The 139,196-nt window shown below is 32.9% G+C and overlaps 20 protein-coding genes and 2 pseudogenes across 29 annotated transcripts in view; 13 read left to right on the top strand and 9 right to left on the bottom strand.

Annotated features, from left to right (window-relative positions):
* The first annotated feature begins 1,717 nt into the window (after positions 1-1,717).
* Positions 1,718-12,658, top strand: LOC110412555 (Regulator of chromosome condensation (RCC1) family with FYVE zinc finger domain-containing protein). 2 transcript variants are annotated; one of them, XM_021423114.1, is made up of 10 exons: positions 1,718-2,131; positions 2,294-2,349; positions 3,648-3,734; positions 5,107-5,196; positions 6,139-6,219; positions 6,343-6,537; positions 6,621-8,750; positions 9,704-9,850; positions 11,221-11,606; positions 12,176-12,658. In XM_021423114.1, the coding sequence occupies exons 2-10, from the start codon at positions 2,299-2,301 to the stop codon at positions 12,306-12,308; spliced, it is 3,300 nt and encodes a 1,099-aa protein (XP_021278789.1). In that variant the 5' UTR covers positions 1,718-2,131; positions 2,294-2,298; the 3' UTR covers positions 12,309-12,658. The 2 variants fall into 2 exon arrangements, with proteins under 2 accessions (XP_021278789.1, XP_021278788.1); XM_021423113.1 differs by having other exon boundaries at positions 1,718-2,349.
* A 767-nt stretch (positions 12,659-13,425) lies between these two features.
* EMB2739 (embryo defective 2739) lies at positions 13,426-16,850 on the top strand. 2 transcript variants are annotated; one of them, XM_021423116.1, is made up of 2 exons: positions 13,426-15,627; positions 16,496-16,850. In XM_021423116.1, the coding sequence occupies exon 1, from the start codon at positions 13,743-13,745 to the stop codon at positions 15,123-15,125; it is 1,383 nt and encodes a 460-aa protein (XP_021278791.1). In that variant the 5' UTR covers positions 13,426-13,742; the 3' UTR covers positions 15,126-15,627; positions 16,496-16,850. The 2 variants fall into 2 exon arrangements, with proteins under 2 accessions (XP_021278791.1, XP_021278792.1); XM_021423117.1 differs by having other exon boundaries at positions 13,426-15,606.
* On the top strand, positions 15,270-18,181 carry LOC110412348 (wall-associated receptor kinase-like 2; annotated as a pseudogene).
* Positions 18,182-19,330: 1,149 nt separating this feature from the next.
* LOC110412556 (wall-associated receptor kinase-like 2) lies at positions 19,331-22,321 on the bottom strand. The gene is made up of 2 exons (XM_021423115.1): positions 21,398-22,321; positions 19,331-20,571 (listed from the first exon to the last, which is right to left on the bottom strand). Exons 1-2 carry the CDS (start codon positions 22,239-22,241, stop codon positions 19,406-19,408), a joined length of 2,010 nt encoding a protein of 669 aa, XP_021278790.1. The 5' UTR covers positions 22,242-22,321; the 3' UTR covers positions 19,331-19,405.
* Positions 22,322-23,687: 1,366 nt separating this feature from the next.
* Positions 23,688-26,663, top strand: LOC110412516 (Tetratricopeptide repeat (TPR)-like superfamily protein). The gene has a single exon (XM_021423059.1). It carries the CDS (start codon positions 23,840-23,842, stop codon positions 25,952-25,954), a length of 2,115 nt encoding a protein of 704 aa, XP_021278734.1. The 5' UTR covers positions 23,688-23,839; the 3' UTR covers positions 25,955-26,663.
* Positions 26,664-35,503: 8,840 nt separating this feature from the next.
* Positions 35,504-36,916, top strand: LOC110412352 (C2H2-type zinc finger family protein). Its single transcript, XM_021422880.1, has one exon. The coding sequence runs from the start codon at positions 35,504-35,506 to the stop codon at positions 36,914-36,916; it is 1,413 nt and encodes a 470-aa protein (XP_021278555.1).
* A 6,556-nt stretch (positions 36,917-43,472) lies between these two features.
* Positions 43,473-49,388, bottom strand: LOC110412144 (Tryptophan/tyrosine permease). Of its 3 annotated transcripts, none has more exons than XM_089782891.1 (14): positions 49,006-49,388; positions 48,865-48,904; positions 48,667-48,782; positions 48,449-48,561; positions 47,657-47,706; positions 47,067-47,156; positions 46,870-46,926; positions 46,227-46,296; positions 45,594-45,695; positions 45,473-45,525; positions 45,001-45,148; positions 44,825-44,909; positions 44,112-44,240; positions 43,473-43,884 (listed from the first exon to the last, which is right to left on the bottom strand). In XM_089782891.1, exons 1-14 carry the CDS (start codon positions 49,262-49,264, stop codon positions 43,703-43,705), a joined length of 1,494 nt encoding a protein of 497 aa, XP_089639017.1. In that variant the 5' UTR covers positions 49,265-49,388; the 3' UTR covers positions 43,473-43,702. The 3 variants fall into 3 exon arrangements, with proteins under 3 accessions (XP_089639017.1, XP_021278288.1, XP_021278289.1); XM_021422613.2 differs by having other exon boundaries at positions 48,449-48,523; positions 48,667-48,759; positions 48,864-48,904; positions 49,006-49,387; XM_021422614.2 differs by having other exon boundaries at positions 43,742-43,919; positions 48,449-48,523; positions 48,667-48,759; positions 48,864-48,904; positions 49,006-49,387.
* Positions 49,389-51,143: 1,755 nt separating this feature from the next.
* Positions 51,144-55,359, top strand: CDPMEK (4-(cytidine 5'-phospho)-2-C-methyl-D-erithritol kinase). 2 transcript variants are annotated; one of them, XM_021422335.1, is made up of 12 exons: positions 51,144-51,502; positions 51,606-51,701; positions 51,804-51,872; positions 51,986-52,090; positions 52,184-52,240; positions 52,376-52,576; positions 53,301-53,393; positions 53,483-53,582; positions 53,908-54,007; positions 54,452-54,537; positions 54,859-54,979; positions 55,057-55,359. In XM_021422335.1, exons 1-11 carry the CDS (start codon positions 51,362-51,364, stop codon positions 54,954-54,956), a joined length of 1,146 nt encoding a protein of 381 aa, XP_021278010.1. In that variant the 5' UTR covers positions 51,144-51,361; the 3' UTR covers positions 54,957-54,979; positions 55,057-55,359. The 2 variants fall into 2 exon arrangements, with proteins under 2 accessions (XP_021278010.1, XP_021278008.1); XM_021422333.1 differs by having other exon boundaries at positions 54,859-55,359.
* LOC110411958 (Ubiquitin-associated/translation elongation factor EF1B protein) lies at positions 54,856-60,199 on the bottom strand. The gene is made up of 2 exons (XM_021422332.2): positions 59,996-60,199; positions 54,856-57,727 (listed from the first exon to the last, which is right to left on the bottom strand). The coding sequence occupies exon 2, from the start codon at positions 57,705-57,707 to the stop codon at positions 55,740-55,742; it is 1,968 nt and encodes a 655-aa protein (XP_021278007.1). The 5' UTR covers positions 57,708-57,727; positions 59,996-60,199; the 3' UTR covers positions 54,856-55,739.
* Positions 60,200-63,559: 3,360 nt separating this feature from the next.
* LOC110412861 (uncharacterized) lies at positions 63,560-66,468 on the top strand. 2 transcript variants are annotated; one of them, XM_021423505.2, is made up of 7 exons: positions 63,560-63,738; positions 63,866-63,938; positions 64,170-64,263; positions 64,344-64,460; positions 64,545-64,602; positions 64,899-65,390; positions 66,041-66,468. In XM_021423505.2, exons 1-6 carry the CDS (start codon positions 63,706-63,708, stop codon positions 65,361-65,363), a joined length of 840 nt encoding a protein of 279 aa, XP_021279180.1. In that variant the 5' UTR covers positions 63,560-63,705; the 3' UTR covers positions 65,364-65,390; positions 66,041-66,468. The 2 variants fall into 2 exon arrangements, with proteins under 2 accessions (XP_021279180.1, XP_021279181.1); XM_021423506.2 differs by having other exon boundaries at positions 64,899-65,385.
* A 63-nt stretch (positions 66,469-66,531) lies between these two features.
* On the bottom strand, positions 66,532-68,444 carry LOC110412862 (cysteine proteinase inhibitor-like). The gene is made up of 3 exons (XM_021423507.2): positions 68,032-68,444; positions 67,713-67,920; positions 66,532-66,705 (listed from the first exon to the last, which is right to left on the bottom strand). Exons 1-2 carry the CDS (start codon positions 68,131-68,133, stop codon positions 67,714-67,716), a joined length of 309 nt encoding a protein of 102 aa, XP_021279182.1. The 5' UTR covers positions 68,134-68,444; the 3' UTR covers positions 66,532-66,705; position 67,713.
* Positions 68,445-74,621: 6,177 nt separating this feature from the next.
* DGS1 (dgd1 suppressor 1) lies at positions 74,622-81,595 on the top strand. 3 transcript variants are annotated; one of them, XR_002444908.2, is made up of 14 exons: positions 74,622-75,068; positions 75,169-75,283; positions 76,052-76,255; positions 76,438-76,575; positions 76,719-76,880; positions 77,002-77,196; positions 77,326-77,426; positions 78,395-78,484; positions 79,188-79,260; positions 79,337-79,365; positions 79,464-79,587; positions 79,890-80,000; positions 80,290-81,169; positions 81,261-81,308. XR_002444908.2 is itself a non-coding variant. In XM_021423502.2 (14 exons), the coding sequence occupies exons 1-14, from the start codon at positions 74,839-74,841 to the stop codon at positions 81,379-81,381; spliced, it is 1,794 nt and encodes a 597-aa protein (XP_021279177.1). In that variant the 5' UTR covers positions 74,626-74,838; the 3' UTR covers positions 81,382-81,595. The 3 variants fall into 3 exon arrangements, 2 of the variants coding, with proteins under 2 accessions (XP_021279178.1, XP_021279177.1); XM_021423502.2 differs by having other exon boundaries at positions 74,626-75,068; positions 81,069-81,169; positions 81,261-81,595; XM_021423503.2 differs by lacking the exon at positions 80,290-81,169 and having other exon boundaries at positions 74,623-75,068; positions 81,261-81,595.
* Positions 81,596-81,742: 147 nt separating this feature from the next.
* Positions 81,743-86,968, top strand: CPNIFS (chloroplastic NIFS-like cysteine desulfurase). Its single transcript, XM_021423504.2, has 10 exons — positions 81,743-82,362; positions 82,447-82,580; positions 83,373-83,532; positions 83,633-83,819; positions 84,822-84,967; positions 85,041-85,113; positions 85,245-85,308; positions 85,619-85,718; positions 86,113-86,271; positions 86,598-86,968. Exons 1-10 carry the CDS (start codon positions 82,165-82,167, stop codon positions 86,766-86,768), a joined length of 1,392 nt encoding a protein of 463 aa, XP_021279179.1. The 5' UTR covers positions 81,743-82,164; the 3' UTR covers positions 86,769-86,968.
* Positions 86,969-87,537: 569 nt separating this feature from the next.
* On the bottom strand, positions 87,538-88,314 carry LOC110412856 (Copper transport protein family). Of its 2 annotated transcripts, XM_021423497.2 has the most exons (3): positions 88,163-88,314; positions 87,940-88,018; positions 87,538-87,839 (listed from the first exon to the last, which is right to left on the bottom strand). In XM_021423497.2, exons 1-3 carry the CDS (start codon positions 88,166-88,168, stop codon positions 87,697-87,699), a joined length of 228 nt encoding a protein of 75 aa, XP_021279172.1. In that variant the 5' UTR covers positions 88,169-88,314; the 3' UTR covers positions 87,538-87,696. The 2 variants fall into 2 exon arrangements, with proteins under 2 accessions (XP_021279172.1, XP_021279173.1); XM_021423498.1 differs by lacking the exon at positions 88,163-88,314 and having other exon boundaries at positions 87,940-88,024.
* An 11,874-nt stretch (positions 88,315-100,188) lies between these two features.
* LOC110412130 (feruloyl CoA ortho-hydroxylase F6H1-3-like) lies at positions 100,189-102,461 on the top strand. Its single transcript, XM_021422596.2, has 3 exons — positions 100,189-100,340; positions 100,553-101,325; positions 101,795-102,461. Exons 2-3 carry the CDS (start codon positions 100,829-100,831, stop codon positions 102,366-102,368), a joined length of 1,071 nt encoding a protein of 356 aa, XP_021278271.1. The 5' UTR covers positions 100,189-100,340; positions 100,553-100,828; the 3' UTR covers positions 102,369-102,461.
* A 717-nt stretch (positions 102,462-103,178) lies between these two features.
* Positions 103,179-109,691, bottom strand: LOC110412826 (transferases/nucleotidyltransferase). Its single transcript, XM_021423457.2, has 13 exons — positions 109,375-109,691; positions 109,161-109,256; positions 108,945-109,022; positions 106,160-106,240; positions 105,866-106,085; positions 105,680-105,738; positions 105,106-105,155; positions 104,913-105,000; positions 104,566-104,826; positions 104,369-104,461; positions 104,113-104,217; positions 103,813-103,929; positions 103,179-103,699 (listed from the first exon to the last, which is right to left on the bottom strand). Exons 1-13 carry the CDS (start codon positions 109,438-109,440, stop codon positions 103,628-103,630), a joined length of 1,386 nt encoding a protein of 461 aa, XP_021279132.1. The 5' UTR covers positions 109,441-109,691; the 3' UTR covers positions 103,179-103,627.
* Positions 109,692-110,610: 919 nt separating this feature from the next.
* On the bottom strand, positions 110,611-112,470 carry LOC110412344 (Galactose oxidase/kelch repeat superfamily protein). Its single transcript, XM_021422873.2, has one exon. It carries the CDS (start codon positions 112,132-112,134, stop codon positions 110,896-110,898), a length of 1,239 nt encoding a protein of 412 aa, XP_021278548.1. The 5' UTR covers positions 112,135-112,470; the 3' UTR covers positions 110,611-110,895.
* A 6,741-nt stretch (positions 112,471-119,211) lies between these two features.
* CYCB1;4 (Cyclin B1;4) lies at positions 119,212-122,263 on the top strand. The gene is made up of 8 exons (XM_021423428.2): positions 119,212-119,471; positions 120,257-120,354; positions 120,456-120,698; positions 120,794-120,919; positions 121,006-121,254; positions 121,341-121,502; positions 121,593-121,774; positions 121,871-122,263. The coding sequence occupies exons 1-8, from the start codon at positions 119,432-119,434 to the stop codon at positions 122,019-122,021; spliced, it is 1,251 nt and encodes a 416-aa protein (XP_021279103.1). The 5' UTR covers positions 119,212-119,431; the 3' UTR covers positions 122,022-122,263.
* An 89-nt stretch (positions 122,264-122,352) lies between these two features.
* Positions 122,353-124,289, bottom strand: LOC110412804 (molybdopterin biosynthesis MoaE family protein). Its single transcript, XM_021423429.2, has 2 exons — positions 124,162-124,289; positions 122,353-123,168 (listed from the first exon to the last, which is right to left on the bottom strand). The coding sequence occupies exon 2, from the start codon at positions 123,121-123,123 to the stop codon at positions 122,551-122,553; it is 573 nt and encodes a 190-aa protein (XP_021279104.1). The 5' UTR covers positions 123,124-123,168; positions 124,162-124,289; the 3' UTR covers positions 122,353-122,550.
* A 4,456-nt stretch (positions 124,290-128,745) lies between these two features.
* LOC110412966 (epoxide hydrolase 1-like) lies at positions 128,746-131,018 on the top strand. Its single transcript, XM_021423638.2, has 3 exons — positions 128,746-129,267; positions 130,000-130,241; positions 130,332-131,018. The coding sequence occupies exons 1-3, from the start codon at positions 128,797-128,799 to the stop codon at positions 130,579-130,581; spliced, it is 963 nt and encodes a 320-aa protein (XP_021279313.1). The 5' UTR covers positions 128,746-128,796; the 3' UTR covers positions 130,582-131,018.
* Positions 130,715-135,140, bottom strand: LOC110412328 (cytochrome P450 CYP94D108 pseudogene; annotated as a pseudogene).
* A 3,530-nt stretch (positions 135,141-138,670) lies between these two features.
* LOC110412421 (uncharacterized) overlaps positions 138,671-139,196 on the top strand; it is a 3,509-nt gene continuing 2,983 nt past the window's right edge. Inside the window, exon 1 of the mRNA XM_021422952.2 lies at positions 138,671-139,185. The gene's annotated coding sequence lies outside the window, so the exon portion shown is untranslated. The remainder of the gene's footprint in view (positions 139,186-139,196) is intronic.

The raw sequence follows: 139,196 nt of genomic DNA on the forward strand, positions 1-139,196 counted from the left end.
AGTATTTATTTATAAATAACAAGGGCAATTATATATAAAGTCTAAATATTTTTAGAGGCTAAAGTTAATTGTTTATAAATAGAGGAATATTATTATAATGAAAGAAATATATATATATATAAGAGACAATTAATGCTTTGATTATATATAATTGAAATTTTGTGGTATTAAATCAATGTATTATTCAATACTTCATTCAATTCAATTAGGATTTTTATTTACAAATTTGATAAATTTTATTACTATTTAAATTATAAAATATTTTTAATGAAATTTATTAGATACAATTAGAATTCTTATATATTTAAAATTAAATAAATTTTTTAATATTAATAGTAAAAGTATTTCAAATGACAATTTAATTTTATAATGACTAAACATGACCATTTTCCTCAATTTTCTAAATGTAAAGTTAATTATCTAGAAATAAAAGACAATTAATGTCTCCATTATCATAAAAATTTTTTGTAATATTAATCTATAAACCATTAAATGTTTTTAGAAGTAATAAACATTTTTTAATGAAATTAAAATTCTTATTTTCAAATTTGATAATCTTATTCATATATATTTTAATAAAAATTATTTGATACAATTAAAACTCTTATATATTTACAAAGTAGATAAATTTTATTAATATTAAGAATAAAACATATTTAAAATAAAAATTTAAAATATAATATTTTTGTCAACGAAAAAGATTTATATATCATATAAGAGTCTATGTAATCTAACATAAAAATATAAAAATTTAATTAAATATAATAAAAAAATAAAAATTTATTTAATTTTTTAAATATTAAGACTTTTATTATTAATAAAAGCTTAAATATATAATTTTTTTACACTTAAAAAAATAAATATATTTTCTTTTCTACTTCTACCAGTCAATACTATGTTTAAAATGAAAGAAAAAGTGCCAAAATAAAAGCACGTTGACTTGACGACACGTGACGGTCTTTTTTTTTTTTTTTTGTTTCTGAAAGGAGACATTGGGTGACTTTGAATTTAAATTAATTAAAAAGTGCAAATTTTTGTGCAAAATAATGTGAGAATTTTAATTATATTACTAATAATTGAAAACTAGTACTGCTATAAAAGAGAAAGGAAAAGGAAATACAAAAAAAATTATTTACTAATTTGGTAATAATTAAATAAAATTTAAAATTAATTAAATCTCCTAACTAATTTAAATCATAATTTTGTGATTGAAAAATGTTTTGGATAAAAAAAAGAGAAAATAAATAATTAACAAAGATACATTTGCCTTTTCATTTAAGATTAATTAGTAATTAATACTATTACCTTTTCCGTAAATGAATGTATTTTTTACCAAATTTAAAAGACTAAAATAATATATTTTTTAAAAAGATAAATATGTTTTCAATCAAATTTCGTAGAGCTTTTGATTTTTCATTTGTTTTTCTTTTTTTTTTATTGACTATTGAGAAAAGCAAAGACCGCAACGGAAAAACTAAACTCGGCCGAGTCAAAGCAATTCAGTCAAGATTTGACTAGGATTTTACCATTTACAGTTTCAGTAACATCATTTCCCTGGCTTTTCTTTTCTTTCTTTTACAACTTTCTCAGCCACCAAACGGAAAAACCCAAAAATTACTGCAAAGCAAAAAAAAGAAGATGGGTGTTTAGCATTATCCCCTCTGTTTTTTTTTCTTTATTCCCTCTTTTCCCTTTTTCTTTTTTTTTCCTCTCTGATTTATTAATTCCCTCCCTTCTCTGTCTCTGTCTCTTCTCTCTCTCTCTCTCTCTCTCTCTCTGCTGTAACTCCTAATCAGATCATAATATTAGCAATTTCCCAACTCTTTCCCATTTTTTTCCTTCACTTTCCTCGCAGATTTTCTCTCTTCCAAATACCTCTCTCCCTTCAATTCCCACCTCATTCTCAAATTGATTCTTTCTTCTCAACTTTTTGCTACTTTCACTAGGTAAAAGCTTTATTTTCTCCATATTTTCTTTAGATTAAGATTATTGAAATTTCCAAAGAGGTGTAAAAAGTGAAGTGAAATTGGGAACTAGTAAACTTTTCGTGATGGTAGAATCCGAATTTTTCGGATATTGGGTGGAATTTGAGACGTTGAAGTTAGGGTTTAGTTCTGGTGAGAAGGAAAAGGTAAAGAGTTATTTGGATGGAAGGGTTTGGTTTTGAAAATGGATGACTTTATGTTAAACATTTCTTAAGTTTTTTTTTTTTTTGGATCCCTTTAATTGTTGGGGATTTAGGGGGTCCTTTTTTTGGTTTAGTAAAGTGTAGTTTCGGTTATGTCAAGAACAGATAGGATGGCTTCCGATCTTAGCAGAACTGGCCCTGTCGAAAGAGACATCGAGCAGGTGATTTTGTTGGGTGATTTTGTTTGTATTTTAATCAGTGAATTTGATTTCTTTCTTTGTTGGATTGAATTTTTTGAGTTTTTTTTTTCTGATTATTGTTATAAGTTGCTGATTTGATGCTTTTTATTTGAGTATAGTTTTTCAGAGTAATTGAGCATTTTAATGATCGTTGAGGGATGTGTATGAGTAAATTAAGCGTAGTTGTTGGAGCAAGTAGGAACAGATAGTGGCATTCTAGTTGTAGCTTGAGTAGGGTGAAGCCCTGTTAGCAACATCTTGATCCCCTTATTTTAATTGTAATTTGCTCTTGTAAAGCTTTTATTAGTATTGGACTCTTGAAGTGTGAGTAAAGAGGTGAACCAGCTAATCTTAGTGTTGCATTGAGTGAATGATCTTAGAATTTGCTATACGAAGTCACCAAGTAGCTAAAAGCACTCTTGTGACAAATGAATGGAAATACCAAGTACCATATGCTAGGAGAGGTGATTGTAGGCATTTTGTCGTGCTATCACTTTACCTGCTGCACCCAAATCTAGACCCGCCAATTCGATTGTGATACTTCTTCCTGGCTGATTACTGTTATCTGTTTCACTGTTCATAAATGATGAAGCTAGGTGTAATAAATACATTGAGCAGCCCCTATGCTTACCTTTTAAATACTTAACCCATATGTATGGCATATATTGTTACATACAGTTGCATTTAAGATATGCTAACAACTCATGACATGGCCTGGTTTTAAACAGGCCTCAATGCTAAGTAATAGATATCTTACCATAGAAAAATAAATGGGTACTGTCATATTTTGTCTGGCACATCTATATCTCCAGACCTTGCCTGATGAGAATCCTTCATTCATCTCTGGATCCTTGGAATGTAAGTTGGAGGTAATCTTTATACGCATGTATGTCTAGTTCAATGTAAGTTGGAAAATAGATTGCTTAGATGCTGAGTGTTAGTGTGGGTGGTGCTTCGGTCAAGTTGGGAGGTAATCTGAATTTGGCCTTGGTCAAATGGGATTGCCCCTGCTCTTGCTGGAATCTTGTCTGTGGTTCTATTTTATGCTTTGTTATTACAGCCTTTTCCTTTTATGAAATCTCTAAAAGTCTTTTTATCAGTCTTTATGTTCTTCTATTATAATAAGTTTTTTTCTGAATAATTTGATTGTGCAGTGAGTATTTTTCCTCTAGTTTATCATTCTGCTACATATAAAGTGATCTTGGAGCTATAATTATGTTTCCCACCTGCAAATGTGCTAAATATGCCTAAGTTAGGTTATTGGATGCTCTTTACAACAGGCCATTACTGCTCTGAAGAAAGGGGCATACTTGCTGAAGTATGGAAGAAGAGGGAAGCCAAAATTTTGTCCCTTCCGCCTTTCAAATGTAAGTGTGCCCCATTTTCCAGTCACTTGCTTGAAGCGTTTAACATGTTTTTTTTAAAGTTTGTATCTGTTCTAGAGCATAATTTTCTTTGTTATCAATCAGCCTTTATTGAAGATGTGAGTAATGTTTTGTACATGATTTTCAAGTGAAGTATAAGCATGAGTGAAGTGGTTTTTAGCCATTGTAGGTAATGAAATATGGAATGACTAGTATTACATAGAGGAAATTCAAGTTTAAAGCTACTGATAATAAGACTATTCATGGTGCAAATTTACAAAGTCCGAACTAATTATATTTGAATAGAAGTGAGCTTAATTCTGCATGGTAACCCTTTAATTTGTCTATAACTATTTGGTGCTATTCCTTTGTCTTTGGCACTCTTGCTCAAATACCTGTACTTTTTTTTTTGCTCAAATACCTGTATTAGATAGAGGGAAATCAGGTTCAAAACTGCTGCGAGGCAGACTATTCTTATTTCTAACTGCCAACTTGGGAAATACAAACTATAAATACTTGAATAGGAATTAATTCTGCATGATAATGCATTACATTTGTTTGTAACTATGTTCTGCTATTCCTATACCTTGATTACTCTTACTTTGGTGAGACCACAGTCCACTTGCCATCACTACAGATCATTTTTACTTGTTCTTGACCTGTTACGTAAAGTAGTGGTTCCTTCCTCCATTGAACATTGGAAAGCCCTTTCGTGTAAGATAATAAAAGAAAGTTGAAACTAGAGATGCAATCACTTCCCTGTATATGTACGCATATGATATTACATATCTTGTCAAAAGAATAAGCACCGTTTGGTTAAAATATTGGTCTACAAATGCCGGAAATTGTCTATTTTGGATTGCAAATGCTTGAGAAGCATGCATTTTTTAAGTTCAAAATTCATATGCTGGAATAATTTTCAAAGAGAAAATTGTAACATGGAGAAAGTGAAATTCTAGTGCTCTATTTCCACCCTTTGATATTTATTCTGAATGAACTAAATGGAGCTTTGAAATAAATCACGTCTAAACTGCTGGGTAATTAAGTATTTTCCATTTGAACAATGTTATTTGTAATGATTAATTATGCTTATGTTTACTTGCTTTCCTCATATTTACATTTTGAGCAATTTGACAAGGAGAAGAACATAATCAATAGATAGAGAGAGCAAAATTCAATTTGCTCTACACCATACTGAAGAATAAAAAAATGAAATTGATTTAACATGTAAGCTGAGTGATTAAAAAGAGTACTTACGGGTGTAAAATAAGTAGAAAAACTTATATTTTGGTTCAGTTTATCCTTCTGCTGCTGATTATTGAATTATTTTTTCCCACTACAAGTCCTAAATGGTTGATTGTTATTCTGCTTTCAGGATGAGTCTGTTTTAATATGGTTCTCAGGGAAAGAGGAGAAACATCTTAAACTAAGTCACGTGTCTAGAATCATATCTGGGCAGCGCACTGTAAGTGGTTTTCTTTAGAGATGGCATATTTTCTGTGCCTACTTTGCCATGATTTGACAATACTTGGAGAGTTGCTTACATGCCCGTAACATGTGATGGAAACACAAAAGAAATGTCTGTTTTGTCTGATATTTTTAATCATTTCCTTATTTCTTCTTTGGCACTACTACATGTAGAAAGTTAATTTTAGTGTTCAATATTTTATGCATCGACAGTTGTTTCCCTGAAGAAACTTGAACCACAATTGTGTAAACTTTATCCAAGCTGACGTGGAATTGACTACAATTGCATATTTTCATGAAATTCACAATCTTCTATGCTGAGGTAAAGTTAAGCAATAGAGTGGCTGAAGTGGGATCCTGGGAGGCAACCATTAGTGTACTTAAGTCAGGTGGCCTTTTTACAGGCTCACCTCAAACATACATGTGTTTACTGAGGAGGTGTTTCTCACTGTACACAAGATTAATCCTTGTTCACCAATTTTGGGTGATGTTACAATTTAGTTGATCAATATAATTTTGTTTTTACTTCAATTTTTTGCTAGCTCATTTCATTACAACTGCACATGGATCACTATAACAGCATTACAATGATGCTTAACTTAAAACTATGATGTGGATGTGCATGTTCTTTGTTCCTTTTCTTCCAATTTTCTGCTTGAGCATTGCAACTCCCATTGATTGTATTGATTCTGCACATGGATCAGCATTAGCAGAATCAGGACAATTCCTAATTTGAAATTGTGGTGCTTTAGTGGGTCATGTGTTTTTATAGATCTTTTCTCTGTGTACTTTTGTCACTGTAGTAGCTTCCGTTTTTTCTTTTGCGGTAGTCTAGTCTCTTACCATTCATGTCTTGCCTTGGTTATGCTGTGATGACTACATTAAAATTTTTTTACTTTTCTGCTAGTACTGATTAAAAATGGCCTATATTTTCTTCCAGCCTATTTTTCAAAGGTATCCTCGGCCTGAGAAAGAGTATCAGTCATTTTCACTTATATATAATGACAGATCACTGGATTTGGTAAGAATATGCCTCTTTGAAACCATGACTTCTTGTTATGAGATTATTGATGTATACCTCCTCTCCTGTGGCATATACAAACAGCTAAATGTTTTTTATTTTCTTAATAAAATTATTTACTAGATCTGCAAGGATAAAGATGAAGCCGAAGTCTGGTTTAGTGGTTTAAAAGCATTAATCTCTCGTAGCCACCAAAGAAAGTGGAGAACAGAATCGAGAAGTGATGGCATTCCTTCTGAAGCAAACAGTCCGAGAACATACACACGAAGAAGTTCACCTTTGAATTCTCCATTTGGTAGTAATGATAGCTTGCAGAAGGTGTGGTTTCTATATTATCTACAGCTCTGCCTTCTAACACTACAACATTGTGAATTTAAGATGCTTTTTCTATTTAAATTCAGGATGGTGATCACCTTCGCCTTCATAGTCCGTATGAAAGTCCTCCAAAGAATGGTCTTGATAAGGCATTTTCAGATGTAATATTATATGCTGTTCCTCCCAAGGGTTTCTTTCCTCCAGATTCTGCTAGTGGTTCAGTTCATTCTTTGTCTTCAGGAGGATCAGATAGTGTACATGGTCACACGAAGACAATGGCAATGGATGCTTTTAGGGTTAGTCTTTCAAGTGCGGTTAGTTCATCAAGCCAAGGGTCTGGTCATGATGATGGTGATGCCTTGGGCGATGTTTTCATTTGGGGTGAAGGCACTGGTGATGGTGTTTTGGGTAGTGGACTTCATAAAGTTGGCAGTTGTGGTAACAAAATGGATTCTTTACTGCCTAAAGCTTTAGAATCTGCAGTTGTACTTGATGTACAGGATATTGCCTGTGGTGGTCGACATGCTGCCTTGGTAACCAAGCAGGGGGAGGTTTTCTCCTGGGGAGAGGAATCTGGAGGCCGGCTTGGCCATGGTGTAGACTCTGACGTTTTGCATCCAAAGCTTATTGATGCCCTTAGTAATACTAACATTGAACGTGTAGCATGTGGTGAGTACCATACTTGTGCCGTCACACTTTCTGGTGATTTGTACACATGGGGTGATGGCACTTATAATTTTGGTCTTCTTGGTCATGGAAATGAGGTGAGTCATTGGGTACCAAAACGAGTGAATGGGCCCTTGGAGGGGATACATGTCTCATCAATCTCTTGTGGCCCCTGGCATACAGCTGTCGTAACTTCTGCAGGTCAATTATTTACCTTTGGAGATGGTACGTTTGGTGTTTTGGGTCATGGAGATCGGAATAGCGTCTCAATACCCAGGGAAGTGGAATCCCTAAAGGGGCTCCGCACTGTGCGAGCAGCTTGTGGAGTGTGGCACACTGCTGCAGTTGTGGAAGTCATGGTTGGAAATTCAAGTTCTAGCAACTGTTCCTCAGGGAAGCTATTTACGTGGGGAGATGGGGATAAAGGTCGACTTGGCCATGGGGATAAGGAAGCAAAACTTGTTCCTACTTGCGTTGCTGCTCTTGTGGAACCAAACTTTTGTCAAGTTGCCTGTGGACACAGTCTGACAGTTGCCCTTACAACGTCAGGGAATGTCTACACTATGGGAAGTCCTGTTTATGGCCAGCTGGGAAATCCACAAGCTGATGGAAAGGTTCCTATCCGTGTTGAAGGAAAGCTTTCCAAGAGTTTTGTTGAGGAGATTTCTTGTGGTGCTTATCATGTTGCAGTTTTGACTTCCAAAACTGAAGTTTATACTTGGGGGAAGGGTGCAAACGGTAGATTGGGTCATGGGGATTCTGATGACAGAAACTCCCCAACTTTGGTAGAAGCTCTGAAAGACAAGCAAGTCAAGAGTATTGCCTGTGGCACTAACTTCACTGCAGCAATCTGTCTCCATAAATGGGTTTCGGGTGTTGATCAGTCCATGTGTTCTGGTTGTCGCCTCCCATTTAATTTCAAAAGAAAACGTCACAATTGTTATAACTGTGGACTGGTCTTTTGTCATGCATGCAGCAGTAAGAAGTGTCTTAAGGCTTCCATGGCTCCAAATCCCAACAAACCTTATCGTGTCTGTGACAATTGTTTTAATAAACTGAGGAAAGCCATTGAAACTGACGCATCATCTCAATCTTCTGTGAGTAGAAGAGGAAGCATAAATCACGGGACTGGTGAATTTGTTGATAAAGATGATAAGTTGGATTCCAGATCTCGTGTACAACTTGCTAGATTTTCATCAATGGAATCTTTGAAGCAAGGGGAAAGCCGATCAAAGAGAAACAAGAAACTAGAATTTAATAGTAGTCGTGTCTCACCGGTTCCGAATGGAGGCTCCCAATGGGGAGCACTTAATATTTCTAAATCTTTTAATCCGGTATTTGGATCATCAAAGAAATTTTTTTCAGCTTCTGTTCCTGGATCAAGAATCGTTTCTCGTGCAACATCACCAATATCAAGACGGCCTAGCCCTCCTCGTTCAACAACACCAACCCCAACTCTTGGAGGCCTCACCTCCCCTAAAATAGTTGTCGACGATGCTAAGAGGACCAATGATAGCCTTAGTCAAGAGGTTGTTAGATTAAGAGCACAGGTATTTTGTCTTTTCCACTTCTCAATATTCTTGTGGAGATTTATTCATTAATTTTTGTAGCTAAGGTACCCTTTGATTGTTGTTCTTGCACCTCGCATTTTCCTATTTAATTTTGCTTCCTAAGAATTGCTAAAATGCAAAAGAAAAAGTTAAAAAGAAAAATCATCATTGATTAGAAATGATCAAATGATTAAAATGTGGCTGCAATTCTAATATAATTATCCTGAATAAAAGTTAAAATAAGATCATAAATTTTGATGTCCAAAAAAGCTTACATTTTTAAGTTTTAGTTCTTAAAGAAAACTTTTTGCTTCTATATTCAGATTCATTTTTTAGTTTTTGCTTCCAAAAGCAAAAAGCAAGTAGCAAAGATACAGCCAAATAATACCTAAGTAAATTGCATTGTCTTACTTTGTTATACATTTCTGTAGTTAAGATGAAGGAAACTTTACCAAAAATTTGAACAAATGGTATTACATGAGTGAACTTTGAGAATGGTCAGATCTTGAGAACTTTTATCTCTTGGTCTTTTCCTTGGTCTGACTGATATGTTTGTTGGGTATTATTGTTAATTCATGATGCGTAGGTAACAATTGAGAATGCATTATAGATTTCTGTTCAAAGTGAGTGCAAAGTATACATCAAAACTGGTGCTTCTGCAGTGCAATGTAATAAATTGTGAGTTCTTTCAAAACAGTGGTCAATATACGGCTTCCTATTTTAAAGCCTAGAGATTTCTGTCAGACAATGTGGTAACAGATGAGGTTAGTGAAGGAGAAAAATCAAAGAAGCTAAAAATGGGCTGGCAAGCTAGATGCTAAGCTTTAATTTCAGTAGGATATTTTACAGTTTAGAAGATAATTCTTGTTTCCTTTTTCCTGCAAGCTTGCTTTACTTGCTTGATAGGTTATTCAGGGTTTGTGCATTATGCCTCACCAATGTTTATCTCTCAGGTGGAGAATCTTACACGTAAAGCACAGCTTCAAGAAGTTGAGTTGGAAAGAACTACCAAACAGCTGAAGGAGGCAATAACAATTGCAGAGGAGGAGACTGCAAAATGCAAAGCAGCAAAGGAAGTCATCAAGTCACTTACCGCCCAAGTAAGATGAATTTATGTTTGTTTGGGGTCCATGGATATCTATTTTAATAAAACTTTAGCCATATAGCTCTGCATAGCAATGTGTATGAGCATCATTACTTTGAGCTATAATTTTTTGTCTTTGTTGTTGTCTTAGCTATTTTAAGTCATTTTTTCCAGTTTTTGTACTCTGGTTGCCTGTTATTTATGTCTGAGTCTCTTTGCTTACCTTTGGGTAATGAACTGAGCATGTGACAAGATCACAAGAATGCTCAAGTTCAATTATACTCCACTTTTGGTGGATTCTTGATGTAGAACTAGTAGGAAAAAGAGATGAATATAGAAATCTAGGGGAAAATCAGAGGCAGGCAGAAGCTATTAGGGAGGAATAGAAGGAATAGGGGGAAAAACAGAACTGAGGGGGCAAAACAGAATAGAGGGAGAGAAAATCCCAAATATATATTCTCAAAAAAAAAAAAAAAGGATTGCAAATATTTATCATCCAAAACCTAATCGAAACTAAAAGCTCTCTTGTGCTTTGATAACAAATTGATGTATAAGGGCAAAGAGAGAGAATATAGAAATCTAGAGGGAAAAATTAGAAACAAGCAGAAGTGATTGTGGAGGAACAGAGGAAATCAGGGTAGAAACAGAAAAACTAGGAGAGAAAAAATCAGAAAGAATCAATAGAGGAAGAAAATCTCCATAATTAATATATCAAAATCTAAAATATTCATCAACCAAAACCTAATTGAAACTAAAATAACATAGGTATTTATAACTACACTAAAAATCCTAGTGAAATGTAAAATACCAAATACAGCCCTAAAACTCTAATACTTGGAAAAGAAGTAAAATACTAATTAATATAAAATAAGCTAAATAATCTAAAATAGCCTAAATATATGTAAAGGTTACAATTAAACCCATAAAATCTTAAATAACGTCTTAGATAACTTAATCTCTCATCTAGCATATTTCCTTCAATCTTTTTTTCTGGTTAAACAGATAGCTGGACTGTTCTGCCCTCATAAATCAATACAAAATTTACTTTCAAAAATTAGTTCTGATAGGATTCCTTCTGGTTCCTCTCTTCACCTCTCATTTGTTTATCTCTAAGAAGTTGAAATCACACAGGTTTTTTACTGGATAGCAGATGGAAGCATAATGCTAAACTACTGCTCATATATATTCTAGATGAATATCTTTTAGTTGCATGTTAAATGCCTTTGCAATAAAAGTACGATACATAATGTTATCAGTGCAATATATTTTTGTTTCTGTCTAATCTCTAGAACTCAACGTATCACTAGAGTCAGTTTAGTTGTTAGTTGCACTTCCAATACTTAATGTCTCTCTACTGATTTAGATGATATATGATATGCTGGACAGTTGAAGGATATGGCTGAAAGACTGCCTGTAGGCGCTGCACGGAACACCAAGTCGCCTTCATTTACTTCATTTGGCTCCAGCCCTGCTTCAAATGATGTCTCTAATGTGTCAATTGACAGAATGAATGGTCAAATAGTGTGCCAAGAACCAGATTCAAATGTATCAAGCAGCCAGTTGCTTTCTAATGGTTCCAACACTGCTAGTAATCGTAGTTTTGGCCATAACAAACAAGGCCATATTGAACCAGCAACTAAAAGTGGAGGCAGAATAAAAGAAGGTGAATCTCGAAATGAGAATGAATGGGTTGAGCAAGATGAACCTGGTGTGTATATAACACTTACGTCGCTACCAGGAGGTGCCAAGGATCTCAAGCGAGTTCGCTTCAGGTATGTTATGCATTTCTCTCTCTGGCAATTCTAAATTGTGTTGACAAGCTATCCCAAATAATGGGGACTTGCGAATGATTTGGTGGAGAGGACATTCCTGTTTGTAGTAAGCAAAATCAAGTAAGATGATAATAATATGGGAATTAAAAATGTTATTAAACAGCTCAAGTTAGGCCGATATCAGGATGGGCTTGGCATTGTCAAAACTTGTGAAAATCAACTGATGCCCAAGTTTGGCTTCGACAAACAGCCAAATGATCATAAGCTTTGAATTGTACTCGTAAATGCATCCCAAAGTGCCAAGCTTGTAACCTGTGTTTTTGCCCTTAGACTAAGTTGTAATCAGACCATAAGCATGGGAACTCAATTAGGTGAAGAAGCATGCTCAGTCTATTTTGAACCCTCCCACGCCATCACATACTTCATGTGCTTGATTTAACCACGTCTGTTTAGACCATCTTTGATTGGTGTAACAGTCCAATATTTTATCTTAATTGACTCTTTAGAGATGAACTTAGTCATGTTTATTGCTGAAGAAAAATTAACCTGTTTTTGAAACTATGATGCAGTCGGAAGCGGTTTAGTGAGAAACAAGCAGAACAATGGTGGGCGGAGAACAGAGCAAGAGTATATGAGCAATACAATGTCCGCATGATTGACAAGTCTAGTGTTGGTGTTGGGAGTGAGGACTTGGCTCATTAACACAGTGAAATAACCATTATGTAAATGTAATAGTCCTTTTAAGATTTCAATCCCAATTATTGGGATCCAATTGATCAATTATATTCGGCTTTCCGTTGTTCGTCAAGAGTTGAGGGAAGCAGAAATGGTATAAGTGAGATAACTAGAGAGGTTTGATTGGGTTTTCTTTTATTTTGGCCCCTTTGATATTTTTCCCACTTGATTTTACTTCAATTTTTTCCCTATATGTACCTTGTGTGGGGGGATTGAGGGTGACAAATGTAAATTCTTAGTAGGTTGCTGGCTCTTGTTGAAAGCAGCAATCATGTAAATTCATAAGCAAATGAAATCCGCAGGAAAGAAGTTTTCCATTTTTCTTTTGATTTTTATATTTTCAGTTCATTTCTTTGTCAATCAGGGCTTGTTTTTGTGAAAGCACTTAGGTGTATGCACCAGTCTGATGAGACACTGATGTGGGGGAGTGCATACTTAAGACCGCCTGGAGAGAGAATGAGGCTTAACCAAAGTCTCAGAATACTTTTGACCATATTACCAAAAAAAAAAAAAAACTCATCTAAGTCTAATTCTCTCTACTTGTAATTCTCCTTGAAGCCTAGCAAGAAACAAGACTTCTTCATTGCATGCCGATTTCCACCTGAATTAAGAAGGCAAAGCATACATCCAACTATGCTGTTTATGATGTTATGGCGAATTTGCATGCATGGCATTGGCAGCTGATCTCCATAAGGTGCCAACTGCATTGAAATGAATGTAATCGACGATGCTGTTCTCTAGTAGTTATGCTGTATCATCTGCTATAAATCCCCAGTTATACTTGTCCCAATCCGCCATTATCATACAATTCTTCCAAGCTTTGACTATAATAGTTCTATAGTCTATGAATTTCTAGGTAACCAACAAAGAATGTATTGAATCAGAAGTTGAGAACTCTGAAATAATAGAATAATACTACACAAGGGTAACAAGACAAGACTAGTTGCCTCAAAAGCTGACCGTATAGATAATTCTTTTTCTTCATTTCCTACGTATGATAAATGTCAGAACTTGAACAAAATAACATAAAAAATATGTAGGGAAACAAAAGAAGGTGATCAGAACTAACCTGTTGTAGCTAAAAAAGAGCTAGCAACTGACAGTTGTGAGACCTCTCCTTTCGCTGGTCTTCAACATTTTTATTTTACCCACATTAAACGGCGACGTCTGCTTAACCTACTTCTTCCTCCCTCTGTCAAACGTCTCCCCCCCTGCTTCCTCACTCACACTCACCTTTTGTTTTCCCCAAAGGAAAGCAGAAATCATTTTATTGATAAATTCTGCCAAAATTTCCTCAAACTTCATTTTCCTTGTGTAGTTTTAAGCAGCGGTTTAAGCCCACTTCTAAATTTAACAAAGTGCCCCAGTAACAGTCCCATAAGGTAATGAAAACCACTCTTTATGGCTTCGAAACTCATTCGAATCGCATCCTACCAAGCGGAAAACCAGCAAGAACTATCTCTAAGGCAAGCTTTTGATCTTCTCGAATCAAAACTAAGACCCCCATTTCCGCTAATAATCCCAAGCCCCCAAGAATACACTCAACTTAATCAAGCTATACTTTATGGTGTTTTAGTCGAACCCCATTTCGCCAAAATCCATATTAAGCACTTGCATGCTATTGTTGTTGATGGGTATAAGCTGTTTTTAAATTTACTAGACGGACTTGTTAATGAATTGTATGGAAAGTTTGTTGATTCAGTTAAAGATCAGTTAATTTGGGTTACAAGAGAAATGATTGACGTTTCCGCGGTAGGCATTGATGGCTTGTTAGTGTCTTTGTTGAGGCAAATTGTTGGTGGTGATTTTAGTGGTGGGAATCTTTGGTTATGTTTCGAGTTAGTGGGTGTGTTTTTAAGTAAATGGGATTGTTTGTTAGAAGAAGAGCCTTTAGTTTTGACTAGTGCATTGTATACATTTCTTCGTTTATTATCGGATCATTGTAGGCTATTGAGGAATCCGGAATTAGGGGTATTGAGGCAATTGGAGATTGAGTTTTGTGTCAAAATGTTAAGGGAGCAGTTTCACCTTTGTTTGAAGATAGGGAGGGATCTTGTTCGATTATTACAAGATTTAGTTCATGTACCCGAATTTAGAACTATATGGAAGGATTTGGTTTTGAATCCAAGTGAGTTTAGAACTGCTGGGTTCTCGGATATCTCAGAGCTGTATTGCACAAGAACTTCCGGTCGGTATTTCTTACTACGGATTACTCCTGAAATGGAAACACACTTGCGGTTTTTACTCACGCATGTGATGCTAGGGAGCCAGAAACGATACCAGACATGGTTTGCAAAGAAATTTCTTTTAGGGCCAGAGAGAGAGAGTCTTGTTGTTGATATTGTCCGGTTTATATGTTGTGCACACCACCCGTCTAATGAAATTATTCAGTCAAACATTATTCCCAGATGGGCTGTTATTGGTTGGCTACTAAAATGTTGTAGGAAGAACTATATTGAAGCTAATGGGAAGCTGGCACTGTTTTATGATTGGCTCTTTTTCAATGAAAAAGTGGACAATATTATGAATATTGAGCCTGCAATGCTATTGATGGTATGCTCCTTGCCTAATTATATTGACTTCACTCACTCCCTTCTTGAGTTTTTGCTTCTTCTTGTGGATAACTATGATTTGGACCACAAAGATATTTTAATTAGGGGTGTATCATCAGCATTTCATACAGTTGTTCAGAAAGGAGTGGTACATTCATTGGATGTTCTCACCCGTTGTGATGCACTTTCTCCTTCCATTAGACAAAGGCTTCAGAAGCTCTTGCTTCAATAAACTGAGGGAAGCAATTCAAACTGATGCCTCATCTCAATCTTCTGTGAGTAGAAGAGGAAGCATGAATCATGGGACTATTGAATTTGTTGAGAAGGATAACAAGTTGGATTCCAGCTCTCATCTCAACGTGCTAGATTTTCATCAATGGAATCGTTGAAGCAAGGGGAAAGCCAATCAAAGAGAAACAAGAAGCTAGAATTTAGTAGTAGTTGTGTCTCATCACTTCCAAATGAAGGCTCCCAATGGGGAGAACTTGTTATTTCTAAATCTTTTAATCTGGTATATGGATCATCCAAGAAATTTTTCTCAGCTTCTGTTCCTGGATCAAGAATCGTTTCTCGTGCAACATCACTAATATCAAGAGTCAAGACGGCCTAGCCCTCCTCGTTCAACAACACTCACCCCAACCCGTGGAGGCCTCACCTCCACTGAAATAGTTATGGGTGATGCTAAGAGGACCAATGATAGCCTTACTCAAGAGGTTGTCAGATTGAGACCATAAGTACTTTGTCTTTCTTTCTTCTCAATACTCTTGTGGAATTTTTTTATTTATTTTTCACTGAGGTTCCCATTGATTGTTTTTCTTGCACCTTGCATTCTCCTATTTAATTTTTAGCTTACGAAGAATTGCCAAAATGTAAAAGCAAAATCATAATTGGTTAAAAATGAACAAATGATTAAAATGCAGCTGCAATTTTAACATAAATATTCTGATAAAAGTAAGAATAAGATCATAAATTTTGTTTTCCAAAAGAGTTTACTTTTCTAATTTTTAAATCTTCAAGAAAATTTTTTGCTTTTATATTCAAACACATTTTTCTTTTGTTTCCAAAGCAACAAGCAAGTAGTGAAAATTCAGCCAAATAATTCCTAAACAAATTGTGTTGTCTTATATCATTTTACAAAAACTGAATACATACTATTTTGTGAGTGAACTTTGAGAGTGATCAGATCTTGAGAACATGTTACTCTTGGTCTGACTGATAGGTTTATTGGATATTATAGTTAATCCATGATGCCTAGATAACAAATGGGCATGCATTATAAATTTCTGTCCCAAGTAAGTGCATGAATGCATAAAAATTGGTGCTTCTGCAATGCAATGTAATAAATTTGAGTTCGTTCAAAACAATTGTCAAGATACGGTTTCTTCCTCAGGCAATACAATATGTTAACGGATGAGGTTAGTGAAGGAGAAAAATCAATGAGCTAAATATGGGCTGGCAAGCTAGATCCTAAGCTTTAATTTGAGCAGAATATTTTACAGTTTAGAAGATAATTCTTGTTTACCTTTTCCAGCAAGCTTGTTGAACTTGCTTGATAGGATATTCAGTGTTTTGCATTATGCCTCACCAATTGTTATCTCTCAGGTGGAGAATCTTAGATGTAAAGCACGGCTTCAAGGAGTTGAGCAGGAAAGGACAACCAAACAGCTGAAGGAGGCGATAGCAATTGCAGAGGTGGAGACTGCAAAACGCAAAGCAAGTCATCAAGACACTACTGCCCAAGTAAGATGGATTTATGTTTGTTGTGGTCCATCGATATCTATTTTAATAAAATGTTTGCCCTATATCTCTGCATTGCAATGTGTATGAGTAATCATTGTTTGAACAATAATTTTTTGTCCTCTCTTGTTGTCTTTGCTATATTAAGTTATTTCCCCCAGTTTTGGCACTCTGGTTACCTTTATTTATGTCTGAAGCTCTTTTCTTTCCTTCAATTAACAAATTGAGGAAGTGACAAGATCAGAAGAATGCTCTAAGTTCAATTATCCTCCACTTTTGGTCGATTCTTTTTCCTTCTTTTCTGGTTAAACAGATAGCTGGCCTGTTCTGCCTCTATAAATCGATACAAAATTGGGCTTCTTAATTAACCATAAGAAGCATAAGGCCTATTATTTCTTTGTTTTCTTTTCTCTTTGATTATTTTAGGTTTTCGAATTTGCGGGGGATTTCTTTGTTTACAACTTTTTGGTTACAACATGTATTTACGTCTGCAAAAAAGAAAAGAAGCAATTTGTTGAGAGAAATTCTTTAAGCAGAGAATGGAGGCTTGTTGTTAAACCAAGGATTATCATCTTTTGGAGGAGGAGAAAAATAAAATTATATGATGCCGAGGAATTGCAAAAAGCAATGGACAACTTGAACTGAGTAGGATTCTAGGATAGGGAGGCTTTGGGACAATTTACAAGGCAATGTTAGATGATGGTAGGATAGTTGCTATTAAGAGGTCTAAACCAATAGACAAATCCCAGATCCAACAGTTCAAAAACGAAGTTGTTATTTTTTCTCAAATCAATTATAGAAACATAGTGAACTCACTAGGTTGTTGTTCAGAGGCTGAATTTCCTTTTACTAGTGTACCAGTTCATACCAAAGGGTACCCTTTTTCACCAGACTTACAAGCAAGATAATGAAACCTCGCTTTTGTTGCTGAAGCAGTAGCCTAAATGCATTCAGCAGCCCCTATTGCCATCTTTCATTGTGTCACTAAATCTTCCACATTCTCCTAGACGACAAAATAGAGTGTCAAGGTTTCTGATTTCGGTCTGCAAAATCAATTTCTGATGGTAAAACTTGACCACACTGGTGCAAGGAATATTTGGATATTTGAATCAAGAGTACTTTGGATCAAGTCAATTCATGGAGAAAAGCGACGTTTATAGCTTTGGGGTTTTACTTATTGAGCTTTTAGCAGGGTAGAAGCCAGTCTCTTTAACCCGTGCCGAAGAAGAAAGAAGCCTTGTTGCATACATCATTTAGGCCACAAAAGGGAACAAGTTACTTCAGAGTTTAGATATCCAAGTTGCGAATGAAGCTACCTAAGAGGATATATATGCTGTTGCTTATCTTGCGATTAGATGCTTGAGATTGAAAAGCAAGAAAAGGCCTACAATGAAGGAGGTGGCAACAGAGCTTGAAGGGTTGAGAAAGCCACATGGATGCCTAGAAATCCTTGACCAGATCCAGTTAATAAGTGATGAAATATTAGTCCATAGCGGTGTTGAAGTTGGAGAAGAATCTATCTTCATGAATTCAGATTCTGTTTACGTGTAAATTATATGCCTGATGGATTAAGTTAAGAGTAAGACAATAAGTTACTTCTGTGATCATGAGAAGAGTTGAAACAGTGACTTTGACTTAATTATGCAGACATTGATTGTATTTTTATTTCTGTCCAAAAGAGTCAAAATGAAGGAGGAAGTTGATTTTGGAGAAAACAAATGTTGAAACAAAAAAAAAAAGCCAAAAACAAAAGGGAAGAAAGCTGACTTGGTCTAAACTATTGCAACCCAAACCATATTATCTTTCTTCATTACCAATTTAAGAAAATAGAGGTCACATCTAACGACAGAGTTACCCTTTGATCTAGCATAAGTTAATATCTTATTTCTCATTAGTTTCATTGTGTTGATTTTCAACACTTATGCCTTAAGCCGCTAAATCAAAATAATGAAAGCAACCTGGGAGGAGCTGATCTTTAAGATTCTGGATGATAATTTCTTTGTTGCAATTTTGCAAAAGGGACAAAATATATGTCTAAAATAGCAATTGAAGCCATGATTTAATTCTCAACTTAAGTTTAACGAACCTTTTGAACCTGCTAGAATGGCATATCATAGATATCTGATTTTGATTATTAATTTATTGTTTTTTTAAAAATGTAAGTGTAATGTTATAGAGAGAGTAATGAGAACAAAAAGAACAAATTATATCACATGAATAGTAGTGAAAGTAACTCAAAATAAGTGGTAGGATTTTGATATTAATTTCATTTTAAAATGTTGTGGAAAGCTTAATTTGGTAGTTTAGATATAGAGATAACTAAGAGATTCTCTTAATATTTTCTTGAAGTACAAATACTTTTCTCTTTATCTTTTATCTTCTTCCTTTTTATTCAAGAACAAATCAAATTATACCATTATTGATCATGCTTCAAAATGCTCACTACTTTAATGACTACGTAATGAGATTTTAGTAAGTGTCACTATATTAAAACTCTTTTTAGTAACTGCTATTCATTATATACAACAAAATTTTTTCTCAATATTATTACTAATTATATGTATTAAAATCTATTTTTGAGTGACTGTTTCTTTTTGCTATATATATAGTTTTGACAATTCACTTTGTAAGATAAAAAATTCTTTTTCAAATTTTCTTCTACTTAACCTTTCCTACCTTATTCTCAAACATAAAGAGAAATTCTAAGAATAAACATACTTTCCCCATATAAGTACATCATCAAAGTTCATGCATTTCGCGCACATAACAACATAGTCATTCCATGTCAACAGAATCCAAATCAAGAGAGAAGATCGATTCTTCTTCAACTTCGATAACAGTATGCTCTGATATTTCATCACTTATTAATTGGGCTTGTTCATGGATATCTAGGCATCTATGTGAGTGTCTCAATCCTTCAAGCACCATTGACACCTCCTTCATTGTAGGCCTCTTCTTGCTATTCAATCTCAAGCATCTAATTGCAAGGTATGCAACAGCATAAATATCCTCTTTGGTAGCTTCTTTAGCGATTCGGTCGTCTAAAATCTGTAGCAACTTGTTCTCTTTTGTCGATGCAATGAAGTATGCAACGAGGTTTCTTTCTTCCTCAGCTCGGGCAAAAGAGACTGGTTTCTCCCCTGTTAAGAGCTCAATAAGCACAACCCCAAAGCTATAAACATCACTTTTTTCTGTGAATTGGCTTGACTGAAAGTATTCTGGATCCAAATATCCAAATGTTCCTTGTACAAGTGTGGTTAAGTGAGTTTTATCATCAGGAATTGATTTTGAAGTACCGAAATCGGACACTTTGGCATTGTATTTATCGTCTAGGAGGATGTTGGAAGATTTAATATCACGATGAAAGATGGGAATCGAAGCTGCAGAATGCATGTAGGCTACTGCTTCAGCGACTTCACAGGCAATTCTCAAACGATTTTCCCAAGAAAGTGAGGACTCATTATCTTGTTCATGAATATGGTGAAAAAGGGTACCATTTGGTATGAACTCGTACACTAGAATAGGAAACTCAGTCTCTAAACAACAACCCAGTAATTTGACGATGTTCCGATGATTGATTTGGGAAAGAATGACAACTTCATTTATAAACTGCTGGATTTGGGACTTATCTATTGCTTTAGACCTTTTAATAGCAACAATTCTACCATCATATAACATTCCTTTGTAAACCGTCCCAAAGCCTCCCTGTCCCAAAATCCTACTCTGGTTGAAGTTGTCCGTCGCTTTCTGTAGCTCCTCGGCAGCAAATATTTTTGAATTTTCTCCACTCCCGAAACACGACAGTCCTTGATTTAACAACAAGCCCCCGTTCTGCTTAAAGAATTTCTCTCTATGGATTCGGTCCTTTCTTTTTCGTAGTCGTAAATACATGTTGTAACCAGTAACTGCTAAACAAAGAAACCCCATACCAATACCGACACCTGAAGTGAAGCAAGGAAGAGAGAAAAAAAAAACCTCTTAATTATGCCTATTATGGTTGGATAATTTAATTAAAAAGTTCTTGTGGCTAATTAATTCAATATTGTTGTACTCATTTAACTAAATTAGCACACGAGTATATATATTTCCTAATACATACAATGCTATGAATTTTAGATTGAAGCATTATTTGTTTATTTTTATGGCCAAGATGAACATTGTTTAGTATTTTAAAAACTAGTAGAATTCTAGATTATTTATATAGTTAAATTTGATTAGAATTTTCCTAGTTAAAGCAAATAAATAAATGATTAATTAAATAACTAACTTAAAAATTAGAATTTTAAAATACCATTTAATGGTGTATGCTAACGTGCAAAGAGAGAAATTCAATTTTTAATTATTTAAAAAAATTCAAATTCTGATAGTAGCTTGTGAAAAATCCTTATGTCAAAAATACTTTTCGTTACAACTCCAATCCAATCAAAACGGGCTTTAGAGCAGATTATAATATAAAAAAAATTTTAAACGATCTTATCAGTTGTAATGATTTTTACATGAAATATTTTTTAATTAAAAATTATGATAAATTCTATTCAATATTCAAATACATGTTATCGATGGACTTAAACATTCGATTCAAAATTTTCTTTCAATAAAAAAATAGTATATATATATATCATTAATTAAATTTTTTTTTTTGAATATTCATAAATGAATTTATTTTAATTAAAATTTTATGAAAGTTACGGATTAATGTAATTTAAAAATATATGAACTTTATAAAAAAGACTGTCTAAACTTTGGCCATGGTAGAAAAAGACTGACCTAAAATGGTTGCCAATTTAAGTGAGAAACTCTCTTGCCTCTTATCCTGCGCTGCGCAGTTATGGCCATCTTCCAACTCATATGCATATCGGCCGTTTGGACAGCTACAGAGCAAACTTCCAGGATTTTTACTGCAGCTTTCACTTCTCATTGGAATCAACAAAGGCGTAAAAGGGAAGATGGGATCTTCCGCTGTTACATTGTTTGCAGCAACTATGCTTTGTACATCAGCCCCGAATAAATTCCCAATAGAGGCTAGAGAATCTCCCCATGTCACAAGGTAAGTCAGCAAAAAAGCCACGCCATCATCTGTCTGGATTTGGCTAGGACAAGCACATCGCAGTGGAACCGTTAGCTGTTCACCCACCATAAGATTCTCACCATCGTAATAATTTTGACCATCCAGAGCCTGGCAAGTGGTCAGGCCTTGGTAAGTATTATTGGCTATGTTGAAATACGTATCCCCTGGACGGATAGTGTAAGGGGCGATGTGCTGGAACAAACTGCCCCAACAAGAACAAGTGATCGGGACTATAACAATCTTGTCAGGAGAAAACTTGTGGGTGACAGAGACGTTGTTGATGGAGGCAATGAAGGAGGCGTTGGAGCCGAGCAAGGAGGCAATGCTTTCAGGAGAGTCATAAGGAGGCTGGGGACGGAAGGTGAGAAAGGAGGCGCAGGACCTCTGAATCCTGTTACAAAAGTAGCCTTTGGATATGGAAACAGCTCTATTGCAGAGGAGCTGTGCATTATCTATGTACTCTTGTTGGGCATGCGAGGGATGATGAAACTGTGACAGAAGCATAAGCGTATAGAGAAAGTGGGATAATGAAGAAAGCCCCATGGAATTGGGATGTAATGCATGCTAAACTTGTATGCTAGGCTTGCTTCGTTCTTTAATTATTATATCTTCTATATCTATCAAACCAATCCATGCTCGATGCCAGTCAGACTGGTATTTTCCGCATGCGACTAACGTACAGTTTATTGTCAAACTAATATGGCGACGTTCAGTGCATTCCTAACTACTCCTTGAATAAAGTCGAGAAAGAAAACTATAAGTCAAAAAGTCATCATGCTGTGTGGTCAAGCTCGTAGAAAAAGGGCTCACGTAAAACTCATTTTTACCATTTCTGATGCGAACATATATATATATATATATAAACGTTTTAATGCTTGTTATAATAGGTCTCAACGAGGTTTAGTTCAGCAAAAATGAAAGAAGAAAAGGGATAATGATGACTTGCCACTTTACACAAAGTCAATTAATCAAAGCAACAATGAATCACAATTGCTTGGCATTTTATGAATGAAGTATGAAAGTTTGATGGGTATCAACCTTTTATTTTGGTCAATCACGTATCAACCTCTCATAAATTGACCAAAAACACAGAAAGCTGGATACGTGTACTGCATCTATGATACACCATTTTAAAAGTATAAAATATCAATATTATCTCTGCACCCTCTCAAGTTAATATTAAATTAGTGACAAAGTTAAGATTTTAAATTTAAAGAAATAAAAATAAAAAATTTAATATTTAAAGGTAAAATTTCAAAAATTATTAAAAACTAAAAATAAATTTATAAATATTTAAAATAAAATAAAAAATATTATAAACTTCTAAAACTTTGAGTGACCATGCCCTACTAGCCTCCCCTCCCTCCTTTGGTGTTAGTGGTCAATTAATGGCCAAAAGTAAGGAGATCCAGGGAGGGACGGGAAGGAGAAGAGAGAAGGAAATGGAAAGGAAAAAAAATTGTTAAAAAAAAATAATCTATTTTTATCTTTCAAAGAATAAAAATTTATTTTTTAAAATTACATATTCTCTATTTTATTTTATTTTATTTTTCAAATTTTAGTTTTTATTTTAATAAATTAAAAATTTTCATGAATGAAGTTATACCGCATGTCATGGATGAAAATTGACATGATATTTATTTGGTCATGTGGTGCATTTTGATTGACTTGTTGAAACATCATCGAATTTTTTTAACAAAATTAATCTTTAAAACATATAGATAGATAAAATAAAAATTCAAGTACAACATCAGGCTTTTTTTATTTTTAATAGGTATAAAATTAGACATTTTCCTCAATTATAGGAAGTAAATGTGATATTATGACTCTGACACTTAAGCGAAAATCATTATTTTTGTCATTGATTCTTTCAAATTAATTATGTTTAAGAAAAAAAATTTTGGAGCTTCTCAAATTGAGAAAATACCAAGATCAATGGCAATTTCATTTGCTTCCCACTTTTGCTCCCCTCCAAAATTGCCGCTGGTGTTGGCTTGCCTCTTTGTTACGTGCATTTTCTCTTTTTTAATTTTAAAGATCGATTAGAATATCTTGCTGTGTCTCCCTCTTCCGCGGAAACACAACAGCTTAGATAAACAGTCTTATCTTATTTTCAATGATTAATCCAGGCACCCTTTTCAATGGACACCGCAAAACTGTTGTCCCGTTTGAAAACCTGCATTAGTTCTAAGTCATTGCTAAAGGGTAAGCTCCTTCACCAGAAAATAATCACTTTCGGCTTCCAGAACAACATCGCCTTTTGCAAAAGCCTCATCAGCTTTTACTTCTCCTGCCATTTACATGACTCCGCATTCCGTGTTTTTAAGACCATTGACAACCCATTAGACATTTCTTTGTGGAATGGCCTCATGGCTGCTTACACTAAGAGCTTCATGTTCGTTGAAGCTCTTGATCTCTTCGAGAGGTTATGGGAATATCCTTTTTTAAAGCCTAACAGTTTCACCTATCCAAGTGTGCTAAAGGCTTGTGGTGGGTTGGGAAGTGTTGATTATGGGAAAATGATCCATACCCATTTGATAAAAGCTGGATTTTTATATGATGTTGTTGTTGCAAGCTCTCTTGTAAGCATGTATGCAAATTGCAATATGTTTGAACAGGCTACGCTCGCGTTTGATGAAATGCCTGAGAGAGACGTTGCCTGCTGGAACACTGTTATATCCTGTTATTATCAAGATGGGAAAGCTAAAAAAGCATTGGAATTATTTGGGAAGATGAGGGGTGCTGGGTTTGCGCCTAATTCAGTGACACTAACAGTTATTTTCTCATCTTGTGCAAGGCTTATGGACCTGGAAAGAGGGAGGGCGATTCATGGAGAATTGGTCAAACACGGGCATGTGTTGGATGGTTTTCTTGGCTCTTCTCTTGTTGACATGTATGGGAAATGTGGTTGTATTGAGATGGCTAGGGAGGTTTTCGAGCAAATTCCAGAAAAGGGTGTGGTTTCTTGGAATTCCATGATTGCAGGTTACGGTTCAGTAGGTAATAGCCAATCATGCATGGAACTCTTTAAGAGGATGAATATGGAAGGGATTAAACCCTCTCTGACTACTTTAAGTAGCATATTGATGGCTTGTTCAAAATCAGCCCAACTTCAGTATGGAAAATTTATACATGCTTATATGATAAGAAATATGGTAGAAGCTGATATTTTTGTTAACAACTCCCTTATTGATCTATACTTCAAATGTGGAAATGTTAATTCAGCTGACAATATCTTTAAGATGATGCTAAAAACAGATGTAGTCTCTTGGAATATTATGATCTCCGGGTATGTCTCTATTGGCAATTTTTTTGACGCTCTTGGCATCTATGAAAACATGATAAAAGCTGGTGTAAATCCAGATGCAGTAACATTTACTAGTGTCTTAACAGCTTGTTCACAATTGGCAGCCTTAGAAAAAGGAAAGGAGATTCATAATTCTATAACTGAGAGTAAATTGGAAAGAAATGAAGTAGTCATGGGGGCTCTCCTAGACATGTATGCAAAATGTGGTGCTGTAGATGAAGCCTATAAAATTTTCTGTGAGTTACCAGAGAGGGATCTCGTGTCTTGGACTTCTATGATCACTGCTTATGGATCTCATGGTCAAGTTCTAGATGCTTTGGAACTTTTTGGTGAAATGCAGCAATCTAACACAAAACCAGATGGAGTTACTTTTCTTGCAGTTTTATCTGCTTGTAGCCATGGAGGATTGGTTGATGAAGGTTGCTATTATTTCAATCAACTGACCAATGAACATAGTATTAAGCCTCAAATTGAACACTATTCATGCTTGATTGATCTTCTTGGACGTGCTGGAAGATTACATGAAGCTTATGAGTTTGTCCAAAGTAGCCCGGAGACTAGAGAGGATGTTGGGTTGCTAAGCACACTATTTTCTGCATGCCATTTGCACAAATGTTTAGAGCTGGGGGAGAAAATTGCAGAATTGCTTATTGAGAAAGATCCTGATGATTCATCAACCTATGTTATTTTGTCAAATATGTATGCTTCTGCCAAGAAGTGGAACAAGGTACGCAAAGTGAGATTGAAGATGAGAGAACTAGGACTGAGAAAGAACCCTGGTTGTAGCTGGATTGAGGTTGACCAGAGGATCCAACCTTTCTTTGTAGAAGATAATTCACACCCACAAGCAAAGATCATATATGATTGTCTATCAAGTCTTAACAGTTACATGGAGAAGGATAATGTGACGGCCGCTTTCGAATCAAGCACTGACCAAGTTGTTTTATAAAACTGAAAATTGAACAAAAAATCAAGCATTGCAAGCAACTTAATGTTTGCAAGTGACTAGTATCATGAGGAGTTTTTCTGTTTTGAGTCCAAAAGGACGCTCTGGGAACACTTGGCATCTACTGATGTTATTGAGTTGTTCAATGAGGTAAAAGGTGAGCACTGTCAAGCAACTAGAGATTTGAGAAGCTGTGGATGTTATGTACAGCATGCATCAAAACTCACCTGAACATGCCTCCTTATGTACAGAGTGGATTCGATGGTGTGATCTTTCCTCTACAATGGGCCAAAGAGGCCCGTTGCCATAGCCGTTAATCAGTTTAGATATCTGTGTTTCATTGTGGCCCCAGGATGTGTTTGAGGAAAAGAAATGTCTTATATCCAAATGAAGACAATCGTGGTGGCTTTAATTCGATGCGTGAGTTTGAGACCATAGCCGTTGATGGTGGTGCAAGTGCAGAGAAGATGATGGACCCTCCTTACACCTTATCACTTCTTTTGAAAATGAGAGGTTTGGCTGAAGAAAAGCAAGGATTGGCAAATGATTTTGAAGGAAACTAGTCTTATCGAACTCGTTAAATTGCATAGATGGCACCGTATTAGCCTATATATTATTTTGACTTCATCAAATTTTACATTAATATTAATGATAACAAAACCTTATAAGCGAAATTAATGGTATAATTTTCAGTTAAACCTAAGTGATAAGGATGAGCTGAAGTGCGATGAAGCATTTGAGATTATATAGTGCCTTCAAATGCAACCAATAAATTTATAAGTTATTGGAAATCTGTATGTATGGATAATGAGTCATTTTGGGATTGGGTTTGATGTATCCAAGTGAATCAATTATTAACTTTGATTGAAGATTGTGAAGAGCTTGGCTGCAGAGTCGATGGCTAAAGGAAGAAGACAAGCACGTGCCTCTCATGTGCTTACTTGAGTGAGGATACTTGTGGAGCGTGCAAGGATCCATTTGTCATGCAGTAAAATATTTTTTGAAAAACGTTTTCAGTACTTATATTTGTTTGATAAATAAAAAATTAATTTCAGATATAAAACATTTCACAAGTTAATAAAGTTAATCACGAAAAATATCTTACGTCTTTGAAAAATATAAGATACTTTTCAGAAAATTATTTAAATTTTATTAATAATTATAATAAAAAAATATTTCAATGATCATCATTAATAAATACATATTATAGGTTTTAAATATCTTACACAATTGATAAATATTTATATTTTTATAATTATGATAAAAAAGTGATAAAGATGAATTTTTTTTGAAAATTAGAATTTATTTTCATTACAGATATATGATTAAATACTTCAAAAAATATTATTATTGATTTTGTTCATTTTCATTTTTAATTTTGATCCCAAATTAGTAAAAATCAAATATCAATATTGTTTTGTAATCAACTCCTATTTATTATTTTAATATCTAAATAATTCCACCATGTTCAAAATTTTTTTTTCATAAAATCATTCAAATAAAAGAAAATGATTTCGAGAATTTATTCAAACAATTGAAAATATTAAATTTACTTATAAAATATTTTACACAGAAAAAATTTTTCTCAAACAAGTCATTTTCCGTTTACCAAACGAAATCTAAATAAAGAAATACGATGGTTAAAGGAAGAAGATAGGCACGTGCCTCTCATGTGCTTACTTAAGTGATGATACTGGTGGAGCGTGTAAATAGAGAAAAATAAACACGTATTCAATATTTAGTGTTTGTTTGGTTAAAATTTTTTTTTAGTTTATTTATTTTTAAAAATAAAAGTCAAGTTAAATAGAAATTTAAAAAAAAAATTAAAAAATAATTTTTTTAATAGAACAAAATTTTTAAAAACTTCAAGAAAAGCTCTAAAGAGGAATTTTCTTTTTTTCAAGAAAATTTTTCTTTCTATTTCAAAACTGTCCTTATTTATTAAAAATAATTTCAACATTATTCGTTTTTATTTTTGTATGATTTATTATTAATTACAAAATTTATGTTACATAAAAATACTTTTTATATTTCTAAAAATTTATTTTAAATAAATAAAAAAATAAAGTTTACTTTTTTTTCATTGTGAACTAAGGAATTTGTGACTAATAGAAAATTATTTATTAAATACCTTTTATAGTAATTTTAACCAAAATTAAAACTTATATAAATTATTTTGTTAAACAGCTTATTTATAAAACAAATTTATAAAAGCAAATTTACCAAATATAATTAACTTAATTTCAAAAGCTATTAATTTTTGTAAAAACTTCATATTAGCTTTTAAGTTAAAAAAAAATTAATCCAAACAAACTCTTATGTTTACTTACCGTTTTTCTCTTTTACCAGCTGTAATTAGGTAGTTAGTTTCTAACTAACTTTTAATTTTAGTTTTTCCCTCTTTTACAACAGAATCCATTATTCCTTTTGTAGCTATGTATATAAACATTAGCTCTGTAAGTTTTTTGTGAATAATAAACAAAAATATTCTTTCCACAATGATTCTCCCAAAGTTACTTATCTGATGGCATGTTTGGTTAGCCATTCCTCATCTATTTCTTAAAAAAAAATTTCGCTTTGTTTGGTTTGTTTTTGGAGAAAAGAATAACCATTTCAAACAAATGACTATTCTTCAAAACTTAGCAAAACTTTAGAATAGCTAATACTACCTCTCCCATGGTCCTAGCTATTCCACATCCATGAGGATAGAGCTTGAATATTTTAGAACAAAATGTATACTTTCAAAAATTACAAACCTAAACTAATAAAATTAATATTTAATATTAAAAAATTAAAACTATTAATGTTTTAATTATAATAATAGTTAATATTTTTAAAATATTAAGTTAAAATGTAAATTAAAAATAAAAAATGAAAATAGGGAAAAATAAATTTTATTATAATAAAAAGTTTAAGTTATTAATTATATATTATAAAATATTTTGAACTTAAAAATTAATTAAAATTTTTAATTTTTTAATCATAAAACATTTAAATTATAAATAAAATATTAATCTTTTAAAATTATAATGATTAAATTAAAAGGAAACAAAGGAAAGGTTTTTAGAAAGATGTGGAAAACATCAGCACGAAGGAGAAAAAATTGAGAAAAACAGCCTAGGGTTTCTTAAATAGGATTTTATATCTTGGTGATATGATGTCGTTTTACACACTAGTAAAACGGTGCGTTTGGACTTTGGGTTTGTTGACCAATGCGGGCCAATCATGGCCAGGTAACTAGAACCAGCCCATTTACCAGGCTTACTTCTTTGGGTTGTTGGATTGGTTGGTTGTCTCAGCTCATTTCATTTGGATCCTTGGATACCTGATTGTAGACTACATTTGATCACGCCCATTACCGTATATTTAATTGTTGGTCTATCCATCAGGTATGGACTTGAACCTTCATGTTACTTCTTTTATTTATTTATGTTTATGTTTATTTTTTTTTTATTTTGTTTTTGATAGTAATGAAAATACATAAAATATAATAAAAATAATTTTTGTTTAGGTCATAATTAGGTTTGGATGAAATTCTTATAATCATAGTTGGTAGAATAATTATGAGACCTTACCATAAGGGTTGGGGGTAATCCTATAAATATTTTTTATCAAAAAGATTTATTTATATAAATAATTAATAAAAAAATAGTTAAATAAAGAATTTAAATTTGGTAAATATAATTTCATAATGAATGCTTAATATAAAATAAATGAAAGTCCTTCAATGATAGAATTTCAAGAATGTTATAAGGGATAACTTGAAAATTTTAAGGTGAGAAAATCTTTCTAAATTTTATCAAAAAGGTTGGAAAATTTAGGAAGAATATTCAATATTAAAAGATATTTTATTTATTTTAAAATGATAATAAGTTGGAGAAATAGTTGAGGAAAATAAACTAGGATATTGAAATAAAATTTATTTATTAAGGCTAAAAAGAAAACACATAATTAATTAAGTACCATTTTGAATGGGCGTTGTGAGGGTGCTAATCCCTTTCTCACACGTATTTGTACTTCAAAATCTAATTTGTTTCGTAGAACATAACTTATTTTTTTAATGAACCTAAGTTAGACCTAGGACTTTATTAGGAAAAATACTTTCAATTAAGTGGTCAATTGCACCTAAACAAAAAAACATTGATGATGACTTCATCTATGACAAATGGTTGAGTTTCAAGACTTATACATTATGACACATATATTTTCTTTTCAGTCTCTACATCATACTAGTGATCATTCTACTTTTCCACAACCACCTAGTGTGCTTTACTATGAATTTAATATTTCAACTCTTGACATTGTGAATTTTGCACCACGTTCTTATTCTTTAGCTGAGTCATCTTCATTTATACCTATTGTGTCATTTGATACTTATTCTCCATCAAAATTCAATGATGTATCCCATAATTCACCTAGTTAAATTCCTGAACATAGTCTTGTAGAGTTTATTTCTATACATTTTAGTCCTACTGCTGATATTAGTGCATTACCTAGGAAAAGTAGTAGACCTAAACATACAAAGTACCTTGATGTTTATCAAATTCATTTACCTTCTACTACTTAATTAGTTACTTCACATCCTCACTAAGTTTTCTTTCCTATAATAATCTATCTTCCATGCATAAAACCTTTACCACTACTTTATCTCAAACTTATGAACCTAGCACTTACAATCAAGCTATTAATTACTCTCGTTAGAAAGATGCAATGCAATGTGAATTGAAGGCTTTGGAAGATAATGGTGCATGGTTTGTTGTTCCTTTGCCCCTTAATTCATATGCAATTGGTTGTAAATGAGTATTTAAGGTCAAAATGAATGCAAATGGTGCTATAGAAAGGTACAAGGAACGTTAGTTGCTAAAGGATACAATCAAAAAGAAGACTTTGATTATCAAGAAACCTTCAGTTTTGTTGTTAAGCAAACCAATGTTAGAGTTTTTTTTGGCATTAGTAATTAGTAAAGGATGGTTTTTATCATAGTTAGACATCATAAATGCCTTCTTGAATGGAGGGTTAGAAGAGACAGTTTATACATTATCAAAGTATTTCTTAAGACTTGAAGTTGCAAGAAGTTCAGAAGGAATTTCCATTTGTCAAAGGAAATATATATTGGATTTTTTAAAAGAATATGGAATGCTTGGCACTTAACCAATGACAACTCCTATTGATTATAGTCACAAGTTGAATAAAGTCAATGATGATAAGGAAATTACTAATCCAACAAGTTATAGACAGTTCGTGCGAAAGTTTTTATACTGAACCTTTTGCTAGACCAAACATCTCCTATGCAGTTCAGGTATTATCACAGTTTATGGATAAACCAAGACAAGATCATTTATCTGCAGCATATCAAGTATTGAAGTATCTTAAATCAGTCTCAAGATAAGGAATACTCATGAAATCAGACTCAAATTTGACCATATTTGCTTATTCCAATAGTGATTGAGCAAGTTGTCCTGATACCCACAAATCAGTCACAAGATACTGTGTTCTTTTGGGAAGTTCATTAGGTAGCCAAAGTTCAAAAAGCAGTTAGTGGTTGCTTGAAGTTCAACCAAGGCAAAGTATTAATCTATGGCTTCTACATGCTGCGAACTCATACGGTTGAGGTATTTGTTATCTGATTTTAACATTAATAATAAAGTAGCAGTCAAACTTCATTACAATAATCAATAATCAATCTACAATTTATATTTGTTGAAATCCTATTTTTCATGAAGGTACAAAACACATAAAAATGGATTGTCATTTCATCCGTGAGAAAGTAGCAAGCATGATTGATCCTATATATATTTCTACAGAATGGCATATTGCAAATTTGCTTACAAAAGGGTTGCAACCAAAACAATATTATAAACTATTAGGCAAGATGAATATTCATGATATTCATGCTCCGCCATGAACATTCATCCTGAGAGGGAGTATTTACTTGGACTGAAGATTGTGAAGAGCTTGGTTGCAGAGTTGATGGTGAAAAAAAAAAAACATGTGCTTACTGAAGTGAGGATACGTGTGGAGCGTGTAAATAGAGAAAAAATGAACACACGTTCAATATTTATGTTTCCTAACTACTTTTACTATTTTACTAGCTGTAATTAGCAGTTAGTTTCTAACTAACTTTTACATTTAGTTTTTCCCTCTTTTATAACTGAATCCATTATTCCCTTTGTACCTGTGTATATAAAACATTAGCTCTGTAAGTTTTCATTTCTGAATAATATATAGAAATATTCTTTCAGCAATGATTCTCTCAAAGCATATGCTACTTCTCACATCAATGTTGAATTATGGGTATTAATAACTTTTTAGTTGAAAGGTTTGGAAGCATTAACTAATTAGAGGAATAATTATTTTATTTCACAAATAGAAAACCTCCTACCAAAGGGCTCAAACTCGCTATCAAGGTAACTAATATCGGGGTCTTGTGAATGAAAATCTTCAATCCTCATTTAGTGACTTGTTTGATTTTTTTTAAAATAATTTTACACTAAATATCTAACTTTATATTATTAATGACATAATATCTAAAAAAACTTTTAAAATTATTTAGAAAAATTAAAAAAAACTTTTATATTTTTATTATATTCAATCAAGTCTTTATGCTTTTATTTAGAGCCAAATAAAAGAATAATGGCTTATTTAATTTTTTAAAATAGTTTATGAGCTTATTTGAGTATTATGTCATTATTAATCAAGAACTCTAATCTCAAAAGCTTAAATCATAAACTGTAAATTCTAATATGAGAAATTTATTAAATAGTTAATGTAAAATTAAAAAAGAGCAGGAAATTTCTGTTCGGATCTTGTTCAAGTGCTTGCCATTTGAGTATGTTTCCTTTCATTTTGCGTTTTCTATTTTGAAGACTTCAACTTAACCCACCTTGTATTGCCATATTATTATATTGGGCCTAATTCCATTTATTTTGCATTTTCTTTTCATTTGATTTTGTTTTAGATTTTGACAATCTTTTTCTTGTCATGAACAGGTGTAAATATTTATAGAGAAGTAATGTTGATACATGAAATAAGAACCCATCAAACATATTGCTGAGTTTACAAAATTGAGACCGAATGAGATGAGAAAAACTTTTGAAAATGATGTGATATTAAGATAGTAAAATTCCCGAAGGTTGAGAATGATACGCATAAGTGATGAATTGAAAAAAATAAATTAGGTAAATAAAGGATGATGATATTTAGAAATAAAGTTGCAATTAGATAAATGAAGCCATAATAACAAAGTGGTAGAAAGAATTATATAATAGAAGTGATAAAAGTGAAAATGAAGCCTTTAAAATTCCCAGAATAAAATGAGGTGTCTTCATCAAGTTTAAGAAAATTATCCCAATATATGAGTTGGATTATTTTATTGAAATACCAAAGAAATGGCTATTACCAACCTGTTTTGGTCAAAGAGTGATAAGCGAAAAATGACAACCTGAACTTATCGTATCTTTTAGGATATTCCTACCCTTCTTTCCCCACAATTATGTAGAAAGCCTTAGCTGTATTTAAGCTTTTATCATCTATATACGAGATATATGCGCAGGTGATTGGTATCATATTAATTTCCTTCGAGCTATTCATGTACTCATGCACTTGAATATTTTGTTTTAATGATAGATGCATGTATCTAAAGCTTTAGGTAATAGTTAAAGCTTAGAATTATTAACTTGAAAGTCTCAAATTTTAATTTATGTGAACAAGAATACAGTTCTTGGGAGATTAATATTTAATTATTTATTTGTTTTTTTTATAATTATTATATATATAATATGTAAAAATTACAAGAAATTACAAAAGACCAAAAAGGATTCTATATATGAAAGGATTATTCTTTGTCAACAAATACCATTTCAGTTAATAATTTACATGTGATGTATAAAAACTATTTATTATTTTAAAAATAAATACACGTCATAATATGAATGAAATATATATTAGATTAAGCTAAAAAATATATATTTACCTCCATAGTTTGTTGCCCAAGGAGAGATTCTATTTGAAGTACTTTCCCGAATCTTTTAAGAGATTGTCATGTAATTTAAACATCTCTTCCTCCTTTCTCTCTATCTCTCATTCTCAAATTGTTAAGCTTTCATACTTTTATCTGAGACTTTGAATGAATAGATAAATCTAAGAATTAGTACCATATAGTATAATTACCTTTAAGTTTTAAGCCTCTTACGTAGAGATGTAAATAGGTAGGGTATATGCTTTTCTGAAGTACCCTACCCAGATCCAATTAATTAAAAAAGTACATGAATCCTATTAAAATTTAAATAAATTGCGAACTACAATCCAAAATCCAACCCTAATAATATAGTACTAGCCGTTACTTGCCCGAATCAGTTAAATACCCGATTAAATAGACACTAACTTAAATAACTAAAAACTATATAAAGAAATGAATATTATATGTATTAGCTTTAAAAAGGAAAGTTCGTTAAAAGGGTATTGAAGATAAGGAGGATAAAGGTTTGAATTTCACAAATTACAAATTAAAACTCTCCTTTTTCTCTCTCAGTCTAACTACTTAGATATGTGACAAAAAGGATTTGACATGATTTCTAGTTAAATATTAAAAAAACAATCAACTTGGCTTTGATTTGAAATGTTTATAAGTTCAAACCCTATTGCCCTTTCTTTATATGAGTTCAATGAAAATTATTTTCATTTTGGGTTGCTCTAAAATCTATTTATATCTTAGTATTGATCAGTTTATCATTTTAAAGTAAAGATCAAAGTGGACTTTACGGACTTTTCTTTGTAAATTTAATTTTTCCATTTTGTTTACGGTATAAAAGACTTCATTTTTAATCTTAATAAAATTAGCTTTATTGGGAAAAAAAAAGGAAAAACCTTATGTAATTATCTTTAAGGATACACTAGCAGTTTGATAATGAAATCTCTAATTTGAAGATCTTTAATTCAAAATATTAAAAGAGGCATTCCCAAAAGAAAAATAGCGTAACTCATATGATTCAATGGCTTTAATTTGGAAGCAAAGAAAGAAGAATTACAATGCCTAATATGCAATTTTTTTTTCTAATATAAATTAATGTTTCATTATTTTGGTCTTTTTGGTTTATTTGGCAATAATGAAATGGCTTTTTCTATACATGGGAAAAATGAAAAATGAAAAAGAAAAAAGGACTCGAATTAAATACTCATTGAAGATACAAGAAATGGCTGTCGAAATCTGTTATGCATTGGAAATTCAATGAAGACCGTCATTATTGCACGTAATATTTGTGAGAGATTATCGCAATGTGGCGTGTCTATCCAAAATCCTAGAAGCAAAGGTCTTTAGTTTTTCCCTCTTTTTGATTTTTCCCCTACAATATAGCTTAGCTCCTCTATTTCTCTTCCTCTTTCTTTGCCCTAATACCTTGATTGCCCCCTCACTCCTTGCTATTTGTCTCTTTACATGCCGTCATAATTCCTGTCTTCTAAAGTCCCAATCTCTTTCTCTTCTCTATACTCTTTTCGTTTTCCTTTGAGAAAACTGAAAAGGAAGAAATCTTTGTTATTTTTGCTTTCTGTTTGATGGGTGATCAAGCTGCTCAAGCGATTGAAAACTTGGAACAAGAGTCTGTTTCGATGGAAACATCAGATTTAACACCCTCCAAGTCAAAAAAACTCTTTCTCAAGCTCAAGGTCTCCAATACCTTGAAACGTTGTGGCCAGCATATCTGCCCCGTTTGCAGCAAAGGGTTTACTTCGGGCAAGGCTTTAGGAGGTCATATAAGGATTCACATGAAGGGCAACAAAACTGGTTGCCATAGAAAGATTTCAAAGCTTCAGCCAAAAAATCTTCATCGTGCCAAGAGCAAGAAACGGATCTCGAAGAATACGCTTTTACCAAAAGCTGCCGATGGAGCGGTTGATCTGCCCTCGAATGATCACGAAGGTGCTGAGAAAGTCAGTTGCTGCATATGCAAAAAGGATTTCAGGTCAATGAAATCTTTGTTTGGGCACATGAGGAACCATCCTGAGAGGGGTTGGAGAGGGATCAGGCCACCTCCTTCTGACAAAAACAGCTGCTGTTCAAGCGTATCCGAAAACGATGAAGCTCTAGAAGTTGATCAGATTAGTTGTGCAACAGAAAAAGGCTTGGTGTCAGGTTCCGATCTGTTGAAATCTCTTCCTAAATGGACGAACACTGCCAAGCGATGCGGCAAATATATCTCCGATGAGATCCCTGAAGCTGCCTACTGCCTTATGAAGCTATCTCGAGGAGAATCTTTTGATTTGGGTCAGTCAAGTATTGGATACCAAAAAGAATTTTCATCAACAGATAAGCTGATGATTGATAAATGTCAATCTTCGGGCTTGACAAATAAAGCTTCAGAGCAGAAAAAACGGAGCAATATTGTTCTAGGTAAGGACATGGGTGAAGGGAAAGGAAAGGCTAGGTTGAAAACTGAGTCGGATCAAGAGAGAACTCCTTCGGAATATAAACGGGAAGATTCGTACTGGCCTGGTGAAGAAAAAAAGATGGAGACGTCATTAACGAAAGAGCTCCATTGCGATAATTTTATAGATAAGAAATCCATGGTAAGGGAAAATAAGCTGAAGCTGAATTATGCAGATGCTACTAAAATCGTTGAAAACAATCGTTGTTTTGATCAATTTCAGAAGTTCCCGAGGAAGCCTGATGAAGAAAAGGGTGATCCATCAACCGTGGAAGGTAGATTTAGGGACAAGATCATCCCTAGTAGCCAAACACCTGGTTTATACCCAAAAAACCCTAGTGGACAACTATTTGAAGCTCCATTGGATGAAACAGCATCACCAGCAGAGGGCAAACATCTAAAATGCAAAACATTATTCCCAACAGCTAGTCAGGCAGCTGATGGAAGTCAGGTTTGTCCCCCCAAGATGCTAGATTTTGATCTCAATGAACCTTATGCGGCTCTAGATGGTGAGGATACAGGATCTAAAATTACCTCAATCTGATTATGTAGCTTATTAAGAAGTATTTCAGGGTATTATATTTCTAGAAGTCAGATTGGCCTTTTTAGTCGCTCAGTTGAAGTCAGCTAGTGATCTTTGTCCTTTTCCATTGATCCTTTAGTTTGATGTACTGAAATTTCTGTGAGAAACCCTTTTGTTTATCGTTGTTTTCATAATATGATGGTTACAACTAGGTGTAGCCATTTAATATTGTAGTCTTCTCTTTTCTTTTCAAGAGTGAAATAGTCTGGTCTAGGTTGCCCCAAGGAATGCTTGTTCAATGATAGCTGAAGTATAATTCATGAAACTGTGATCACTGCTAAACTTTGCTATGACATGATCTAATTGGTATCAAAGCAAATGATACATGCATAGTTTTTCTATTATAATTATAATAAATCCAAAGAAGAGGTCTTAGTCTGATGGTGTCCTTCAACAAGATTAATATTAGAATGAAAGAGAAGATAGGCGTTTGAGTTGAGTTCATAGTGAATGAATTTTTGAGTGACTCCCATCTCCCATAAGAAAAATGGACTTCTCTATTGTTAGTTCCCAAAACATTTTGAAGAAGGGCAATTAGAAGAAAATTGCATGTAAAGAGAAATGATCTATGTATAAAAAAAAATTGATACATTTTCTTTATATCTGTTTGAATATCTAAAATTAATTATGGGTTTTAGCTAGAAGTTTAATTATCATAAAATATTAAAAAAATCATATATTTACTTAGTTAATTTCTGTCATTACCATTTTCTCTAAGTGTTTTTTTAATTAAATTTTGTGAGTTATATAAAACTTTAAATATTCTTTTTGCTTTGTTTCATTTTGTCATGCTATATTTCATTAAAAATCGCAATCGTCGTAACATTTAAAGTCTTAACCAGCAAGTCCCTATGAAATTGTTGTGAGCGCGAATAAAAACAAAACAGCACCTCTAAACCCTATAACCCTCCTATACAAAATCAAGTTCCCTTTCCCTCTATGCCAGCATGATAAACATCAACATTTTGTCATGCCTTTGATTATAAACAAACATAAGTAGGTTGATTTACATTAATAACTTTGCTCTTAACGCAAGTGGCGAGTTAGAATGGAGATTCAAGTGCAAGTATCCTCCTTCTCTACCATCCTAACTTCTTGCAACTAGTCTTTGAGAAGAAGATTTCTGGAATACCATACATTCAGTTATAATCTTGGCTTTTCTTTTATTATTTAAATATTTCAACATTTTTGTTCCACTTTGTTTGAAAATATGGTTTTGATGTGTTGCCGATGAAAGAATAGAATGGTGTATGTCCAATATCCACAAAATATTTAAACATATATCATTAATATAGCTAGTTCTTATTTGTCTAAAGGCTGCATTTTGTATAATTCGAATATATATAGTTTGAGATTCTAACATTGCATAAAATTATAAGATTACTGTTTGCTTCTTTTCTATTATAGGATGTGTATATATTATGTATAGTTCAAGCTTAACCTTTGCTCCTCAATGAGAGTTAAGATTCCACATCGAAATCTCTTGGTTATTATTGGTACAGTGCTCAACATTTTCAATTCTCTTATTTATTACCCTGACATTTTTCAAAATGCATAACAAAAATTATAAACTATACATAAAATCAACTTGTTGTGAAAATTACTATGTACAAGTAAGTATTCATTAATTCTAGGTTGATTCGATTGGTAAGAACTTCTATCTTGACTTAAATGATTTTAAATGTGATTTTTATGGTGATCTATTTTGTTGCTTTTTAATAAAAAAATAATTATCATGTATTTATGCATGTGAACATCTTTTTAAGTTTATAAAGTTTTTCTTTTTTGAAAAAAAAGCCGGTATACTCCTTTCTTACTTTAGTCACTGAATTCAAATTTATACCAATTTAGTTTAAAATTTTTAAAATTGTATCTAATGTTGATCACATTAAGAGATTCTATTCAAATAATTATGAAATAACAATATAATAACCATTTAAGTATATATTCATTCATTTAAAAAATCTTCAAAAATTCTTTACACTTTTTGTCTTCTCATTTTCTTTCTTTGCAAATTATTTTTTGCAATTTATATCTTCCAACAAAAACAAAAAACAAAATGATAGAGAAAAAATTGAATCATAAAAGTTAACATGATATTTTTTTAAAAATATATTAGGGTTGTTTAAGTCGCTATTATGTCAGTGTCTCATGCAGGCTGGGAAGCTTGATTTTGTGTAGAGAGGATGATTGTTGAGATTTTGGAAAGGCATCAAATTCTCAAATTAATCCCTCTATATTCTTCCAAAAATGTTAAATTTAATCTTTATATTATTATTAATATAAATCAAATCTCTATACTTTTAAAATTTATTAATATAAATCAAATAGCATCGACCATGTTAATTTAGAAATTTTTGAAATTTTAAAAATTAAGTCAAAATTTGAATTTAATGTATGTACTCTATTAAAGTGTTGAATTTAATCTTTTTATTTTATTTGTAAACATTATAACTTTCAAAATTTCAAAATTTGTTAAATTCACTATTAAAGTGACTCATGTGACCATATTAACATATATTGACTGATATTGACATGATGTCGATTGATGTTAACATAGTGTTGACCAATGCTAACATGAAAATTTTAAAGATCTATTTGTTTTAAAGAAAAATAAAAAAAAAGATGTGGCATTTTGGGTGGCACGTCACATTTAAATGCTAGCCAAATGATTAAAAACGTAAAGCACACACTAATTCATAAATTAATTAAGATTAATCAAAAATCAAGAAAGAAATAAAGATTTAAAATAAAAGCTTATCAATTAACCAAACTAATTAGGATTAAAAAGTGGTACACCAATGAGATATTCCAGCAAGCTGTCAATTTTAGCCATTTGCATCAAGCTTTCCATAACCCCGTCTACTATACAAATACTAGAGAACCAAAAGTTGTGTGATATCGGCAGAGACAAAGGAAGAAAGGTTACAACAATTATATATGGTTGTGTGTGAGAGAAAATATTAAAGAGGCGGAAGAAAATGATAAATTGTACGACGTAGAGAGAGAAACGGACGGCGCTGACGCATATCGGAATCTGATGGAAAGTTTGAAGAGATTCGAATAGGGTTCTTGTCAACATTGAGTAATATCATGCTATCATTGGTCAACGTCATCAGCATAGTCAACTCCACTTAACAACTTTTAGGAATGAAGCTTGACAATGTTATTTTATAAATTGAAATTAACAAATTTTTTAAATATAATTATATTAAAGAGATTAAATTTAATATTTTGATAAAATATAAAAATTAACTCTAAAGTTAGCATTATCAACATGACTAATGTCATGTCAGCAATTTTGATGCAGAAAACTTGATTATATTAATGATTGGATTGATATTAATAAATTTTAAGAATATAAAGACTTGATTTATATGAATTATAATAAATAGGATAGATCCAATACTTTGGTAGAGTGTAAAATCTAAATTTAGAATTTGATCAAAACTCAATAATCTAATTGAGATGAATTAAAATTCAGTGAGTAAAATAAAAAATAAAATTAAAATTTAATGATCATACATAGAATTTGAATTTATATTTGAGGGTTTTTTTTTTTTTTGAAAAGCTGAGTTCATTCATAATAAATAAAGTTACAGCCATCAAGGAGGAGAATTAACCTCCAAGCCACCAAGAAAAGCTGCAAAAGAACAAAAACAGATTTGCAGCAGCAAACCACCCCAGCGTTTCCGTTATAATTCATCATCCCGTGGAGGCAATACCCATATAAAATCAACTTTTTAACTCACCCCTGATTTGGCAAGTGAATCAGCAATATCATTGGCGGACTTAGAAATTTTGACAATTTCACAGCCGTCAATAATAGATTTAAAACGCATAATCTGAATAACGACAGGTCTTAATATCCAAGGGGCTGTGATTAGGTTTAAACCTCGTTTAACAGCATTTTCAGAATCACTTTCAAAGATATCCTTTTGGGAGCTCCATCTAGGAGTAACAAACATTTGAAGAGCTTTACATAAAGCTTTAATCTGAGTGGCATTGGCATCCAGTATTCCCATTGAGAAAGAGAAAAGCAGCAAAACATTACCATTTACATCCCTTGAACCCCTCCAATTCCAACTTCACCTAGATTACCACTCGAAGCACCATCAATATTAAATTTGAGGGCTCCATCCGGAGGGGCTTGCCATTTGACATCAGGTTTTCCTTTCAAAGGTTTTGAAGGGACCATTGTTAATTTTGGAAACCTCACAAGGTCTTAAATAGATAAATTAGAATGCGGCAACTTTGCGCGAGCCAACCAAGCTACCCATAGTTTCACCATATCAAAAATGTGATGACTATCTCAAAGCTTACCATTGAAGCATCCATCATTTCTCTCCGACCAAATGGTCCACACTCTTGCCGGGAAAGCCATCCTCCAAATTTCCTAATTGCCGACAGTTTTGGCAGCTTCATTCCAAGATAAGAAAATTAACAAGAGGGTCGTTTTATGAATAACCCATTTCGGCCCCCAATTGCTTGCCCATAGATACCATAAAGCCTAGGATTCACTAGGCAGCAAAAAGATGGGCAACGATTTCAATATCTTTTATACAAAGAAGACAGCAAGCTGCTTTACTAAGGCCTCTTTTCAAAAGAGTATCCAAACCATGACTTTTCCTTTGAGAATGAGCCAACAGAAAGCTTCCACCTTTAGCGGAGTAAGGCCACTCCAAAGTGATATCTAGTAATTTTCATCTTGAATAACTGGTCTTTGGAAGGAACGGTTGAAGGAACTAGTAGAATAGCACCCACTAGGATTGTCTCTCCAGATCAGTTTGTCATCAAGGTTCACATCTAAGGCTTGGTCTTTCAAAGTATTATTGAAAGCCTCCCATTGATCAAGCTCCCAATCAAACAAATTCCTTCTTAACTCAAGATGCCACTGCCATTATGTCCCTCCCGTATGCCATACTTATCAATAGTGGCGAGGCCATGAGTTCTTGGAAAGCTAAGCTTAAGAATTATCCACTCAATCCATTGGTCATGCCAAAAACTTATCTTTTGACCATTCCCCACCAATAATCCGAAGCCAGCTTTTGTAACCTAGCTGTCTCTATCATAGTGAACAAGGAGACTAATGATATTGCGCCAAATACTAGAAGTCATAGGTGAACACCCCTCAACAGGGAGGAGGCTATCCCTGTTGTACCCCTTTTTGCTTTCGATAACTTTTTCTCCATAAGTTGCCCGTCTCCTTACCAAACTTCCATATCCATTTATTTAGAAATGCTCTATATTGAATATTGATATCAACCACCAAGGTCATTTCGAAGACATACAGTTTGCCCGTTAACAAGGTGCACCTTCCTATTCCCTTGAGCTACACCCAAAGAAAGCGTATCTGAATTTTTTCTAATTTCTCCCTAACACCAATGGGCATTGGAAAAAGAGACCTGAAGAATATTGGGAGTACTAAGCACGGAATTAAGGAGACCAAGTCTACTACCCAAAGACAGATGTTGTGACTTCCAAGCCAATAGTTTAGATTCAAATCTGTCCACGACTGACTGCCACATTTTCAAAGAATTGGACTTTCTCCCTAATGGCAGTCCCAAATACGTACTTGGTAAAATCTACTTGCCAATCTTCAGCAGGCCCTTGGTCCAAGCCGACATCATAGAGACAGCTCTTGTTAAGGTTGATTTTCAGATCCGAAATAGTCTGAAAACATCTCAAAATCCTTTTAGCATTCAGCAAATTATAAGGAGAGGGTTCACAAACTATTACAATGTCATTAGCAAATTGAAGGTGGAAAACGGTAAGCTCATCTCTGCCGATATTTGAGGTGCTATTAGTATATTGATTCCATACATTGTCAGTTATTTTTACCTCATTAATTAGTAAACCTAAATGTTTAAAAGCCCTTGACAAAAAGCATACATAACTTACAATTATTTAATTAGTCAAAAATAATTACTTTTTATTTTTTATTTTCTTCCTATTGCACTTTTTGCTAATTAAAAAACAACCATTGATAAGCAAATGCCAGCGAACAATAATCACTTTAAATATAATATAAAACAATAATCACTTTCTCTACATTATATTCGTTGAAACAAAAATATCTTACATAAGAAATTTCAAGATTCTCATCTTTAAAATGAGAAAAGGAAACCCAAATTTTCAATCTTTAAAGCAAAGAACCAGCCTCAAAATCAAAAGGATTGTACATCTTGACAAATGTATCATCAAGAATTATATCAGAATTCCAATTTTCCAGTTAAGAATATTTTTTTTATTCAATACTCAATATTCATTTCATGAGTATAATCTTAAATCTCCTAAAGGAATCAACATTTTTCCTTTTTGACATTAACATTTCTAGAAGAATTATCCAATACAACATCTCTGCCAGCAGGATTAATTAAAGAGTTCATATTCTATAAAGATATATTTAAAATAATCAATAAATTAATAAGACATTCTCCTTATAAAAATCTTTACTTTCTTAGAATTTTAAATTAATTTATTTTATTAAAAGAAAAAGGTTTGAACTCAACAATAATTTCTTCAATAAATAAATATATGCATCTATCATTGAATTGAATATTCCGATACTAAAATTTAAAATCAATCAACCCTGATCATCCTCCAATTAAGATTAATAGCAACAAAAAGTACTATTGAAGGCAAAAGCAAAGAAAAAATTTAAATTCGTGAAACTCTTCGGAGATGCAATTCAAGTACATTATATTTACTTCAGTTTACTGCACAAAAGATAAGCATTGTTGACAATCATGGGTGCCCGAAGTTCTTAAGTACTTCTGTAAGAATGACCCCTCCTGCACATCCCATTACCAGAGTAAGGGTAAGCCTTCCTCCAGGAACAAGCTCTGGCAGTTTCAAAGATGTCGATGAATTGGAGTACCGATCTGACCAAGACATTGCAGCAGGAAAAATTCCAAACAGTACTAGTACTGGCAAAAACATGGAAAATTTTGCTAGCTTTCAGCTGTTTGCAAGGCAAAGGAATGGAAGCTTTTAATCAAAACTAGAGCAAACAATTTGCAGTTGTTTGCATGGCAAGGTATTGTAATAATGTTTTAAGTTCAAAAATTATGCAAAATGGAAAACAAATTTGTCACTACATCAATGGGTGTTCAGAGTGAGAGGAAAAAGTAGAACAATGTCCTGAGGGAATTACCTCCATATGTTCCTGCAAAGTCCAAGGCTTTAAAAAAGATCTCTGGGTCTAGCAAAGCAAGTACGAGAGGCGGAATCAAAGTCAAGAGATAGGGTTGAGGTCTATTCTCACCAGTCGGAAGTTTCAGCACTGAAATAATTGGAAAATAAGAACAAAAAAATGAATATCTTCATGAAACAACATTTTTGAAACAGAAAGGCAATCAGTGCAAGGAGATAGTGTGCTGAAAGTAAACAGGTTCTACATCTAGAACACGTCTTCTGATTATTTATTATCATATAAAACACTAATAATGATGCAAGGTGTTTATGCATCAACTGTTTTGGAGGTTTGAAATGTGATAGCAATCTAGTTTTTTTTTTTTTTTATTTGAAGGAAGAGGATTCGAACACAGTTCTTTGCGTAAGGAGTACATGCACCAACCATACATCAAATGCTCGGCTGTTAATATCGATCTAGTTGATTTTGAAATGATTTAAAAATTGGAAGTTTCATAACAGAGTCAATGTATGGCAAACCTTTTCAGAAAGGCTATTGAAAATAGCCTTCCATTGCTAAGACATACGCATGCACAGAGATGCAGGCATCAATTAATGGTTATGGAAGTAGAATCAGGAATATATCAGAGAATTAATCTAAACTCTAAATGTTCGACTCATGTCTAAGGTAGGTGATGCACAAAAGATCACTAACAAAGTTGAAGGAAGACTCACAGTCAGCCAGGAAATCTGAAAGGCCCAAAACAAACCCAATATAAGAAGTTGCAATTGCAAGAAGCGAGAACACCTCGATTATTGGCTGCAAATTAACAAAAGTGGTGTCACTTTCAAACTCAATTCGCTGCCTTTCAATCTGAAGTTTGGATCAAGTCTTTTAAGAAAGAACTTACTCCAACTCCATTACTAGATCGTAATTGTTGCAGTGGGTCTATCATCTTATCAGTGCCCATTTCAAGATTTGTAATAGATCCTAGAATAACAGCATTCCAGACAAGAAATAAACCAAGTGGTATAGCTGTGCCTAGGACAATAGCAGTCCTGCGAAAACAAGATTTTATCAGAGGGAGCAAACTTAAGGATGCAATGACAGGTGAAACAAAGAAAGCAGGCACTGAAAAATATTTGGATTAACAACTATTCTCATCCATCGCCTTAAATTTTCATCATTCAGATTGTTGACGATCAAAACTAATTTTGTCAGAATCAAACATGATCAAAACAATGACAAAAATGCTGTGCCCCCATGATAGAAACTTGATCATCAGATTCAATAAATTAATAATGTGCTAACATTTGACCTGAAACAAAAATGGAGGGGACAGGAATGAAATCCTATAAGCATATAATGATAAGATCTGTCACCTTACTTTTGACATGTTTCCTTCAAGATTTGTACAGAGAACTGGCACAACATTCTGAAGAAAGTAGATACAAGATGTTACTACAACTTAAAAGTTAAATTATTATAGGTTAAAGATGTTACCTGGTAAACAAATGACAGAACAATTATTGGTATACTCATAGGAATAGCTTCGAAGTTTGCTTTCAGAAGAGTATCCCATTCTAGGCCTCCACTTGCAACAGCCTAAATGAAAAAGCTTATCAATATCAAAAGAGATACATTTGATAGGAAAAAAACACCATTTTTTCAGTCGAATTAATGCATAAAGAGTTCACAGTAATCAGATAAATTGAAGGGCAAACTCAGTGAAATGAACAAGGCTTGCCTAAAGGTCTCAAATTTATATAATTGTTACATTTTTTTAATTGAGAGGAGAGATTTAAATTTCGCTCTTTGAGTAGAGAGAAAGATGAATTGTTTGTTCACCTTTATTTATCTTCTTATCAATTTATCCTTCGACCAGTTCCCCTTCGTAAGAACAAGGAATTGGTTCTGGCTAATATGATGATAAAAGTTTTTGAAGTTGTTCAGTATTTGTCTTACATAGTAGAGGCCAAAGGGAAAATAGAAGGTCGATTCTTCATCAATAAGAAACAAAGAACATATATTCTAAAAAGAAACAAAATTTTGTTCACGAATATGAGAAAGGACCTTATGATTAAGCACCAATAAATGAAATTTAAATCATATTGTTCATTAAAGTCAGGAAATTACCACAAGAGCAGCGAAAGAAGCAATGATTCCGAATACAAGAATCCCATTAATGGCACCAATTAAGCGCTGGCTACAGTTGAAAATGAGCCAAAGTCAATCTTAATTTGTTCATTCTAAAAGAAAGAGGAAATATATGTTGAATCCTACTAAAAGAATTAAACAGGAACTGGAACATGTCCTCAACTCTATGATCATAGAACACTAGCGTTAGGTTTTGTGGCCTATTAATGAATGGCTGGGCTTTATATTGAAATATCAAACACTGTAAGTTAAAATATTATGTAGTCAAATGCTCTATCTTTGTTTTTTTTTCCCCCTAAACTACAACGCATCAATTAGTGTAAAGGCAATTTCAACTTAAAAAAATTAGGTTCTAGGTATGAATGTATGAGGCACATCCTATGCCAACAAACCCTGAAATTTCATCCGGTGATATAGCTAGGAAGATTATGTTCATTAATCAGGGAAACATTCTATATCAAGAAAGAGAAACCAAACTTTTGTTTGTGCGGCCAAAACAGGGTTGATGCAACTTTTTATATTCCCTCTAGTGTGCTAAGAGACTGATCTCACTCACAACATCAGAACATCATGTAAATGTAATAATAAAAACAGCAGAGAAGATTGTTTAAAGAACACCAACCTTCCAAAGAAGCATATGCCTCCCAAGACCAATGAGAACAATGTTGCACTTTCCCATCTGCAAATCAAAGGCTGTCCATCAATACCTTAAAAAACATAAAGCAGCTGTTTGATACATTAATCATAGAAAGCAAAATCAAGAGATCTAATTGGTATTAAGTTGCTTGAGAGAATTAGAAATAGAATTCAGGCGCGTACAAGGGAACGCCAAGATAATTTGTCAAGATATCTGAAGAACGAGCCACATAGGCAACAAGAAGGGCGTAATGTATAGATATGTATGACCAACTGCAAGACAAGCAAACAACAAAACTTAAAGACTCGGTTTTGACAAAACAATCCAGAATATACAGTGGGTTAGCATCCAGATAACTTAACAAGGCAATGCCAGTTGCATGCATTGAAGCTTAAAATGTGCAAACATCTACAAGGTGTTGGAGAAACAAACAAAAGCTTATCAAGAAAACAGCAACCTCGACAAAATTTAACTGTTTGTTATAATCATGCAGTTACGATATTTTCGCCACAACAAATGAAATAATTTCAACTTTTAAGTTCTGGTATTCTTTTACGAACATAAAGCATGCATTTTGATGGCTTCTGAGATGAAGTCCATACAATTCCTCAACAGCTAGTAATGCAGAGAAATACTCCTTCCAAAGGAGAAAAGCACAAACAACCATTCAACCATAATAGATCCTAAACTAAACATCTGACTAAGTTGCATTTTAACACATGATGACATTATGTAAAGGAGTAAAAAGTAAATTAATGACTTCTCAGCCTACCAAGCAATTTGGACTCCAACAGATCCAAGAGTTCTCCTGGCCATAGATACCTGAAATAAACCATGTGGAAGTATAAGCAAGTTAACTAGCTACAATGAGACTGAAGTATCAATATGCAAAACTATGGTAAATATCAGTAGGTAACAAGATTTTACACTTGGATTTCGAGTTTCAACATTCCTAATGGTAAAAGGAAATTACCAAGACTAACATTTCCATTAGATAAGTAAATAAATAATCTTGAAAATAGTAAAATTAGTTCCCCTCTCTTTTTCCTTAAACTTATCTTGCAACTCTCTATTAGTCAAGCTGCAAGACGTTTGACAAAATTTATATGGATTTGTTTTGTTAAAATTTTGTCAAACAGGCATGGAAATCAACTAACCATACTTCCTATACGGTTCTACACAAAAGAGGTGACCACTGCCCATTAAAGTTCCTCTAATTTAGCTATTATAGCTTTTGCTAATTAGTTCCTACTTAAAAGATAAACATAATTTGTAATGCCCTATATGTTTTCATCAAAGCAAATTCTATACTTGTGCATGAGAGTCATGCACAGGTAATCTGGCTTTATTCAAAGTTAAGAATCTATACTTTTGAATAAATTAAGAGTTCATATTAATTAGTATGAAATCAAGAAATCAGTAAAAAATTTAATTTAATTCAAGTAATAGTGGTTAATAATTAAAAATATAAAAGGTTTTTGTTCTTACGACGGATGCACATGCACTTTGTGTGAAACTGAGAGGAATTGATTTCAAGGGATGAGAGTGATACAGAGTTACATACCAGTGAAACACCACCAGAACCCAGTTCACACATTGTGTTGACGTTAACTTCAGCAATGAGCAGCCCGGTTGCAACCTGCCCCAGTTTTTCAATCACTGGAGTGATTAATTTCCTTAATTTAATTTATAAACAGCTTAGCAAACAATAAATTTATAAACAAAGATCGAAATAAAGAAGAGAAAATCCAAAAATCTTTTGCAAATTAAGAGTAGTTTTACCATGAAAATCCAACAAAGAATACAAGCAACAGCAGAGGCCAAAAATCCAGATTCTTGTGTCACTGCAGGAATGGCCAGGATCCCTGCACCCACCTGGAGAACGAACCAGCAATAGGCAAGATGACATCAAATAGATAAACAACATAGTTAAAAGAGAAAATCAAACGATGTAGAGCAGAGCTGAGAAAAGGGCATACCGTGGTACCCGCCACCAGGAATATTGCACTGGACAAACTTCCTGCAGGAGGGGATCATAGAACTCGAAACAAATCAAAGAAATTTAAAACAGTACTAATTAAATGAATACCATTAAACTAAGAATGCAATTCCTAATTATACCAGGTTCTCTCTTGAGCGTGGCTTGGTTGAGGTTTGAAAAGAGCCTCTCAAATTCATACTCTTGGGCCTGATCAGCAGACTGTCTCTGGGAGGAGCATTTGAAGGTTCTCAAAGGAGAAGGAAACCGATCATAACGGAGATGGTATCTCTTTCTCTTCAGTGATGTTGGGCACAGGTACTTTTGGTTGTGAAAACATAGTTTAGGCCCTGTGCGAGAGATTAGAGAAGTTGGCGTTTGCAAAGGAACAGAGACAGACATTTTTGGTTTGCCACCTCGGGCTTCAACTCTGCTTAGCTTAGTTACTTGCTTGGCCTGGATAAACAAATCCAGGAGGACGCAAAGCAAAGCAGCCTAGACTCTTCAACATTTTTACTACAAAAAACAAGGTTCAAGTTCAAGGTCAACTGTTCAAGCCAAGGGTGACGACTTGCTCAGGATAACGTGGGCCATCGCCATCGCCATCGCTTACCATGCCTTCCACCCTTAAGTTTTCGTACGTTCAGCTAAGACTCAAAACTTTGTCGTTTCCTTCCTACTTTTTTTTTATTATTTTTTTTATTTTTTACTTTTTTTCTATTTTAACTTAAATATAAAAACAAAAAAAAGACCCTTCAACTTAATTAAAATTAGACGTAATATTTTTAAAAAATTTATATAAATTTTTATTTTTTTTTACGTTTAATCAAGTTCATGTAAAATTTTTATTGTAAATCGTATAAACCCTTTTATCTAATAATTGATTAATCAAAATATTACTTATCATTTTATATTATACGTATATTGACATGACATAATTAATTATAATATAATATGTTAATATATTATAATTAATAATAATATAACATATTAATGTAACATAATAATATATTCATAGGATATTTTTTACTTTTCAAATTATATTACGTTAGTGCCATATAGATATAAAATAACAAGTGACATTTTGATCGGGCCTTTTACGCCGTTGAATTCGATGAATATAAATAAGATGTGGAGAAGAGGATGAGGAGCTATTTTTCAACCTGACGGAGGCGCAACTCAAAGTACTCCATACTATCAACATCGAAATCACAGAAGTGTTAACCGGTTTTTTGAAAATACTATTATATACCCCGACGATTGTGACAACCTTTATCTTCTCCTATCGATCTCGAGAAAAGGGGCAGGTCCTTCCCTTCCCTTACTAATGCAAATGTGGGATCAGTTACTTCCGAACAGTCTATTGACTCTCGAACAGCTCCATCTGTCCATGAATCCCCTTCCGCTTCCCTCTTCTTCAAGCCAAGCCTTCCCTAAGCCTTAAAGGGGCTAAACTGACGAACCTACCTCTTTTCTTTCTACGAGCGTTGGAACTTGAGTACCGAAACTAAACTACTGGTTTTTCTTCAAGTGACGGCTAGTCAATCATTATTCATAAAAGTTTATTTAACTTAAAATAAAAATAAAAGAGTTTGATTAAAAGTAATAAAAAATAAAAAAATATTTAAATTTTTTAAAATAATTCAAAAACTTTTTTATTTATTATTTTTTAAATTTATTATCTCTTATCTTTTTTATTATAATTTTTTTTATAATTGAAGGAAGAGGTTTCGTACTTACTCTTTAGGCAAAGGATGCATCAACTAATGAACCAAATGTTCAGGTACATCTTTTTTATTACAATTAATTAAATACTCTTACATTATTTACATTCTAATTAAATCTTTAAGTGAATGAAAAATAATAATCTTCTCAATGAAATGGTAAATGCCATATGATAATTAAAAAATTATCCATGTGGCATGTTGATATAAAAATTTAAGAAGATATCTTTTTTACATTTTAGGTTTTTTTTTTATTTCGTGATATCTTTATTTTAATTTACAAAAAGAATTAACAACGTCAATATTTTCATCCACGTAAAAAATTAATTGGGTGTAAATAATTGTATGAAAATTCAATGAATTATAATAATAACAATAAAAACTCTGATGATAGATTTAATTAAATTCAAGCACTTTTTTTGTTTTTAAACCTTTTACCTTTCATTATTTTTCTTTTCAATATGGTAATTCATAAACTACTATAGTTGGATTGGGCCCAGCCCAACAATAAAACCCCAATACTTAGTTTATCCTGTCTTTCAACAGTCCGCCTGTAACCTGTTTCTCCGTGCTCATCAATTGTTGCGAGTTGGGAAATGAAAATGACTGTCACATAACACAGAAAGAAGACAAGGCAAACAATAGGCTTCCATTCCATTTCTTTGCTGAGGGCCTTCAACCCATTTCATTTGTCCTAACTCCAAAGTACAATAATTATTATTTTGACGATTTTTCCAGGCACCTTGGGATTACAAAACTTCACCTTTAAATCCCCATGGCTTCCGCTCATTTGCTGTGTAACCATAATCTCTTCTTCCCTCCTTCCTCCAAAAACAGTCAACTGTCAATTACTCCCCAAACAAAACTTCAATCTCAAAGAACCCCATTTCTCAAATCATCCAAGAAACAGCTAGAGGTTCTTCTTTCTTTACTCTTTCTTGGTCCTGCTCTGGATTTATGTTAAAAAGTTAATATTTTGAGTTGGATTTTATGAGTTTAGTTTATTTTATTTTGCTTAGATTGTATATGACCCTGATAAGAGGCTAAACAAGTTAGCAGATGAGGTGGACAAGCAAGCTCCTTTTTCTAGACTTATATTGTTCTCACCTTGTAAGGTAATTTATTCTCTTTTCTTTGACTTGACTTGATAACTTCTGAGCATTAGTTTTTCAAATTTTGTTTTCAATTGTAACAGCCCATAGCTTTTTTTTTAATAGATTAATGTTTTCTTGAGAATAACCAACAAAAGGGAAGATGGGTATCATGATTTAGCATCTCTCTTTCATGTAAGTTTATAACTTTTTGAATTGAAATATATGTATTGCTATTTTTCCCATGAATTTTCCTATTTGGCCCCCAAAGTCTGATTTTGGCCCATTACCTTTGTTTGTGGATCCAGACAGTTAGTCTGGGGGATATAATTAAATTCTCTTTGTCACCATCCAAAACTAAGGATCGTTTGTCAACCAATGTCTCTGGTGTCCCCCTTGATGATAGAAATTTGGTGAGGTTTTTAACTAACTGCAATCTGTTGATTCGCCCATCCCCAGGGTCCCCGTTTTCTCTTGTTTTCCTAAATTTTTGTTCCTTGTTGCAGATTATTAAAGCCCTTAACCTCTACAGGAAAAAAACTGGCAGTAACAACTTCTTTTGGGTTAGACACGAGATACAAGATAAACTTTGAATTTCTATGTTTGATTTTAATATATATATGTGCTTCTGAGAAATTAGAGTTTATCTGGGAAGCCATTTTATTGGTTATATTCTTTTTGTGGAATTAAATGGCCAGGTTCATCTTGATAAGAAGGTGCCTACTGGAGCAGGGCTTGGTGGTGGAAGCAGCAATGCAGCAACTGCACTTTGGGCAGCTAATCAGTTCAGTGGTTGTATTGCAACTGAGAAGGAGCTTCAGGAATGGTCAAGTGAGATCGGTTCGGATATCCCATTCTTTTTCTCACATGGAGCGGCATATTGTACTGGTCGAGGTGAGGTATGTTAATAGCATACCTTAATTATCGCTCAGAGATGTTAATTTGTTTCCTTTTGTATTACAACCTTTCTCTTTGATTGCAAAACACATTGTCAAGAATGTTTTGACTATTTTATGTGTTAGGGAATAAGGCCAGTTTTATAGTCCGATTCTGACAATACCTTCAGTTCTTGCATTGCCTTTTCTCTTTTCACTGATACAAGAACTATCATTTGAGTTGTGCAGCACATTAGAGGGTCATTTCTGACTTTTTGTAGTTCCCATTTCAAATTGTGAATTCAACAAACTCTAACACATATTCAAGTCATGCGTTTTTTCGGGGTTCTTTAGCACATTAGAGTGTCATTTCTGACTTTTTGTAGTTCTCATTTCAAATTTTGAATTGGACAAACTCTAATGCATATTCAATTCATGCCCTTTTTTTCTGGGTGTAAATATAAAGATGAAAAGCTCATTGTGCCCATAACTAAGTTTCCTTTGATCCTTTAGCGCCTGAATTTGTCAGAATATTTTGTTAGGACTGGAAGTACAACTCATAGACTTACTGTATAATTGTATGCATATTTATTTTTAGAGCGGAATTTTTGTGCCTGGATCTGTCTTCTGATAGTAGTTATTATGAGTTTGCACATAATTATGATGCAACCTCATTCAATTGGAATGAAATTTATAGACTCTGTTGCTGTACATGCATGGTTAATGGACTCTGTGCTGATACGCCCAGGTTGTTCAAGATATATCCCCACCTCTTCCTTTGGACATTCCAATGGTTCTTATAAAGCCTAAGGAGGCATGTTCCACAGCTGAGGTTTACAAGGTAATATATTAGGGCAATGCTGAACAAAATTCTGTACAACTTTTATTGCTTGCGGTGGTTAATAGCTAAGAGAAGTTCTGATTTCTCAGTGTCTTCGACTAGATCAAACTAGTAAGGTTGATCCTTTGGCATTGCTGGAGAAGATTTCAAGGAATGGAATATCTCAAGATGTCTGTATTAATGATTTGGGTATGAATACTTGAAGAATCAATGTGTCTTCTCTTACCTTTTTCTCTCTTGATGCATATATAATCAGGTGAAGTTTCTTTCAGATGATAATTGACTTAATTTCTTGAGAGGAAGGTTTTTGGTGAAACATTAGAGTATATATCTCTGTCACAGCCTTTATGCATCAAATTATCCCTTCTTCTCATCTTGAATCCAAACTTTGAACTTAATTTAGGTTGAGTGAGTTTATAAATATGCTTATTCTCAGTGGAGGTCAAAGTGAACCATACTAAGTGTAGAATTAGAGATGTATTGCCTTACACGAATCTCTGTATATTCTTTGCAGAACCTCCTGCCTTTGAAGTTCTACCATCTCTTAAACGGCTCAAGCAGCGTGTAACTGCAGCTGGTCGTGGACAATACGATGCTGTTTTTATGTCTGGGAGGTATAATATGTGCAGCACCTCTTTAAATTTTGATGTTTTTCCCTGCTTTTACTGTAAACTTATGTTCAGACTCAATGAGACCTGATATTTTGCGCTTAAACAGATGGGCTAGGGAAAATGTGTGAATAAGTTGTTAAACCAATCAAAAGGAGTCTTATGCCATAATAACAAAGGAGCTGCTAATTGCACAGCTCTGTTGTTGAGTGTCATTTGAAAATCCATATTTAAAAAAAAAAAGAATGAGAAAAAAGAAACATATTCAATTTCAAATTGTTTGAGTCATCAGTTTTGGCAGTTTATTTAATTATATGTTAATTAGATGTATGTGCCAGTATATATTTTGTGGGTGCAATGGCTACACCTACTTTTCTTGACACACCATCCAAATATCTTAATTTCTGCAAAGTGAGCACTCATTGCTGTTTTTCAATATACATAATGCAGTGGAAGCACCATTGTTGGAATTGGTTCCCCTGATCCTCCACAATTTGTATATGATGATGATGATTATCGTGATGTATTTTTGTCAGGCAAGTCGCAAATAATTTATTTGAGTACTCATTTGTCTGAGCCCTTAAGGCTTTTACTAATATCTATAAATATCTGGACTTTGTGTTCGAGTCCAACCAAATGATGGAAGGTCCAAGTTCAAAGCGAAAATGGCATTCTTGAGTTTGTACAGAATATTGATTTGTTACTTAATATTTTTTGTTTGAGGTTTATGGACTTTATTTTATCAAATTACTGATGAGAATACCTAGTATGAGGGTAAACGTTGGTACCTTTGTTTGCATGATTTTATGTTGAAAAATAGGTTGCATGAGTTGATGGACCTTTTTATCTAAATGCAGAGGCCAAGTTTATTAACCGTGAAGAAAATGAGTGGTACAAAGAACTTATTTCAGTGACTGTTTGTCAACCCCCGGAAGCATCACAAACTCCTGAGTGATTCATCCTTACTGAAGACAAGACGTAAGGATGGAACTGTTTTGGCTTGTATGATCTACTTGTAATACAACAGCAATTGATGTGTTTCTGAATGCTATCAGACTATGTAGAGTTAAATGTCGAGTTGCAGTGAGCTTTGGGTGTGGAAAAATGGGAGAAAAGGATTATATATTAATTACCCAAAATTTACCTCAGAAATTAAGCACTGAAGGAAGAGGCCAGTTGCAGGCAGAGAAAACCTGGAAGTGGATTTTTCTACCCAAGGAGCTAATACTAAGTGAAGCTCCCGTAAGTTGAAATTCTATGCAGGCAGAGAGGTACAGGAGTAGGGAAATTTTTAATGCTTTATGTTGGACAAGTAGATGAAGTTTTTCTCCAAGAATGATTCCATTTTTCTTTTCCTATATTTCGTATGATGCTATTTTTTTTTTTTTTTACTTTTTCACTTTTGGAAAGTAAAATGAGTATGATTAACTGAATGTAACATAAAATATAGATAAAAATCAGAATCAAAATTTTAATTTTCGTTAAAAGCCCCTCAAGAAGGCCTCTTGTCTGTTTTTGGTTCCATTTTTACTCCCCTGTCTAAACCAAATGATGATAGTGCATGAAGTAATGGCATATAGAGATTGAAAGAAAAGAGTACTCAGGTGCTTTTTCCCACTGAAATGATATTCACCAGCAATCAACACATTAGCATCACAAGAACCAACACTAACACCAAATCCAAGCACATTGCGTCTTTTCTTTCTTTAATTTTATTTCATAAAATCTTTTCCCCACCCTAGAGTGAGGGAGAAGAAACAAACTGCCTGGGTAAGCTAAAAAGATCTTTCCCTTCAAATGGTGAAGTCCACTCATGCGAGCCTGCAGTTGAAGTTTCTGCAGGAGCCACTCCAGCATCCTGCAACCCCGCAATGGGTACAACGTTCCCATTAGAAGGTGTCAATCTCATAGCTGGTTTAGCACTTAATCCATTTGTATTAGGATAATACATGTGAGCACTCTTCATAGGAGATGTCGCTCCCAGCCAAATTCCACCAGGCCTTGGAGAAGAAGACAACCCCCGATCCAAGCTCCAATCGATATTATTATAGTCCAATTGTGTCATTGAGCTACCACTGCTCCAGTCAACTGGAGAAGAGGCTCCTGATGAACTGGTAGAACCCAAACCGGTGAAAAGTCCAAGTGAAGATGCAGCCGCAAGTGTTGGTGACGCGCCTGTTCTACTCCATAAACCATTTCCTCGGCTTGTTCCTGGAGAATCTCCTGGACCATTGCTGGATGCAAAGTGTTGCTGTTGTGGATAATAAAGCTGGTGATGCATCTGATTTGAACTCATATTGTTAGAACTAAGGCTTCTAGCACTCGGAACATGGGGCATAAAGCCATTAGACTTTGTAATTTCAACACTACTAGTAGGATACATAAAGGAATTTGTTCCAGGAGGAGATGAGCTTATACTTGTAGCTGGAACCTGCTTTGTATTTACAGATTGAGGTCGCTGCATCATTATAACCGGTTCCCTAACTGATGGCTGGAGGTTCTTAAAATCACTTCCAACAGCCACATAACGGGAATCTGTCTTTGCTGGAGGAGGTGAGGCCTGCAAAGGTGATGCCAAGGAATAAGAAACAGAAGGATTTGATACAGCACTTGGCCACCTTTTCTCAGCTGGTACCGCACTTTGTTGGGGTTTTGCCCATTCCAACTTCGGTTGTATTCTCTTCAAAGGCTGGAAACTTTTACTCACAGATTCTGAAGAACCTCCCACTGTAACTGCTGCTTTTGTATAGTTAAAATCCTTTTCATCCCTTCTTTGCTGTGTTGCAGGAGATAGATTTGGTTTTGGTTGTGGCCTTACTGATAAGTTTTGACTAGCTGCCACTGACACCTTATTAGTACTAGGAGTCAGGGAATCACATGTTTCTTCTGACCTTGGTGGAGGAGCAGAAGGTGGCTCCTGCTTCGAAGTTCCTAAAGCTTCTGCTGCTTTATCAAGATCACCTTCAGCAGCAACAACTGCTCTTTCAACCTCCTGCTTTAAGCACTTGTATCTGATTTCCATATCTGCAATCCGAGCAAGCTCTTCTGATATGTCAATTTTCAAGTTCCCACAACCAATAGTTGGTTCCTTATGCTTAACAGCTTCTTCACCTCCTTCAAAAAGCCATGCCACAGATTCCTCCACTTTGCCTTCATTCAATATAAGAGCCATTGTTGCCCGATCATGTGAAAATCCCATTGCTACAAGCTGCTGAGCAAGAGCTTCAAGCTTCCTTGACATGAGATAGCCACTGCACCGCTCATGCAACTCGTGAGCTCGCCTCTCTTTCTGACGCTGATGTTTCCTCTCATTCTTTTGACGAATTTTTTCTCGTTTATCATTGTCAGCTCCTGGTATTATTTCCTGCCGAATGGGAGGATTAGATGTTTTCTCTTTGTGATCTTCTGACTCACCTGACCAACTACCATTATTAGATACAGAATCATACTCAACAACAGCTACAAGTGAGCCCCCTGAATGCTCATCTGTCTCATCTATGTTTCGAAAACGACCATTGTTTTGAATGGGTGAAGCAGAAGATGATGGCACCGTTTCAATGGTATGGAATGTTCCCAAAATTGGATTATATGCACTAGCTGGAACACCACTACCTGCATTAGCAGGTCCTGAAGGCTTTGAAGAAGCCTTCTGAGATTCCTTGCCAGCTTTTTTATCCTTAGACTTAGACTTGGACGCAGGAGACATCTTTGTGGCCAAATATAGTCCTGAAATGTTTAAGACGACAATTTCTAACTCAATAATGCATAAAAGACTCAAGCAATCAATACTCAGCGCTGGCAATAGCAGTGGTAATTTCTCATTTTCTGTGGCATGTCACTCAAATAGGTCTAAAAGTGAAGAAAGCCAAAACCAATGAAAAGGAAGAACGAAATAAGAGTTTACTTCTCAAAATATGTTTATGGAATATACAAACCTAGATAATTTTGACAATAAAAAAATATGTGTTGGAATCCAAAAAGCTCCAACTATTATATTGATTCCAGGAAGCTATTATGCTGCAACCAAAAAATACAATCTTGTGCCTGGACCCCAAGTTATAACTGGCATCCAGTAGAATGAAGCAAATTAAAATATAAACCTAGAACTACACCCTGAGTAACAGGTTCCAGACTCAATGAGCAACATGTCATATCCCAATAACAACATAAGATGTCCAAAAATTACAGCAAGCACATTTAATTTGTATTGTAGACCAGTATCCCTAATTCATTATCAAAAAGATGTTCACCCATCAAAATACAATAAGATCCATTATCGTAAGAAGAATTTAAAAGGGAAGACCAGAAAATAATAGATGATATATGTAATAATCAAACAATCAGTGCAAGTACACTATATTAACAGAGTATCAAACTCCCAAGACATTCATCTGAAGAAAGATTTCCTTCAGATAACATAATAATAATTCCATTTTACAAATGTATCAAAGAACGACAGGAAGGACAAAACAACAATTGCAAAGATCTTTGAGAAGCCCTTCGAAGAATGGTTTCTCACAGATAAATTCTGAAAATAGCTCCAACGCAAATAAGTTGTTACTCTCATCGTAAATCAAAATTCCAGATACATACTATGGGCTTGCAACTTAAAGATATACGTGCTTATAGGAAAGTTTTTTATCCTTGGTCGTCAATAGTAAATTTATTGGCATAATGTTAATCTCCAGTTAGAAATAATTTAATTAACCAATTCTCAAGTTTTTTCCACCACCGTCAAAGGTTACATTTAGTGCCTACTTCTTGCTTGTATCTCAGATTGATCCATGATTCAGAAAAATAAAATAAAATGAAACCTTCTGTTGCTTTAACTTTTCTCTATGATGCCCTCAGCCATTGAGAAACACCGAAATAGTCTCATCATGATGCTTCCATATCGCACTTAAAAGTTCCAATTAGAACCTAGCTCATCAAATTCAGACATTAAATTCTTGGGTTTGCACTAGAATGAAAAAACTCCAGATTTTGTTTGCTTTGCAATGGGAACCTCCATTTAGAGACAGTTGTAGAAAGTGATATCATTTAGAAGCCATGACTGACGCTGGAAAAGTGCTTATAATTAACAGGGAAGAAACAGGAGAACAAAATTTTGGCAGGCCAATCCAGCTTGTTGGGAGGCTCCTTTTCTTCCTTTTTTATTTTTTTATGGCAAGAATGCAAACAAATTTAATCCCTAATCATATTTCCTGTGATCTGTCATCCTGCCTCACTATTTTTGAAAGTACTAACTAAATCCAAACTCAAAAAAACCTGTTTCTTCACTAGATTCTCCACATACAGTTTCGAATACCCATTCAATGCATTCTCCAAGTTTCACACTTTTTTCAATTCCTTAAAAGCACAAACAGAATTGTAGCCATATGATCACTAAGCATTGCACACTTTGCCTTAAGATGATTGAGAATTCTATAATCCAAAGAGAGAGAGAGAGAGAATTACACTAAAATCAAAGTTCACACAATCAAGAAGGAATTCATCGATTAGTTCAATTGCGGATTAACACCCCATGCTTTCAGAATTCTGATCACAAAGAAACCTATTTCGCGGCAGCCAAATTCACGAGAAAGAGACCAACAGATGAAAGCATCATTTTCGAAACATATTTCTAATAAACCCAAATTTTGGGTCCAAAAGAATATTTTAGCTTTCCATTTTTCTAAATCAATAATGCACGCATCTAAAAATCACATTTCACTTTGTTTTTTACTTTTCCTGATTCCAAAAATCAAGATTTCCACGAACCAATTCGATCCGGAAATTACCAAAACAACCCTAAAAACGGCGAAGAAATTCACGATTCATTCAACAGAACAATGCAGATTCAATGAAAATTTAAAAAAAAAAAAAGATTGAAGGATTCACGCACATGATCAATCAAACCAAATTTCCTACACAAAAGATAATGATTTCCAAAAAAGTTTTAAAAAAAAAATGAAAGGAAGAAATCAAAGAGGAAAACGCAGAAAATGGGGATACCTGGGTGAATGGAAGGGGGTGATGGATCGGACGATCGAGATTGAAGGATCGATGGTTGAGAGAGTTGGATGTGAAGAAACAAAAGGGAGGGAGAGAGAGATAGGTATTTCGAGGCCCAAACTGAATCGATGGAATTAGGGTTTTGTTTTGTGTTTCTTTAACAACAGAGAAAGAGAAATATGAGATTTCATTATAACCAAAATTCACTCGCTTATAACGGACCCCTTTTAGACTTGCCCTTTCTCCCCCTTATTTTTCGATCATTTTTTTCTTTCTTTCTTTTTTTTATTATTACCATCAATTTTATCATTACTTACTACAAGTAAGTTTAAATGTTATTAATTACTTGCATTATATTTTTATCCCAATTAGATATCAAGGGAGTTTAGGTTTAATACTCTAAAATCTTGTAAAATTTATGAGATAGGAGACTATCATTTTATTTGTGTAGTCTAAAATTATATGTATAATAACAATAATAATAATAATAATAAAACTTTACAATCTTAAAAAAAAGCTTTACAAATATTTTTTTATTGTTGTTATTTAAATTGATTGATACTTTATTTTCGTAAACATTTTCTTTTTTCATTTACAAAATCAAAAGCACATTACTTAAAAAATATTATTCCAACAATTTAAAAAAAATCCACTGATTCTTAAGACTTTTTTGAAAAAAAAGATAATAACATAATACTTTAAAAAATGTCTGAACTATTTGAAAAAATTTAAATAATTTTTTTATATTTAATTCAATCAAGTCATTTTATTTTTATTTTTAATGAAATATATCCTCACAACTAATTATTAACTAACTATTTTTAGTTAAAAGAACACTTGTCACTTTATTATATGGTGCTAATCTAACATATTGATGTGACATGATTACATGATTAAGTAATATTTTTTTTTATATCAGTACCACATGGGTATAAAATGAGAAGTAATATTTTGATTAATGATATTATAAAAACTTATTTAATTTAAAAGAAAAATATAAAAATTTAATTAAATATAAAAAAAATAAAGATTTATCTGAATTTTTTTAAATAATTTATAGACTTTTTAAAGCATTATGGCAAAAAGAAATAAGCCACTAAATTTTAGACCATCCATGTGTCAAGTGACCATCTAAGCATTTAAATTGAACCAATATCCATTAAGGATTGGACAATGTATTTTAAGATAAGGTTTGATTCGATTTGTCTCAAAATGTGTTTTATTATATTAAAGTTATTGATTAAATTATACTTTCAGTTCTATATTCTATTATTTGTTGGATTTAGTTCATCTACTATAATTCATATAAATTGAGTTCTAATACTTTTAAAATTTATTAATGTCATTCCAATCGTTAACAAGTTTTCTTCAGTTATTTTTAGATTCTCTCTTAAACACAATTAAAATTCTTTCTTGGAAAATACTTGGGAGTGCCTTTATTCATGGAAGGAAGCCAATTAACTCTTTCCAATATCTTGAGGAGAGAAGCTATAGCCGATTGTCTTCTTGGATGGCTTTTGGTCTTTCCTTTGCAGGTAGACTGACTCTCTTGTTTACCATACTGCGTTATACTATGCGAACGGTTTTTCTACCTGCTGAGGCTTGCAAGAAAATCGAAGCTCATTGCCATAATTTCTTGTGGGGTGGTGATTCTAGCAATGCCAAAGTGCAAAATGTGAATTCACTGAGTACTTACTGGAGTATGACAAGCATGCATATAATTTTTGTTTCTAATTTATTATTTATTTGCATTTTAATAAGATGTTTTTCAAGTTTTTTCTAATCGAAGATATTAATAAGTTGGATTTAATTATTGAGTTTGAATAAATTAAATTGATAATAAGTTAAATAAATAAAAGGAAAATGTTGATTAGTTCATTTTTTTTATTGAATTTCCTTATCCTGAAATTAATGTTGTGGACTCAACATTAACACCCTAAACATTTTACTTTTTCAACTCTTTAATGCTAATTAAGTAAAAAAAAAAATTAACACATGGCATATTTGTAGATGATGTGATTTCATGTCATAGAGGCTAATTAATGTGTTCCATTAAGGCTTAAATTGAGACAATCATTCACAAGATAGCATCAAACCTATTTTCTCCATTGAATAATTGAATTGAAGAAAGGGGTTTTTCTTGTTAGTTAATCTCATCCTCTTCTCTAGAAAATGTTTCCCAATTTATAAAGCCAATTGAGTCAACCTTGATTGTTTGACAGCTGCATATACTTTTCAGGGGTTTTCTCTTTTATATACTTTAGCCGGTTAGTGCAATGGGTTACATACATTACAGGGTTGAACAATTCTTGCCAGTCTGACTAAAATATAGGAAAAATGGCAATATTTAGTGAAGATCATAGGCATTAATCATATATTACATATATATATATAATAGTTAAAAACAAGCTCACCAAGTCTGACAACTTTTAAAAGGTGTCGGTGTCTGGGTTCCAACCAGCCTGTTAAGTCGGATGCAGGATCCCATTTTGTTGGAAAAAGCTTAAGGTTGTAGCCAAGCCGACTTCAATGGTTGTGTCACCGCAGACTTGTTTTATTGTTTGTCATAATTCAAATTTTCTTCATTACGTTTCTGTCATGCTAGTAATTAAGCCCATGTGCACAGTGCACCCAAACTTGTAGCTGTCCTCCTTGATCTATACTAGTTTTCTATCCGTGCGTTGCTGCGCGGTCAGGACGAAGTTTTGTTTTTATTCAATTATTAATTGTTATATATATTCATATTTTTTATTTGTATATCTAAATAAGATTATAATCACATTTATAATATATGAATAGAAATAAATAGATGAACTAAATTAGTTAAAATTAATTCATTGAATTATTTAAAAATGTTTAAATAAACTCATATTCTTTTGTTACATTTAATTAAATTTTCATATTTTTATTTCAAATTAAATAAGTGTTTATACTTTAAAGTTAACTAATTGTTATTAATCAAAATATTACTTATAATTTTATTTTACATGATATTAATATGAATATTGACATATTATAATAGAGAGTGACATGATATGTATTACATAACCCATAACATTTTTCACCTTCCATATTAATATTTTATAAATATAAAATAATAAATAATGTTTTCACCAATGATAATTTTTTTTATTCAATGATATAGGGATTTAATAAGAATATGAATTTATTTAAATTTTCTTAAATAATTAAATTTTTTTAAAATATTATACTTAATTGATTCTTTTAACATACATATAAATGAATTTATGTTAAAATAATCAACTCTTGCATCACAAAGAATTTTTTTATTAAAAGAAAATTTGAAATTGACTACTTTAATCAAAGTCATAATAAGATCTATTACTCTTTTTTGAAGATGTAATTTTAAGATTGTTTTATAAGTTTAATTAAAAATTACAGAAAAATTGTTTTCAAATTTTCTCAAAAGGTTAAAGTTTCAACCCATAAATTTCTAGTAAACTTAGCAAAAGACATAGCTGACGTGGCAGGAAAGCTATCTCCGAACAGTACAAGGATAAACATAGACCTATGTAAGAACACCGATAGGAGTTGGACCCGAAAATACCGGTCCGAGAACAGAGTCCGAGTTCACTAATTTTGAACTTATATTAAGTCGAAATTTTTGCGGGTTTTTTCTTTCCCTCTTTTTGTTCTTGTCTCTCTAGGGTTTTCTGCAATTTTTCTTTTTCTTCGTAATTTAACAAAACATGAGGAAGAAACTCGACACTCGTTTCCCAGCCGTAAGTTGTTTTTCTCTCAATTCTTATACACATAGCTTATATACGATCGCTTGGGGTATTATTTACTTTTACAAGTGTGTTATGAAATTTGTTTATCTTGTATTAATTGATGTTAATTATTCGATAGGCTCGAATAAAGAAGATTATGCAAGCTGATGAAGATGTTGGAAAAATTGCTATGGCTGTCCCTGTGCTTGTTTGTAAGTACTTTTGTTTTTTTTTTTTCCTCATAAGTTTTATTCATTGTAAATACAAACATAGTAAAAACCTAATTTATGCTTTGTCCGGAATAGTTAGAACTTGGATGTTTTAGTTTCGAATCTTTTGCAGGGAGTTGGGTTTTATGTGATGGGAGAGGGTTTTGAAGTTCAATAGACTTTCTCTATGTAAAAGAAAACTAATTTATCATTTATGATAATTAATGGCTGCAGCTAAAGCATTGGAGTTATTTCTACAAGATTTATGTGACCGAACATATGAAATAACTTTGATGAGGGGTGCCAAGACAATGAATTCTTTGCATCTGTAAGTGAATTTTTTCTTCTCCTTGTGTTGACATTGGGTGTTAGACATCAGGATTAACTTTGTTGGTTTTGAACTTGCAGAAAGCAATGTGTACGGGCCTTTAATGTTTTTGATTTTCTCGGAGAAATTGTTGGCAAGGTTCCTGACCTGGGTGGATCAGATACTGCTGGCAATGATCATTCTGTTGCCAAAAGAAGGTTTGGACTAGTTTTATACTTATAGGTGAATCAACTAAAGTAAGCTCGATATTCTCATATTGCTAATCCTTTTTTATTGAGCAGGAAAGTGGTTGACAATGATGACAATGCTAGTGGTGATGAGTCAAAGAGGAGAAGAATAGTGAGTCCTTCATTTTCTTTGACACTTATCATGGGTGTGCCCCCTTCCACTCTCCAACCCAATAGGAGTTGGGGGTGGGGAAGTACTTAATAGTTAATATGATAGAATGGAGCTACAAGAAATAAGAATGCACTTGCAAGCTAGAAAAAACTAATTTGCTGCAATTAGTGACCTGTTAACTTTAATTCTTGCTAGCAATTATAATTTGTGATAGAAGTTAGGTTGGTAAAAATTATGATGAAGTGAAGCATGACAACCCAAATATTGTGCTTATGGCCACTTTTTCTTTTTTGTAGCATGAGACCAGCCGTATTTCTAGCTGTGGCAGAGGACGGGGTAGGGGTAGGGGCAGAGGTAGAGGTCGTGGAAGAAGTAGCAGAGCAGCAGAGAGAGAGACAGCTGCACATTGTGAAAAGTTTGAAGATGATCCAGACATTTCTCATTGTCAAGAGAAGCATACTTTAAGCATTCAAAGGCTTGATGATCGGGAAGAGCCTGATGAATTGAAGAAAAATAATTCAGCTGGCAAGAACGTTGAAGCCCCAGTTGGAAGCTTTGACCTCAATGTCGACTTGAACGAGAATAGGGACTCAACCATATCCGTTGTTCCTGCTAGTCCAACAACAGACAGCTTACCTGAAAAGCAGGAGGAATACCCTGGTTGGTCACTCTCTGAAATTGAGAAGATGGCTATTGATCCTATTGAACTTGCTAATTTAAACAGGGGGATAGATGAGGAAGACTATGATGAAGAAGGATAAGCAATTGAATCTCTGCTTTCATGTGCGGTATTATAGTTGCCTTTCTCCTACATGTGCAGTTCTTTTCTTATATAGAGTAGAGTAGATTTTATGCTTTGAAAAGAGAAATATGGTAGGAAGCTTAGGAAGAAGCGAAACACTGAAGGGTACATTCTAGATTAGTCTGAAACTTTTAGCTTTTCTTTCTGATTTCCCTAGGTGTTGTACTAATATATGTTTACACTATATAAAACTAATTGAAAGCAGTTTTGAGTTCCTTAGTTCAGGATGACTGAGCAAAATTCTTTAACAAAAGAAAAACTTTTGTTCATGCTACTGTAGCAGAACTGTGGTGCAGACTGTTCATGCTACTATTAATATCAATATAGCTGACTCTATTTTAATGTTTGTCTTCTTCTCGGGGAAATTTTTTAAGTTAATTTGGATGGGTTAAATTAGCCTTATTTTATGGTCCGAGGTCTAATATTAGTAAGTTTTCATGCTATATGAAGTTCTTTTAGTGATGTAGTTGAGGTAGTTCTGCTTCTATTAATAGTATTCAAGTAGCTGCTCTTTCTATTCCTTTCTCTTGCAAGTGAAGAAGCCAGTCCCACTGCATTTGCTTTGTATGTCTATTGTGTTCTCCCTGAAGTTTCTCTTATGTTGGAGATCGATGTAAACATTGTTATGGTATCCAGGAGAGGGCTGAATCCAGCTTCCAGAATAGCAAGAAGTGGGAGAGTTCTTAGTCTGAATTAAGCCCAAGAGATGTTCAGGTTGCAGAGTATGGGAGAACATCATGCGAGAGGTGCAAAGGATGATAAAGCAACTCCATCCAATAGGTGCAAATTTTGCATAAAGACTGTGGAAACCCGATTGAAGGTCCTGGAAAATTGACCTTGAACATCCCGGAAGGTAGTCATGGAGATTATCTTCACATAGAAGGGAATTCTCCACCATGGAGATGAAGCCTTTATTGATTATGAAGGTGGAGAGGTAAACCATTCCTTGTCTTGTCAGGAAATTAATGAAGATATAATATTTGACCAAGTGTTTGATTAGTCCACAAAGAACAAGTTTAGTTATGGTTTGTCTATTTATTTAAACATGATGGGATATTTCTTGCGTTGGAAGGCTGTGTAACCATATGAAGATTTTATCATAATTGAGAGGTAAAAGAGAGATAACATAAATAATTATGTACTAAACTTTACATTAGTCTATATTGTTCTATATAAGTTTTAACACCACTGAATTTAATACTTGTTAAATCGAAAACCACATAAGACATAGTTACATTTATTTAAAGGCGGAACACGCCCTGGATATACTTGATATCCTTCCACATCCGATCTTCGGTCACCTGAATTAAAACAAAGACAATAGTATTACTAATAAAACCAGACCTGCAGGTCTATGCAATGACCATAAAGAACATACCAGATTCCCCAAGTACAGAAGGAAAACAGACAAGCAACAAGTGATGTAACTTTGTGTATGTACATAAATATGGATATAATGGCAACATAGCTGCTAGTGGCTATAGCTAAGTGACAGCCTGCTAATTAGATTTTAGGATTTTTCAACTTGGGAGCTCTTTTGTTCAAAGGACGTCCATTTTGCACTGGAAAGAAAAGATCACCATGACTAAGAGGGGCAGAGGCTATTAATCTCTAATGCTACATAAAGTTGAGACAATTACAATACAAGAATGAGACAATTACAATACAAGAATAAGTAAGAACATCATATGGTCCACCTTTATCACAACAGCACTAGATTGCACTAGATTTCTAGACAAGGTTACTTACTTCCTTTCTAAATAGTTTACTTTAGGTTTCAAATAACACTATCAAAACCATATGTGTTAAGCACACAGAGTTATGGAAAGGTTGTTGAGTTTAATAATACCTATACCGCTACTATACCTCAGTTTCACTTATCTCCTTAACATCTCTTGGGGGTTAACTAATAACTCATTTCCTCAATTGTCCCCCTTCAAATCTCATCCATTGAAATTGTCAACATAAAGCCATCCCTATCAGATTAAAAAATAGGAATAAAAAGATAGACTTTGTGTTAACAAGAACAAACATTGAAAAAATGAGCCTAAAAATTAAAATTCAACCCTCCTTCCCTCAGTTTATACTCTTGAGAAAAGTAGTTGGACCAGAAGCAAACACTAAATGAAGCCACAAACAAACACACAGAGGTTAAATCAATATGAAATCTAATAAAACCTGGAAGACCAAGCAAAAATCAATTAGCCTTTTCCAACTAGTATTGTTCATTTGTGGCTGAGGTAACATATCTACAATTATCTTTTAGACTAATAAATGGAAACAAAATTAAGGATGGGTTTGGGTTTACCCTAAGCGCTGGCGCAGTCGGCAGGGGCATCACCAATAAGCTTGAAATCTTGCAACTCCTTGAAATTCATCCAAGGCTTCTCCCACACCTTGGCTTCATAAATTTTCTTCTTGTCACCATCCATTACCTCCATTGTTATGTAATAGATAGTTCCAGCAACCACTTGCTGCTTTACGTTCACCACTTTCTTATACTCCAGCATCGCATTCTGCATCACCCCAAAACAATAAATAAATATAAAATGTAATTTCACACAATAATTTGAATTGGATTAAGACGTAAAATTGTAATCAAAAAGGAAAAAGAAAAAGAGAGAGACCTCCTTCTTGTTGTGTTCGTCGACTGCAAAACGAGCGAGGGTTTCGATCTCCAGACTATTGGCGTTTCCTTCAACCTCCGTAACTCCACCCACTGTTGCCATTTCTCTCTCTTTTCGATGATATGATTTCTTTTCGTTTATCTGTCGTGCAAGTGCTTGTGTTTTTATAGAAAAAATCAGAAGTAAATAAATGACAAACGAATAAGATTTTTACGACTGGCGGACAATGGCAACGGGGCGCGTCATCAGTACGCCCTTAAAAAATTCAAAGGGTCTCTGTTCTTTTCTTCTTGTGGTTTGTTGCAATCGCCAGCGTGTCTCCAATCAGCTGTTTCTTACGGAGGGCACTATTCCGCTCGGGGGATTGGAGGATTGGGGGAGTGCCAGGGGTGTCGAGGAAATACGATGGAATTGAAGGCAGGGTACCCAAACTCAACGATATTCCTTAACGCGTAAGCTTTTTGGGAGCGGTCAAAATCTAGAAAGGCCGATATCATGGATAAGACAAAAGACTTTATCCAGTGAGCGCCCACATGTATTTCCCCGGGATCCACTTAGCTTCTGGCGTAAGACTCGTGATGGAATTTGAATCGATAAGTTCACAATTCAGCCATAAAAGTTGAGTTGAAATTTAAGTTTGTTGACAAAAAATCTTTTTTGATTGTAAAATTATTTTAGTATTTAATTAATATTTAATAAAAGAACATGAATTTATTATTTTTTTCTCAAAAAATTCATAAATTTTGTTTAGTCAAACTATCTGTATACGAAAATTTCAATAATTTGAATAAAAGAAGATTACGGAACCAAAATAAATTTGTTCAAATGTTCAGACGAACAACATTCTAAATTTTAATTTTAAAATATTAATATAAAAATATTTTTAATAATAAAAAAAATCGAATACACTGAAATTTAAATTTTAAGAATGACAATTGAATTTCATTTTAAATTTTAAAAGCAATAATTGAGCTGGACTCATGAATATTTTAAATTTGGAGACTCGATTTTGGTTTGGGAGGAATACTCCCTACGATAACAATTTAACTACATGTTTGGTGGTGGGAAATGAAGTATAGTCATTTCTCTTATTCTTATTCTTCTTTTATATTAACATTTGGTTTACAAAATAATCATATTTTAAAATAATTATTTTAGAGAAATCGACATAAGTATAACCGACTTTTTTGATAATGGTTATTCCAACATCGTGACAAATAGGAAAAACATGATTGATAAAAAAATATGTCCTCAAGCAATTTTACCAACTATTCTCTATATAATACAAAACCTAACTTACCTCTTTAACCTATTGTTTAGTACTTGTTTGATCTGATTTTTTTTTAACTTATCTATCTTTTAAAAGTAAAATAAGACCAAACAAAATTTTAAAAAGCTCTTTAAAAAAACTTTTTGTTAAAAGAATAAATTGTTTAAAAAAGAACTTCAGAAAGCTCTCATAGGAGCTTTTCCTTCTCTTTTTTCAAAAATACTAAAAAATTTTATTTTTATTTTAAAAATATCTTTATCTGTTAAAAATAATTATAATATTACCCTCTTAAAAAATAAAAATTTTATGATAATTTTCAAAATTATAACTTATAAAAAAGAACTTATAAAAAAAATTACCAAACAACTTCAGCTTAATTTAAAAACTATTATTTTTCATAAAATTTTATAATAGCTTTTAAACTAAAAAAAGTTAGGTCAAACATACTCTTATTTTTTCTTCTAAAGCAAATGGTTGTCGTAGCCAAGGTCGGCCTTGATGGAGCACCAAGGGCTTTAGGCTCCAATTTAAAGAGGCTAATAATTTTATATATAATTATTATATTAAAAATATATAAAAATTAAATATTGAAGTATTTGACTTATTGGTTGGTACATGATTCATTTGGCTAAAAAATAAAATTCATATCCTTCCTTCTCAATTTAAATATATATTAAAAATATAAAAATATAAAATAATTAATAAAATTACCTATTTTCTCACTTTCTTAATTATGTGTATAATAAATCTCAATTTTCTATCATATTCTAATTTCTAGATTGCTATATTATTTTCAATCAACCAATAGTCATATGTATTTAATCATCTCCAATAATTATTGTTTTCTCACTTATTTTTCTTATTTTCAATCAACATATTTAATGATCTAAGAACATTTTTTTTATATATAAAGCTAGTTATTTCTTTTTCAATGTATAAAATCTACTTTGAATTCTCTTTTCTCATTTGCTATTTTTTCTTTCTTCTTTTAATTTCAATTTTCCTTCAAAGACTACGCAAGAAGTCTGTTATGTTATTATCTTCATAAAGTCATAAGCTTATTTGCGATTTGTAATAAGCATTCAATAATTATGTACTATTATTCTAATATTTACAAATATTTTTACTTTAATTTAGAATTTATATTATATTGTTGTATTGCTTTATTTTTATGTGATAGTTGATTTATTTGAATTAATAATTTTGATTGTTAATTTTGTATTAACCATTTAAAAAAATATTAAAATTTTACATCTTAAAATGTTAGAAGAATAAAAATTTAATGATTTTTTAATTTCAATAAAAGAGGCCTCATTGAATATTTCGCTTTAGGCCTTTGAACTTATTGAACCGCCCCTAGTCGTAACCCCATTCTTTTCACCTACTAATCATCCTTCTACACTACCTTAACGATTGTCCTCTCATATTCCCTTTTTCTATCTCGAGTTATTTGAGATTTATTTTTTAAAATTTTAGTTTTTCTCTCAAAGTCTTACTTCAAGTTAATACCAAAAAATGAGAAAAATCAAAGTTAACAATCATAAGGACTATCGAAAGGGTTGAAATGAAGATAGGGATTTCATGGATAAATTTAATAAAAATAGAATAATTAGGATAGATATTTGAAAATCAAGAACATATTTTGTTAAGGAATGAGATAATCATCTAAAAGTCAACCATCTATGCTATGAAATTGAAACGATAAGAATATTTAAGGATTTAGCACAAGAAGAAATAAGATAAAAAGATCAAAGTCTCCTACTTTTTCAGATGTTTACCTTAATATATTATTTAAGCCAACTCCATATGTAGTGGGATAAGTAGATCAAATGAGACCTCCAAGTTCCAATTCTTTATAACTTTATTTTAGGGTAAAATACTCTATTTTTCTAATTTTTAATCATAATTTCTTGGGGATCTATTAGTTTTTAAAATGGATAATTCACCTTAAAAAAATATTTTTTGCTAAATACATCATTCCAGTCGTTAGTTCACCATTAATGTTTCCGTTAGTTTGATGTGTAACAATATTGAAAGACAATTTTATACTTTATTAATTTTAAAAATTATCATGCTACATAAACTATAATTTTTAATTTTTAATTTTTTTCTTGTTAAAAAGAAATTCCCTGGGGTGCTCCCTAAACCGTTCATGTGTTCCCCAGGGAGCACAAATCCAATGCTCCTTGGGAGGCACCAGATTTGATGCTCCTTGAGAAATTCGATCGGATCTGAGCCAAATTTGGCCATAGGGTGGTCTGTCGGGATAAGAAACATCATTGACTAGTCTTAAAAAAGTAAAAAAAATAAATGAGAAAGACATTTTAGACATTTCAGTTTAAATATTAATGTCGTTTAACTATTTGGGGCAAAGTGTCTATTTTACAAATTAGTGGACTTATGTATAATTATGATTAAAAGTTAGAGATGATAGAGTATTTTACTCTTTATTTTATGATGATTACTAAAAGATGGTACTTATTTTTCTTCAACACAATATTCAAATAGACACTTAAATAATAGTTTTTTATATTAAATTGATTTACAAGTTATGCCATTTTGTTTATTTAGATATAGATAAAAAATATAAGACAAATTAGTACTACATTTTATTTAATTTTATAAATAATAAATCTAATTCAAAAGACATTTAAAAAGTTTATAAAATCAATATAAAAATGATTTTATTATTTTAATATTAAATAGGTCATACAAATTTGTACTTGTTCTTCAAGATCGTTGTCATAGTCTTAGAACTTTAACCAAGTTCCATTCGACGCTTAAGTTTTGTATATGAAGATTAAGCAAGCGCCTTAATTCGTAAATATGTGAAATAATATTGAAATGTGATAAGCATGCAAAAGCATAAGAAAATTGAAAAAAAAAAAACAAAAGAAACAATAGTTCTATTATTCCTTATAAGTTAAAGTAAAAAACCTAAAATTAGTGCTAAACAATCATAGGTTTGGCTTGCCTATGCTTGACAATAGCTCGATGAAAATTAAAGGGGTGGCAACTTACTGCACGTTTGGTATGGGGAATAGCTATGCTATTTCCCCTCTATTCCCAGCCATTTATTATACCTTTATTTGGTTTGGTTGTGCAATAAGGAATAAAAATTCTTCAGTAATATCTATACCTTAATATAAGTAAAAAGTCTTCTTTAGTTATTATCATTCTCCCCCTAGTATTATCTATTCCAAGACTCATGGAATAGCTGTGATATTTGGAATGACTAAATTACCCCTCTCAAATCTACAAAATTACAACCCTATCTATATAAAACATTTTTTTCTCTCTCTTCTTCCTTTCCCTCGTTCTCTCGGTCGTCTTTCTCTTAGCCGCTCTTCCTCCATCCCACTATTCCACGGTTTAGGGTTCCGCCAGTAGTGCTGTCTCTCTCTTTAAAGATATGATTTTCTATTTAATATATCAAAAAACATGATTTTCTATTTCTACTTGTTTTTTTATTTTTTCCCAAATATTTCTTCTCCAATATTTTGTCTATAGAGTATATTGAAAATGATTCATAATATGTGAAGAATTGAACAAAAATAAACATCTATGCACAAATTTAATTGATTATGATGGATGAAATATAATATAATTAAATTATAGTTTTAAATAATTATAATTATTTTTTGCATTTGGGATAAAATATAATTATGATGAATAATTGTCGTTTAGGATAAATATGTATTTAAATTATAATAAGGATAATTTTAATTTTTTATGAAAATAAATGTTAATATAATTAAGGTTATTTCTATCTTTTTATCACCTATTCCTTTCTTATTTCAATCTTATTTTTACCAACCAAACACTACAATAACTAATAATAACAATTTCTGCTCTATTCCATTCACTATACCAAACAAAATAATAACTATTCTATTCTATTCCTACTCTACTCTATTCCCACAGAATAATTATTCTATTTTATTCATGTCTATTCCGCGATCCAAACGTGCTATTAGTGCTTTATAATGAAACATAAAACGCTTATTTATAGTATGATAAACTATCTTAATCTTAAACTTATTTAAAATGCAAGTAAAATAAAATAAATAACATAAAAAGAAATATAAATATGAAAAATGTCCTAATTTTCATAGAACATTAACTTGTTTGCTGCTTTTCTTAAAAGCTAATGGATCACCCTCATTAGGGGTGTGCAAATGGTTATTTTAGTTATTTTCGATTTTGGATATCTGATAACTGAACTAACCGAATATCTAATAACCGAACTTATATTTAAAAATAATCGAAATTGAACCGAACTCTACAAATAACCAAACTAATTTAGTTAGTTTGGTTCAGTTTTCGAAAACCAACTCGAGAAATCTTTTATTTTTTTGTTTGTATATATTTATTTATATTGTATTTTTTTAATAAATCACTACTATCAAAATATTAAAAATGATAAAAAAAATTATAATAAATAAGATGAATACTCGTATATACAACAACAAATAATTAAAAACATAAATAAAAACAACAAGAAATAGTTTTGAGCAAGTTAGTTCAGTTAGGAAAAAACCTAATTAAAATTGAACTGAATTAATTTTAATAATCGAACTATTTAAAGAACAGAACTAATCGAGTCATAAAAATCAAACTTACTTTGGTTCAGTTCAATTATTCATTTCGGTTTGCATTTGCACACCCCTAACCCTCATACGAGTTGTCCTCTTGTATGCGGGTTGTTGATTCTTAGTGTCTATCTACTCGACCCTCATGCACACTGTTTCTTTGCGAACGGCCCATATCTGAGCAAGTCCTTCTAGCATAGCATGTGTGTGGTCCAATGGTGCATTGCCCTCTATCGTGTGACCCATTGGTACATGGTCTTTTTGTACATAACCCTCCCGTGCAAGGCATTTTAGTGTGTGCCGAGGATGTGCGGAGCTCTCTAGAATGCGGCCTGTATGCGAGTTGTGGCGCGATATCCTTTGGTGTACAGGTTGTGTTCGCACAACCTTTTAGTGTGAGGCCTCCTTTGGTGTGCGACATTTGCACAATTTCCATCTATGCAGTCCCCATGTGCATGCTTACCTTCAGTGCGGCACCCATGTGCGCGGCTTCTTTGTGTTCTGTGTGCGCTCGAGTCTGGTGCACCAAATGTGCTGTCCTACATTATTCTACATGATCCATTGTGTTTGCATCTTGCTCGTACGACTCAATGTTACTGACATATAGTATATTCGAAAATCCTGAATTAATGCTGATCACACGATTGTATCAATTCTCTTACAGCTATGTGGCACATCCTTATACAGCTAGCTCGATGGTCCAATCGAGCTGGATTGGTCACGGATTCATGGTCCATGACATTAGGCCCAGCAAAGTAGATGGAGAGCTGAAAGACCAAGCTTATGCAGGGAAGGGTGGTTCGGGAATTTCCCATACAAAATCGTAAGAAAAAAAGTGGGTTTCTCTCGTCGTCCGGAAAAGTGATCGACCGCGTTGAAAACAAACGTCCGGAATTAAGCTGAGAGGCAAAGCAGCTTCTGCAGTTTTTACAAGTTAGAAATAGTATGGAAGCTACGCCTGACGGAAATGAATCGTCGAGGGACGTTAAAACCCTATTCTCATTTTACTCCAACTATCTATGGAACCGACTCACCACTTTGTTTCCTTCTTCCCCTTTCAATTTTCTCGAGAAAATGTCAAATCTGTCTCGCCAAACGGCTCTCCCCATCTCAGCAAAACGCAGGACTGGTCTCCCTCTCCCATTGCCTTCCGACTCATTCAGCTCCACCACCCCGTACGGCCTCGACCTGTTCTTCATTTCTTTTTCAAAATTTATTGATTGAAAGTGAAAAGTGATGTGATATTTGAATTTATTGATTGATTTCTGCATGCAGGATGACGCCGGAGGCATCGAGAGTTTATGAAGTTCTAAATGATATAGTGGATCGCTCCATTTTGAATTTGCATAAAATTCAAAATAATTTGCAATTTTGGCAATCTAGAGCAGAGGTAAACTACCGTCATAAGCCTTAGTTTGGTTGTTAATTTGGTTAAGTTTGCTGCTTTTTCTTTTTTTCTAATTTGCTCAAATAGTAAAAAAATTCATAACTGACAAGAAATGATCAAATTTTTACTAATTGATTGCTGGGTTTGGTGTCACAAGTGTGTTACACTAATTCAGAGTATGTTACAATTGAAGATATATAAAGGTTTTTCTTTTTTGATATGTTTCTTGATACTTATCTAAATAATCAAATTCTTTATCTATGCCACCCACATGGTGCGTGTGCATAGGGCTAGTAACTAAAATGCAAACACCAATGATAACATGGTTAACTTTGTATTAAAATCAAATAATGTATTTTTTCTCTAAACTTGTAGTATCAATTTTTAATTCTTCAAATCACTTTTATCTGCATTTTTTTTGCTTCTGAAAGTGAAAAGCAATCAGCCGCGCCCCGCCCCCCTAAAAAAAAAATGGCACCTAGAATGGTTGTTATAAAGCAAAAACTAATGTATAAAGTAAAATGACAGTTGATTATAGATGGAAAAATGACTAAATTTAACATCAACGATAAGATAACTAGTCTATACAAAACTAAAATCATGCATTTTGTTATCCAAAAGATTATCTTTTTTATTTTTAATTCTACAAGAAAGTTGTTTGCTTTTGTGTTGGGAAGCAAAAAGCTAAAAGCAATGTAGTCAAGTGGTGTCTATGGCTATAATGTTGGTTATTGGCGTAAGTATTTATCCTAATTTTGTGATTATTTTCAGGGATCTAATGCTAGGAAAGTTTACTTCATGATTTTTGAGAGAGGGCCACAAGCATTTTTTAATGAAACAGTTCAACTCATGCGAGAAAGCGTTGCTGATGGTTCAGCAATGCAGCATTTTTCCCATTCTGCTTCTTCATACATTTCGGAAAGAATAGCTGTCTTATCTACCTTAAGGTGTTCAGTTGCTGTTTTTCTGGCTGAGGTTTGCTCCATCTTGTTCTTAGTTCTGTACTTTCATAATTTTACCATGATAAGGAAGCCTATCATCTTCAAATACTCCTTGCAATCTTATAATTTATTTTTCTTTTTCTGTTTCATTCAAATTTGCATAAACCACGGATAGACTTAACATATCATGGATTCATTTCTTGTTTGTCTGTCTAGTTTTATACGGAAGTTGACAAATGTGGAGAAGAGTTAGTGAAAGATCCAGCGAAGTCATTTCTCTCACTAATGGTTACTCTTAATGGTTTATTTTCAAAGTTGGAGGCATCAATTGGCCATCTACACGCCCTGCGTCAGGTAACCATATTGATATATATCTTTATATGATTGGATTTGCTTTTGCAACAGTTTCACTTTTATGGAGAGCATTTCACGACTTGCTGCTATGATTAGCTGGTTAAGAACTTTAGGATCCAATTTTCATGACAATAACTATGCAGAGTAATTCTTCTGTTGATGGAACCTATTCATTTCCCCTACTATTTGAGAAATTGCCAGAAATCAATCAGGAAGAGTCTCAATGGACAGATTGTGAAATTAGCGATGCTATCAACTTGATTTATAGGAATCTACAGGAACTGGACTCTTACTTAGCTCGTATGGTAAAGAATCCTCTTATCTTTAATCCTCTTTGTCACAAAAGCAGACAGTAATTTTATTAACTTGCATTTGATGATCAATTAATTTTGGGATCTGTTGCTTCTTTGCTTACCTTGCTCTTAGGTAGCTAAACACAAAAAGCCAGGGAAAGTAACTCGTTACTGGATCCGGTATACATGTGGTGCAGTTGGCCTTTCAATTTGTTCTTTCTGGCTCCTACGGCATAGTCGTCTGATGGGAAGTTCTGACATTGACAATTGGATTCATGAAGCAAGGGAATCAACAGTTAGCTTCTTTAATGACCATGTTGAGCAACCGGTACATTCCATTTTACTAATCTGATTGCTCAGTTGTTTTTGCATTTCTCTATATTCCAAGTCTCTTATTGACAATTTTTATGAATACGTGAGAATGGTTTCATTGATGTTAAAGACAATTTATCTTCAGCTTCTGTCAATTAGAGATGAACTTTTGGATACTTTCAAGAAGAGGCAGAAAGGTGTGATGGATATGGAGGAAGTGCAGTTGACTTCCAATTCTCTTCACAGGTTAATTTTTCTTCCTGCCAATCTGCATTCAAGAATATTGAATTAAAATTAGCAAGCAAGGGAAAGCGGTGGGGATGGGGGGGTGGTGTTTGAGGTTTAAGTGATAAAGAAGAGGTGCTTCCCTGTGTAGGTAAAGGCCCAACGCACCTACATATGTACAAAAACAATTGTACTTATTTTATCCTTTTCACACTGCTATAATCTTTGTTTGAGATATGAAAACAAAAGAACTTGGATTCTTCTATAGATGTAAGTTGCTTGATGTTTGTTCTATTTTGTTTTGTTGGTTTATTTGGCTTGAGGTTTCCTACTTCACTATTTCATCCCTTTCTGTATCTATGGTGATTGGATGTAATTAGGTTCTCGGCTAAAATACTAATAAGCCCTTGAACTCTTTCATTTTTTCTAAATAAGCTCCTATTCTTCTATTGTACGCGGATAGGCCCCTATTCTATGCTTTTCAACATGATAGCCCTTATGTTGATGGAAAGATATCTTGTATATCATGTGACTTTAATGATTATTAAGCCCATGGCCAGTTGTCATCTTCTGTGCACATGAATGCTGATGTAGCTTTTTTGACATGGTGAAATTGGTTGAGTGGGAGAATTTACCTTCGGAGACATGAATATTTGAGTAAGTGAATTTCACCACGCTGGAAAAGCCACCTTATCTACGACGTTCGAAGGATGCTGGCTAGCCATTAACCTAATGGTTGTTAAGATCACGTGTGTCAGATGACTTATTACCACCAAGATAAGGGCTTATTTGGGTAAAAATTAAAGAATAGGGGCTTATTTGGGTATCTTAAAAGGATAGGTGGTCTTCTGAGAAATTTGTGAATGTTCAGGGGCTTATTTAGTACTTTAGCTTAATGTTTTTTTATTCATTCTAAGGTAATTGCTATGTTCTTGGCTGCCATGATCAAGTGCTGTTTCTGAACATAACTGCGTTCATGTGGTTTGCAGAATGTTATTGGCCTTCAGTGAGCAGACAAAGGGTAAAAAATTACCAGAGAATGCATCAGATCAGGAAATGCTTGAGATAGTTATGGCAAGGTATGACTTTCTTTCTAATATTATGGTTAATGCAAATCATGTTAGAATTTGATAACTTATGACACACTTGTAGGACAGATCTGGCAAAATTTAACCATCACCCCTACATTTGTTAATAAGTTCATAGGAGTACCAAAATGGTAAGTGCTGAAACAATAGTGAAAAGAAAGAGATTATGTGTAAATAAGAGTTTCAGGATTGCTATGTTGGACTGATTTTTTACCTTTAAATAGTGTTTCTGCACACATGTAACTGTATGCATGCATATTCAAAGTCGTATATTTGCGTGCATGTGTCATAGAGACAAAGTTAGGCATATGATCATCTGAAGCAAGTAACAATATATAGGCACATGGCTATGTTCAGGAGAGTGCAAACGCTAGTGTACTTCGATAAATTTGAACTGACTATTTGTTTTGTATTTTATCTGTATGAATGCTCCAGGTGACAAAAATTGCTTAGACTGAAAAGATTAGTAGTAGTAAGTTTTTATAAATGCCAATATATCTGGAATATGTTGCATTCTCTGATAGTACTGGTTTTCCTGTTGATACCTTTAAAAAATTTTCAGAAGAAATATGTTCCTGTGATTGCTGTTCTGATATATTACTTTAACTGAACTATCATGGTATGGTGTATATCTCTTAGTTTGGCAAATTTCTTCTCCGAGAGAAAATCAAAATCATTGGAATTTCTAATGTAGATATGAAAAGGAACTTATGCATCCTATCCAGAATCTTCTCCATGGAGAGCTTGCTCACGCTCTTCTCATCCAGGTAATGCCCATGACTTTTACTATGTTGTTGCTGCCTGCAATGCTGGTTGCATAACCTTAAGTTCTTGCCATTGCAGGTTCAGAAGTTGAAACTGGATATTGAGATGTAAGTTTAACACCAGCTTTCTGCGTAGATGCGTAAATTTTGCTGATATTCTGGTGTATCTCAATGTTCTTACTTATTAAAGATGCTCATTTTATTAGGGCCATGCTTGAACTGGATCAGATTCTCAGAGCAAATGAAATCAACTTTGCGATCCTTGCTGCCTTGCCAGCATTCTTTCTATCTCTTGGTCTGATCGTAGCTGCGCGTGCATGGTTTAGACAGGTGAGAACATTCAAAGCTCTATAATGTATTATCTAATTAATTTCTTGAAGTCAATTGCATTTGTAGAGCAGTGGAGGAAGGAACTATGTGCTAGGTCTAGTTCATTAAACTGCTTAGATGGTTTTACATTTATCTTGCTACACTATGTATTCAACCTTTTACTTCCAACATGTGTAGATACCTTCTAAAGTCATTTACTACATTTGCTTAGGCCAGCAAACCATTCCTACTAATGATCAAGATTCTTATTTTCTTTGACTTGTTTTTCATGCTGTAAATTATCTGGCTTTTGTCATAATCAGGATACTAGAGCAGAAGGCAGGGGAAGAATTGCTCGGATCCAGAGGCGGCTGCTCATTGTGGAGGTTGAGAAAACAATTATGCAGTACCAAACTTATGTTGACCAAGGGCTGGTAAGAACCTTACTATTCAATAGCTTGGATGCTTCTTATTAAATTTCTCCTTTTCCCTTATCCACATGGGCTTCTCTTTTTATTACTCTATAGCTTATTGAAAAATCAAAGGGTTAATTTTTCTGTCTGGGAGTTGATAAGATTTTGATTCTGTGCAACCCATTTTCAAGATATAAGCATCTGAAGTTGTTTCTTCTAGTTGTTGGCTCATTATTGTCACTACTATTTGGGAGGAAGAAAGTCATAGGGAATCTTAATATCTTGTGCTTTATTTGCTTTCTCAATCAAGGGGAAAGGTTTAAGAGTTCAAGTTCTAACTAGCTTTGATGGCGAGGTAATAAGAAGGGCTTCACTGATGATGACATCACTTTGGTGATCATTCTTTATTTTTCTCATTTTGCCAACCCTAGAGATTGGTCAGAGATTGAGTTGATTTCTACAGTTCCACTTATTGTGGCCCCAAAGAGAGAACTGGAAGCGGCGTTCTACTTGCCATGTGCTCTGTTTTTGTATTTTTGTTATTGTTTCCTGAAAGCATCTTTACAGTCCATTCTCTTCCCGTCCATTCCTTTCTTGATATTCACTTGGTAACTGGTATGCTTTCATATGCTCATTGTTTATAAGCTAATCTACATATACTTTATGCATTTTTGTTTCCATGTGGATTCTGTTAGTGGCAAGAAAAAAAGTTAATTTTCCTTGCATCTTACACAAGACAAAATACGCCTATGCATGCATGTCCTCCTGTTGAGGCAGTGAGATATGGTTGTCGTATTTGGTACAAATAGAAAAAGTCATTGTAAGATTTCAGTGGTCCCACTTCTTGGAGCCTGATCTGTTGTCTTTGTATGGATCTTTGCATAATATTCAAAGTTCACTCAGGGTTAGAGGTATCGTTTGTGGGAAGAACCTATGTTTGGTTCAAAATCTTTGTCTCTTGATGGATTAGAATGCGCTTGTTGATTGAGTAAACCAAAATCCCATTTGCTTTGACTGATACTGCTACTGCACTTGACTATCTCCTTCCTACATAAAAAAAGGTAAAACATATCTAATGCTATTTCACAGGAAAATGATGCACAATGCATGTTTGGGATGTTGATATATTGTCTAGATTGCTTATACAGTGCCGTCAGAGGGCACGCAAAGACAACCGGTGAATGGCAATGGTGGGGGTTTATTCATGTGTTTCTGTTTCAGCTTTTTGATTGTAAGTTGATCTGCGAAGCAACTAACCAGTAACATAAATGTGATGAACAGTTTGAAACAGGATATAATTGATTTGGGAAAGCCTGGTCTTCAAACTGCATACAAGCTAATTGTGACAGCACGCATGGAACGGGTGTACGACTGTTTGCTTCCTTCACTTAAGCGCCAATAGTTCTTTATCTTTTCTCTTAAGCAAAAAAACATAGGAAATTCGTTCCCCTGCCAAGATTTGTGAGGGGCATAAAATAATTTTGATCCTAGGTTTAAGACAGCCAAGCCTTCCCATAATTTGTATTTCAGATTCCCCTGCTTACTGCTTCAAGTGAAATGGTGCCTGAATGAAACGTTGTGAATTTTGAATTGAATGATTTAGGAATCTTGCTGCTCATGGTCTTGCTTTTGCTTTGAGTTTGTTTTCATTTTCCTTTAAACCGAAAAAAATCTCCTTTTTGTATTTTTTTTTCTATAATTTAAGGAAAGAAGATTTGTTTTTTTTTTAAAAAAATAAATAAGTCAATGTTCGAATGTCTTTTTTGTGCATTTCAACGACCAAGTACTGCTCTTTTTCAAACTTATGATAGCTTTTATATTATTTGATTTTATGTCTTTAAAATTAAATTCAAATTCTGTTGTTCTTTTTCCAATAAAAAAATAGAAAAGAAGTCTTATCATACATCCTCGAATCTAGAAGAAAACCATGACAATTATAATAATTATCTTTTAATAAGTCTAATGAAGTTTTTAATGATTTTCCAAAATACATTAAATATTTGGGGCAAATAAATGTGGAAAAAATGAAAATAAAATGAAGTTTTGCAGTAGGCAACAAGGCCCGAAGAAAGCCCAGCTCGCTAATGGCGCCTCCTCTATCACCGTGGCTCCCCCTGTATAACAACAATACAAAGACGATGATAAGGCGTGAAGCAAATTTTCAAGTCTGCTGGAAAATCTTTTGATGAGAAAAATGATGGAAGGAGTAGTTGTAAAGCTCCCTTCTTTTCCTCTTTTAAACCCTACTATTCCTACTCTTTCTTCCTCATCTCTTCCTCTTCGGCTAGGCTTCCGCCGCTTCTCTGCTTCTCTTTCCGCCGTTAAAGAAGGCTCCGTTTCATTAGGCCACCATACCCGTCCCGACTTCCCCATCCTCCACCAGGTCCTTAAATTTCCCTTCTTTTCCTTCTTTTTTATTTTTTATTTTTTTTACTTCACTTTATTAGGTTTTTATTGAATTTGGCAGGAAGTAAATGGGTCTAAACTTGTGTACTTAGACAATGCGGCAACCTCTCAAAAACCCACGGCAGTGTTAAAAGCTTTGCAAAATTATTACGAAGCTTACAATTCAAATGTTCACAGAGGAATTCACTACTTGAGGTACTCCCTTGGTGATTTTGCTTAAAAATATTGGCTCGAAAACGTTAAATTTACAAAAAAAAGTGAGTTGCGTATGTTATCTCATTATTTCAATAGAAAGTTACTACAGTAAGATGCTATATCATGTCTATGAAGTAGTTGTTCATGAATTTTTCAAGTTAAGTTGAGTACTGTTTCATTTTTATTTTTGTTATCTTTCTTCTGTTTTCGAAAGGAAAATTTTCTTGAATAAGTAAAATTAAAGATTTATTTTTGTGATAATATATAAAATGCATGATTTTACTATTGTAGAGAACAAGTATCGTTGAATGTATGCCTCATTTTACGTTTTAATCAAATATTATTGCTTTATGGTCATATTATATCGAAGAAAAAATATATAGCCATATTTATAATACAAATATAAAAGCTTTTTAAGATGTTTTTCTACATATTACTAATTGCAATTTATTTATATTGATGGCTCATTTTAGGTTTTTATTTAATTTAAGTTGGGTCAAAAAGAAAATTACTGAAAAATTTTATTATTAAATAGCTATATGAAGTTAAATTGACCCCACTTAACTATATGTGGCTATGCCCCTGAAAATGCATGATATTTTACTTTTATATGGAATAATTATGTTAAAACTGGTATTGCATTTTAGTTTCTAGCATTTGCTTTTGCTTTTAAATAAGTATCTTTCTAGAAAAGTGAAATCAAATAGCAAAGAGTAGGTAGCAAAAGCAACAATCAAAGGAAATTATCTTAACCCTTTGTTTTCATTTGTGTTATTTTGGTTATTCATATAGTGCTAAAGCTACGGATGAGTATGAGTTGGCGCGAAAGAAAGTGGCAGCTTTTATTAATGCATCGGATTCGAGTGAGATTGTTTTCACAAGAAATGCTACTGAAGCTATCAATTTAGTGGCTTACTCTTGGGGTTTATCAAATTTAAAGCCTGGGGACGAGGTTGTGTTATTTGAATTTTGTTGTTTGTGTTTTTTATCCGTAGGGTGGTTGTTATTTTGATTTGAATTGTAATGGTATGAGAATATTTTTGTTCTTGTAGATTGTTCTTACGATTGCTGAACATCATAGTGCAATTGTTCCATGGCAAATTGTGGCTCAAAAGACAGGTGCGGTTTTGAAGTTTGTGAGTTTGGATGAGAACGAAATTCCAAATGTAGTAAAGCTGAGAGAGATGATTTCTACAAGGACGGAACTTGTAGTTGTTCATCATGTTTCTAACGTGCTTGGTAGGTATTTTTGGCATAATACTTTAAAAAGTCTCTGAATTATTCAAGAAAATTCAAGTAAGTTTTTATTCTTTTATTGCTTTCAATTAAACCCTTGTACTTTTATTTTTGACTAAATAAGTCTTTATGATTAACTTTTAACTAATTATCATTAGTCAAACTGACATATGTAATTTTTATGTCCTTGTGACATTGATGTGGCATTGACATAGAGGTTGAAATTACCATGTGACCACATTATCATGCCACACTAACATGTCATGTTACCATTTTTTATGACATGTCATCATGCCATGTCAATATCACATGATATAAAAAATGACAAAGGTCATTTTGACTAACAATAGTTAGTCAACTGTTAGTTATATGTGTTTATTTGGCTTAAAATAAAAATATGAGGGTTTGATTAAACACAATAAAAAAATGCAGATTTATTTGAATTATTCCTAATAGTTTAGGATTTTTTTAAGTATTATTTTTTTTTCCATTGACTGTTTGTGTTTTCTTATAGGTGCTTTTGTTGGCATTTGATATTGATTAAGAAAATGTTTTAGTGGCTTGATTTTACATTTATTGAGAATGTAGGCTATAATACTTCTGTTATTTGCTTTCCAAAAAAAAAAAATACTGCTGTTATTTAAAGGTATTCCTATTGTCCATCCAAATCCACCCAGTTTTTGTTAGCAATATCCCTGGATAACCAAGAGGTAAAGTTGGCTGCACTGATTGCCATCAGTTGCTGACATCTGCCCAATACCCCAACCCAGCCCAAAAAAATAAGGAAGAAGAAAACCCGACTGATAGGATAAAGAGGAAAGAACAAGGTTATTATGGGAGGCTAGTGGTCATGGAATTCTTAGATTAATTTCTCTTCATCTGATTGCATCATATTCTACTAAAGTTATTGATTTCTAATCTCCTTTTTTCTCCCCAAAATTTATCTAATTATGCTAATATTTGATGGCATGGTCATATTTATTGCCAAAACTCTTTTACCTGTAGGTTCTGTACTTCCAATTGAAGAAATTGCGCACTGGGTTCATGAGGTTGGGGCAAAAGTGCTTGTAGATGCTTGTCAAAGTGTTCCCCATATGGATGTTGATGTCCAAGGTCTTGATGCTGACTTTCTTGTTGCTTCTTCTCACAAGGTTAGTTCGTTATCTTATGCATGATTAAGCCATATGGGCAAGTATATGAAGTTAAGGAATAAACATGCCTCAGATGTGTGGGCCTACAGGCATTGGATTCTTATTTGGTAAGAGTAACCTCTTGTCAGCCATGCCTCCATTCTTAGGTATGCCATTACTTACATTTTTCTTTTTCAAAGTTCAATTGTTATTTGCAGGACTTCTGTAAATCAGTATCTGTGGGAATAGAGGCATGGATGTTTAAAGCTGATCCTGGTAAATGTTTTCCTCCTTTTAGGTGGTGGAGAAATGATCTCTGATGTATTTTTGGATCATTCCACATATGCAGAACCCCCTTCCAGGTTAGTGAACTTATTTCATCTTCAGTATCATTTAGTAAGTAAGTTTGAGGATGGGAGGGACTTTAGCAGCTTTGTACATTGTTTGAGTTGTGTATTCATGATTAAGGTCGTTTTTTGATAGGAGACATTTAGTCCTGAACCCTAAGTCTAATAGCAATTAAGTTATTATTGGCTATTTAGCTGTCTGCTGAAAGGAATTCCTTCTCATTTGATTTACAGGCACGTGCCATTCAAGTAGTTTTTGGTCTAAATATTCAGTATTTTATTTCTTATCATGACTTATTTTGTTCTTGCTCTTTAACTGGATTAGATTTGAGGCTGGAACACCTGCAATTGGGGAAGCAATTGGATTAGGGGCAGCAATTGATTACTTGTCTGGGATCGGCATGCAGAAAATTCATGACTATGAGGTGCGATGCATTTTTCTGCTTTTTTCCTCGGGATCCTGATTTAATGCTTGATGGACAGATAAATGACACACATATTTGTTGGCTTTAAAAATTAAAAGAAATACAGTCCAAATCAGTTGGTTATGAATAATTAAGGAAGCAGTCATTATTTTATGCTATGGTTTTTCATCTTTCCTTAGATCTTTGTTGACTAATTTTATGTTTCTGGAATGAATTAAATTATGTCTCCCATAAAAATGCTTCTTCTTTCTTCATAATGATAATCATATGATTGGACTTTAACTTGTTCTCTTTTTTAGTCATTTTCTAGGAGGGCTAGATGGATTTAGAAGTCACTTTCTGATAAGCTGGGAATGTTTTTATTCTGACAACACTGGCCATTTTTGTTTTATAGATGGAGCTGGCTAATTATTTATATGACAAACTATGTTCTGTTCCGAATATTCGGATCTATGGCCCAAAGCCTGCAGAAACTGTTTATCGTGCTGCTCTCTGTTCTTTTAACGTCGAGAATATTCATCCCACAGATCTTGCAACTTTTCTGGATCAACAGGTAGCATAACAAATTAGGAATAGCACTTTAATACTGTTGTTTAGGTTTTTGCTATCTTTTATTTTATTCAATAAATATTATGAAGCTTGGTTTGGCATTGTGGTTAGTCTTGAAAACTGTGTTTGAAACATTGTGGTCTGGAAAACCACTTAATTTCTCGAACTTCAGTTTTGTTTTAAAAGTCTAAATTTGCTTGGCATTTCATTTGTAGTTCCAGCCAACCTGTGGCGATTTAAATGCAATGCAAGACAATCTGTAGTTTATGCACAATATATTTGAAGGATTTTTGTTTTTTCTGAATGGCAACTAATTTTATTTAATCTCAGCATGGAGTGGCTATCAGATCAGGCCACCATTGTGCCCAACCTCTCCATCGCTATCTGGGAGTGAATGCAAGTGCACGTGCCAGCCTTCACTTCTACAACACTGAAGAAGATGTCGATGACTTTATCAGGGCACTCAATGACACAGTCAGCTTCTTCAATTCTTTCAAGTAGTACTGTTGATTAAATAGTGTTCCAATTAAGATTGTGTGAACCAACCCTGTATACTATTTTAAAGTTTATGAATAATAACTTTTTCATTTTTTACACTCATATCTTGTATAAGTGTTTGGTCTCTTTTGTGATTGACAAAGATTATGTAACAAGTCGACACATCCCGAAAATCAATACTAGAAATTCACTGCATTTTGCATGCACAAGGGTGGAGTTCTTATCCCCTTTTTCAGTCTTACTGATATATGTATGAACTGGTTAATGTCTCTTGTTTTTCCAAGTGTTTGGTTTGTGGGATTATATAGACAAATCAGGAAAAGTTTAAGATATGCTGCTCTTGAATTGTGTTAGGTCTCTGCTTTGTGGTAGAGGAAAATATTCAAACCAGTAAATATGAGAAAGATGCTTTTCAGTTTTCCCCTCCGCTGTATTATTGTACGGTTACACTTTCACAGCTAGCGGCCCCAAGACCCAAGTTAAAAAAACGCGTTACCATCTTTGGGTTGAGTCAAGCAATGAGATGATTAAAGCTGACTTGGACACCGGGCATTGCCCTCATTTCCTCTATTGACTGATGACCAAGACATAAGCTTTGCTGTATTGTCACCCCAGAAAACAGTTATCCGCAAAGAGCACTGGTGATGGTAATTGGCTGTAATTGATCTCAAGTAATTATCACAAGTCGAAACGATGAAAAGAATAAGGAAATTTAAGGGAATATATCTCCCAACAAACCAGAATTAGAAGGTTCAAATTCTAGCAAATCTGATCTTATACAAAGGAAATTTCGAGTGCCTAACAGAAAATCGTGAAATTTATCATCACAAGAAGAAGAAAGTTTTCTATTCTATAATTATCAGTGTTGTCCCTCTGGCATATATTGAGATTCTTGTGGAAGTAACTCCCAAACCAATCAAATGGATGTCCATTACTTCTGCTCTACCAGACTGATGATTTGGGCGTGTCCAACCTTCTTCCTTAACTCTGTAGTCAACTTGATAGCATCAACACCATCTCCAATCACCACAACTTTGTTTTTCTCTTGTCCTTCCAATCCAACATAGCTGACGCCTGTTTTTCCAGTTATTTAATCATCTCAGCTCTCGAGTTTTAACGCCAAAAACAAAATAAATTAAAGAAAACAAGACAACGGAATGACTCAGTTACGTACCGTCTTGTTTTGCAGCCACCTTGAGGGACTCCTTCCGGCATTTTTGGCACTTCATAACCACCTCCAACACCACCTTTTGCTGCATAGTCATCGTGCATCATGCATCATGCATCATGCACAACAAACACAGATCAGTACCAATATAAATCAGTAAACCCAAAGCTAGAGTTTATAAATATTAGGAGTAAATAACAGTATTTTCTGCATGAAACCAAAATATTACCTTCATTGTGTCTCTTCCTTGCCGACTCCTAAGAAGTAAGTATAAGCAGATACTACATGCAAGAATCTCTTATTATAGTGATTGGGAAAGCCAGCAGACGTAGTACCCAAGTTTCCTCTCACTGTTTGTTGTCCAATTTTTGCTGATTCCACGAAAGGAAGTCATGTGGGTTTCTGTACTTGTTCCGATTTCCCAACACCATCTATTACATGTTTTTACCAATTCAATTAAGACCGCGTACCCATCTCCTTCGTGTTCACAACCATATAGTCTATAGTATATAATATAACTATAGAGTCAGTTAATTTCAAGAAAATTTATTTCATCATAAGGGGTTAATAGATAGCAAAGTTACATCTCTGTCTCCATGGAAAAAGCATTTACGCTTGTTTGGTTTCAAGAAAAATTATAAGAAGAGGAATATCGAATTTCATTTTCTTTTTTGTCTTATTTTCTTTGAATCAAACGTGACCTTTAATTAAATAGAATTTTTCGTTAAAAAAATTATGCTAATATAAATAGCAGCACTATGATATATTTTTTTTATAGAGGTAGGCTCAACACCTGCAACGGTTTTGATCAAATATATTCAAAGATTAAAGGCTAACAGGCTTCTCATGTGTTGGTCACCTAACATTCCTAAAAAGGCTTGAGCATTTTGTATAAAATTAAATGCATATATATACATATATATATATATATTTTTTCTATTAAAAAATTAAATTTGAATATTTTATTTTATTTTTTTTTAAAAAAAAGATTGTATCTTTTGAATTACACATTACTTTATTTCTATTGCTTTTGAAGTTGAAAATAAAGTAATCTTATATAATTCGTCTTCACTGATTTTAAACAATTCACCCAAGTGTTTAGGCCTCTTATTTCATATTGAATTCTCATTCAATTTAAGATTTTTACCTTTTTCCTCACCAATTTAAGAAACATTTACTCCCCTGATTAATGGCCCCCAAACCCTATTTTCACAAATGCTAATCACTTTTCCTGATGTCAAATTGCGCTATTTACTAAAAGCTTGTTACCAATTTTTTTTTTTAAAGGGAATGAATGAATATAGAAAATCACCAATGGATAAACAAAGTCAACCAGTCTTTCTAAGTTATAAAAATTAAAAACATAATTTATAATTTATTGTGCAGTAAATATAAGTAAATTGTTAAAAGAAAAAAATGTGAAATTTGTTTTAGTATTATAGTTAAAACTTACAAAAAGAATTTATTTATATAAATCAAAGAGAAAATACCAAACTGAATGAATGAAAGGGTGTTTTAGTTACTAAAATAATTTAGACAAAAAAAAAGATGTAATAAACTTTTATTGAACTAAATAAATTAACATGGTTTACTGCTTGTTAACATTGGCCTTGCATTAATGCACCTCTTAAGCATTTCGTTGGACTAATAAAGTGAACACAACAAAAATGCCGTCAAGGAAGACAATGACACTTTTGATATGAATTAAAAAAAAAATAAAAAAATAAAATAGAATAGAAGTCTTCGTCAACTCTAAGTCTCCTTAGAAAATTGAAACTTAGGAATGAAGTGCGAAAGAGCAGTTGGTACCCATATTTTCGTAATAATTAAAGAGTGACTTTGACACTCACATGACCTAATTAACTTGAAAATGCATTTTGGGTGTCTGATTTAATGGACTATATGTATATTATATATATTATGTGTATGAAAATTTTAAATTGAATATAAAAATCTCAGATATCACTTGAAAAAACTATTAAACCCAACATAAAAATAATAAAGTAAGATTTAAAAAACTATTAACCTAATATTAAAAAAAATCAAATGTTAAAAAAATGATAACTAATATGATATGCGACTCAAACTTTAAATATTAGAGGTGCAATAAAATTATTAAAATAATTTCAACAGAACAATGTTCGTCTACATCAATTAACATGTAAAACTTTAAATATTATCAATTGTCATTTTTTTTTTGAAAAATGGTTTTATTTGTCTTCAATCTGAAAATATCATTTCAAATCTCTCGTCTCATTGACTGAAGATTCTATGAAATTGTCATCAATTGTCAATTAATAACATTGGAAGTATCGGATGGATAAATGAATTTTGAATGATATGTGACTCAAATTTTAAAAACTATAGATATAATTTACAAAAAAATTAAAAAAAATAAATTACGTTGAAAATAAAGATAAAAAAGCAACTTATGGATACAGAAAATGGTCAGCGTTGCACAATTTGGTTCGTAAAATATCCTTCTTTCTTTTTTTTTCTTCCACCCTCGATCCATTCTTGCAATTTCATGAAACTTTTGCACTTATTTGCAGATTTGTTTTGTTGAGTTGGACTCCTAATTAAAGGCCACAACTTGTTTGTTTGTTGATTGTAGGAGAGTTTCTCTAATAAATATTTATCTATAAGTGTGAATAGACCTCAGTATTACGTGATCTAGGTGGTGTAAAGGGGATGATATTTTGTATAGAAGGGTTGGGACGTCTACTGGTGCTTTTGTTTACAAGTTTCTGAGCAGAGGGTTTAGACTGCTTTTCCTACCAACCCTGACCAAGGTTGGATTTACCTTAGAGGGAGTGGTGTTATTTTCTAAATTTGTTTACTTATTATATTATTAATTTAAAGTTTTATATAGTTAATATACTAATGAATCCACTAATTTTTTTTTGTAATTTTGTAAAGATTAGGGTCAAAGATTCAAAGAAAAAATAGATTTATCAAAAAATAATTTATATATTAATATTTAAATTCTATATGAAAAGATAAAAAAAAATTATTTCTATAACTTTCTACTTAAAAATTCAAGTTTCACTCTTCTCGATCCTTATTTTGTTTTTCACTCTCTTAAAACAATTTATCTAAATTTCAACTCAAATTGAGTCCTTAAATACATCATTTCGAAATATTTTTTTAATTAATTTAATAGTTTGAGTTCATAATTATAATTTAGCTAATAGACAATAGTTTTGCATATAAAATAATATCTTAAAATTATGAGTTTTTTTTAAAATTTATTTTGTAGATATAATCTTTGATTATTTGATTTTTATATTTAATTTTATGTAATTTATGGATATTTATACTTAGTTTTGATTACTGAATAAAAATTTATCGAATTGTTAATTGTTGAACTTGATAATTTGTTATGCAAGATTATGTTTAATTTAATTTTAATAATTTAGTTTATATTAATAAGAAATGAATAATAAATTTTTAATATATTTTTAGATACAATTTCTTAAAAAGATATTTTAAAATATAAGAAATTATCTTATTAAGTCTTGATCAACAATAACATAATTCTATTAATGATGATATTCAATAATCTTTTAAGCAAAATCATATCAAATTTGATTAATTGGTAAATCTTGTATTAAGGGAAATTTTTTTTTAATTATTATTTATTATTTTAATTATAATAGTATTAAAAAAATTTTGAATTCGCCCTGCTTGACCCGTGAAGAATGTGTAGGGATAAAACTCAACTTTCAGAAAAAAAGTGTGAATAGACAGCCCGCAGCATTTATGTACTTGGCCCCTCGGTTGCTTGAAGATGCGTGTGCGACACGATATGATAAAGGGCCCTAGAAGAGGAATCAATGAAAAAGCCAGGGTAAGCTTCAATGTCCGCCCAAGCGAGTATCCGCAGCACTCGATGGCTTGAGGAGCAGCCCGCCAAAGGAAAACGTGGAGACGGTAAACTCACCAGTCTGTCCGTCAGGCACACCGTGAGTACCTTACTCACCTTTCTTGATTATTTTTCGCTCTGCTAGAGGGGAAATAGGCTTGACTTAGGAATCTTGGGAGTTCGGACACGTGAGGGATGCCTAAAGCTGCATGAGATTGAGGTTAAAGTCTCGACACGTCACACTTTATAGCCGTTTTAACATTGTTTAGTTATGGGATCCATTAATTAATTTGGACCTTAATTGCTAATCTAGCCATATATAGGCCATGTTCAATCTTTGGCCCCCTTTTTTTTTTTCTGTTTTTCTTTTGGACGATTTTTTTTTCTCCCTACATTGTTAAAAAATGTTCAAATAGAAAACAAAGAATAAAAAAAACATGGCTTGGTGGTTTTTCAATGCGATTAGGGGCATGTACAACATACAGTGCTGAGTTTTGGGGAATATATAAAGATTTACTACTTGCATGGGAGCTGGGTTTTAGAAAAATCATTATACAAGTAGACAGTTTGTTAGTAGTTCAAACGATTATTTCTTTCGGTTCACACCCATGTCGAAATTTTAATCTGATCAATGTAATACATAACTTAATGGAATGAGAATTGGAAGTCATCACAAAGCATATCTATAGAGAAGGAAATCCTTGATTAATTTTTTAACGAATTTAGATTTTGTGATCACAAGCATTTATTTTGTTTTTTATTCTCCTCCTTCAGGAGCAAGCAATTTTATGATGTATGACATGTTGGAGATTTATCTCTTTCGGTTAATAAGAGAATAAAGAGTTTATTTAAAAAAAAATTAAGGAAACAAGAAAATATTAAATGTTAAATTCACTATAGCTCACTTAGGCTCTATTTGGTCGATTTTTTTTTTGCAAAATAAATTGATTACAAAACAAAAATTAAAAAATAAATCAAAGTTAAATATCAATCAAAGGAAATATAAATTTGTATCAAAATTTTGAATTATAATTTATGCCAATCAGGTCATTGCATTAAGTTTTTTTGTATTCTAAATATTGTCTTAATTTCAAACAAAATAATTGATAATGAAAAGATAAAGTAAAAGTTGAACAATTACCGCCACGCCTAAAGAAAATCAACATAAATTGTAAGATAATATATTTAAACGTCATGTTAAAAAATGTAATTGGTATACGAATGTTGAAAATATCCTTATTACATATTATGTTGAAGATTTAGTTGTTACACGTTATGTTGAAAATTTAATTATTACATGTTATGTTGAAAAATGTAATTGTTACACGTTATATTGAAAATTCAATTGTTTCCCGTTATATTGAAAAAATTAATTATTACATACTATGATGAAAAATTATTATACGATACGTCATACTTTGAAACATTTTAACCTGACAGAAAAAATTTTCTAAAAAAACTATCCTTTCATGTCTTAATCTTTGATATCTTGCATTTCCAAATTAGTGTTCACGCCATGTGCCTGTCCTACATGTATTAGACACTTCACATTTTAACCCTCAGTTAAAGAAATAAAAAACATTTAATCATAAATTAACCAAAACTTAAAAAAGTTTGACTCCAAATTAAATATTTATTTATTTATTTATTTATTTTTGTGTTGGAAGGGACCCATTTGTTGTTATTGATTTGATTTTCAATTTGCGGAGTAGAGCAATACATCCTATTACAGCGGATCTAATTGATTGCAATATAAAGGTTCAATATAATTCATTATGAAATGAATTTTGATCTCCACCCCCTACCTGCTTCTATGAAGGAAAACTAAAATTATAAGGGCTGAATTTATATTGAAACATAATTGGGAAGCAGTACAAGTTTAATTGTTGGATTTTTCATCCGTTTTTGTTATACACCTTTTTCATCTAATACTTTAATTTTTTAAATATTATAAATTTATTTTTTCAATTAAAAAATCATTAAATATCTACATTATTTAAAAAAATTTAAATTTTAATATAAAATACATCAAAATCAAAACTTTTATTTTCATCTCAATAGAAAAAAACAAACAAACAAATATATAGAGACCGGAGTAATATATATATATATATATATAGTGGTAAATAAAAATGAAAAATTTAATATTTGAATGGATAAAATTATAAAATTTTAAGATAAAACATATAAAATTTTTAAATTTTATAAAGATTTTATATTTAATAAGAGTTTTAAAAAAGAATATAGAGTTAAAAACGTGGCCTTTGAATTCAAATTATTTTCAGCCGTTTTCATTGAATATAGTAGGAAAATGATCGGACAGCTTCAGTTGACATAACCAACACAGCTGATAATATTAATTTTTAACAATTTAAATATTTTCCCTACATTTTGGATGAGTTTTGGGCTTGAAATTACGTCGAGCGTGTTTAGGCATGGGTTCCTTCCTTACGATCAACCTCCACGCTCAGTCACTATCCTGCCAAGTCAAATTTGGCAACTGTTTCTGGACGTTGCCTTCCGTCTTGTCTTCCTAGTAGCAACAATGACAGGTAGATATTGAAGCTGACTATTCGTGAAAACATCTCTTTTCTTTCTTGATGTTTAATATTTAGCCAAACTTTTCCATTTTTTTTTTCATATTGTAGAAAATTTTAATCAAATGGTCTTTTACAAGATATTAATCATAATCTTTACGTGCCTTTTAAAAAAAAAAATCATCATCTTTACGTAAGAAGCAATGCTTAACAGGCTGTAAAACTCAATGAATTTTAAGTAATTTTTTTGGGATAATCGAAAGATTATTTGTCCAAAAAGGAAGCCAAGTCTTGCTACATCATATTCAAAGTTCTAAAAGCTTTACTAAGTTAATGATGACTAAAGAGGACTATTTATTATTTATTATTTTGGGATGAAAATAGAGCAAGATGGAAGCAGGAAAACACAACCAAGAAAGAGCTGAAACAATTAAAAGAATACAGAGCCGAAGAGACTATGACACAGGTTAAGCATATGGAAGAATTTTCTGAAACATTCTGATGTGCCCGTCATTCCAAACAGTAAAAGAAAATGAATGGCCAACCCTGCAATCATCATTTCTGCAGCTAATTAAATTTGTCTAATAAATGCCTTCCTTTGGTTGAGAGAGATGGAACACCAAAATGGGAATGGGTAGAGTTGGAGGATGGATTGAAGCAGCAAAGGTTTGGGTTGATTGGTTAACAGAGAATAACAACCAAATCTGCCAGATTGACTCCAGGAGATGGAGCAATCTTTATTGCCCCACATCCTTCCCACTGCCCTGCGCAGCCTGATTTCTATGGCAGCCACATGTCTCTTAAAGTCAAGAAAATACCACCACTACCACTCACTTTTTGAATAAATGGAATAACCAGCCAAACATGAAATTTATTAATATAGGTTGAGGGGTCACTTTTTTTTTGGGTGGTTTTTTGTAGTCTTATCAGTAGTTTGTCTATCAACTCAGTTACTAAATAATGCAAACATCATTCATTAATCCAGACACTGCACATAATCATATATATGAGAGATTGATAAATGCTTTGGATAAGATATATGCTAACAGTAATTATTTTCAGCCAATGCAGACCAAATGAACAAATTTCCGAGATTCTAATTTTACAATTAATCCACGAATTCATCCATATGTTTTTTATTTATAGGAAGTAAGAATTGAGTAAAAGGCACTTGATATCTGAAAGAATAACCCAAGTATAGAACTTGGGATTGTTAAGCCTGCATGACTCCCCTCATGCCATGTAAGAAGGCAGCCAACACTCTTTGACAAGCTTCTTAGATGGCATTCAGGGAGCCAGGCAGAACAATCCCATTCCCAGGTGATATGATGAAGATGATCAAATATTAAGCTCATGGAAAACTATGCATTATCACACACTTTTGAAAAGAATACAATATCCAGTGAAAACTCTGATATATGTACACATGGCTGAGCAGAAGAGAGTAGACTAAGACATACTTACGTTTCAGTTGATTGAAAAGAAAAAGTCACAGGTTGCTCCTTCTGCTGTGTTTTGTATTGCTGAGTTGTTGGCTATTTCCTTGGAAGCAGAGAATAGTAGGAAGGACTCAAAGGAGGGGAATTTAAAGAGATGGAAAAGGAGAAAAGAAAAGGAGGCAAAGACAAAAAGAAAGTCCGTGGAATTATAGCTTGGAGAAGGCGGCAACAAAGAGCTCTTTCTAAGAAATAGTCAGTTCCACACATAAAAGCCAAAGCTACTTGGGTATCGAAGGTAGCCTAGTTTGGCTATTTTCTGTCCTTGCTAAAGCGGATTCCCTTTTACACTGTTTTTCTCCTTGTAAGATGTAGACTGAATCAGTCCTATATATTATTGTTACTACTATTTTTTTTCCCTTTCAATGAGAGAAGAAGTCCTATATTTTATTTCTTTGATGAATAAAATTTTAGAATGAAAGAAATTGCTCCAACTCTTAATAGAAATCCCAAATGTTGAAAATTACTTTCAATAGTGAGGAACTCAACAACAACTGAGCTTATTTTGAGTTGGGGTAAAAATATTTCATTGGTTAATGGCGCTTTGGGTAGTTGGCAGACGGAGCCAACATCAGTAAATACGACAAAGCTTTGAGGCCCAACTGCTCGGACGGTTCAGTGCCCTTTTTTTCAGCAAGAGAATTCACACATACTCAACGCCGTTTCCGTATTAAGAGTGTATACCATTTCTTTCATGCTAAATGTACCCACTAGCTTTTAGTGAAAAATAGTAAGGTTGCCAACATCGACCGGCCTCGTCGAGCTGTCAAGGCATGATCTGGCACTAACATTGGCTTTAGCAAGTTCCAGTTACGTTGGCCGACACTAATGTTGGATCAAGCTTAACGGGCTGGTACCCTACTAGCCACCGATGCTTTGCGCCTTATCTTCTCACTCTCTTCACCGGCCTCCCCTCTCTCCTTGCCCTCTCTAACTCTCTTAAGTGGAATTCTAAAAAGAAATAAAAGTGTAGAGGGACAAATTATGGAGTTTTTCCACAATATACAAACTATACACTTTCTTCTATAAATTAACAGTTTTCTATGTATCAAACTTTAAATATTTTTAGCCATTATTCTTAATTTTATGTAATTAACATAGGTTGGACCAACTTGCCATGGTACAATTTTACTCTCTTGACGAGACAACAAAGTCTTCCTTGGTAGAGGACCACATGCCTTTTTCATTCCAAAAAAGGCTGCAATTTTTAAAATAAAATACCATTCGAGAAACCCATATACCCCAATAACTTGACATTGGAGCAAAAAATAGTATACCCTTTTTCATTATTTTAAACAGTAATTAATTACATTTTAAAAAATATATATTCAAGAACTATTTCAATCAAAGTTTAAGATAACTTTTTTTATATTTTTTTATCATATTATAAATATAAAATAAAAAAGATCAAAATTTATTTATTTTTTATCAAATTAACAACACGTAATAAGTTTATTAGGATGGAGAAAGTAGTTGATATGGTTTGTTTAGACCTGAACTCAAAATACCCACTCGAACTTGAACTTGTCTTAATCTAATTTGATCAGAAAAAATCAACAAGTTAAATCAGAATTAAACCTTACGCCAATCAATCTAAATCCAAGATGCCTCAAACACAAGCGACTAATATTTAAGAAATGACATAAACTTCACTTTATAGTTTATAATGTTTTTACTTTTTGTTTTTTAATTATTAATTTGAATAAAATTAATAAATATAACACAAACAATATATTACTCGATTAGTAATTTTCAGAGAAAATAAAAATATAAATCTCTTTCATGTTTATTTTTTAAATACTATTAATTAAAATAATAAATATAATATAAACTAATGTTCATGAGTAACTTAAGAAAATAATTAAAAATATTCTTTTTTCTTTACTCCTATATTTTTAACGTTTATATAACTTTGATTTGTTTCAATATCCTTCTTGTTGTGATTGAAAAAAGAGTAAAAGACAAACTTTTCCACTATTTTCATTAAAGTCATTTTTTACAATTATGCATCTTACATAAAATATTTAATTTCTATTTGTCCTTTATTTTTAATTCTTATCAAATAATAAAATAAATAATTATAAAGATTAAAAAACTTTGAAAACAAAAAAAAATTATAAATTAGAAAATAATTTACAATAAAGCTAATTGAAAACCACTCTTAAACATTTTACTATTTTATTTCGCCTATAATATATGTTATATATTGTTTACCTCGTAAGTTGTTAGAATAATTTATGATAAATTATTGATAATAATCAATAAAAATAAAAATAAAAATCAAGCATCAATCAATACAAATTTATTAATTACTTTTTTAAGGAAGTAAATTGTTAATATTTGCTGTAAAATTATTTAAAATTAATAAAAAAATTTTAAGTTACATTTTTTTGTCTGTTTATATGAATGATTTTATAATAAAATTTATTTTTATTTTATTACAATCAAAATATATATTGCAATGAAAAAATATAATCCTGAATAATTTAATTAAAACTGATAAAAAATTGACTCCCTCTTATCCAATCTGGACTCGATTTTAACAATCATTAATTAAATATAAATAATCAAATACAAATCCGACCCGACCCGCACAATCACCGCCTCGGGCTCCGCCTTTAGGGATTTGTCCAAATCGTAAGTCTTGGACAGTCTCCGAAAAGAAATACCAAAGAACATGCAAAAAGGAGCGACTTGAGGTCTCAGCATTAAATTTTGGTCAAAGATAAACATTATGAGCATTGAACTTAACTGCGATTGGTGAGTCTACCCTGTGGATTCCACCGTCCTTTCACTAAACGAAGCTTTTTAGCCTTTCTCAAAGCACAATTGTAATTTTTGTTCTTAAAAAGTTGGAAGTCACTGTTGTTAAACAATCAAGTAATATGATTATAAATAATATAATTATAAAAAAAATAATATTGTAGTGATTAGTAATAAATAAAGTAATAATTAAAATATTATTATTAATAAAATAATAAAATTAAAAGATAAAAATATTTTTAATAATATTACATAGTGTAATAAAATTTAATTATATTCATTTTGGACAGTAATCACATTATATCATTTATCGTAATGTGATTGCATTACAATCTTATATTACAGTGATTTATTATAAAATAAATATTATAATATAACTTAATTAAACACATTACACAAAACATATTTTCACTTTTCATATATCAAATACTACTTAATCGTAAAAAAAAAGAATAGGAAATGAAGCTCCAACTTCCTAGTTTAGTGCAATGAATTTCGTGAGACTGTACACTTTTGTCCTTTAAGCATATTGTAATCTATAAACTTGGAGCCAATCTTTCATTTCTTTTATTTCGCTACGACAGTGTTTTCATCTCAATAGCTCAATTGTGAATAAAAAAAATTAATAGAAAATTTTAGGTATTTTTGATTGTTTAATATTTTAAAATAAATAAAATTATTAAATTGAAAATCAATATCATTATCATCAGTTTTTTTTCTAATTTGTCAAAACTTAAAAATAAAAACAAATTAAAAATTAAAAGACTCTAGTTTACTTATGAAAACTAATTTTACCAACTTAAAATGAATTGTATAAAATAGGTTAATGATATGTACATTTGATTATAACAATTTGTGTGTTATGTTATATAAGATGCTTAATAACAGGTTAGAGCTGTTTATTGTGTTATATTTGATTTGAATAAATTGTTCAGAATAACTCATTTATATGTACTCCTATTATAGCAATACGTTTAATATGTTAGCACTTGTACATGAAATAAAATTATCCAAAATAAGTCATTGATATATGTATTTATATATACACATCTTGTTTCAACAACATGTGCCATAACTATATATGCTATATAATGTGAACATCAATATGTAATAATATTTATCTTAATTTTATATATTTTTATATTTATGTTAAAATTAAAAAAATATTATTTCATTTAACAGTAATATATCAAATTTTTATAATAAGAATATTTAAAATGAATTCAAGAAGATAAGAAATTAGTTCTAAATAAGTTTAAAAATAAGTTTTTATTTTTTATTTTAATTTATATGATATAATTATTATTTTTTATTCATATACATCTACGTCAATATATTAAAAAGACTTGTATCAACTTTACATATATTTATCTTATTCTCATATATTTACATTAAATTTAAGAAATCGTTAGTCTTTCAACATTTAATTTTTTAATGTTTTATGTTAATAATATTGTTAGGTAATTTAAGAGGATATAAATTAGTTTAAATTAATGACTCGATGCTAAAAACAAAAAAAATCATTCCGTAAATGAATGACTTAATTTACAAAAAAAAAAAAGAGAGTATATTTTTACTGTGGAAATGGCTTACGGCTGCTGTGGCTGAGGCTGGAAAGCAGATGTCGAAGGTTTTCTCATCCAGCAGAAGGAATTCCATATCACGAAAACGAAAATCTTAAGAAAAAAAAAAGAAAGGGTTGATGCTAAAGCTTCATTTGCTGGGCTCGACGGAAGATATGCAGAGGTACGGAAGGCTTGTCGGCACTATGTTAAAGCTTTTATATTTGATCTAATTTTAATGTAAAAATAACGTTTTCTTTGTAAAGCTATTGTAACATGAGGTTTAGATTTACAAGTTACAGGTTTTAATTTAAATAAATGATTAATATTTATAATTAAATACCTAATGATCTTAATTTATTGGCTGATACAGTGTATTGCATATTCTTAATGTAGGATAAATTTCAGTCCAATCTCACCTACTCATTCTTGGATACAAAGCATTATAGGCAATTACTACGACGCCTGGACCAAGTTTTTCCTAATCCCACCTATTCCTTCTAACTTTTTCCTTTGTTGCCTTTTGATCTTTGACCACTGAGGAGTGTCTTCCTAGACTTGTTCTCTTAAAATTTTTCAGTATTATTATATACGAAGAGTGATCAGACACGATCCTTTTTTCACTGTCGCCCTCTGTCTGAAGTGTAACTCTTAACTCTTACGTCTCCAACAATGCCCCCAAGAAACCCAGACTCAGATAAGATCCTTGATTTTGTGGTAAACAAAGGTAATGGAATAAAGGGTCTAGTTGATACAGGCATTGAAAGCGTTCCTGAGCTATATATCCTATCTGTTGAAGAGAGATTGGAAGCAAGCAAAGTAGTTCCAGAAGAGTCCATTCCGGTCATCGATGTTTCCGATTGGGATGATCCACAGGTTACAGAATCAATCTGCCAAGCTGCCAGCAAGTGGGGTTTCTTTCAGATAATTAACCATGGAGTGCCCTTGGAAGTTCTTTACGCCGTAAAGGAAGCAGCTCATGGGTTCTTTGGGTTACCAAATGAAGAGAGAAACAAGTACTGGATAGGGAATTCACCGACTGATACAGTAACTTTGAAAACAAGCTTTGTTCCTCAGGTAGAGGCTGTTCTAGAGTGGAAAGATTATCTCACCTTTCGTTATGTTGCAGGGGATCAGGACCCATCTGCCCTGTGGCCTCCTGTATGCAAGTAATTATTCAAGCCTTCTCCAATTTATCTTATATTATTTATACCAATTCAATTATAATTAAAAGTTCATAATTACAAGACTGTAAGGTTCTATAAATGTAAGCTTAAGTCCAGCCTCTCTGATGGTTATGGCTAAGTTAGATACTCCTGGAATTTTCAGCACTATTATAAAGCCATTGTTAATTATCTGTGGATCTGGTTTTTTATTTTTTATTTGTTTTCTCATTTGGGGTAATTAATCATCTTCTAAAGTAGGTTTGGAAGATGTTATTTCTTAGGGAGTTCTTAAGAATTTTGCTAAATTAAAACGGTGCTTGAGTGGATTGGATCTACTCTTATTATTGTTGGACGGTAGAGACCTTACCGACCACTTAATCTGATGCAGATTTGTACTTTGCTTAGATAAGCCTGATTCTTACATAAGTCCACAAATTAGAATTTGCTGAGACTTTTGTGTGCTTCTTTTAAGGGATCAAGTGGTGGAATACATGAAGAGGGCTGAACCTGTCATTAGGAAGCTGCTGGAGGTGCTATTGAAGGGACTCAAGGTGAAAGAGATTGACAAAGCTAGGGAATTTACCTTAATGGCCAACCCAATAGTTAACTTGAATTACTATCCGCGTTGCCCAAACCCTGACCTCACAGCAGGAGTACGTCCTCACTCTGATATATCAACAATCACTGTCCTCCTCCAAGATGACAACGGTGGCCTTTATGTACGAGCAACCGATGATGATAGCTGGATTCATGTTCCACCAGTTGACGGGGCTCTTGTAATCAACATTGGAGACATTCTGCAGATAATGAGCAATGACAGATACAAAAGCATTGAACACCGGGTCGTTGCAAACGGAAGCAAGAACAGAGTTTCGGTCCCTATATTTGTGAATCCAGGACCTGATGCTGTTTTTGGTCCTCTGCCAGAAGTGCTAGAAAATGGAGAGCGACCACTGTATAAGGAAGTTCTCTTCTCTGATTACTTCAAATATTTTTTCAGTAAGAAACATGAAGGGAAGAAAACAATGGACTTTGCCAAGATATGATAGTCCCTCTCTTGTGCATTACCCTTTCCTGTGCTTCCTTTGCTGCTGAAAATTGATAATGAAAATAAACATGCCATAACGGTTTCGATTTGATCTGCTTTGACTCTACTGATATAATGCCTTGACCTGCTGTGCTTGATTGCTCATTCAAATACATTTTCATCTGGTAGACTAGGGGCCAGGGTGACAATGTCTTTCGACGGGGTACTCTGTTGCAGATGAAATTTTATTATGCTTTTTCATTTTGTTGCTTTTTAAAAAGGTTTACCCTTCCTACTGCTGTCAAAACTTTCTCCAAGCTCCGTCGAATATGCTTGGGGTATCATATGTTGGTAGAACCGTTGCTCTAATTTGATCTCAGCATTAGAGGAGGAAATATTGGCTATTAAGGTTGAGAGCTGCTTCCTTTTTTAAGTAGTTTCTTGGCTCATCACTGGTTCCAGAAAATTGTAGCCCTAGCCAATACGCATTAGCTAATGTCTAATCCTTTATGGGTGTACACAGTCAGTTTCATCATACAGATAAGCATGCGGGCTTCCAAACAATGTCCTTCAAGCCATAAATCAAGTGGCAACAGCAGGTTGCAACGTTTTGGTTAGCTCGTAGGTTTTGTTTTTCTGGTACTCTTAAAGAAAGACAAGTCCTAGGCCTAGCAATTCCAAGCCATTCCTCTTGCACCAAGTGAGCTACTAGAGAGAGAGACTCAACCAAAATTTAGATATACTAGAGAGATTTTCGCTGCAATTTAGCTCTTTCACCATTCACAAAGAAAGCAGACACTGATTTAAGCTTTAGGCAAAAGAACCACCATGTGGTTACTGATATTTTGTTGTCTGGTCGAAACTCATTGCTTACATCTCAACTATGAATCAAAGCCATCAGGCTAGAGCTACTTTGATGGTTAATAAGAAAACTGTGTACCCCAAACAGCATTGAATAAGAATACGATTAGGGCATTCCTTTTCTTAATACTCGTAAAATTTGAACAAATCAGCCAAAATTGGGCTAGTCTATATATCCCCCTTTAGTCGATCAAAAATACATAGGGTTGAGTTCATCACATACAAGTAACACAACTATTCAAAACGAAAACAAACGGGAGCAGGAAATACAGTCATTGGGTTCTGCCTTCCATTCCCTTGCCAATAATCACGTTTTACTAGCAGCAGCAGTTCCCAAATAGTATGTCTGAAATGCAAGGCAAAACTGAGATGGGTCGATATTGGCATTTTTCTTCCAATTTTGGGATATAGCCTCACTCATTTCTCTTTTCTAGCCAAAGATTCTCCCTTATACTCACTTCCGGCAGTCACTACAAAACCTGCTCCAACCTAAAAGAAGCACAATGCAATAATTACTACAAACCTTCGAATGATAAAATAATAAGACCAATTGCATCTTTGTGTGTATGTAAAGTTTGTGCAAAAGAATGTCGGATAATTACTTGGCAATCTTTCAATACAACACGTTCTTGAAGCTGTACATTGCTGCAAATCACGGAACCTTGTATTATGCAGCCATCACCAATGGTCACATAATTCATTACAACCGAATTGACAACCTGCATATGCATGTAAAGAAATTTTGAGTTAGAACGCAAACATTTATCTAATAAACTTGAAGCTTTCCTTTTATTTGTAACTTCACAAATGACAAAATCATAGGGGACAAGCTTTATTGACATTATCAAATTTACTTTCTGCTTTATCCTGCTTGCCTATAATGATTAGATAAATCACCATACCTTCACATGGGAACCTATCCGGCAGTGACGGCCAATTACAGATCGTTTTACTTGGCATTTGTCACCCATTTCTGAACCTTCTCCCAGCATACAATGTGGTCCCACCTAAAATCATAGAAAGATATGGCCTTCGTTTTAGGAGTATAAAGCACAGATGTCAAACCCCTCACTGTTGTTATTTTTCATAATAGTTGGCAATTACTATCCGAACTGATTTTAAATAATTGTAAAGTTTGCGCTGCTGAAGTACACTTACAGTAGTTTTCGTTCCAAGCTTCGTTGAAGGACCTACAATATTATTCTGATCTGAGATCGTATTGCTTAGCAGATGATCTGCCTCACCAGTGACCTGATGATGAGAGATAGAAATAAGTAAAACTGAATGACATAAAAAGTGGATTAAAATGAGTAGAGTGTCAAATAAGAGAAACATAAAAGAGAAATAGAACTCACATCTCGATTAATGTCCATGAATGCTTGGATGGAATTTAAGCGCACACAATAACTGCTGCTGCTTGCAATATAAGCACAGCATTTATGGGTTTTCCGAATAGGGGCAGAACCATCATGACTCACAGAACAGAGATCATGAAAGCTAGGGGTAGATGCATTAGCGAGGATTTGAGAGACCATTACTTGATTGTTTCCGGAACTAACCTTCTCGTTACCATTTTCTTCTGCTTGTGGAATCCTATTTAATAAGGCCTCTGATTTCTGATAGGTATAAAAGAATCAGGAATGAAATTAGATACCCAGACAACATGTGGTCTTCAAACATCCTGACATGTAGTGATACTAACCAGCTGGCTCCGGACAAGATAAGGAAGTACATCTTGTTTCAAGCTTTGCAATGTATCCTTTTGGTCTAAAACTTCTTGCAGGACAGATCTGAGTAGAAATATAATGAGGAATTATACAAATAACAGAGCACACTGAATGCAGCTGACTCCAGACCAAGTAGGGAGTGGGGGGAACTATGTGGAGAGAACCAACCTCTTGAATGCATACATATGAGCATCCATCAGATCAGATCGAATTTCCATCTATAAAAGATAAAATGGAAAATGAAGTTAACAACATAAATATCTCACAAGTATAAGCCATTTGGTGGATGATCAAAATGCAAAAGAAAAAAATTTCTTGAACAGACTATACTTCCTTATTTGACTAAGGAAAATAAATGCATATGCACATGTAGAGAGTGAGGGAGGATGCATAGACAAGTACATAGAGAATAATATTATAAGACCAATAGAATAACATGATAAGCTACATTATAAAACACACATTTTATTGGAACTTGAATGCTTCTCAGAAGCACTAGAGTCAAATAGTAGCTTTTAAATTATTAAGCAAAAAGAATATTAATAGCTTTTCAATTGGCAGATGCGGAGGTAAATGATGGTCCAATCAGTAGAATACGTTTTGATTAAATGAAAAACAAAGCCTCTACACTTGTGTGAGGGAGCACACAATGATATCATCAACCAATTTGACAAGATAGGGCAGTAGTTGCCATTTGCTGGAGAGTTGTAAACAAGGTAAATGAATTGATGGCAAGCAAAACCTCGCCTACTGCTCGGAGAATGCGCTTCTGAAGTCGAGTATCTTTCTCAATTTCGGCTCCTATAAAGCATTAAATGATTCAATGTAAGGATCCAGTCCAAGTACCACACTACAAAGCTTTAAATGATTCTATGTAAGGATTCAGTCCAAGCACCACACTAAATAGAAGAGAATGTTGAAATCTAACCTGTTGCTATGTGTAATAAAAACTGTTTGCCAGGGTCCAGTCCAATGATGTTGTATCTTCCTGGTTTCTTGGTTTTGTCTTTTCCACCAGAGGATCCCGACTCTGAAGGTCCACTAATAGGAACAGAGCAAAGCATTGCAGTTACTACTGCATCATGTCGCCTATGGTTGGCCGCAACTGCACCAGGAGGAACATCAGAAACAAGATCACCACTCACAACCTGCAGGAAAATGAAGCGAGCCGTAAAGAAACCACTTCATTTGGGAACTCAAACACTAGTAAACAAAATCTAACCAAAATGTCTTTTGCAGTGAGGTGGTGTGAGATTGCCCTAATTGCCCCAGCTGATCCAATATCCTCAGGGACTGCAGCAATCTGCAACGTTAGGAAAGAGAAAACTAATTAGTTATTAAACTGGGAAAACATGAACGTCTCACAGCAAACACATGAAATTCATAATCACAACAATCACATGCAGTCTTACAACCTTAAAAATCATATTCCTGAAAGAGGAAAAAAAAAAGGAAAAGCCTGCATGGTCATCTTAGATATATGAATTTTGGAAGTGGGGAAAGAAAAGAGGAAAAAATTACACTAATTGACTCATCTTAAAAGCAAAATGAAAAATGCATAAATAAAGGAATCCTGTATATACAAACAAGTGGCCAGAGTTCTGTAGAGCAGCATCTATTTTTGTTAACAGCATCAATTATGTTCTTGGAAAGCCAATATAGGACAAGATGTCAACAGATTCTACAATGTAGAAACATGTATAACCCTGATTAGGCTTCAGATTAATGATAACAACAGATTCTGATATGGAGAAATACTGTTTACAAAAAGGATTGCCAAAAGGAGAAGAGAAAATAGATGGAACAAAATTGGAAAAGAGAAAGTGATAAGAAAAACTTATATCAAAAGCAATTGTTTCAAAACCATACTCAAAAAATATTAATGCATTCAAAAGTCTACTTTTTGGCCAAAGACATCTCTTGATCAAAAGAAATCATAACACGACAGGTCAATTTGTGAAGGTCTAAAGTGTGGTCCCCCATTTACTAAAAGAATGAACTTCACTCGGTATTTTAAAGAACTAAATAGCATAAAACTACCAAGTAAAGAGGAAAGACACGAAACCCATAAGATTCTCTCAAAATCCAGACTTTGCCAAGATGAGAAAACCTTAATTAAAAAATTGTAGTTTGCTCTTATATATAAAACACTCTAAACTGTTCAAACTATAGTGCCATAACAGGAAAACTTCTGCTTCCATGCCTGCATCAATTAGTTCCAAATTCTAATAATTTAGAACATTAGCAGAACCATTAATCATCAAATATTGTGTAATAAGATAAGATGATGCTATCCTTTCCTTTGACTCCAATCTCCTCCTTCCTGCTCCACGCAGATCAGGTTTTGAGGGCGAAGTCAGCTTTCTCATCCAACAGGCAAGCAGGTTCCATCGTTAGGAGGCTGCCTTTAAGTGATAGGGGGGAGGGGGGGCGCTTTTCCTATTATCATATTGGCTTATATATTGACAAAGCCTTGTTTCATTTCTTCTTAATAATAACAGATTTACAATCCTGCAAAGCCCCAACCGTCATTTAAGGCAACATTCAGCCTAGCTAAGGCAAGATATGCAAATTCTCAGGTCCAGAGAAGCAACATGAAAATACTGTGAGCACTTTGGCACATGCAAGAATGAGCATAAGTTAAGATTCCCCAAAGATTGCAGCCAACCACACCCCACACAGAAGGGGGAAATGATCTTGTTAATATCACAATCATTATTGAAATCATGTCATGGTCCATTACAAGTCAATGCACAAGATCTGACAAAAGGGAGTTATCTCATATTTTTTCGTTGCATTTGATATTTCTGTCATCTATGCTACAAAACTTGCTCCATATAACTTCCTAAGCTTGATCTACCTGTTATGAGATTTATAAAATATCTGCCATCTAAGCTACAAAATTTGCTCCATGTACTCACTCTACAAAGACTATTTGGTACCTCACAAATTGCATAGGCAATGATTCTGGATCTAACGAAACAAAAAACCAAAACAAACCAATAAAGTGTAATCCTATTTCTGAACTTTATTCTACAAACAGCAAGTCACCTAAAAGTTCATTTATTTGTCCCTCTCAATGACAAAAAAATTTACTCATAAGCCACTATAACACCAACCTCAACATCCAAAACATTTAAAACTTTTTCCCAGTCTTGCACCAATAGAGACACAAGGAGAGAATATTATTTCGTGAGAAGGAAGAGCCTCCTGTAACATGGATGTATGTCTCTCTAATAAAATCTTCATGAGAAGGAAGAGCCTCTTCTAATTTGGCATCTTCATGAGAAGATTCTGTTTTCATGATTTTATATGATTAACTTATCCATTTTGTCTAAGCAGACAAAACAGCTTCACTAGTTCATTTGTTTGGTGCTGTGAAGGTGTGCAACCTTCTCAGTGAGGTATGTGGCCAAAAAGGAGCATATGGCAGGCTTCTAGGAATTTCCTAAACTAGAATTCACATGCTGGATATTCTTGTTTGATTCTGAAAAGGGTTTAAGGTCTCAAATTTGTTCTTAGTCTTTAAGCTTGATGAGAATTTAGTGAAAATGAGCTCAAGAAACTCCAGTTCAAGAGACAAGTACTAATAAAACATGGAATAATATACACCACAACTCATTCCATAAACTTCAATTACACCCATGTTTGTTCCTTTCTAGCAAAGCCAATACTCTTAATCAAGTTGTCCATCAATTTTTTGAGATGCTAATCCGCTTCTGGATATTGTGCATCATCAACAACCTTGAAATACCTTAATAAGTGACCTAGTTGTAAGAAAACACCCACCCACCCACCCCCTTTTTTTTTCTCAAAATCAAATTTCATGAGGCTAAATTTGTTCCAATCAAGTAAGACACACCAGTAATTCAATTCTAATACATATCCTTCATTAAGTAATAAAATGGCAAAGTTTAAAGAAAAACAATCATAAAGTGAAATCGTATGTAAATTCATTCAATTTGTAGCTTATTAAGAACATTTTTTTTTAAAGAAGGGGTAAATACCTCAACATGTAGACGATCAACGAAAGTCCCAGATATCCAACCACCAACAAGAAGCGCTGCATCTTTCCCTTCAACCACCTATTTGCCACCCCAAACATTCAAACCAAATCAAAACCCTAACAACTAAAAATAATAACAACATCCACTTAAACTATCACACTTTCTTAATTAAAGAAGAAGATAAAAAAAGGGAATTAACGATTTTTTTTTTCTTACAACAATGAGATCTTTAAGGTTACTTTGTTCCAATTGGTGCAAAACGTAGTAAAGAACAGGGCGGTTGGCTACCGGAAGCAGCGGTTTAGGCACTTCCTGCAAGCATTACAGCAAAACAAAAATAAGAAAAAGCAAAGACTAATACAATTATGAAATGGGTATTTTTGAATGGAAACAATTAAAATTAAAAAAAAAAAAACAGTGTGGGGAAGACCTTAGAGACAAGGGGGGTTAGATTCTTTGAAGTGCCACCGGCTAAAACCACTACTTGGAAATCCATCTCCAAAGGGAGAGTGGGAAGGAAAGAAAAGAAGAAAAAAAAAAGTATGTGAAGGGTTTTGGCGTGGGGTTTTGGTGAATCTAGGACTGAATAAAATTCAAATAAAGAACTTTTTCACGGGGGGATTTTAATTCTTCACCCGCAAAATGCAGTTCCAGCAGTTTCAGGCACTTCGGCACCGTTTTTATTGACATTCAACCACGCTGCTGAAGGGTATTCGCCTCGAATAGTGGGCCGTGGGGTTGCTCTCTGTCCATGCAGATAAGGGGTTCGACTCCTTGCATCTACAGTTTCTTTAAATTTTCTCTCTCTTTTTTTAATCTTCTTCTTTATTGGAAAAGTACGTGTCATAGTCTACATTTTTAATCCAAAAAATGTATCCAACTCAAAATGCATATCTAATAGATAAAAAAATATTTTTATTTATAAAAGGTATTGATATGAGATACTATGACGGTACCTTTGATTTAAATCTACTTCAATCTTTGATTTAAATATACTTCAATCTTAATATCTTGTAAGGTTCTCATGAAATCCAAATAAAAAAGAATAAAGATTTAGATTTATTCTAATACAGAGTTAGAAACTTTACATTTTTTCATCTCTATCTCTTACAAATGTTGAATCCGTAACATATGCACCTACTAATATTTCAATTCATAGGTTTATACTTTTAAGTCAAAAAATTTATTTATTAAATAGAGAAAAGTCTTTGTTTACAAGGTTCATATGTGACATTTCATTGACTCTTGCACTCATCAAAGAGAGAGATTCACTTTGGTCTAGATCTATTATGATCTCAGTATCATTCATGGAGAGTCCCAGAACGTTAAAAATTAAATAATCTCTTATAATATTTTTTATAATTTTAAATTTTCAATTTAAAAAACATACCTATTAAATAAAAAACACCATTTATTTATATATTGGAGACAAATCTTATATTTTATCCACCAACACATATGCTTTGATAATTTTGTAAACAAATTAAAGAAAGGCTGCCATTAATTTTTTTACAATGAACTTAAACACATGGCACTTATGTTGGAAATTAAAGTAAAAGCTTTTTCCTCCAAAAAAAAATGTAAATAAAGATAATTGTTCCAACTCTATCTTTGAAAATGTCAAGATTAGTCTATTTTTGGTCAATGTTAAACACATGCAGATAACAAGAATCTAAACGATTTAAAATAAACAATATATCAAATTGCATAAATAAATAAAAGGCACCTGAATCTGTCACCCAAAAAAAAAAAATTTTATCCTAAATTTGCTTGAAAATTTTCAATCCAATCAAGAATCAAGAATATAAATAATCAATATTTTATGTGCCAATATGGGTGCCTTTTTTCTCTTCTCCATGTTACAGACGATCATTTTGTCTGCTTCTCATGCTACACAACACAAATCATCAAAAGGCTATTGAATGGCACAGGTTAGCAGCAATTGTGCCAATTAGCACTCCACACTCACACAGGCGGCGCGTCGTATAACCTCAGGTAGGTCCGCCGCTCGACTCCACTCGCCACCGACGCTATCATATACCAAAACAAGCCCTTCTTTTAGTCCTCTTTGGCTCCTTCCGCTTCTTCTCAACAAGTCATCTATGCATCCGACAACTTGTACCAAAATCACTTTATCCCCAACCCCAACACAACAGAATCTTACTGTTCCGTCTAGTCTTATTTGAGTTGGCATTGGTGGACTTTTCATTCTACACCACTCTCCAAACCCTTCGCCGCCACCGCTGCCGTCATATTTTCTCCGCGCGTCGAACCGCCAAAAAGAGAGTTCCACCGCGTGGCTTGCTAGAGCATATATGTATCCGGCTACCGCACAGGCTGCCACAACACAGCCGCCTCCTGGTACCGCCCTGCTCCGCAACCACACGCGCGCCTCCACATCATACAAATCCATTGAACTTGCATACACGTGGGCTTCCACCCCACCACCTCCGTTTCCACACGCGCCACCAATCTTCAACCCACCAATCACGTAAAAGATGCCATCCACCGCTGCACCTATGCACCCGTAACGCCGTCTCTGCGAGTGAGCCACCACGCGCCACGTGTCAGTTTCTGGGTCGTATTCCTCCACGGCTGAAGTAGCTTTAGAACCACCGCCACCAGCTACGTAAATTTTATTGAAAACGACGGCGGAGGCGAACTTTTTGCGAGGGAAAAGCATGGGGGATTTAGCAATAACGTGCTGAGTCCAAGCGTTGTATCTAAGCATGGAATTTCTACCAATGATGTAAACTCTTGGTCCTATAGAAACAAGCCTTGGGATGCTGTGATGTGAAGGAGTGTTCATTGGAAGACATAAAGAGAGTTCCCAAGTAGGGCCGTGTTCAGGTGATGAAAAAGAGAGGGTGGCAGCAAAGACACCGGATTCAGTGGCGGAGAAGGCGAAGACGGAAGGGTGGAGGAGGTGGAGTTGACGGCGGAGGAGAAGGAAGGAAGGGGAGAGGAGAAGGTAGAACCAGCGGCGGCAGACTAAAGAAAGGGAAGGGAGGGAAGAGGAAGGAACCCTGGAAAGACATTCTAAAAGCAGGTCATCAGGGAGAGAAGAGAGAGTAAGAGAAACAGCGGGATGAAGGTGTTGGGGTGTTATTATCAAAGATTTGTGATTTGGGTTTGGAAAACAGGATTTCATTAGCCACGAGAAGTGGCGAGAGTTGCAGCTCTCTGACATCGAAAACAGATGAGAGAAACCAATGAGTTGATCCAATGAAGGTTTTTGTAAGAGAGTCAGTAGCCAAACTGAGCCGTTGGTATTTCTTGATTGGAAAATGGGAAATGATGGTGTTTTACTGGTAAAAGCGTGGAGACACAAGGGAAAGGAAAATGTCAAACAAATGGTTTCGCAGGGGTAATCCAATCACAATGAAACAGAAAGAAGGGATTTTATTTGGTTTAATGGGTAAATGATATGTACAAAAGTTCAAATTCAAAACAAAAAGAGGATCTTGGACCCGAGTCCCTTTATAGGGATTTTCATGTTATAACTTGGATTTAATTGAGAAAGGCTTCAAATTCATGACTAACAGAAATATATACAAAGTTTAATATATAGTAATAATTCGACTAAGAACACATAAAATCATTACTTTTAAATTTTATTGAAGTCATGATAAAATCGACTAATAATTCGACTAAGCATAATAAAATCTCTTAGATCTATATTATTGAAGTCATGATACAAAGAAATTACACATGTTAAACTAGTATATATTGAGTATATAAATATAATAAAAACTCTCTTTATTTATTATTAATTAATTTTAAATTAAATATTTATTTTAAAATTTTAACATCATATTCGAGCAATTGTTATCCACATTTATTGACCTTTTCGTGGATTTGTTTTTCATTTGATTCATTTTACGTGATAAATTTATTATCTTTATATGTGAGAGAAAATGTAAAAATGATAATAAAAAAAACTCATATTTGTTAAATTAAGTGTATTTAAATATACAAATAAATCAATGATCTTTTAACATATTATCTCTTAATTTTAAATTAAATGTATATCTAAAAATTTTAACATATATAGGCAAAAAATTAGAGTCCAAGTTAAATAGTTGAAAGTAATTGCAACGAAGGCCCACAAATTTGAAAGCAAAAAATTTAGTTGTATGAGTCTGACCCTACAAATCCATATTCATGATGTCACCCCGAAACTATTTTCATTAAGGGAATCATTTCCTTCCTCCAATAATGTAATGATCGTCCTAACATTAGGAAAGTTATGTCTAAAATAATTAAATTATTTTAAAGTGGCATTGTGTCACTGTCGTTGCATATTTTACCTAATGACAAGATTGATTGAATTGTACACGGAAGACCATAATTTTAGGACAAATTTTTGCTAAAAATTAACATCACCTGGCTGTATTATGTCCCCTTCATAAAATTGAGTTATATTGCATATTATATCAATGAAAAATTATTACAATGAGATATTATATTATTGTAGTTGCCTATGATATAATTATGAGTAAGAAGTAAAAATTAATATTTTGTGCAGAATAAAATATATGATTTTACTTTCACATAGAATAATTCTATTTGAATATGTAATCACTTCTCACGTGTTAATCAAATATACTTGTTAATCTATGGTTGTATAAGAAGTTTGAACATATAACTTGTTGTACTTTAAGCATAATTTTTGAAAGTTACATATTAGCCATTGTCATTATGAAAATGTATAAAAAATTTATTTGTTTGACACCTTTTTTCTTTTTTTTCATTTAATTTTAATGGGGTTAATACAAAAAAAAAGACAAAATTTTACTATCTCGTATAGATAAACCTAATCTTTTAAGAATTGTTTGGGATCAATTGACCCCACTATACACGTAGCCGCACCCCAAAATACAGACACAAGATAGTTTGGTCTAAATAACAATCGTATCTAATCTATTCTCACAAAAAACAAGCTTGGTGTTATTCTATTACGTGTTTAAACTTAAAGTCCAATCTTTTACGATTTTAAACTCTGAAAAATATAATTTAAGTAAGTTTTAAAATTCATAAAGTAGCAAAAGCAAAAGAAAAAAAATAGCTTTTAAGAAATAGAATGCTTTGTATTTATCTAGATGTGTTACAAACGAGGAGAATGGGTCTATTATAGGTTGATGGCCCATTTTGTTAGATAAGATTAGGTTATAAGATAAGAGATTTAATTCAAAGAGATAATATTTAAATTAAATCCAAATTCTAGTCTAATCGAGTAAATCTACATTTAAACTTAGATATACATTAGCAAATCCAAAAGTTCAAATCATATTATATTACATGGACTGGACTTGTTATCTGGCCTATCTAGGCTACCTAGCTTGCTTAAGTTGCTGTTTTGTTTGGCTGCTTGGCCTCCCTAGGTTGCTTATTCTGGTTAGGCTATTAATTGTTGGGCTAATTTGCTTACATGGACTAGTTTGAACTCTTGGGTCGTGACATTCTCTCTCACTAAATCCAGTAACACCCTCATTGTTGAGAGATGCACTATTACGTTACGGTCATCCTCTCACCCATCTTTGCCTCGAACGACCTCATTATGTGCACTTTGGGTTTCTGCACACTTCTCTAGAATGTGTTGTCTTCCTTTGTCTCTACCCCTTGGTCTCATGAGTGCTTGGTTGGTCTAGACAATTTCGTGCCCATGTCTTAGGTTTCCTGGCCCTCATTTATAGCAGTCTTGTCATCACCAACCTTGGTCTCTTAGAGACCACAAGACGTTCCACTATTGTTTGTTGCTCCCCTAAGTGCAACACAACACTGTCCAATTTCAATGCATTTATTGGCTCCCTTAGTCGTAGATGATGACACTTTCTACCTCTACACTCTAGATCCTCCTCGTCCATCATGATGGCCACGAGCTTTTTACACATAGGTAGTCCCATGCCAAGTGCGGTTTCTCACGTAAGAAACATTTGAAGGGCTTCTTTTCCTTGTCTTTCAACAATTGCCTTGGTTTAATAGCATGGCGATTTTTCATCGACCTTTTCTTCTGATCCATTGTCTTTCTCTTCCTTATCATTACCCTTTTTCTTGGGCTTGGAGAAAAAAGATTTATTGTTAGATTTGTGCCAATCCACCAATGATTTTACCACAATTACAGCCTCCATGACATTTTGCACATTCTCCTTTAGAGTTTCAACTTTGCCCATGGTTTGAGCCCATCTATAAAAGAAAAAAGTGCCTCTTTTTGACCAGGATCGTTAATTTGTAACAATAATTCAAACTTTACATATTCTCTTACCTCACCTTGTTAGGTAAAACTCTTAAGTTTGTCACGTGCCTTATCATTTACGTATTCAAGGTAAAATTGTTTTTGGAACTCCCTTTAGAATTCTATCCAAGGGCTAATGGTCGCTCCTCAAGCTTCTCATCGCAAATATGTCTCCACCATAGCAAGGCAATGTTCATCAAATACAAGGCTGCAAAATTAATCCGTAAAGCATCTTTCGTGATGCCCATGGTCTTGAAGTATTGCTCCAAATTTATAGAAATTATCCACTCTTTGGTTTCGTCTTACCTTGGAATTTCTTGGGCTTGGATACCTTTATATGAGTCTCCCATTAAGTGGCTGACGCACCACTTCATGTGGTTACCTCTATTATGGCGAGATGGTCTCTAAGTGCCGTAATGACTCAACTAACTCCTCTAATACCGTATCTCAATAGTTTAGCATCTCCACCATTTCGTGCAACTCATCGCAAAGCTCGTCATCTTTGGACCCCAACTTATCCGTGTTGGCCTCAAACTTCAAGTCTGTCTCTTGTCTTTCCCATGGCCACTTCCATTCTTGGCTACTCAACTTTTATAGTGGACTCTTAGACTTACTCGCTAACTCACTTGCTACACTTCTAGTCTCCTTGACCTCTTAGATTGGTGTAATTGGTCCTCATCGATGCCATCTTCTTATTCTTTGAATTTTTACCTATACCAATTGTCTCATGTAGGAACTTAAGCCCAAATTTATGTAGTCTTAACTATGAAAATAAAACTTAAGTAAGCCTTAAAATCCACAAAAGGGCAAAAGTAAAAGAAAAAAAAAGAGAGAAAGCTTTTGAAAAAATCAATTATTTGTATTTCATGAGTGTTACAAATGAGGAAGTGAGCCTATTCATAAGCAATGGCCCTTTAATTAGATAGATAAGATAAAATAGAATAAATAAAAATTTAATTTAAAAGATAATATTCTAATTAATTCAAATCCTAATTTAATAATAAATCTATATCTAAACTTAGATATATATTAGCAATCTAAGAGTTTAAATTATATTACATACACGGCTAGGACTATTGTCTGGCCTATCTAAGTTGCCCAACTCACTGAGTTGCTGTTTATTCATTTGCTTGGCTTCCGTATGCTGCCTATTCTACTTGGCCACTAATTGTTGGACTAATTGACCTGTATGGACTAGTCTGAACTCTTAGGTCGTGACATAATGTGTGAGGCTAGGTGGAGAATAAAGAAGATTTTATTGCTCCGCATAAAGAGTAAGAGAAAGAAGGTTATTCAACAATTGACTTCTTTAAGAATAGATCTGTTGATTTCTATAAAGAGGTAATTCTATTGTATTGTTACATCATTTGTTATGAATATCAAACTTTGGATACAAAACTTAAGATACTGAACATTGTAAGTTCACTTTTTTTTCTTGTATGTTGGATTTGATTCGATTTTCTTCGTAGTTTTTTTTTTCTTTGCACTAATGCTTGTGATATTCGTTGATTTATTAGCTCATTTGGTTGAATTAGTTTGATTTATTATTTTGTGATTATTGTTGACTTGAGTTGTATTGTCTGTTTGTCGTGAAAATTGTGGTATTGTGTTTGTTTAACAGGATATTCCAAGTTTTTTTTATTGCTCAAATTATTAAAATGACATAATATTTTAAAAAACTCATAAATTATTTAAAAATTTTCAAATAAGTTTTTATATTTTATTGCACTCAATCAAGCTCTTATATTTTTATTTTAACTAAATAAATTATCATATTTTTATTTTGAATTAAGTAAACTCTTATGACTAACGATTGACTTAATCAAAATATCATTTTTATTCTATGTTGCATAGTATTGATGTTGTGTGCTAACATATTATAATTGATGATGATATGGTATGTTAATATATCATAATTGATGGTGACCTAACTTATTAATTTGATATAATAATATGATTACGTGATATTTTTCGCCATCTACATCAACGTCATGTTAGTGCTATATGAATATAAAATGACAAGTGATATTTTGACTAATGACAATTAGTCAATCATTAATAATAAAAACTTATTTAATCTAAAATAAAATTACAAAATCTAAATTGAATATAATAAAATAAAAAAAATTATTTAAATTTTTTTTAAATAGTGTAGAAGCTTATTCAGCATTATGCATGCTAAATTTTAACCCATCATAAATTGAAAGAAAACAAAATTAAAAATAAGTCTCCTAACAAAACATAGTGTATGTTATTGCGAATTATACATATTGGCAAAAGTAATCCACAATGATTCAATATTCTCACTCAACTTGTCAACAAAATGATCTACATGTTCTTGTATCACAACCCTTTCTTTTCTTCTTTTTAGTAGGATCCAAAGCTGTAATTTGAAGTGAAAATTTTAACTAAAACCAAAATGAAAAAATCAAAATAATTGTAAAAAGAAAAAAAAACACACAATAAAGAAGTAAGGAATAGATAAAATTTCATGTTGAAAATGGTGATCCCTTCAAAATAAAATGCAAATAAGATGTTATACCTACAAAACAAAATGAGAAGTACATTACAATGACAAGTGTAACCTTTCAGCCTTTCTTACACAACCAATGTATAGCCTGAAAAAAAGAAAATAAAAAAGTCATTAACAAAAAATAATGGAAAAGAAATTTGTTGAATATCCTTTTTTTTTTCTTTTATCTCTTTTGATTCTTCATCAAATCCGATGAAGCTTAAATATTAGGAAGATGAAAATTCAAAAAAAATTTAAAACTATATTAATGTCATTCATTTTGGGATTTAATTCTCAAATTATTCTTAACATTATAGTTTAGGGTTACAGTAAAAAAATTAATAGATAAAAATATCTTTCATTAATTTTAAGAATTATCATACTATATAAAATACAATTTATTTATTTTTTAAAATTTATTTCCCAAATGTCTCTCTCTTTTTCTCACTAAATTAAAATAAAAAGATTTAAGTTTTAATTATAAATTATAAAAACTTAATATTTTAAACTTAATTCGTTGTAGCCAAAGTCGCCATACCATAATGGCTAGGGTGAGTCCTACAAGAGTGGATGCCCAGCTCTAGACAAAGCCATCCTTTTTTGATAGACTCGAAGCTCTTCATCGTCTGGTGGGGTAGAAAATTTCCTCTCAAAAGAATAAAAACCTCCGATTTAGGTCAAGTTTCTTATTCTTCTACCAGAAACCTAAAAAAGGAGCTCAAAGAAGATACAACAAATATAAAAAAAATTTACATTTATTTGTATTTAAGAATTTTTAAATTCATTAATTAATGACACAATAGCCTCTTTGAAACTAAATAATGTATAGTATCAAAAATCAATATAAAACCAGTAAATCAAATACAAAATCTTAAACATGTTATCGAATAGTAAAGTGAAAGGAAAAAATGACATTAAATTGTACGCTTTTTAATTTTTGAGCATTCTGTCTTTATAATTAATTTAAATAATACCTTTTCAAATTAATTGTAATAAAAAAATTCCGAGCCACCTAAAATATGAAATAAGAATATGACTTTTCCCTCGTTTCCTTGTGTTTTGTTTTTTGAGCCTGTGCATTGAATATTTAGTCAAGTCTCTTTCTTCAAATAAAAAAAAGGAAGCCTGTATATCAATCTGTAACTCGAATCCAATATGATGGTCAATCTTTTTTTTTACCAAATTGATTTCAACAATTACTAACTGTCAAAAAAATTATGAATAGTTACTGCTAGGTAAGTTGTAACTTTAGCAACGGACATATCTTTTCGGCTCCAATCGGCCTGAAGGTCATGTCAGGGACACTTAGCCCAACCCAACCCATCAACCCACGGACCCGAGTGCCCGTACACCTACAACGGCTACAAAATTCCAAAACAAAGCGTTTCTGTAACCGTTAGATTCCCATTCAATCAAACGGCCGAAATTCGATTTCAGAAATATGACCGTTGGAGAGAAGCGTGCCTTCCTTTTTCACATCGCTTCAAAAGGGAACGCTACTGCTTGAAAAAAATAATTAACTCAATTCCTATTAAGAAATCAGAAACACAAAACAACAAAACAAAGGGAAAAGAGTAGAGACCAAGAATTTTTTACAGTGAGGAAAAGAGTTATAGGGTGGCGACTAGTAACCCAGAAGGGGAGACGCGTGGAAGCCGTCTCCAAGTGTTCCTTTCATCATTGTTGGCCAGCATTGGTGGAGTTTTAGGCCAGGTTGTAGAACAAGAAGAAGAACCAGTGATGGCGTCTAGACATATTGCTCCTCAGGGCGAAAATAATGGTTGGTTTTTGTTTTTTCTGGCTCTTGATTCTTTCTGGGGTTTGCTATTTGTGTTCATTTCTTTTGAATTTTGAGATTGTTGCATTGATCTTGGGATTCTTGGAGGGCTCTCCATATTGTTTGATGTTATTATATTTGGTTTCTGGGATATTTTCTTTTCTGTTGAATCAGCTTCAGGTTTTGGACTAGTTCTTTCGTTGGTAATCCTTTTTTGAACGGTCTTTTTCTTTGGACTAGTTCGATTTGCTGACTTCCTTTTATTAAATTTAGAATTGTTTGATTAAGTTCTTTGAAGCTCTATTTGGTTCATGGAAATTTCTAAGGAAAAGAAAATAACAAGGGTAGAGAAAATAAAGGAAAGAAATCTTGTTCGGTGAAGTATGGAAAATAGGAAGGAAAATAATTTGTGTATATGTTTCTTATCTAAAACATCAGAAAAATTAAATACAACAAACGTTAAAAATAAACATAAAATCGGCAGTCAGTTTTCTTGGGAAAATTATTCCTTGTTCATTGCTTTGATTTGTTATATATTCTTGACTTTTTGTTGGGTTTTCTTTTTTCGTTATGGTGGAGACTACAATTTATCTTTTCTATATGCTGAGTTGTTTCCTCTGTCAATATTAATATGCAATGAGCTTTGCAATTTTCCTCCCCTTTGATACTTTCATTAGTCTTTTGGGCCTATTTTGTTGTTCCTTTTGAATCACTGCCTAGATCAATACTGATGTCTTTGCAGCTATGCTTTTCCGAAAATCTGACTTCCTTGTACTGTAATTTTTCAGGAGAAGTGAAGCAGAAAAATGTGATAGCAGATGGAAGGAATCGAAGAGTTCTTCAAGACATTGGCAACTTTGTCAACGAACGAGCTGCACAAGGAAAGGTATTTGCATAAAATAAATGTTTCTTTTTCTTTTTCCTCGTTCTGAGATAATACTTATACTTGCATATCTTACCAAATCACTAACTTTGTTTTACTTGTAGAATCCAATTACTGAAGGAGTTGGTGCTGTTGCACAAGCTGTGAAAGGAGGTGGCCGCGCAGTGACGAAGGTGGTACAAGCCCAAAGGAAGGTAGATGACAAGGCTGACAAACCAAAACCTGAGACCGTGATCGTGATAAGCTCTGATGAAAAAACTGAGGAAAGCAGACCTGTTAGCAGAAGAGAAGGTTCTTCAAGGAAGGAAGTCAAAACCCTCACTGCAATCCTCTCTGCTCGAAGCAAGGTAATGCATAGATGATTGCATGGAGTTAAGAAGTGATTATGCTTTTGTTTTTCTTGTTTTGTTTACTGTTTGTGGATTGAATTGATTCACTTCAGGCTGCTTGTGGACTTACCAATAAGCATAATGATTCGATTGAGGACATTGATGGAGCTGATGTTGGTAATGAGTTGGCTGTTGCTGAATATGTGGATGATATCTACAAGTTCTACAAGCTCACAGAAGTAATAATCTTTCACTTTCAAGTTTTAGTATAAACTTTTTCTTTTCCCGTTTTTCATATGCTAATATCATAAGTCTTCTGATGTAGAACGACGGTCGAGTACATGACTATATGGATTTGCAGCCAGATATCAATGCAAAGATGAGATCCATCCTCGTGGACTGGTTGATTGAAGTCCATCGCAAATTCGATCTTATGCCAGAAACCCTTTATCTTGCCATGAATATTGTTGATCGATTCCTTTCTATGAAGGTTGTTCAAAGAAAGGAACTTCAGTTAGTAGGCATTAGTGCAATGCTGATAGCATGCAAGTATGAAGAGATTTGGGCACCAGAGGTACCCTTCGCATTTGTATAATTGGGTTTTGCTTCTGTTGATATTGCTATTTCTCTTACTTTGCCTTCTGGTTTTCAATTTTTCAGGTCAATGACTTTGTTTTCATATCAGACAATGCTTATGCTAGAGAGCAGGTCTTGGCCATGGAGAAAGCAATCTTGGATAAGTTAGAATGGTACTTAACAGTTCCTACACCATATGTCTTCCTCGTCCGATATATCAAAGCCTCTATTCCATCTGATGATAAGGTAGAATTTTATCTGACAGCTCCTTACATCCTTTTAGAATTTTGGATTATATAGGTTAATTTGGTTGATTTTGGGTGCCAATGCATGCAGATGGAGGATTTGGTGTTTTTCCTTGCCGAGCTTGGTCTGATGCAATACCCAACTGTAGTTTTGTGCTGTCCTTCCATGTTAGCTGCTGCTGCAGTGTATGCTGCAAGATGCACCCTTGACAAGAGCCCTCTTTGGAGTGAAACTCTGAAGCACCACACCGGCTACTCTGAAGACCAGCTAAAGTAACCTTCTTCCTCTCCCATTTCCTTTCCTTGAATTTTCCAATTTCCAGCAATGTGATAACAAAATGGATCTGTTCTTTACTGCTGATGTAACAGGAATTGGGCAAAACTCTTGGTTAAATTTCACGCCACAGCTGCAGAAAGTAAGCTCAAGGCGGTATATCGGAAATTCTCAAGTCCAGATCGCGGTGCCGTGGCTCTTCTTTCACCCGCGAAAAGGCTTTTGCCAAATCATCACAGAGAGTAGTTATTCAGATGACTTGTGTATCTCGACAATTAACTAGTGGGTGTTATATTTGAATGCTTTTGTGTTCCTTGATATCTGGATAGGGTGATCATGTTTCTGTTATGATCTATCTGGTGATTTGTACATTTTTCTCCTTTGAATTGTGGTCCTAACTAGGTATTTGGTATGGTCAAGTGTTATGTTTTTGTAAAGGTAGTTGATGCTTAGTTGCATTTTGCATTTTTTCTCTTTCAGACTGCTAATTTACTTGGCTTTTTGTTCCTTCTTATATTTACATAGAAAAATGAATTTTATTCATTTCAGCAATCCTCATTCCATCTGCAACTGTGAATTTTGTTCGGAAAACACAGCATCATCTCATTAACATCTCTGTCCCAAGAGTAGCAAGGGAAAACGGAGGACAATACTTGTTGAAACAACCTGTAAGATAAGCAGTTTGTATTTTCCAATGTTTCTGACATAATTGGAAAAAAAAGGGTGTACATAAAAATATGAAAGTGAACTGCAGATCTCCATGTCATAATTAAGCTTAGCTGGTGCTAATATCTGCTGCATCGTCCACCCTGACCTTGGGTTTGCAACAACCCTTTTTAACATGTGCCTCAGTCTCAATCTTCCTTCTGCAGCAGCTGCCATCCTTGCCAAGTTCTAACCTCCGCTCCAAGAATTCTGTATTCTCCTTCCAAACCTCTCCATTAGAATAAACCTCCTTCTTCCATATCGGAACAGATGCCTTCAACTCATCGATCAAAAACTTACAAGCATCTAGGGCATCGGCACGATGAGTAGCTGACACTGCAATGAACACACTTGTTTCTCCGACTGAAACTGTGCCCAGACGGTGGGCAACTGCGATAGAATGGAGATCCCAGGATGATCTAGCTGAGGAACAGATGGACTTGAGGTTTCGAATTGCCATCGGTACATATGCTTCATATCTTAGCTCCACCACTGTTTTGCCTTCAAAAGTGTCACGCGTTGTGCCTGAGAATGTTGCTATGGCACCAGCCTGAGGGGCACTGACGTAGTTTATATACTTGGCAAGGTCAATCTGTTTATCCTCATCTATGATTTCAACCAGAGTTTTCTCCTCGGAATTCATCTCTGTTCTGTGCAGAAATTAGGGAGTGCCAACAGTGGTTGCAGTCTAGACACCAAAACAATGTGATATGAAGCGCAATGAACTGTACCAAACTAATCTATAAAACAAGTATCTACCAAAACAAGCAGCAAGTCTAATCAATTAACAGACTTATAACTGAACTAACATGAAAATGCACCGGCTGAACTGAGAGTGGAATAAGTTTTGTCACATTGGTTTGCCAACAGTGCCATCATGTCGTATGTCATTTTGAATATGAGACAAATCTATTTTACTACCCATTTCCCAAAAGCTTTGCCAATAAGCGAGAAACCCTATTTATACCAGGGAAACATGAAAATTTTGACTTGACTGATTGTTCTCTTTCAATTTTAGCCTTGTCCTCTCCACCGTAGTTTCCAGAACAATCAATGAACTTCTGTCTCATTGACTCTGGCAGGTTTATGGAATGGAGTCAGATTTTTTATATAGCTGGAATCAATGAATGGCGGGGAAAAAGAATAATGATACTTATATAATAATAACAATAATCAGATGGACGTTGAATTCCAATTAGATCATAGCAAAAGGATATAAAAGGCTTAGTTGGGGAAGAGTATGTAGAAGTAGAGGGATTCTTCGAAAATGAAGACCAAAAACTCAGCCGAATTTCCTTACTAATCAAACATATTCCAAGGATCAACACAATTAATACAATGCCAAAGCCTTAATCTAACAGTAACAAGAATTAAATCAAATCCCTGGAAACAGAATATTTAAACATCCATAAGGGGAAAATGAATCAAACAGTGGGGCAATTTCTCATACTAACATCTAAATTTGCCAGAAATTTCTCATATCAAATTCAGGTCTAACATAAATAAAAAATCAGTGGAGATTAACTAAAAGTAAATATTTCAAAAAGAAAAAGTAAAAGAAAAATCCCTGAGCAGGCAATTGAACATCTTAAACAACAGAAATTCAGTTCCAGCACAGGGGCAGATTAGAGAATATAAAAAATGAAAACGAAAGAAAAAGAAAGAGGGAAACATAATTTACCTTAAAAAGGGGTGGGAATGATGCCGGGGAAGATTGGTTTTCCGAGAAGGGTAAGCAAGACCAGAGACAAAAGAAAGGAGATAGAGTGCCGCAAGAAAAGCACAGCCCCCGTCCCCGCCCCCTCCCCGCCTAAGAAGGGAAAAGAAAAATTAAGGTTACGTATGGTATATTGTTTGAAACATGGTTGCCAGGTATATGGTCGTTGGAACAATAATTATTAAAAATATAATTTTATAGTGTTTGATATAATAAGAGAAAGTGATTATTGTAAAAAATATGATTATTAAAAAAATTATATTGTAATATTTAGTTTGTAAATATTTTATTGAGAATGTAATGTAAATTAATAAAATTATCTTTATGTATAAAAAACATATACATTGAATAAATTTATAATTTTTAATATAAAATTTTACATTTCAATTTTAAGCAATTAAAATAATAAATAACAATATTTAAAAAATAATATTTTTTTATTAATTATTTAAATATTAAAATATGTAAAATTACTAATTATTTATTTTCACTTTAAATTTATAAAAATTAAAAATTAAAAACATTATTTAAAAACAAATCTATAAATAAATAAATAATTCTATCAATAAATAAATAACAATTGTCAAAAGTTTGAATGTAAATAAATATTTTCATCTATCGATAGATATTCAATTTTAAACATTCTTAACACTTGCACCAAATATCTTTCCCTTTCAAATCCTTTCAAATAGTCAGTAAACTTTCTTGATTTTAAACAATTTAAATGTTTTTCTCATAATTTTTGACATCAAAAGTATAAATATTTTTTAAAACACTTTTAAATTTTTTAAAAATTTAAATTAAAGTTTCATAAAATTCAAAGTCTCAATTTTCAGATTTGGTGGTGAAATTTGAATCAAATGTGCTAGTAATAGGCTACCCTTTATGCAAATAAAAAAAAAAAGAGAAGAAAAAAAGATGAGAAGAAGAAGAAAAAGGCAAGAAGGTACAAAGACAAAAAAAAAAAAATGAAGAAGGCAAAAAGGAGAAGAAAAGGTCAATTTGGAGAACAAAAAATACGTAACTTTCGTGGAGGGAAAGTTACTTTTCCTCCTAGAGAAAAAAATGACTTGCACTCCTCTTATTGTAATGTGATTATAATTGTAAGCTCATTATATCTTTTTTTTTACTAACCCAACACTGTTAAGTGATTGCAGCCATTTAAATTCTAGTGAATGTCTTTCCTTTACACCAAACCAAATGCCTCCTAAAAAACAAGTTTTTATTAAAAAAATCAAAAACAGAAAAACTTATAAATTATCAACTTATTTCAAAATCAACAAGAAGAGTTCATATTAAATAAATCAACTTAAATTTTTCATGAGATTTTTATTATAAAGTTTATATTTAATACATTAAGAGTATATAATACTTATATACTATCGGTTAAATTTATTGTGATACGTTGTAAATAAATAAAGTTGAAAATTTGTTTAAAAATTAAATAAATATTTTTAAATTTTAATTATTTTACTTTTTCTCTCTGAACAGTCAACTCCTTGTACCTTTTTTAAATTATTGGTTTCTATGTATGCCTCACATTTGGAATGAAGATTTAAGATCCATGCGAGGAGTGTATAGAAGCCGGTAATTTACGATTCACATTTAGGAATCCAAGTGACAAATAGAAACTGAAATGCGCGAGGAGTTGAAATATTCCTAACATTAAGAAGCCAATAATATTGAAATTTCCTAACTCGAAAATGTCTTGAACTTGAACAATATGAATAATTAATCTAAAATGGCCCAAATCCGAATAATCCATTCAAATCTAATTCCATTTGAATTTTAAAAAGTTAACAATCTTTATCACAAAAATTCAAACATAGTATGAGTTGAACTCAAATATGATCTTTCATCCGATTTACACACACACATATATATTTGACTAGAAACTTTATGTAAGTGTCAACAATCTTTCAATTTATTGAAAATATTGATAATGGGTTAATATCTAACCATGAATTTAAGCTAATATATGTTGAAATTATATCTCAATAAAATTCTAATTGTATTGAATGATTGTTATTATTTTTCAAATCAATATTATTGAATAATTTATGATTAGTATTAAAAAAATTTAAATGATATAGTTTAAAAATATTATTTAAATATTAAAAATAATTGATATTTAAAAATAAATAAAAACAAGTATTCAAATAAGACTAGGTAACAACAAATAATAGTAACTTCAAAAATCATAATAGAATGGTTAATATTTGAAGTATTTGAGTGAATATGCATTTCTAACAATTTAAAAAAGATTTTATTATTAAGCAAGCCGCCTCGACATGTCAAATGTGAAAGCAGAATACCTATTCTCTCAAGCTCAACGCTACTTGTTCAAATTGTCGTTGTCTTGCTTCCCCAAAAGTGGACGCCGACATCACATTTTGTAATAATGAAATTAATCTTAGACTCTTCCTATTATATATTACATGTCGGTCAATCTATTACATATTTTGAGGGTTTCTCATTTTGTCACGTCTCAACTCAGAGAGTTACCTCTTTTTCAAGTCGAGAGGTTTAAACCTTTAGCAGTCACAGAATTTATAAAAAAAAAAAAACAAATTGCCCACATGTAAGTCAAACTAAAAAAAATAAATATATTTACTCTCAAAGACTCGTCACGCTTAATCTTAAAGAAACGAATTTTAAATCGGGCTTTTAAAGAACTCAAATCTAAAATTTGACATCTGGCTTCTCTGTGTTTTGACAAGTGGAGTCTTCAGGAGGGGGTTAGGAATTAGGTTCGAGGTTGACATGTGATGGGTTGGGGGGTCACAGGGGTTTTATGGGATGTTTGGTATGTTGCATGTGTGACACTTGTCCTGCAATTTAATTAGATGTAAAGCATCTCGCATTTGGTACAAGAATCAATACCTTCCTCTTGGATTTTGCTGCACAGCAGCCGATTGTCCTTTATATTACATCACCCAGAATCATTTGGGATAGCTACAACAAAGTATACATTAATGTTGAATAGGAAAAAACAACCTCCAATAAACACCTCCATATGACCCTCGATGCACCAACCATTTTGACAAATACATCAAGCCATTCCCACAAAGCAGAAGTCTTTTCCCATAATGGGTGGGCAAGGTGGTGATCCTACCATGGTTAGTTCCTCAATTGCCCTTTGCAAGAGAGGTTTAGACAGCTGCAGAAGGTTAGAGAAAGAAAGGAGGAGAAAGAAGCCTGAGCTCTTCTCTGAATCCGAACGCCTCAGCCCTACCATGCGCTATGAACCGAAGAGACTGTCCTTTCAACCTGAGGTGATTCTACCTCACAGGCAACCACCTCAGGATTCACCCTCTCTTGGACTTAACCCGCAAAGCAGGCAAAATCATAAAATATTATTTTTATTTATTAAAATTCTTATTTTGCATAAATTCTAGTAAAATTCATCAATCATCAGCCAAATAAGTTCAAAGATAAAAAAAAATAGAAATCTCTTTAAAATTTTTTATTATTATTGTAATAATTCTAGGCAGTATTACAAAAAATAATTATTTTCAATACATATATCAATTATAAAAATAAAAATATAATGTTTTTGTAATGTTATTATTTATTATTTTAATTACTTAAAATTAAGAAGTCAAATTTGACATTAAAAATTATGAATTTATTCAATTTATATGTTTTTTATATATAAAAGTAATTTTGTTAATTTATATTACATTTTAGTAAAGTGTTTATAAATGAAACACTATAATATAATCCTCTCAATAATCATATTACATGCAATTATCACTTTTCCTTATTATATTAAATGCTGTAAAATTATATTTTTAATAATTACATTTTCAACAATCATATATCCAATAATCACATTTTTAATAATCATATTTTTTATAATATATCAAATACAATCTTATAGTTGAGGTGTTGAAAGTAAAAATGAGTAGGGATAAAGTGGAAAGAAAAAGAAAAAAAATTGAAAAAAAATTGGGTGAAAAATAAGTAGAGAAAAGGGTAAAAAAGGGATGGAGAGTGGTAACGTATTTAAGAGAAAGGTACAAGTCTGGGTTGAGAGCGACGCAAGGGAGGAAAAAACGACAAAAAAAAAACAAAAGAAAAAATTGAGAAAATAATAGACAGTTTTTTTAGTTTAATTTGTGATTGAGAAAAAATTTCATAAATAAGTTTATTTTGAATAAATTTAATAAATCATCGTAATATCTTTTAATTTTTAAAAATTTATTTTGACATATTATTGTAAATGATATTTGGATTTTTTTTTAAAATAATTATCTTTATTAATATAAATTAAATTTATATTTTATTTATAAATAAGAATATTATACCCAACGCGTAGCATGGATTACATTCTAATATTTTAATAAAAAAGGACAAACAGACTCAGCTCTGGCGACATGATGTCAAGCGCAGCCTTGTTCTCATACAGTAAATGCATAGGAAGTAAACTTTGACTTTAATTTTCATTTTCAAACAAGGGTATGACGTGGTATAACGTGGCGGCATAACCCACACTCGATCTTAAATCTTAGCCTGCACCGCTGAGCTATAAATATAGGTTCAAACAACAAAAACAACTCAAGAAAGTACTAGACATTGAAGCAGCGAGAAATTGAGATGGAGCGGATTCAGCACAAAACAGTGAGAGTTAATGGCATAAACATGCACCTAGCAGAGAAAGGGGAAGGCCCAGTGATTCTCTTCCTCCATGGTTTCCCAGAGCTCTGGTACTCTTGGCGTCACCAGATCAATGGCCTAGCCTCCCTTGGCTACCGAGCCTTGGCTCCTGACCTCCGTGGCTATGGCGAAACCGATGCACCAGCCTCAATCGCCAGCTACACTTGCTTCCACATGGTGGGGGACCTCATCGCTCTCCTGGACGCCGTTGCACCGGATCAGGAAAAGGTGTTCGTTGTCGGCCATGATTGGGGTGCCATCATTGCTTGGTACTTGTGCTTGTTCAGACCGGACAGAGTGAAAGCTTTGTTCAATTTGAGCGTGCCGTTTATTCCTTATAATCCAAGATTCAAACCTGTCGAGACCTGGACAGCTTACTTTGGGAATGACCATTACATTGCCAGGTTTCAGGTTGAGTTTCTGTCTTTTTGATTAGCCAAATTAACTTCCTTATTTAAATGATTAGCTTTTGATTAACCAAGACCTAAAACGTCATCTAAGGTTTGGTTGGGCAGCTAGTTCTTGTTTTTTAAATTGATTCACTTAGAATTCTAAATTAATTATGATTACCTAGTGCTCATATAAATTTAATTAGTTGTAGTTAATCACTTAATTGGTTATCTTAGATTTGGTTTCGACGATCAAAAATATAAAATGTCACCCATAATATAATATAATATATTGCTGGATACAGTTTCTTATTACTACTTTATTTCGATTCATTAAAAATTTAAATTAAATAAGGTCAGTTAGGATTTATATAACTTAAATACAAATCATTATGATTTTAATTAGGTAGTTGACTATCTTATCTGCCTAGAATTTTAGTCATCAGACCCTTTTGCATTTTGCTTTTCCTTTTTGGGTTAACCAGTTGTGATCTATGAAGAATTGTATCGTGCGAGACGTTTCTTGTTGTCAAATATGTCTTTTGGTACACATATATAGAGCCTATGGAGATTTGTACTCCGAGGCTTATCATTTGTTTGTTATCATACGAAATATTTTTGGGATCAATTATGTGAACTATGAATTATACATGGTAACCAAGTTTTGGTTTATTAGTGGTACTTACAGATACTCTTTAATTTGTTACTACAAATCTGCTTGGGTAATGTTGAATGGTAATATATATTGGTGCAGGAGCCAGGAGTAATGGAATCAGAGTTTGAAGAGATTGGCCTAGGAAGAGCTGTGTTGGAGTTGCTATCATACCGTGTTCCGGACCCTCTTTATTTACCAAAAGGAAATCTGTTCGGGCATCCGTTGGATGGTCCGGTTGACTTGCCCCCTTGGTTGTCCAGCCAAGATGCTAACTACTATGCCACCCAATTTGAGAAAACTGGCATCACTCCTGCTCTCAACTATTACCGCAACTTTGATAGGTAGGTACATGTGTCTAACCTTCCCACTTGACTTCTTGCTTTTTCATCGTTGATCTCTGATAAATTTTTCCTTCTGTCATGACCACATAGAAACTGGGAACTGTCAGCACCATGGTCTGGAAGTCAAATTAAGGTGCCGGTGAAGTTCGTGATGGGTGACCTTGATCTTGTCTATACAATGCCTGGCATGAAGGAATACATTCACAATGGCGGCTTCAAGAGAGATGTACCATTTCTGGAGGAAGCAGTTGTGATGAAAGGAGTTACCCACTGGATCAACCAAGAAAAGCCTGACGACATCAACAAACAAATGTTTGATTTCTTCTCCAAGTTCCATTAGACTTAATTATCCTTCATTTATTTAATTTTTCTTCCGACAGTACGTGATGTTGTTTGCTTATGTTGCCCTGATGTTATCTTTGTTCAACATACCTATATATTAATACTTCCAAAATGTCTTAATGTTTATTCTAAAAAATTTTAAAATTCTTATACTCTCTTTATTGTTATTTTTGGGTGGCAATCTTATCCTGCTTGGGGTGGCTGCACCGCACGACTCTCTTGGCGTGGGCTGTCTTGTTACGTATGCTCCGCCTTTAACGAATTCATGCACTGCACGTACAAGTTCCGTGTTTGACTTGTTTGTTCACATGATTTTGGGAAAGTCCCAGCTCGTGTTCTAATTAGTTTGTCCAAAAACTCTCTTCTATTTTGGAAGAGAATAAAGTGGACAGTTGATTATAAAGCAATAAAGATCAGTATAGTTTTTATTCTTTAGGCCAGTCTTATTTTGGGTACAGACTGGTTAATTTAATACATTTAAACTATTAAACAACGACCACATATTTAAATGGAACTTTATCCAAGTTAGTTTACTTGGGTAAACTCAATTAAAGGATTTGATCAATCGAATATATTGACTAATCAAATAGTGATCCTGATATATGACATGATCTAATTTCTGATGCACTTAGAAAAATAATAATTAAAAGTTAACTTTATGTCATTTGCATGGGTTATTGATCTTTACAACTTTAAACTTGGAAAGACATCATATCTGAAAAAAATTTCAAACTATTTAAAAAAATTTAAATGAGTTTTTATTAATTCTTCTATTACATTCAATTCAGATTTTACATTTTTATTTTAAATCAAATAAGTCTTTATAATTAACAGTTAATAAATTATTATTAATTTAAATTTCATTTACTAGTTTACACTTATGTGGTACTGATATATTGTTAGTGTGGTGTTGACGTAAAAGGTGAAAAATGTCATTTGGATCGTGTCATTTTGTCATATCAAGATGTTATATTATCATCTACTTTGACATGTTAAGATATTATATTAACATTATGTAACGTATAATGACAAGTGACATTTTATCTAATAATTATTAGTTAATTATAAATAATAAAAGTTTATTTAACAAAAAATATATATAAGAACATAATTGAATACAATAAAAAAAATAAAAACTCATTTAAAATTTTTTAAATAATTTAAAATTTTTTAGATATTATGTCATTTGAAATATATATACAATTTTATTTTATTTTTTGTGTACTGCTTATTTTTACTCTTTTTGCTTTGGCATGATAATAATATATAGTGAAAAATACCAATACCCACAGACTAAATTTTGACTCTACCCAAAATCAAACCCTTGTATTTTTCTTTTGTAGAATATACTTTTTGCATAAGCTATATATAGTGAAGAAAACAAATTATTCATCTTCAATTTTAGCCTAATGCTGTCGTCATATTTCTTTAAAGAAATTGGAGTGCGATTGTATGATTGAATTCGTAATGGTTAAATGATTATCCATTTTGATAATCTTTCACTCAGTTTTCATGTTTTTTGAGGAGTTATTTTTGCGGCTATATATCAAACCTTTTCCTTTTGATTGAATTAATTGAATTATTCGTATGAGGTGGGTTTATATAGTACATTAAATTTAACGTATAATTACACCTAATTCAAAATTTATTAGAATACATTAGAACTAACTTGGTTCTTGATATATGATTTGATAACAAAAATAATATTAACCAAATTAATTGTCGAAAGTCCATACAATAAAATCTTGGTTACATCTCCGTATTCTACAACTCTTTAATGAGTGAAATTTTTAATATTTTCTGTAATAGGAGAGAAAATAAATCTTTAATGGCATTTCATATGAGGATGTGTATCTACGTTCTCTACAATGTGACTTTTAAATTATATTACAAGGTTTGGTAAGGAAAAAACTAATGCAATATAATAGGCACACACATATTATATTGGAGTTTAATCCACTTTATTAGATCATATTATGAATTATATTATTGTAATTTTATTAAGACCAAATACTTTGCTCGATTTTAATATAATTATTCAAGATATCGAATATATATTTGGCATATTTATAATTTACGAAATTTATACATTGAACAATTAATCAAATATAAATTCTATATTTGATTTTAATTAACAAAATCTTTTCTTTGTGTACCAAAAGAAAAAAAATGAATATATAATACTCGGTTATTGGAATTCTATAGAATTCCAACCCTTTAACCGATTTAAAGTATGTATTAATCAACAACAACTAAGCTTTTTTTTTTTTAACACATGATTTAAAAAATTATAATATTTAAGTTACAAAATTAAAGTTCAGTATTATTTCCATCATGTGAATCTAACTTGTCTTTTAGTGATTTGAACAAAATTTAATCAAGAGAACATAAACTAGCTACCACATCAAATATCCTTGAAACAAGTATTAGATGTTGGATTACATAAACCTCAGGATTAAATCTGTCAAGATCAACACACGGCTCCTCAGTATGCATTATTTTATTTATTTACTGCCTGCAAACAATCTTATATATGTAAACACAATTTATCGAAGCTTAATTAATTAGATTACATATCCACACTTCTTTCCTTCATCTTTACATGCAACCCAGCTTCCACCTTGAGTGTCAAAGATAGCAGCTGCTTTGGGCACTTATCTTTGCACATGGATCTCAAACCTCTCAATTATTGATGCTGCTATAGGATTCATCTGAAGATATGCCATATCCTTCCCCAGACACATTCTTGGCCCTGCATGAAACACCGGAAATCGAAACGGATTCTCTTTCTTGAATCTTCCATCCTGGAGCCATCGTTCAGGCTGAAATTCATAGCAGTTCTTACCCCAAATGCTTTCCATCCTTACCATTGCATAGGTGTGGTACGTAACTAGCCGTCCCTTGCCAACATATTTACCATCTGGTAAGATATCGTCCTTTTGGCACATTTTGGAGTTCACAGGTACAGGTGGGTACAATCTCAATGCTTCCGAAATTGCTGCATGCAAATAATGCATATCCTGGAGCTCATTGAAACCGTAAACATCGCCTATGCTTTTCCCATAACGTTTCCGAATTGTTTCAATCTCCTTTGATATGTTTTGCTCCACGTTTGGATTTAATGACAACAGCCAAAAGAACCAGCTCAAAGCTGAAGAAGTTGTGTTATGACCAGCGAGGAGTACGCTTATAACAGTATGTTTTAGAAACTCAGGTGATTTCGTTTCCAATAAATGAGGATAACAATTCTGGATCTTCCTTCCCACCTGTGTCTTCGATTATTCTTGACTGTATTATTTCGTCGGCCTAGTTGTGAACGATGGAGATAGACTTTTGCAATGCTCTCTCTGATCCTACATTAAAAAATCTCTTCACTTTCCACATTAACAGAAACATATACAAGATTCCTCCAGAAGTAAGCACAGTGGCCTCATCGAATGCTCGCTAGAACTCAGCAGCTGCATGAGTTGAATCACCCCCTAGACAACAAGGGTAAAGGGTCGATACTAAAAGCCAAATTGCATATGTTATCAAATGCAAGATATCTTGTAAATCCAATATCTGATTTGTTTTCGAGGTTTCTTCCAAGATTGGAACTAACCTCGTGGAAATTTCGAACTTGACATGGTCCATGACGAAATTTTGAAGCGACTTTGCGCTGAACTTAGGACTCGCAATCTTTCTTTGTATTTTCCATGTATCATTATCAGCATTAAAGATTCCTTCGCCGAGATAAACTTTGCCAAGTGATGTCAGTTGATCACTTTTTGGGAAGTTGTGGAAATTGGTCTCGAGCATATATTCGACATTCAACGGATTTGCTGTCACAATGCCTTTGGCATTGTCAAGGCGGATGTAGGTAGCGGTGTTGGAAGGGCTACAGCTGAGAGTTTCAGTTGTCCAGTCGAGAAAACGGTGCTCGTTCTTCAAGAAATCAGGTAAAATGCCAACGATGGGGTAGTTTTTGAGGCCTGCGTTTGCATGTTTCTTTGGTACGTTGAGGAAGCAGAGGCCAAGGTATAAGAAAGAGAGGGCGAAGAGGAAGAGAAGAGATAGAAGAGGGAAAAGTTCCATGGACAAGCGATGATCAAACATGGGGAGTTGGGAGAGGAATTTATGCTGGAAACTTGAGACTTGAAGTGGGAATTGTGTTGCTGGAAAAGGATTTACTGGCGGAGTCAAAGATTTTAAATTTGAAAAAGTGAAAATGAAAAATTTAATATTTGAAAGAATAAAATTGTAAAATTTTTAAAAAATAAAAATAAAATTTTAAAATAAAACAAAGAAATAAATATAAAATTTTGTAATTTTGGGAGGTGGGGCCCCTACTAGCCCCCCTCCCTACGCCTTTGAAAAGATGGCTGCTCCGACTTTACTTACAAAATATTTACGCAGGATATTTTCCAGCCTTTTTTTTTTATTGAGTTGAGCTGCATTTTTTTTAAAAAAAATTACATTAATTAATAAATTAAATATTTAAATATTACTTTTCTTAAATAAAAGCTGATCGTTAATTCGCAAACTTGATTCCATTAGACCTTTCAAAAGAATATCCTTCAACTTTGGATACTACGACATACAAGAATGAAATATTATCCATTTATTCTTTTCCATGCTTCTTTCGAACTGTAACATTGTATAAATATTGGGTTCGAAGTTTTCAATGATGAATCGTGTCATTGATAAAACAAAAATAAAAGGTTTTAAAACTTTTAAATTTTAAGTTAAAGTTTAATTATGTGCTGGTTTAGTCTAACTTCTTAATGATTTTGTTTGATTTTTTATTATTTTTTTCCATGGATATATGTTTGTGCCTACTATATTATATGGCATAACGGTAAACCGTTCATCTATATTAAAATTTTCATTTAAATCCTAACACTTTTATTTGCATCAATTCAGCCTCCAACCCAGTATTTAGTATCAAACAAAACCAATTTAAATGAAAAGTGCTTAGGTAATGATAACATCTCTTTCATCCCATATCTAATGGCTTCCAAACATGCACATCTAGGATCTCTAGGAAGATTTTTCCAGTTACAAACCGTTGAAGTGTCTTTTTATAAACTTTTAGATATATATTATTGGATGAACAATCATAAGAATGCGTAATTCATTAAACACAATTTATCAACCTTAATTAAATAGTTTGCATATCTACACTTCTTTCCTTCACCCTTTAGAGGAACCTGCCTTCTATCTGAGATTCAAAGATAAAATCTGCTGTGAACATCTACCTTTTACATGGATCTCAGACCTCTCAATTACTGATGTAACTACAGCTTTCATCTGAAGGTATGCCAAAATCCTTCTGCAACACATTCTTGGCCCTCCATGAAATACTGGAAACCGAATTAGATTATTGTTTCTCGAGCCACTCTTCAAGTTAAAATTCACCACTCTAAATGCTTTCAATCCTGGCCATAATTACATAAGAAAGGTATGCTATTAGCCAACCCTTCCCAACATATGTACCATCCGGTAAGATATCGTCCTTTGGGCACACTTTGGGTCTATATTGGTACATGTGGATGCAATCTCAACATTTCTGAAATTGTTGTGTTGACATAATTATAATAAGTGTAATCCAGTGATACAGTTAAATTGTTGTCGATACAAATCTCAACATTTCAAGAGAGCGTAGCTTTAAGGAAGTGCGAGTATCGTCAAATCTAATCGTAGAGTAATCGGTAGATGAGAGGTAGGATAGAGAGAAATTTTTTTTGAATGGTAAAGAAAAAACTTTTTAAAATAAAAAATTATAGTTTATATAATATTATAATTTTTAAAATTAATGAAGAATAAAATTGTTCAAGAAATATTATCACCTCATCAAGTTAACAGAAATATTAACAATTGACTAACAACTGAACATATGTGTTTAGCGAAAAATATTCTTTTGAAATGAATTGTCTATTTTCAATATTAATAGTCCAAACTTAATAGGTCAAGATATTTACTTTTTAATTTTATTTTTTAACATTTATAAGTATCTCTTGCACCTGAGCATTTAGCTCATTGGTTGGTGCATAATCCCTTACCTTCAAATCCCTCTTCCACCAATTATAAAAAAAAAATTTTATAAGGATCTCCTAATTTAGAACTTTTTCTCTTGAAAACCATTTACAGTAGAAATGTGAACACACATTCAATAAAATGATTTTTTTATAATTTAAGTATTTGTTTTAATAATAAGTATACCTTTTTTACTACTTATAAAATTGAGTTTAAATTGTTTCCTTTAAATAAAAAATAAAAATGATTTCATAATTGACTATGTTTTCCCTCTTTAATAAATTTTAATTGTCATAATTTTCTATTATAAATACATGCTGACTCAAAGTATAATTTGCATATTGTTACAATATTCCTGTTTTCTCTTTATTATCTTTTCATTTACTTTCAACACATTTAATATGACTATTTACATTTTTAAGATCCAATTATGAACTATGTAGATTAAATATGTAAATAGTGATTACCATATGTATATAAAAATGTTACAAAAGTGAATCTTAAAATTAAGAGTAAAATACTTTAATCTCTTTAAGTTTTAATCCAAATTACATAAAAATTTATTAATTTTTAAAATAAACATTTTATTTCAAAAAATTATTTGTCATTGGATACGTGGATTCAGCTATTTAGTTAATCATTAATATTTTCATCAACTTGCTAAAGTGACAAAGATAAAAAAAAAATTTATTTTTATTAATTTTTATAATTATAATTATATAATTATTTTTTTTTCATTAATTTTTTTTTAAAAAAGCTCCCCATTGGCGAGCACCGATGCTCCCTTTGGGAGCCCGATTTGGGAGCCTGGGCTTCCCAAGGAGCGAGGGAGCACCGGTGCCCCCCCTTCAAGGGGAGCTGGGGAGAGATTGGTAATCCATATTTTTTAAAATATGATAATAATTTTTTAAATTAATAAAAATATTTTAATTTTTTATTATTTTTATTAATAATATTTGTAGTTTTAAAATGAAGTATTTATTTTAAAAATTAATAAATTTTTATATCTTTTTAATTAAAATTTAAGAAATCAGTATATTTTACCTTAAAATTAAAGGTACCCAAAGGTCAAGTTGCTTGTCTAGGTCCTGAAGTGTCGAGCTTGGGCATCAATTTTTAGGCTTAAAAAGAACAATTATATTAACAAAAAATATTATTTTTATTTAATTTAAATTTAAAAATATTTTAAAATATATTTTAATAATAAATAGAAAATTAAATTTCAATAATATATCAAAATAATTTCTTAACATTAAGTCTTCAACCCTTGTATCCCGCAGCAAAATTGCAAAGTCGACGGCTTGGAACAGATTTGGCCAAAAGCAAAAAAGAATTAAAAGGGGCTTTAATTTGAAAGCCTTTTCTTTTGTTTTGTGAGATGGTGGGAAAGACAATAAAACAGAAATCAGAGGGAAACAGAGAAAGAGAGAGACCGGCCAAAATACCTTTGGATCTTAAAATTAAAAGTAAAATATTTTAATCTTTTTAAGTTTTAATCGAAATTATATAAAAATTTATTAATTTTTAAAATAAATATTTCATTTCAAAAAATTATTTGTCATTGATTACGTGGATTCCGCTATTTAGTTAATTATTAATATTTTCATCAACTTGTTAAAATGATAAAAATAAAAAAATAATTTTATCTTTATTAATTTTTATAATTATAATTATATAATTATATTATTTTTTCATTAATTTTTTTTAAAAAAAGCTCCCCATTGGGGAGCCCGATTTGGGAGCCTGGGCTTCCCAAGGGAGCGAGGCAGCACCGGCGCCCCCCCTTCAAGGGGAGCTGGGGAGAGATTGGTACTCCATATTTTTTAAAATATGATAATAATTTTTTAAATTAATAAAAATATTTTATTTTTTTATTATTTTTATTAATAATATTTGTAGTTTTAAAATGGAGTACTTATTTTAAAAATTAATAAATTTTTATATCATTTTAATTAAAATTTAAGAAATCAGTATATTTTACCTTAAAATTAAAGGTGCGCAAGGATCAAGTTGCTTGTCTAGGTCCTGAAGTGTCGAGCTTGAGTCTTGACTCGCGGCGAACTTGGGCATCAATTTTTAGGCTTAAAAAGAACAATTATATTAACAAATAATATTATTTTATTTAATTTAAATTTAAAAATATATATTTAAAAATATATTTAAAATATATTTTGATAATAAATAGAAAATTAAATTTCAATAATATATCAAAATAATTTCTTAACATTAAATCTTCAACCCTTGTATCCAGCAGGAAAATTGCAAAGTCGACGGTTTGGAACAGATTTGGCCAAAAGCCGAAAAGAATTAAAGAGGGCTTTAATTTGAAAGCCTTTTCTTTTGTTTTGTGAGATGGTGGGAAAGACAATAAAACAGAAATCAGAGGGAAAGAGAGAAAGAGAGAGATCCAAGGGCCAAAATCCCTTTGGATCCGAGACACGGAAGCCGGAACTCACAATAGTATATGGAATATAAAACACTTTTTGTTCTATTTTGATATGTTTATTTGTACAGGTTGTGAAGACAAGGCAGAGTTTTAGGGAGCTGCCGCAATCTCAATCCAAACCATATCAAGTCTTGCCTGCAGGTATTCCTCAA

This window comes from Theobroma umbraticum, unplaced genomic scaffold (genome assembly GCF_002168275.2).
Source record: "Theobroma umbraticum cultivar Fairchild unplaced genomic scaffold, ASM216827v3 scaffold_95.0, whole genome shotgun sequence".
NCBI lineage: Eukaryota > Viridiplantae > Streptophyta > Magnoliopsida > Malvales > Malvaceae > Theobroma > Theobroma umbraticum.

Bases quoted from the DNA above. Each gene is read 5' to 3' on its own strand.
- CDPMEK (XM_021422333.1), top strand. From the start codon at position 51,362: ATGGCTTCCGCTCATTTGCTGTGTAACCATAATCTCTTCTTCCCTCCT. The intron at 52,241-52,375 runs GTTAGACACGAG...TTAAATGGCCAG, and splicing joins GCAGTAACAACTTCTTTTGG to GTTCATCTTGATAAGAAGGT. The intron at 52,577-53,300 runs GTATGTTAATAG...TGATACGCCCAG, and splicing joins ATTGTACTGGTCGAGGTGAG to GTTGTTCAAGATATATCCCC.
- LOC110412144 (XM_089782891.1), bottom strand. From the start codon at position 49,264: ATGTCTGTCTCTGTTCCTTTGCAAACGCCAACTTCTCTAATCTCTCGC. The intron at 48,783-48,864 runs GGTATGCCCTTT...GATGTCATCTTG, and splicing joins TTCCTGGTGGCGGGTACCAC to CCTATTGCTGGTTCGTTCTC. The intron at 44,241-44,824 runs GTGAGTCTTCCT...CAATTATTTCAG, and splicing joins TTCAGATTTCCTGGCTGACT to TGCTGAAACTTCCGACTGGT.
- LOC110412130 (XM_021422596.2), top strand. From the start codon at position 100,829: ATGCCCCCAAGAAACCCAGACTCAGATAAGATCCTTGATTTTGTGGTA. The intron at 101,326-101,794 runs GTAATTATTCAA...GCTTCTTTTAAG, and splicing joins CTGTGGCCTCCTGTATGCAA to GGATCAAGTGGTGGAATACA.
- LOC110412826 (XM_021423457.2), bottom strand. From the start codon at position 109,440: ATGGATTTCCAAGTAGTGGTTTTAGCCGGTGGCACTTCAAAGAATCTA. The intron at 106,241-108,944 runs GTATTTACCCCT...CTAACGTTGCAG, and splicing joins TTGATCGTCTACATGTTGAG to ATTGCTGCAGTCCCTGAGGA. The intron at 105,739-105,865 runs GTTAGATTTCAA...AATGCTTTATAG, and splicing joins TTTATTACACATAGCAACAG to GAGCCGAAATTGAGAAAGAT.
- EMB2739 (XM_021423116.1), top strand. From the start codon at position 13,743: ATGGCTTCGAAACTCATTCGAATCGCATCCTACCAAGCGGAAAACCAG.
- LOC110411958 (XM_021422332.2), bottom strand. From the start codon at position 57,707: ATGTCTCCTGCGTCCAAGTCTAAGTCTAAGGATAAAAAAGCTGGCAAG.
- LOC110412862 (XM_021423507.2), bottom strand. From the start codon at position 68,133: ATGGCAACAGTGGGTGGAGTTACGGAGGTTGAAGGAAACGCCAATAGT. The intron at 67,921-68,031 runs GTCTCTCTCTTT...GGGGTGATGCAG, and splicing joins ACGAACACAACAAGAAGGAG to AATGCGATGCTGGAGTATAA.
- LOC110412556 (XM_021423115.1), bottom strand. From the start codon at position 22,241: ATGGGGCTTTCTTCATTATCCCACTTTCTCTATACGCTTATGCTTCTG. The intron at 20,572-21,397 runs GTCAGTCTTTTT...GCTTCACTTCAG, and splicing joins TAAATTGGCAACCATTTTAG to GTGTCGGTATTGGTATGGGG.
- LOC110412966 (XM_021423638.2), top strand. From the start codon at position 128,797: ATGGAGCGGATTCAGCACAAAACAGTGAGAGTTAATGGCATAAACATG. The intron at 129,268-129,999 runs GTTGAGTTTCTG...ATATTGGTGCAG, and splicing joins ATTACATTGCCAGGTTTCAG to GAGCCAGGAGTAATGGAATC. The intron at 130,242-130,331 runs GTAGGTACATGT...ATGACCACATAG, and splicing joins TATTACCGCAACTTTGATAG to AAACTGGGAACTGTCAGCAC.
- LOC110412516 (XM_021423059.1), top strand. From the start codon at position 23,840: ATGGACACCGCAAAACTGTTGTCCCGTTTGAAAACCTGCATTAGTTCT.
- LOC110412352 (XM_021422880.1), top strand. From the start codon at position 35,504: ATGGGTGATCAAGCTGCTCAAGCGATTGAAAACTTGGAACAAGAGTCT.
- CPNIFS (XM_021423504.2), top strand. From the start codon at position 82,165: ATGAGAAAAATGATGGAAGGAGTAGTTGTAAAGCTCCCTTCTTTTCCT. The intron at 83,533-83,632 runs GTTGTGTTATTT...TTGTTCTTGTAG, and splicing joins ATTTAAAGCCTGGGGACGAG to ATTGTTCTTACGATTGCTGA. The intron at 85,309-85,618 runs GTTAGTGAACTT...TAACTGGATTAG, and splicing joins TATGCAGAACCCCCTTCCAG to ATTTGAGGCTGGAACACCTG.
- LOC110412344 (XM_021422873.2), bottom strand. From the start codon at position 112,134: ATGTCAGAGAGCTGCAACTCTCGCCACTTCTCGTGGCTAATGAAATCC.
- DGS1 (XM_021423502.2), top strand. From the start codon at position 74,839: ATGGAAGCTACGCCTGACGGAAATGAATCGTCGAGGGACGTTAAAACC. The intron at 77,197-77,325 runs GTACATTCCATT...ATTTATCTTCAG, and splicing joins ATGACCATGTTGAGCAACCG to CTTCTGTCAATTAGAGATGA. The intron at 81,170-81,260 runs GTGGGGGTTTAT...TGTGATGAACAG, and splicing joins ACAACCGGTGAATGGCAATG to TTTGAAACAGGATATAATTG.
- LOC110412856 (XM_021423497.2), bottom strand. The intron at 87,840-87,939 runs GTACGTAACTGA...CTGGAAAAACAG, and splicing joins GGTGGCTGCAAAACAAGACG to GCGTCAGCTATGTTGGATTG.
- LOC110412555 (XM_021423113.1), top strand. From the start codon at position 2,281: ATGTCAAGAACAGATAGGATGGCTTCCGATCTTAGCAGAACTGGCCCT. The intron at 5,197-6,138 runs GTAAGTGGTTTT...ATTTTCTTCCAG, and splicing joins TCATATCTGGGCAGCGCACT to CCTATTTTTCAAAGGTATCC. The intron at 9,851-11,220 runs GTAAGATGAATT...TATGCTGGACAG, and splicing joins TCAAGTCACTTACCGCCCAA to TTGAAGGATATGGCTGAAAG.
- LOC110412861 (XM_021423505.2), top strand. From the start codon at position 63,706: ATGAGGAAGAAACTCGACACTCGTTTCCCAGCC. The intron at 63,739-63,865 runs GTAAGTTGTTTT...ATTATTCGATAG, and splicing joins TCGACACTCGTTTCCCAGCC to GCTCGAATAAAGAAGATTAT. The intron at 64,264-64,343 runs GTAAGTGAATTT...TTGAACTTGCAG, and splicing joins ACAATGAATTCTTTGCATCT to AAAGCAATGTGTACGGGCCT.
- LOC110412804 (XM_021423429.2), bottom strand. From the start codon at position 123,123: ATGAATTCCGAGGAGAAAACTCTGGTTGAAATCATAGATGAGGATAAA.